A 144,179-nucleotide genomic window follows, 5' to 3' on the forward strand; every position below is an offset into this window, starting at 1 on the left:
TGTACCAGTAGAAGCTCTCATCGATACAGGGGCAGAAGGTAACTTTATGAGTGATACATTTTTAAGAAGAATTTTAATAGGTTACGATTATTTAAACATAAAAACAAAGAAATCATAGCAGCGCAAGGACAAACTTGTCAATGTATTGGCAAATTATCATTACAGATACAGACGAAAGCCTTAAAGTATTAATTTTTGTAGTAAAAAATTTGCAAAGTCGACTTATTTTAGGTATGGAGTTTTTAAAAGCCGCGAAGGCCAAACTGGATTTTCAGGAAAGTTCTATTGTGCTGGAGATGGACCGGAGGATGGTGGAACCAGTGGAACAACCGCAAGTCGTCCTTAGCCATTTGAATGACCATGAAAGTCAAGCCATCCAGCAAGTGGTGAGTACTTTTTCGAATTTGTTTTCAGAACGGCCTGGTAACTGTCAAATTGTTACCCATGATATACAGTTAACTGCCGACAAACCCTGTAGGACTAAACCTTACCGCTATGATGAACAGATAGAACAAATCATCGAAGAACACATTCAGGAAAGTTAAAGAACCAAATAATAACGCCCATAAATAGTGAGTACGCGAGTCCAGTCGTACTATGTAGGAAAAAGAATGAGTTTCCTCCTTCGGATAAAAGGACTTGGAGGTTTGCTATCGATTACAGAAAGCTTGATAGTGTTACTAAATTCCCAGTTTACCCTTTGCCGGTTATAGAGGAAATTATTAGAAAGATTAAGTCTACGAGATACATGACTACGTTAGACTTAACATCTGGCTACTATCAAATAGCTATGAGACCCGAAGACATACATAAAACCGCGTTTATAACAAAATCGGACACTTATGCATTTTTACGCATGCCCTTTGGGTTGTGTGGGGCCCCGTCAACATTCCAGAGAGCTATGGACATTGTTCTAAAGCCTGTCCTAGGAAAATCGGCTTTAATCTATCTAGATGATATAATTATAACAAGTAGTATGTTGAAACAACATATTAAAGACTTAGAAGAAGTTTTTAAATTATTAAAAGAGGCCGGTCTTACAATTAATGCATCAAAATGCAAGTTCGCAACTAAAGAACTTAAATATCTCGGTTATAAAATTTCGCAAAAGGGTATAGAAACGCAAGATTCAAAAATAAAAGCTATTAAGAATTTCCCACCGCCCAACACCGCCAAGAAACTTTCGTCTTTCCTTGGACTATGTTCTTACTATCGATCTTTCATAAAAGATTTCGCTAATATTGTTGAACCACTCTTAGTAATCAAAAGAAAAAAGAGTAAATTTACGTGGACAGCTGAAGCTAACACAGCTTTTGAAAGATTAAAAGAAGCGCTTATTAATGCCCCTGTTTTAAAATTCCTCGAGGGGGACGAAAACCTGGAAATTGCGGCAGATGCGTCAGACTATGCGGTGGGGCGGTTCTTATGCAAAATAACTATCCTTTGGCATTTTTAGTAAAACTTTGAGCCCTACGCAAAGGAATTATACAGTTACAGAGAGAGAAACATTAGCTGTATTAATGGCTGTACACAAATTTCGAGTTTATTTCGGCAAAGCGCCAGTAACAGTCTTTTCGGATCATGCGGCTGTTGGTAGAATTTACTCGGGGAAAAACCTAACGCCCAGGTTAATACGATGGACTTTAAAACTTCAAGAGTATAACCTCAGAATTAAATATAAACCGGGTAAGGAAAACAATGTAGCTGACGCACTATCTCGTATAAAATTGGACGATGAAGGAAATGAACTCAAATGCGCTGTGTTGACTTCAAAAATTTTAGATTCTAGAGAAACAATTATTGCTGAATTGAAAACTGATCCTGAATTTGGAAGTATCTATGCGTATTTGAAAGACCCCGAAAACTTTGAACACACAGATATCGATTCAATAAGAAATAGAGCAGAAAACTATGAAATAATAGATAATATATTATTTTATACGAAAACAACAAACGAAAATTTCGAACATAAACTAGTCATCCCAGCCTCGCTTCGAGTAAGCATTTTGAAGGAATTACACAACGCGAAAACAGCGGGTCATTTAGGGGTCAGAAAGACTTTAAAAAGGGTACCCGACGCGGTATATTTCCCGCAATTATACAAAATAGTAACTGCGTATGTCAGGTAGTGCAATCAATGTCAGTTAATAAATGATATTAATTACAGCCCGGCCGGGTACTTAAATAGCATTCGCGCTACATTTCCGAATGAAATTTTAGGCATAGATCTTCTTGGTTCTTTCCCCCAGTGTGTGTGTGTGTGTGTGTGTGATTATGGCTAAGCCTCGAGGCTATCTGCCTAAGGGGAGGGATGCCTTCGTGGAGGACTTTCTAGGGGAAACTGGCTCGTATACACGTTACACATGGGGAAAACCACGAAAACGCCCATGCAGCCAGCCCGTTCGCGGGATTCGAACCTCGGACCGAACTACCAGTGTTCAGCGACTTTACCGCTTGGCCGCTGGTGGGCTGCCCCCCAGTGAGTTAAATAAAAATCGTTTTCTTTTAGTAATTGTAGATCATTTTTCGAATGGACAGAAATTGTTCCACTTAAACGCGCGTCAGCCAAAACAGTCGCAAATGCATTCTTACACAGATACATTTTAAAATACGGTGCACCGATAAAAGTCATTAGCGATAACGGTAAACAATTCGTTAGCCAAATATTTGAAAACATTTGCACTGGACTTGGCATACGCCATATTAAAATGGTTCCGTATAGACCACAGGCAAACATAGCAGAAGGAGTTAGTAAAAATATTGTAAAAATAATTCGAAGTTATGTTAGCACACATCAGAAGCGCTGGGATGGCTACATAAATGAGTTAACTTATGCTTTAAGAACAGAAAATCACGATACTACGGGGAAAACTCCAGGAGAATTATTTTTAGGACGGAAGTTAATTACGCCACTGGATAAATTATTCTTTGTGCAACAAAGAGAGCAAGAGTTCAAACAAAAAGATGTGCAAAAACTCATTGACCAGGTGTTACAGTTTATGTAGCTGGCCACGAGAGGGCGCAGCGTTTTTCACTTTTAGCTTTTTATATTTTTCTTACCGCATTGCGGATTTTTGAGATAGATGTAGTGGCAACTAGAAAAACATGATGAATGTTCTAATATAAGCATGCAATTCTTGTGCATAGCTGTAAATAAAACTTCTGTGTGATAAAAATGAAAAGGAATTCCAAGCGTTCCTGTGGATATTTATTAAGAAAGGTAAGCAAACTTTCACTTATTTATGTTATTAAATGTAAATAATAAGAATAAGAAAAAAAAAAAAAAGATCATAAGTTGCAACATGGTGCCGAAATTCCGCGATAACAGTGATCTTAAGATATATTGTGATTTAAGTATTTATTATTGTTCGATTAGTGATTGAATATTGATTATTAAGATGGATAAGTTAAAAGCACTAAAAAAGAAGCGAGGAATGTTAAGAGCATCAGTAACAAGACTGATAGCTAAAATGGAAAAGGAAATAGAATCGGATAATATTAAATTTGATTTATTAGAAGATGATTTATCCATCTTAAATGAAAATGAAAACGATATACTAATATTGAACTCTGAAATCGAATCTATCCTAACAGATGAAAAAGAGTACGAAACTGAAATACAGGATAACTTGGAATATAAAAATAAAATTACCTTGTGGAAATCGAAGATCAGTAGAATATTTAGAAATAGAAAATGTGTTAAATTAAATGAGTTGCCATCTAATTCTGCTACTATAGATACGGTAGAGAACACAAATACAAATGGCGCTAAACTTCCGAAACAAACCATAAATAAATTTAAAGGCGAAATATGTGAATTTCAAAGTTTTTGGTCTCAATACGAATCTGCTATACATAATAACTCTGCTTTAAAGGATGTAGACAAATTTAATTACCTCACATCTTTACTAACGGACGCAGCTTTAATGTCAATAAAGGGATTATCGTTAGTTGCGGAAAATTATGCTAAGGCAATAAATATTCTCAAAGAAAGGTTTGGTAGAAAGGACATTTTAATAAATGCACATATGAATCGTCTGCTGAATTTAAAGCCAGTTAAAAAAATAGATGATATTAAAACATTACGTAACTTATATGATAGCTTAGAAATTGAAATTAGAAGCCTTGATTCCCTTAACGCTACTTCGAATTCTTACAGCTATTTGTTATGCCCACTGTTAATGAGGATACTTCCTAGCGAATTGGTTTTAGAGTTTAATCGATCTTTAACCCCTGGCACAGAAACCACAGTGACTAACATTTTGGAATTTCTGAAGAAAGAAGTTGAAAGAAGAGAGCGTACGTTTTTCCAAACATCGCCAAACTATTCCGAGTTTAACATTAGAACCGAACAACATAAACATCAATCGCGAGACCTTATTAAAAGTGAGAAATATCATACTGCCTTCAAAAACAAACATTTTGTTCCAGCAGTGGCGTCGTTGAATACGAATACATCAACAGTCGATTGTATATTTTGTGGGAAGATAGAAAATCAATCTTTGAAACATTCTACTTCAAATTGCGCAATTCAATTGAGGAAAAAAGAAAAAAATTAAAATTGGCTAACACATGCTATTTATGCTTTCGTAAGTCTCATACATCTGCCCGTTGCAGCTCGGATATACGCTGTGATTTATGTTCATTAAGGCATAATACTATTTTGCTTATAATAATGACTGATGCAACTGTAACCGTGTCGCTCTAAAGAGCACATGTTTCCCAGTAGTTCTTTTAAAGTGTTCTGTTTTTTCTTTTATTGGGTCAATCTTCGCTAAAAGATCAGATGATGCTCTTGTGTTATTTAACAATTCCTTCATCTTATGTTCAGTTAAGAGCTCTTCTTCGTAATGAGCGCTTTTATTATCAAGGGGTTTTATAAGCACACAATTCTTCTTTTGTAATTTTCTGATTCATTGTTTGACTTCTCTGTCTTTCATATGTGAAAATTCTTCGGCATCCTTTGCTTTTGAGATTTTAAGATTTTTTAAACTTCATTTTCAGTCAATGGAAATTGTTTAAAGTAGGAGATAAATTCTTTCCGTTGTTGATGGATAAATGTTGAACCACGTATGAATGAAATTCTAGCAGTGGACAAATTAAATGGCTTTTTGAGATATTCTTGATCTTAATTAGGATGAAAATCAGTTATTCCCATTTCTAGATCAGTAGAATTGTTATTTAACATATTTGCAATCTTTAACCATTTTTCTTAAATACTAATATTATGTAATGGCTTTGAAGTGAATAAAGTAGTTGGCCTAATTTTAAATACACTCAAAATATCTAATTTAGAAACTAACTTAAGTTCGATGAGATTTTCCAAATATTTATTTCAGTTTTCTTATATTTCACGCTTTAGTTCTCGAGATTTTCAAAGTGGCAAAACGTACATTACGTTATAGTAAAAATGTCTATTCCTTATATTTGTGTAATTCTTTCACAAAATTAATTTGATTTAAAATGAATTTATAATACCCTTTAATTCAAAGACTTTAGTTTAGTTCTCTCCTCCCCCTCAAGTTTAAGATTTAGTTATTATGTCTGTAAAATGGCTAAATCATAGAACCAGGTATGTTGAATAATTTCTTCATAAGTTTCGTTTCTGAATTTTTAAAATTCTATGAAACTTTTGTAACAGAAGCTTGGATAGAACCTAGGCAGCCAGACAGAATGTCCCTTCCTTGAGTGAAAATTTCTATCATTTCATTGAAAGTGACCTTATAATATTTCAGAATAAACCCTCATTCTGTAACACTAATAAATGTATATAGAGTTTTTTTAAAGTTTTTATAATGCATGTTTGGCTCTTACAATATTTTGAGCTATTATATTACTAATTCTGTATGTGAATTAATACAGTTTAATGTAGAATGCCTGCTTCAATGCTAAAAGTAAAGTATTTGAATTATGTTTTACCTTTCGTCTGTTTTCAGACGTAGGTTCTATTCTACAATTTACGGAATTTCTCTTTATTGGATATCTCACATAGCTGAGAAAATTTTATTCCTATGGTTAGGTTTTATAGTACAATATGTTGAGCATCCCTATATTAGTATATGGCTTTGATTCCTTCGAAAGAAAAAGAATATCTTGGTTTGCTTTAATTTTTGGTCAAAATTTTAGTATGTAGGTAATTACAATTGCTCTCCCACTAATTGAATCTAAATTTCTTGCATCATTTCAAAATGCTGTATCATTCAATGGCATCTGATGTGTTTTAGACTGATGTATTAAAGCTGGGCTCAAACCCGGGCAGCTAGACAACATGTTCTTTCCCTGAGTGAAATATTGCTATAATTTCATTAAAGTGACGTGGTAATATTTCAGGATATTTTCTTGTACATTGGACTAAGCGTTCCTCTCTCATGAATGAGAGTACCTAAGTAAAGAACTTAAAATTATAAATGGTTCTTATGTTAAAATTCTGAATGAAGTATTTCTTTTATGGTTTATGACTTTTGTTTCCAAGATATTCTTCGAAATCTGTTTTTAGAATGGTGTTTTTGAGCCCTTTCTAAAAATAAATCTATAAAAGTATATATGTATAGCGCATTTAATGTTAATATATTGTGAAGTTGTTTGTTACTCTTTTTCGATCTGTTATGTCACTAATTCTGTGTGTGAATTAAGATAGTTTAATATATAACATCTGCTTCAAAGCTAACAGTAAAGTTTATTTTGTTTATTTGTCATTTAAAATTACCTGCTTATTGTCTTTTGATGCCATCTTTCTATCAGTGCTGAAATTATTTACTCTTCTGGAAGATCATTATCCCTTTTATTCTGTGTATCCGTAATAACTGTCTAATTTTTTTTTCTTTCATTGTTCATGTTGTACCCATACATTAAAAACCCCCTTCGCTTACTGTACTTCTGTCGTATTAGGAAAATCATTTCCTTTTCTGGTTGATCTTTACATTATGGTAACTTGGCGTTTTTTTGACGAAAATTTGGCGACCAACTCTCCTACAGCAACCCTCTATTTTTTTTTACCGCCGCCATTTTGTCTTCACTAAGTAAAGAGATGTTTCTTTTCATCTCCTGAACACTTCTTCCAACAATCTACTAGCCGAATTACACTTATGCTAGAAATTTTATCTAACAAAACTGCTTAATCATGAAAAATATTCACTGCAAAATTGGGAAAAAGTGCACAAAACCATACTCCTTCCTCGTTTTTCAAAATAACACACATAAACCATGTACACGCCGACTTATTTTTACTTAAAAAAACATCCCAGAATTGCACAAAAATGGCATTGCGCACACTCTTCACTATATCCGTGTACACTGCTTTTTTCTCGTAAATTAGAAAAATTTCACGAAAATACATGGCAATTTTCTCAATCTTTAAACCCGGTAAAAAGGACATATATGAAATTACCTGATCGCGAAAAAGTATTTACCCTTTCCAAATATGAACATTTCCACATATAAAATAAATAAAATATCCAAAAACTTGTACCTATAAATCATCTATTACATTATACACCTCACCAACGAATTCATACCGCAAGCATTACAAATACTTAGTATCAAATATTTAAATTATTTCCATGCAGGTTTACTTCAACTTAAACGTGTACCAAATTCCTACAAACATAAAATTCACAAAATAACTATCATTTAATTAAAATATCACTAAACCATGTACACGTCGACTTATTTTTACTTAAAAAAACATCCCAGAATGGCACAAAAATGGCATTGCGCACACTCTTCACTATATCCATGTACACTGCTTTTTTCTCATAAATGAGAAAAATTTAACGAAAATACATCACAATTTTCTCAATCTTTAAACCCGGTAAAAAGAACATATATGAAATTACCTGATCGCGAAAAAGTATTTACCCTTTCCAAATATGAACATTTCCACCTATAAAATAAATAAAATATCCAAAAACTTTTACCTCTAAATCATCTATTACATTATACACGTCACCAACGAATTCATACCGCAACCGTTACAAATACTTAGTGTCACATATTTAAATTATTTCCATGCACGTTTACTTCAACTAAAACGTATTCCTACAAACATAAAATTCACAAAATAACTATCATTTAATTAAAATATAATTAAATTCAAAAACACTACTTAAAATATAAATGAGCACATACATTAAATTAATACATACATAAATACCCATTTCGAATTTACTTTAGTTATGGCCATGGGATCCAAAAATTCACGAACACTGTTTCACACAACACAGAATAAAGCCAAATACAAAATTTCCAGATTTTTTCCCGATTTCCCCCCCTTTTCCAATTAAAGAACCGTAATTCGTCCATTAATATCACATGACATATCCCATGATCTCTCATTTCCCTCACACAAAATAATGCGTAATCGAAACTGAGTACTGCTCACATTGTTACCAAAGTGCCAGGTAGTAACCTTTATCGCCTCCAAAATGTCGCCAAACTACCAGTTACCATATTGTAAAGATCAACCGCTTTTCTATCGACTGCAGTCATGATTTTAGTAACAATGTAGCACATTGCTAGAATTTAATGTAAAGGAGGCTACTTTTGAAGTTTTATATATTAAGAAACAATAATAGATATTTCTCTTTGTGTATAATTATTCTTTAATTTCAAAGTAGTTAAAATCTAATGATTCCTTTTTCCCCCCTTGGCCTCTTCTAGTGTAATTTGTCATCATTTTTGTGCACTCTTGGATTGCAGAACATGATATCATGAAAGAAAAAGAACAAAGATGAAAAGAACAGAGAAATAATGCAGAGCAAAAAGACATCTGTGGCTGGTAATTCTTGTTTTATATTAACTTTATTTCCGCTAGAAATGCTTGAATGTTATAATTTGTACGTCCCTTTTCACATGTTGCTTTATATTGGAGTTTTACTAGTTATTCATTTTACACGAACGCTTCACATTATGCTTTAATGTTTAGGGTAGCATTTATGCATTAATTTCTTAGGTTTTGAATTCCATATTGAAGTGTCTGAATTGGTGCTTTCTTTATATTGTATTGTAATATTCGAAGTGAGGTGGAACTGTTAATCACACAATAAATATCAGAAGTCTCAGATTTCTTAGAGTTCTATTGCTTCGTAGTGGTTTCAAATTTACTGCTGTAGTGTAATTTTTTCCCAAGCGGCCTCCTTTCGCATTACGAGAGGCTAAACATTTTCCTCTCTGTGTGGCCTAATATTTTCCATGTCCAACGGGTCTTCTCTTCATAACAGGTCAGTGTAATTGCACTGCTTGTGTATAAACGAATTTTGTTTCAGTTTTTTTCTCAATGTAGAGTCTCTCTATCAGGTGCTCTTTCTCTTAAAAGCCACTGAAAGTTAAATGTTGAACAAAAAAGAAATGTAAATAAAATTTAATGAGTACTCGTAAAGAAAGTTAGTGGAGCCAAATTGTCTTCGGTTAAGGCTGTTCAAAATGTGCTTTTTCTTAGTTGTTTTAAGCATACTTTATTATTTTTTTCCCTTAATGTGAACTATTTTGGCATAATGTGAAGTTTTATGAACCAATTTGAGAAGATCTATTTAAAATTGATTCCATAAGTAAAAAATTCATTTTGAAATCATATCAGAGATGTTTTATTATTTTCGAAGTAAAATTCTGCAGATTAACTTTCAACTTTGTTTTGAAAAGCACTCTGAAAGTTTCTTTTGGACTTCTTTCCGTGCTCTCGGGAAATGCATGACAGAATTATTTTCTGAAAAAGCTGATGTCTTTTGCTTATAATAATGACTGATGCAACTGTAACCGTGTCGCTCTAAAGAGCACATGTTTCCCAGTTGTTCTTTTATAGTGTCCTGTTTTTTCTTTTATTGGGTCAATCTCCGCTAAAAGATCAGATGATGCTCTTGTGTTATTTAACAATTCCTTCATCTTATCTTCAGTTAAGAGCTCTTCTTCGTAATGAGCGCTTTTATTATCAAGGGGTTTTATAAGCACACAATTCTTCTTTTGTAATTTTCTGATTCATTGTTTGACTTCTCTGTCTTTCATATGTGAAAATTCTTCGGTATCCTTTGCTTTTGAGATTTTAAGATTTTTTAAACTTCATTTTCAGTCAATGGAAATTGTTTAAAGTAGGAGATAAATTCTTTCCGTGGTTGATGGATAAATGTTGAACCACGTATGAATGAAATTCTAGCAGTGGTTAAATTAAATGGCTTTTTGAGATATTCTTGATCTTAATTAGGATGAAAATCAGTTATTCCCATTTCTAGATCAGTAGAATTGTTATTTAACATATTTGCAATCTTTTACCATTTTTCTTAAATACTAATATTATGCTGATTCAGAAGTCAAACAACAAAAATCAGCGTTAATTCACAAAATTTTCACAGGACTAGTACCGATGGTTTTACCGAACCATCATCTTCAGCTGCAAAACCGCAAAATTAATTGTATTGAATTAATACAGTTACTAATATTATGTAATGGGTTTGAAGTGAATAAAGTAGTTGGCCTAATTTTAAATACACTCAAAATATCTAATTTAGAAACTAACTTAAGTTCGATGAGAATTTCCAAATATTTTTTTCAGTTTTCTTATATTTCACGCTTTAGTTCTCGAGATTTTCAAAGTGGCAAAACGTACATTACGTTATAGTAAAAATGTATATTCCTTATATTTGTGTAATCTTTTCACAAAATTAATTTGATTTAAAATGAATTTATAATACCCTTTAATTCAAAGACGTTAGCTTAGTTCTCTCCTCCCCCTCAAGTTTAAGATTTAGTTATTATGTCTGTAAAATGGCTAAATCATAGAACCAGGTATGTTCAATAATTTCTTCATAAGATCCGTTTCTGAATTTTTAAAATTCTATGAAACTTTTGTAACAGAAGCTGGGATAGAACCTAGGCAGCCAGACAGAATGTCCCTTCCCTGAGTGAAAATTTCTATCATTTCATTGAAAGTGACCTTATAATATTTCAGAATAAACCCTCATTCTGTAACACTAATAAATGTATATAGAGTTTTTTTAATGTTTTTATAATGCATGTTTGGCTCTTACAATATTTTGAGCTATTATATTACTAATTCTGTATGTGAATTAATACAGTTTAATGTAGAATGCCTGCTTCAATGCTAAAAGTAAAGTATTTGAATTATGTTTTACCTTTCGTCTGTTTTCAGACGTAGGTTCTATTCTACAATTTACGGAATTTCTCTTTATTGGATATCTCACATAGCTGAGAAAATTTTATTCCTATGGTTAGGTTTTATAGTACAATATGTTGAGCATCCCTATATTAGTATATGGCTTTGATTCCTTCGAAAGAAAAAGAATATCTTGGTTTGCTTTAATTTTTGGTCAAAATTTTAGTATTTAGGTAATTACAATTGCTCTCCCACTAATTGAATCTAAATTTCTTGCATCATTTCAAAATGCTGTATCATTCAATGGCATCTGATGTGTTTTAGACTGATGTATTAAAGCTGGGCTCAAACCCGGGCAGCTAGACAACATGTTCTTTCCCTGAGTGAAATATTGCTATAATTTCATTAAAGTGACGTGGTAATATTTCAGGATATTTTCTTGTACATTGGACTAAGCGTTCCTCTCTCATGAATGAGAGTACCTAAGTAAAGAACTTAAAATTATAAATGGTTCTTACGTTAAAATGCTGAATGAAGTATTTCTTTTATGGTTTATGACTTTTGTTTCCAAGATATTCTTCGAAATCTGTTTTTAGAATGGTGTTTTTGAGCCCTTTCTAAAAATAAATCTATAAAAGTATATATGTATAGCGCATTTAATGTTAATATATTGTGAAGTTGTTTCTTACTCTTTTTCGATCTGTTATGTCACTAATTCTGTATGTGAATTAAGATAGTTTAATATATAACATCTGCTTGAAAGCTAACAGTAAAGTTTATTTTGTTTATTTGTCATTTAAAATTACCTGCTTATTGTCTTTTGATGCCATCTTTCTATCAGTGCTGAAATTATTTACTCTTCTGGAAGATCATTATCCCTTTTATTCTGTGTATCCGTAATAACTGTCTAATTTTTTTTTCTTTCATTGTTCATGTTGTACCCATACATTAAAAACCCCCTTCGCTTACTGTACTTCTGTCGTATTAGGAAAATCATTTCCTTTTCTGGTTGATCTTTACATTATGGTAACTTGGCGTTTTTTTGACGAAAATTTGGCGACCAACTCTCCTACAGCAACCCTCTATTTTTTTTTACCGCCGCCATTTTGTCTTCACTAAGTAAAGAGATGTTTCTTTTCATCTCCTGAACACTTCTTCCAACAATCTACTAGCCGAATTACACTTATGCTAGAAATTTTATCTAACAAAACTGCTTAATCATGAAAAATATTCACTGCAAAATTGGGAAAAAGTGCACAAAACCATACTCCTTCCTCGTTTTTCAAAATAACACACATAAACCATGTACACGCCGACTTATTTTTACTTAAAAAAACATCCCAGAATTGCACAAAAATGGCATTGCGCACACTCTTCACTATATCCGTGTACACTGCTTTTTTCTCGTAAATTAGAAAAATTTCACGAAAATACATGGCAATTTTCTCAATCTTTAAACCCGGTAAAAAGAACATATATGAAATTACCTGATCGCGAAAAAGTATTTACCCTTTCCAAATATGAACATTTCCACATATAAAATAAATAAAATATCCAAAAACTTGTACCTATAAATCATCTATTACATTATACACCTCACCAACGAATTCATACCGCAAGCATTACAAATACTTAGTATCAAATATTTAAATTATTTCCATGCACGTTTACTTCAACTTAAACGTGTATCAAATTCCTACAAACATAAAATTCACAAAATAACTATCATTTAATTAAAATATCACTAAACCATGTACACGTCGACTTATTTTTACTTAAAAAAACATCCCAGAATGGCACAAAAATGGCATTGCGCACACTCTTCACTATATCCATGTACACTGCTTTTTTCTCATAAATGAGAAAAATTTAACGAAAATACATGACAATTTTCTCAATCTTTAAACCCGGTAAAAGGAACATATATGAAATTACCTGATCGCGAAAAAGTATTTACCCTTTCCAAATATGAACATTTCCACGTATAAAATAAATAAAATATCCAAAAACTTTTACCTCTAAATCATCTATTACATTATACACGTCACCAACGAATTCATACCGCAACCGTTACAAATACTTAGTGTCACATATTTAAATTATTTCCATGCACGTTTACTTCAACTAAAACGTATTCCTACAAACATAAAATTCACAAAATAACTATCATTTAATTAAAATATAATTAAATTCAAAAACACTACTTAAAATATAAATGAGCACATACATTAAATTAATACATACATAAATACCCATTTCGAATTTACTTTAGTTACGGCCATGGGATCCAAAAATTCACGAACACTGTTTCACACAGCACAGAATAAAGCCAAATACAAAATTTCCAGATTTTTTCCCGATTTCCCCCCCTTTTCCAATTAAAGAACCGTAATTCGTCCATTAATATCACATGACATATCCCATGATCTCTCATTTCCCTCACACAAAATAATGCGTAATCGAAACTGAGTACTGCTCACATTGTTACCAAAGTGCCAGGTAGTAACCTTTATCGCCTCCAAAATGTCGCCAAACTACCAGTTACCATATTGTAAAGATCAACCGCTTTTCTATCGACTGCAGTCATGATTTTAGTAACAATGTAGCACATTGCTAGAATTTAATGTAAAGGAGGCTACTTTTGAAGTTTTATATATTAAGAAACAATAATAGATATTTCTCTTTGTGTATAATTATTCTTTAATTTCAAAGTAGTTAAAATCTAATGATTCCTTTTTCCCCCCTTGGCCTCTTCTAGTGTAATTTGTCATCATTTTTGTGCACTCTTGGATTGCAGAACATGATATCATGAAAGAAAAAGAACAAAGATGAAAAGAACGGAGAAATAATGCAGAGCAAAAAGACATCTGTGGCTGGTAATTCTTGTTTTATATTAACTTTATTTCCGCTAGAAATGCTTGAATGTTATAATTTGTACGTCCCTTTTCACATGTTGCTTTATATTGGAGTTTTACTAGTTATTCATTTTACACGAACGCTTCACATTATGCTTTAATGTTTAGGGTAGCATTTATGCATTAATTTCTTAGGTTTTGAATTCCATATTGAAGTGTCTGAATTGGTGCTTTCTTTATATTGTATTGTAATATTCAAAGTGAGGTGGAACTGTTAATCACACATTAAATATCAGAAGTCTCAGATTTCTTAGAGTTCTATTGCTTCGTAGTGGTTTCAAATTTACTGCTGTAGTGTAATTTTTTCCCAAGCGGCCTCCTTTCGCATTACGAGAGGCTAAACATTTTCCTCTCTGTGTGGCCTAATATTTTCCATGTCCAACGGGTCTTCTCTTCATAACAGGTCAGTGTAATTGCACTGCTTGTGTATAAACGAATTTTGTTTCAGTTTTTTTTCTCAATGTAGAGTCTCTCTATCAGGTGCTCTTTCTCTTAAAAGCCACTGAAAGTTAAATGTTGAACAAAAAAGAAATGTAAATAAAATTTAATGAGTACTCGTAAAGAAAGTTAGTGGAGCCAAATTGTCTTCTGTTAAGGCTGTTCAAAATGTGCTTTTTCTTAGTTGTTTTAAGCATACTTTATTATTTTTTTCACTTAATGTGAACTATTTTGGCATATTGTGAAGTTTTATGAACCAATTTGAGAAGATCTATTTAAAATTGATTCCATAAGTAAAAAATTCATTTTGAAATCATATCAGAGATGTTTTATTATTTTCGAAGTAAAATTCTGCAGATTAACTTTCAACTTTGTTTTGAAAAGCACTCTGAAAGTTTCTTTTGGACTTCTTTCCGTGCTCTCGGGAAATGCATGACAGAATTATTTTCTGAAAAAGCTGATGTCTTTTGCTTATAATAATGACTGATGCAACTGTAACCGTGTCGCTCTAAAGAGCACATGTTTCCCAGTTGTTCTTTTATAGTGTCCTGTTTTTTCTTTTATTGGGTCAATCTCCGCTAAAAGATCAGATGATGCTCTTGTGTTATTTAACAATTCCTTCATCTTATCTTCAGTTAAGAGCTCTTCTTCGTAATGAGCGCTTTTATTATCAAGGGGTTTTATAAGCACACAATTCTTCTTTTGTAATTTTCTGATTCATTGTTTGACTTCTCTGTCTTTCATATGTGAAAATTCTTCGGTATCCTTTGCTTTTGAGATTTTAAGATTTTTTAAACTTCATTTTCAGTCAATGGAAATTGTTTAAAGTAGGAGATAAATTTTTTCCGTGGTTGATGGATAAATGTTGAACCACGTATGAATGAAATTCTAGCAGTGGTTAAATTAAATGGCTTTTTGAGATATTCTTCATCTTAATTAGGATGAAAATCAGTTATTCCCATTTCTAGATCAGTAGAATTGTTATTTAACATATTTGCAATCTTTTACCATTTTTCTTAAATACTAATATTATGCTGATTCAGAAGTCAAACAACAAAAATCAGCGTTAATTCACAAAATTTTTACAGGACTAGTACCGATGGTTTTACCGAACCATCATCTTCAGCTGCAAAACCGCAAAATTAATTGTATTGAATTAATACAGTTACTAATATTATGTAATGGGTTTGAAGTGAATAAAGTAGTTGGCCTAATTTTAAATACACTCAAAATATCTAATTTAGAAACTAACTTAAGTTCGATGAGAATTTCCAAATATTTTTTTCAGTTTTCTTATATTTCACGCTTTAGTTCTCGAGATTTTCAAAGTGGCAAAACGTACATTACGTTATAGTAAAAATGTATATTCCTTATATTTGTGTAATCTTTTCACAAAATTAATTTGATTTAAAATGAATTTATAATACCCTTTAATTCAAAGACGTTAGCTTAGTTCTCTCCTCCCCCTCAAGTTTAAGATTTAGTTATTATGTCTGTAAAATGGCTAAATCATAGAACCAGGTATGTTCAATAATTTCTTCATAAGATCCGTTTCTGAATTTTTAAAATTCTATGAAACTTTTGTAACAGAAGCTGGGATAGAACCTAGGCAGCCAGACAGAATGTCCCTTCCCTGAGTGAAAATTTCTATCATTTCATTGAAAGTGACCTTATAATATTTCAGAATAAACCCTCATTCTGTAACACTAATAAATGTATATAGAGTTTTTTTAATGTTTTTATAATGCATGTTTGGCTCTTACAATATTTTGAGCTATTATATTACTAATTCTGTATGTGAATTAATACAGTTTAATGTAGAATGCCTGCTTCAATGCTAAAAGTAAAGTATTTGAATTATGTTTTACCTTTCGTCTGTTTTCAGACGTAGGTTCTATTCTACAATTTACGGAATTTCTCTTTATTGGATATCTCACATAGCTGAGAAAATTTTATTCCTATGGTTAGGTTTTATAGTACAATATGTTGAGCATCCCTATATTAGTATATGGCTTTGATTCCTTCGAAAGAAAAAGAATATCTTGGTTTGCTTTAATTTTTGGTCAAAATTTTAGTATGTAGGTAATTACAATTGCTCTCCCACTAATTGAATCTAAATTTCTTGCATCATTTCAAAATGCTGTATCATTCAATGGCATCTGATGTGTTTTAGACTGATGTATTAAAGCTGGGCTCAAACCCGGGCAGCTAGACAACATGTTCTTTCCCTGAGTGAAATATTGCTATAATTTCATTAAAGTGACGTGGTAATATTTCAGGATATTTTCTTGTACATTGGACTAAGCGTTCCTCTCTCATGAATGAGAGTACCTAAGTAAAGAACTTAAAATTATAAATGGTTCTTACGTTAAAATTCTGAATGAAGTATTTCTTTTATGGTTTATGACTTTTGTTTCCAAGATATTCTTCGAAATCTGTTTTTAGAATGGTGTTTTTGAGCCCTTTCTAAAAATAAATCTATAAAAGTATATATGTATAGCGCATTTAATGTTAATATATTGTGAAGTTGTTTCTTACTCTTTTTCGATCTGTTATGTCACTAATTCTGTGTGTGAATTAAGATAGTTTAATATATAACATCTGCTTGAAAGCTAACAGTAAAGTTTATTTTGTTTATTTGTCATTTAAAATTACCTGCTTATTGTCTTTTGATGCCATCTTTCTATCAGTGCTGAAATTATTTACTCTTCTGGAAGATCATTCTCCCTTTTATTCTGTGTATCCGTAATAACTGTCTAATTTTTTTTTCTTTCATTGTTCATGTTGTACCCATACATTAAAAACCCCCTTCGCTTACTGTACTTCTGTCGTATTAGGAAAATCATTTGCTTTTCTGGTTGATCTTTACATTATGGTAACTTGGTGTTTTTTTGGCGAAAATTTGGCGACCAACTCTCCTACAGCAACCCTCTATTTTTTTTTACCGCCGCCATTTTGTCTTCACTAAGTAAAGAGATGTTTCTTTTCATCTCCTGAACACTTCTTCCAACAATCTACTAGCCGAATTACACTTATGCTAGAAATTTTATCTAACAAAACTGCTTAATCATGAAAAATATTCACTGCAAAATTGGGAAAAAGTGCACAAAACCATACTCCTTCCTCGTTTTTCAAAATAACACACATAAACCATGTACACGCCGACTTATTTTTACTTAAAAAAACATCCGAGAATTGCACAAAAATGGCATTGCGCACACTCTTCACTATATCCATGTACACTGCTTTTTTCTCATAAATTAGAAAAATTTCACGAAAATGCATGACAATTTTCTCAATCTTTAAACCCGGTAAAAAGAACATATATGAAATTACCTGATCGCGAAAAAGTATTTATCCTTTCCAAATATGAACATTTCCACATATAAAATAAATAAAATATCCAAAAACGTTTACCTCTAAATCATCTATTACATTATACACCTCACCAACGAATTCATACCGCAAGCATTACAAATACTTAGTATCAAATATTTAAATTATTTCATTGCACGTTTACTTCAACTTAAACGTGTACCAAATTCCTACAAACATAAAATTCACAAAATAACTATCATTTAATTAAAATATCACTAAACCATGTACACGTCGACTTATTTTTACTTGAAAAAACATCCCAGAATTGCACAAAAATGGCATTGCGCACACTCTTCACTATATCCATGTACACTGCTTTTTTCTCATAAATTAGAAAAATTTCACGAAAATACATGACAATTTTCTCAATCTTTAAACCCGGTAAAAAGAACATATATGAAATTACCTGATCGCGAAAAAGTATTTACCCTTTCCAAATATGAACATTTCCACCTATAAAATAAATAAAATATCCAAAAACTTTTACCTCTAAATCATCTATTACATTATACACGTCACCAACGAATTCAGACCGCAACCATTACAAATACTTAGTGTCACATATTTAAATTATTTCCATGCACGTTTACTTCAACTAAAACGTATTCCTACAAACATAAAATTCACAAAATAACTATCATTTAATTAAAATATAATTAAATTCAAAAACACTACTTAAAATATAAATGAGCACATACATTAAATTAATACATACATAAATACCCATTTCGAATTCACTTTAGTTACGGCCATGGATCCAAAAATTCACGAACACTGTTTCACACAACACAGAATAAAGCCATATACAAAATTTCCAGATTTTTTCCCGATTTCCCCCCCTTTTCCGATTAAAGAACCGTAATTCGTCCATTAATATCAGATGACATATCCCATGATCTCTCATTTCCCTCACACAAAATAATGCGTAATCGAAACTGAGTACTGCTCACATTATTACCAAAGTGCCAGGTAGTAACCTTTATCGCCTCCAAAATGTCGCCAAACTACCAGTTACCATATTGTAAAGAGCAACCGCTTTTCTATCGACTACAGTCATGATTTTAGTAACAATGTAGCACATTGCTAGAATTTAATACACAGGAGGCTACTTTTGAAGTTTTATATATTAAGAAACAATATTAGATATTTCTCTTTGTGTGTAATTATTCTTTAATTTCAAAGTAGTTAAAATCTAATGATTCCTTTTTCCCCCCTTGGCCTCTTCTAGTGTAATTTGTCATCATTTTTGTGCACTCTTGGATTGCAGAACATGATATCATGAAAGAAAAAGAACAAAGATGAAAAGAACGGCAAAATAATGCAGAGCAAAAAGACATCTGTGGCTGGTAATTCTTGTTTTATATTAACTTTATTTCCACTAGAAATGCTTGAATGTTATAATTTGTACGTCCCTTTTCACATGTTGCTTTATATTGGAGTTTTACTAGTTATTCATTTTACACGAACGCTTCACATTATGCTTTAATGTTTAGGGTAGCATTTATGCATTAATTTCTTAGGTTTTGAATTCCATATTGAAGTGTCTGAATTGGTGCTTTCTTTATATTGTATTGTAATATTCGAAGTGAGGTGGAACTGTTAATCACACAATAAATATCAGAAGTCTCAGATTTCTTAGAGTTCTATTGCTTCGTAGTGGTTTCAAATTTACTGCTGTAGTGTAATTTTTTCCCAAGCGGCCTCCTTTCGCATTACGAGAGGCTAAACATTTTCCTCTCTGTGTGGCCTAATATTTTCCATGTCCAACGGGTCTTCTCTTCATAACAGGTCAGTGTAATTGCACTGCTTGTGTATAAACGAATTTTGTTTCAGTTTTTTTCTCAATGTAGAGTCTCTCTATCAGGTGCTCTTTCTCTTAAAAGCCACTGAAAGTTAAATGTTGAACAAAAAAGAAATGTAAATAAAATTTAACGAGTACTCGTAAAGAAAGTTAGTGGAGCCAAATTGTCTTCTGTTAAGGCTGTTCAAAATGTGCTTTTTCTTAGTTGTTTTAAGCATACTTTATTATTTTTTTCCCTTAATGTGAACTATTTTGGCATATTGTGAAGTTTTATGAACCAATTTGAGAAGATCTATTTAAAATTGATTCCATAAGTAAAAAATTCATTTTGAAATCATATCAGAGATGTTTTATTATTTTCGAAGTAAAATTCTGCAGATTAACTTTCAACTTTGTTTTAAAAAGCACTCTGAAAGTTTCTTTTGGACTTCTTTCCGTGCTCTCGGGAAATGCATGACAGAATTATTTTCTGAAAAAGCTGATGTCTTTTGCTTATAATAATGACTGATGCAACTGTAACCGTGTCGCTCTAAAGAGCACATGTTTCCCAGTTGTTCTTTTATAGTGTCCTGTTTTTTCTTTTATTGGGTCAATCTCCGCTAAAAGATCAGATGATGCTCTTGTGTTATTTAACAATTCCTTCATCTTATCTTCAGTTAAGCTCTTCTTCATAATGAGCGCTTTTATTATCAAGGGGTTTTATAAGCACACAATTCTTCTTTTGTAATTTTCTGATTCATTGTTTGACTTCTCTGTCTTTCATATGTGAAAATTCTTCGGTATCCTTTGCTTTTGAGATTTTAAGATTTTTTAAACTTCATTTTCAGTCAATGGAAATTGTTTAAAGTAGGAGATAAATTCTTTCCGTTGTTGATGGATAAATGTTGAACCACGTATGAATGAAATTCTAGCAGTGGACAAATTAAATGGCTTTTTGAGATATTCTTGATCTTAATTAGGATGAAAATCAGTTATTCCCATTTCTAGATCAGTAGAATTGTTATTTAACATATTTGCAATCTTTAACCATTTTTCTTAAATACTAATATTATGTAATGGCTTTGAAGTGAATAAAGTAGTTGGCCTAATTTTAAATACACTCAAAATATCTAATTTAGAAACTAACTTAAGTTCGATGAGAATTTCCAAATATTTTTTCAGTTTTCTTATATTTCACGCTTTAGTTCTCGAGATTTTCAAAGTGGCAAAACGTACATTACGTTATAGTAAAAATGTATATTCCTTGTATTTGTGTAATCTTTTCACAAAATTAATTTGATTTAAAATGAATTTATAATACCCTTTAATTCAAAGACGTTAGCTTAGTTCTCTCCTCCCCCTCAAGTTTAAGATTTAGTTATTATGTCTGTAAAATGGCTAAATCATAGAACCATGTATGTTCTATAATTTCTTCATAAGATCCGTTTCTGAATTTTTAAAATTCTATGAAACTTTTGTAACAGAAGCTGGGATAGAACCTAGGCAGCCAGACAGAATGTCCCTTCCCTGAGTGAAAATTTCTATCATTTCATTGAAAGTGACCTTATAATATTTCAGAATAAACCCTCATTCTGTAACACTAACAAATGTATATAGAGTTTTTTTATAATGCATTATAATGTTTTTATAATGCATGTTTGGTTCTTACAATATTTTGAGCTATTATATTACTAATTCTGTATGTGAATTAATACAGTTTAATGTAGAATGCCTGCTTCAATGCTAAAAGTAAAGTATTTGAATTATGTTTTACCTTTCGTCTGTTTTCAGACGTAGGTTCTATTCTACAATTTACGGAATTTCTCTTCATTGGATATCTCACATAGCTGAGAAAATTTCATTCCTATGGTTAGGTTTTATAGTACAATATGTTGAGCATCCCTATATTAGTATATGGCTTTGATTCCTTCGAAAGAAAAAGAATATCTTGGTTTGCTTTAATTTTTGGTCAAAATTTTAGTATGTAGGTAATTACAATTGCTCTCCCACGAAATTGCATCTAAATTTTTTGCATCATTTCAAAATGCTGTATCATTCAATGGCATCTGATGTGTTTTAGACTGATGTATTAAAGCTGGACTCGAACCCGGGCAGCTAGACAATATGTTCTTTCCCTGAGTGAAATATTGCTATAATTTCATTAAAGTGACGTGGTAATATTTCAGGATATTTTCTTGTACATTGGACTAAGCGTTCCTCTCTCATGAATGAGAGTACCTAAGTAAACTTAAAATTAGAAATGGTTCTTACGTTAAAATTCTGAATGAAGTATTTCTTTTATGGTTTATGACTTTTGTTTCCAAGATGTTCTTCGAAATCTGTTTTTAGAATGGTGTTTTTCAGCCCTTTGTAAAAATAAATCTATAAAAGTATATATATATGTATAGCACTTTTAATGTTAATATATTGTGAGTTTGTTTCTTACTCTTTTTCGATCTGTTATGTCACTAATTCTGTGTGTGAATTAAGATAGTTTAATATATAACATCTGCTTCAAAGCTAACAGTAAAGTTTATTTTGTTTATTTGTCATTTAAAATTACCTGCTTATTGTCTTTTGATGCCATCTTTCTATCAGTGCTGAAATTATTTACTCTTCTGGAAGATCATTATCCCTTTTATTCTGTGTATCCGTAATAACTGTCTAATTTTTTTTTCTTTCATTGTTCATGTTGTACCCATACATTAAAAATCCCCTTCGCTTACTGTACTTCTGTCGTATTAGGAAAATCATTTGCTTTTCTGGTTGATCTTTACATTATGGTAACTTGGCGTTTTTTTGGCGAAAATTTGGCGACCAACTCTCCTACAGCAACCCTCTATTTTTTTTTACCGCCGCCATTTTGTCTTCACGAAGTAAAGACATGTTTCTTTTCTTTTTATCTCCTGAACACTTCTTCCAACAATCTACTAGCCGAATTACACTTATGCTAGAAATTTTATCTAACAAAACTGCTTAATCATGAAAAATATTCACTGCAAAATTGGGAAAAAGTGCACAAAACCATACTCCTTTCTCGTTTTTCAAAATAACACATACACATAAACCATGTACACGCCGACTTATTTTTACTTAAAAAAACATCCCAGAATTGCACAAAAATGGCATTGCGCACACTCTTCACTATATCCATGTACACTGCTTTTTTCTCGTAAATTAGAAAAATTTCACGAAAATGCATGACAATTTTCTCAATCTTTAAACCCGGTAAAAAGAACATATATGAAATTACCTGATCGCGAAAAAGTATTTATCCTTTCCAAATGTGAACATTTCCACATATAAAATAAATAAAATATCCAAAAACGTTTACCTCTAAATCATCTATTACATTACACACCTCACCAACGAATTCATACCGCAAGCATTACAAATACTTAGTATCAAATATTTAAATTATTTCATTGCACGTTTACTTCAACTTAAACGTGTACCAAATTCCTACAAACATAAAATTCACAAAATAACTATCATTTAATTAAAATATCACTAAACCATGTACACGTCGACTTATTTTTACTTAAAAAAACATCCCAGAATTGCACAAAAATGGCATTGCGCAAACTTTTCACTATATCCATGTACACTGCTTTTTTCTCATAAATTAGAAAAATTTCACGAAAATACATGACAATTTTCTCAATCTTTAAACCCGGTAAAAAGAACATATATGAAATTACCTGATCGCGAAAAAGTATTTACCCTTTCCAAATATGAACATTTCCACCTATAAAATAAATAAAATATCCAAAAACTTTTACCTCTAAATCATCTATTACATTATACACGTCACCAACGAATTCAGACCGCAACCATTACAAATACTTAGTGTCACATATTTAAATTATTTCCATGCACGTTTACTTCAACTAAAACGTATTCCTACAAACATAAAATTCACAAAATAACTATCATTTAATTAAAATATAATTAAATTCAAAAACACTGCTTAAAATATAAATGAGCACATACATTAAATTAATACATACATAAATACCCATTTCGAATTTACTTTAGTTACGGCCATGGATCCAAAAATTCACGAACACTGTTTCACACAACACAGAATAAAGCCATATACAAAATTTCCAGATTTTTTCCCGATTTCCCCCCCTTTTCCGATTAAAGAACCGTAATTCGTCCATTAATATCAGATGACATATCCCATGATCTCTCATTTCCCTCACACAAAATAATGCGTAATCGAAACTGAGTACTGCTCACATTATTACCAAAGTGCCAGGTAGTAACCTTTATCGCCTCCAAAATGTCGCCAAACTACCAGTTACCATATTGTAAAGAGCAACCGCTTTTCTATCGACTACAGTCATGATTTTAGTAACAATGTAGCACATTGCTAGAATTTAATACAAAGGAGGCTACTTTTGAAGTTTTATATATTAAGAAACAATATTAGATATTTCTCTTTGTGTGTAATTATTCTTTAATTTCAAAGTAGTTAAAATCTAATGATTCCTTTTTCCCCCCTTGGCCTCTTCTAGTGTAATTTGTCATCATTTTTGTGCACTCTTGGATTGCAGAACATGATATCATGAAAGAAAAAGAACAAAGATGAAAAGAACGGCAAAATAATGCAGAGCAAAAAGACATCTGTGGCTGGTAATTCTTGTTTTATATTAACTTTATTTCCACTAGAAATGCTTGAATGTTATAATTTGTACGTCCCTTTTCACATGTTGCTTTATATTGGAGTTTTACTAGTTATTCATTTTACACGAACGCTTCACATTATGCTTTAATGTTTAGGGTAGCATTTATGCATTAATTTCTTAGGTTTTGAATTCCATATTGAAGTGTCTGAATTGGTGCTTTCTTTATATTGTATTGTAATATTCGAAGTGAGGTGGAACTGTTAATCACACAATAAATATCAGAAGTCTCAGATTTCTTAGAGTTCTATTGCTTCGTAGTGGTTTCAAATTTACTGCTGTAGTGTAATTTTTTCCCAAGCGGCCTCCTTTCGCATTACGAGAGGCTAAACATTTTCCTCTCTGTGTGGCCTAATATTTTCCATGTCCAACGGGTCTTCTCTTCATAACAGGTCAGTGTAATTGCACTGCTTGTGTATAAACGAATTTTGTTTCAGTTTTTTTCTCAATGTAGAGTCTCTCTATCAGGTGCTCTTTCTCTTAAAAGCCACTGAAAGTTAAATGTTGAACAAAAAAGAAATGTAAATAAAATTTAATGAGTACTCGTAAAGAAAGTTAGTGGAGCCAAATTGTCTTCTGTTAAGGCTGTTCAAAATGTGCTTTTTCTTAGTTGTTTTAAGCATACTTTATTATTTTTTTCCCTTAATGTGAACTATTTTGGCATATTGTGAAGTTTTATGAACCAATTTGAGAAGATCTATTTAAAATTGATTCCATAAGTAAAAAATTCATTTTGAAATCATATCAGAGATGTTTTATTATTTTCGAAGTAAAATTCTGCAGATTAACTTTCAACTTTGTTTTAAAAAGCACTCTGAAAGTTTCTTTTGGACTTCTTTCCGTGCTCTCGGGAAATGCATGACAGAATTATTTTCTGAAAAAGCTGATGTCTTTTGCTTATAATAATGACTGATGCAACTGTAACCGTGTCGCTCTAAAGAGCACATGTTTCCCAGTTGTTCTTTTATAGTGTCCTGTTTTTTCTTTTATTGGGTCAATCTCCGCTAAAAGATCAGATGATGCTCTTGTGTTATTTAACAATTCCTTCATCTTATCTTCAGTTAAGAGCTCTTCTTCATAATGAGCGCTTTTATTATCAAGGGGTTTTATAAGCACACAATTCTTCTTTTGTAATTTTCTGATTCATTGTTTGACTTCTCTGTCTTTCATATGTGAAAATTCTTCGGTATCCTTTGCTTTTGAGATTTTAAGATTTTTTAAACTTCATTTTCAGTCAATGGAAATTGTTTAAAGTAGGAGATAAATTCTTTCCGTTGTTGATGGATAAATGTTGAACCACGTATGAATGAAATTCTAGCAGTGGACAAATTAAATGGCTTTTTGAGATATTCTTGATCTTAATTAGGATGAAAATCAGTTATTCCCATTTCTAGATCAGTAGAATTGTTATTTAACATATTTGCAATCTTTAACCATTTTTCTTAAATACTAATATTATGTAATGGCTTTGAAGTGAATAAAGTAGTTGGCCTAATTTTAAATACACTCAAAATATCTAATTTAGAAACTAACTTAAGTTCGATGAGAATTTCCAAATATTTTTTCAGTTTTCTTATATTTCACGCTTTAGTTCTCGAGATTTTCAAAGTGGCAAAACGTACATTACGTTATAGTAAAAATGTATATTCCTTGTATTTGTGTAATCTTTTCACAAAATTAATTTGATTTAAAATGAATTTATAATACCCTTTAATTCAAAGACGTTAGCTTAGTTCTCTCCTCCCCCTCAAGTTTAAGATTTAGTTATTATGTCTGTAAAATGGCTAAATCATAGAACCAGGTATGTTCTATAATTTCTTCATAAGATCCGTTTCTGAATTTTTAAAATTCTATGAAACTTTTGTAACAGAAGCTGGGATAGAACCTAGGCAGCCAGACAGAATGTCCCTTCCCTGAGTGAAAATTTCTATCATTTCATTGAAAGTGACCTTATAATATTTCAGAATAAACCCTCATTCTGTAACACTAACAAATGTATATAGAGTTTTTTTATAATGCATTATAATGTTTTTATAATGCATGTTTGGTTCTTACAGTATTTTGAGCTATTATATTACTAATTCTGTATGTGAATTAATACAGTTTAATGTAGAATGCCTGCTTCAATGCTAAAAGTAAAGTATTTGAATTATGTTTTACCTTTCGTCTGTTTTCAGACGTAGGTTCTATTCTACAATTTACGGAATTTCTCTTCATTGGATATCTCACCATTCCTATGGTTAGGTTTTATAGTACAATATGTTGAGCATCCCTATATTAGTATATGGCTTTGATTCCTTCGAAAGAAAAAGAATATCTTGGTTTGCTTTAATTTTTGGTCAAAATTTTAGTATGTAGGTAATTACAATTGCTCTCCCACGAAATTGCATCTAAATTTTTTGCATCATTTCAAAATGCTGTATCATTCAATGGCATCTGATGTGTTTTAGACTGATGTATTAAAGCTGGACTCGAACCCGGGCAGCTAGACAATATGTTCTTTCCCTGAGTGAAATATTGCTATAATTTCATTAAAGTGACGTGGTAATATTTCAGGATATTTTCTTGTACATTGGACTAAGCGTTCCTCTCTCATGAATGAGAGTACCTAAGTAAACTTAAAATTAGAAATGGTTCTTACGTTAAAATTCTGAATGAAGTATTTCTTTTATGGTTTATGACTTTTGTTTCCAAGATGTTCTTCGAAATCTGTTTTTAGAATGGTGTTTTTCAGCCCTTTGTAAAAATAAATCTATAAAAGTATATATATATGTATAGCACTTTTATTGTTATTATATTGTGAGTTTGTTTCTTACTCTTTTTCGATCTGTTATGTCACTAATTCTGTGTGTGAATTAAGATAGTTTAATATATAACATCTGCTTCAAAGCTAACAGTAAAGTTTATTTTGTTTATTTGTCATTTAAAATTACCTGCTTATTGTCTTTTGATGCCATCTTTCTATCAGTGCTGAAATTATTTACTCTTCTGGAAGATCATTATCCCTTTTATTCTGTGTATCCGTAATAACTGTCTAATTTTTTTTTCTTTCATTGTTCATGTTGTACCCATACATTAAAAATCCCCTTCGCTTACTGTACTTCTGTCGTATTAGGAAAATCATTTGCTTTTCTGGTTGATCTTTACATTATGGTAACTTGGCGTTTTTTTGGCGAAAATTTGGCGACCAACTCTCCTACAGCAACCCTCTATTTTTTTTTACCGCCGCCATTTTGTCTTCACGAAGTAAAGACATGTTTCTTTTCTTTTTATCTCCTGAACACTTCTTCCAACAATCTACTAGCCGAATTACACTTATGCTAGAAATTTTATCTAACAAAACTGCTTAATCATGAAAAATATTCACTGCAAAATTGGGAAAAAGTGCACAAAACCATACTCCTTCCTCGTTTTTCAAAATAACACATACACATAAACCATGTACACGCCGACTTATTTTTACTTAAAAAAACATCCCAGAATTGCACAAAAATGGCATTGCGCACACTCTTCACTATATCCATGTACACTGCTTTTTTCTCATAAATTAGAAAAATTTCACGAAAATGCATGACAATTTTCTCAATCTTTAAACCCGGTAAAAAGAACATATATGAAATTACCTGATCGCGAAAAAGTATTTATCCTTTCCAAATGTGAACATTTCCACATATAAAATAAATAAAATATCCAAAAACGTTTACCTCTAAATCATCTATTACATTATACACCTCACCAACGAATTCATACCGCAAGCATTACAAATACTTAGTATCAAATATTTAAATTATTTCATTGCACGTTTACTTCAACTTAAACGTGTACCAAATTCCTACAAACATAAAATTCACAAAATAACTATCATTTAATTAAAATATCACTAAACCATGTACACGTCAACTTATTTTTACTTAAAAAAACATCCCAGAATTGCACAAAAATGGCATTGCGCACACTCTTCACTATATCCATGTACACTGCTTTTTTCTCATAAATTAGAAAAATTTCACAAAAATACATGACAATTTTCTCAATCTTTAAACCCGGTAAAAAGAACATATATGAAATTACCTGATCGCGAAAAAGTATTTACCCTTTCCAAATATGAACATTTCCACCTATAAAATAAATAAAATATCCAAAAACTTTTACCTCTAAATCATCTATTACATTATACACGTCACCAACGAATTCAGACCGCAACCATTACAAATACTTAGTGTCACATATTTAAATTATTTCCATGCACGTTTACTTCAACTAAAACGTATTCCTACAAACATAAAATTCACAAAATAACTATCATTTAATTAAAATATAATTAAATTCAAAAACACTACTTAAAATATAAATGAGCACATACATTAAATTAATACATACATAAATACCCATTTCGAATTTACATTAGTTAGGGCCATGGGATCCAAAAATTCACGAACACCTCACCAACGAATTCATACCGCAAGCATTACAAATACTTAGTATCAAATATTTAAATTATTTCCATGCACGTTTACTTCAACTTAAACGTGTACCAAATTCCTTCAAACATAAAATTCACAAAATAACTTTTCCGCTTTGTTTTCAACATTTGGTTGAAATGCAAATTAAATAAATATTTACAAAAGCAGAATGTTGGATAGTTATTGATGATTTCGAGATTCAGTTTCTGAAATCCATTTCATGTGTCATTTCCTTAAAAAGGTGATACTGAAACCAACTTTCGAGGAGTAAAATGATTACTAGAAAAGAGTTTCCGATTTCTTTCATTCTTTTATTCCCATTATAAAATTGTCCCGTAGTTCTTAGAACATTCTTCTATCCGTAAGTGATGGTTTGCTTTCCGAGAAAATTTTCTGAAAGGAATAAATTACTTAGTCTTCAAACCATGGGAAAATCTTGCCATCGCCGGTACTTAATTCCCTTCATTTACTGAGATAACCTGCTTTGTTATAAGTATGGTACTTGTTTTCTGATTTTTACTGAATTTGCATGCTCAAAGCTATCTAAATAAAGAAACGCTATTGTGAATATCAGGTTATGAGTACATATACGAAAGCGTTATATATTAACCTGCTTTGTTATAAGTATGGTACTTGTTTTCTGATTTTTACTGAATTTGCATGCTCAAAGCTATCTAAATAAAGAAACGCTATTGTGAATATCAGGTTATGAGTACATATACGAAAGCGTTATATATTTTTGAAAATTCCCCTATGAGCTGTTTATTCTTAGGGCAGAAAGAGGAAAAAGCTTGCATACATCGCCATTCCCGGAAACTAGACAGTACGGAAAACATTACTAGACAGTCCGGTTTACCAGACAATAGAGTTTATCTGATTCCTAGTTGTAAAAGCTGACAGTTATAAATTGTTATGTTCATGACGACCTTCAGAAGGCATGAAATTACTTCAAAAGTTCCGCTGCTATAAATTTTCAGACTGCAATTTTGTTCCTTCAAAGTTTCGAAAATACCTATTTTTTAAGTATTTTTCGGTACTTATATTAATATTGATACAAATAATATAGAAAGCACCAAACGTAGCTGTGATGTATTTCAATTTGTCCTTAGTATTTTCTCACATATAGTATTAACACTTTGTCTACACGTTTCTAATGTTTCAATATAGTAAGCCTTCTCTTTCCGAATGTATTCAGTTCCTTTTCGCTTTTGTTTTCTGCTTCTTCTTTTTTTTTAAATTTTATTTATTTATTTATTTAATGTTACCATATCCTGAGTTTTACTCTAGCTATTAACTAGAGTAGCTACTAGGTAGCATTCATTATAGTACATTCATTATATTCATATAGCTACTAGCTAGCATTCATTATAGTACAAAAACTAATATAGCTTGTCAATATCAAAACATTTTTATCTTCAATAAAATCCACTAATTCGATTGATGCTATAAAAATTACAATTTAATACTTTAGCCAATTATTCTGATTATAGTGATTTAAATTCGATTTTAGGCAACATATGCATTCTTTCAGAAAACGCGATATATTGAGCACCGCTTTTACAAGTAAATACTGTACATTCAACCGTTTCATAATATGTAAATTTAGCATAACTTCTTTTCGAGTGCTTGCACTGAGTCTCCTTCAAGTAAACTTTAATGGAACTTTATTTCATGAAAATTTAGAAGTATTATAAAAGCCTCAGAATTATTTCCATTGCAAACATTTATGAATTATGCAGAAAAATATATAAGAAAAACATCAATGAGAAACCATTATCGAATATACATTTCATGACAGTAGTAAAACATTTTTTCAGTACCGACGGTATTAAAAAGCTCAATATTGTGATAAGCTAAATAAAATAAAACGGAATTAAAAGTTTAATATTGTGATAAGTAAAAGTATACTAATCTATAACACTCATTTGATATTTTTGCCATTAGAACTACTATAATGTAATTCTAACCGTTAAAGTATCATTGTATTTGTATTAACTAAAATTATAATTGTAATTTCAATTAAATTTATCAGTACTTGTTGTTTCCTGCACCTTGAGGGAGACGCATTATTATTATTTTTTTTCTATTATATAAAATACTGTCCTCAGAAAAAAATGTCTCTAGACATGATTCTACTCCAAAATTAATGGATGAGGTGAACAGAAATAATCTTGGAACAGCCTTTGGGCAAGTGCTGCGAGTATGCGAAATGTAAGACTGTAATTAAACTTCGACCATCCTGGAGACTACACTTTCTTAGAATATTGCCATTCGACAAATTATAAGACCTTCCATTTATCTTTAAAGTTTAAGCTATCTGTTATTGACTGAGAAAAGCTGGTAATTCACTGTAGTTAAAACTACAACTAATGCAGTTATAATTGTAATTGTGCCGCCCAGATGGTATAGTGGTTAGGGAAGCCTGACTGCAATAACGAAGGGCCTGGGTTCGAATCCCGGATAAGGCATGGCTTTAACTGTTTGTCCTTTCATAGGAGGCGATGGTGGCCCACATATTAGATTCCTCCATAATAAAGTGACTGCAACTTCTGGCCTTGTATAGACTAATGGACTATGGACTGTGTTGCACTGTTCACAATCTGCCATTGGGGAAAAAATAATAATAATAATTGTAATACAATGATTGTTCGAATTACAATATAACTTCAAAAGCAATTAGATTTTTCGATGAGCAGGGTAATAAGTCGTCTTTTGAATACTACTAGTTCAAATCGGATGCCCATTTTGGCAAACAATCTAAATGTTTAGATAGCTCCGTGGATTTCCTTATGTGTAACATGAATACAAATAATTTTATTTTCGAAAGTTCTCTATGAGTACATCAATCTTCTTAAACTTTTCGTTGCATTCAATTAAGTAAAGATCTTTTTCTGCTTTTATTAACGGGTGATGTGAACATGAGCCAGTTTCCCTTAGAAAGTCCTCCACAGAAGCATCTTTGCAGTCTTTACCGTAATCCAAATAATATGACAATCACAGGTGCATAAGAAAATTGTATTTTTATTTGTTCTTACGTGAAACAATGATGGAAAATAGTTCATGCAAGTACTTTCACTTGTAACTGAATAATGCATTTTAACTATTTATGGAAAATGTGTGTTATGTTGAATAAAAGACCAATTCGTAAATTTTTTTTTCCAATGGCAGGTAGTAGCCGTTTATAGACATTGATCACTACTAAAGCCGGTCATGTTATTAAGGAGGGAACTAATACGTGGACCACCGTTGCCACCTATGAAGAGGACGAAGAAATTACATTCATGCCCTATCCGGGATTTGAACCCAGGCTCTTCGGTACGGCAACCAGAGTCACGAACCGCTTTACTGTCTGGGCGGTAATTCATAATAAATGGATTTAGTAAAATGTCTAATACACACAGCAGTTAAGCATACTGATTGCTGATCAGAATCCTTTTTTACCAGCTAAAGCAATAGGTTGGATAAAATTATGAGGCTTAGTTTAGTCCTTGATGATCTCCTTTCTGAAAAGAGGCCCACCAGCGGCCGAGCGGTAAAGTCGCTGAACACTGGTAGTTCGGTCCGAGGTTCGAATCTCGCGAACGGGCTGGCTGCATGGGTGTTTTCGTAGTTTTCCCCATGTGTAATGTGTATACGAGCCAGTTTCCCTTAGAAAGTCCTCCACGAAGGCATCCCTCCTCATAGGCAGATAGCCCTAGTGTGATTTGCCATAATTAAATAAACCAAACCAAACCTTTCTGAAAAGAAAAGAATAAATGTAATTTTTAGGGTTTATTTCTTGTGTAATGTAAACAAGACAAGCGTCCCGTAACAAATCCTTTGCGAAAACATCCCTTTGCACTGGCATAAACTCTTTGCTTGCTTTCCCTTAATCTTGTAATTTAAGTTCACATGTATATCGAAGATCATAAACATACATATTTGCTTACTAACGTTATGTGCATTTCGGTCTGTATAAAATATTCCCTTTAAATAAACTCCTATTTATGCTGGTACCACAAACTACAATATATGTAAGAAGACATGACAGAAAATATTAATATTTTTCTTATAGGTGATTATCCCGTTGTATTATTTAAAAACTCATTATCCAAAATGCAGAAACATTTCGAATATAATATTATTGACTGTAATTTTCAAAAATTATCACGATTTCCTTAGCCTATGTCACTGAAATTATAAGGGGCAGTTGTTTTTCTGATTAAATAGTTACAATCATCTGCTGCGCAATTTTAATTAAGAGGTCATTACAATTGCATTGTAATTTTTATTAGATTATATAATTACAGTTATACTGTTTATTCAATTAGATTTCACAATTAAAATGCAATTATAATTAAAATGCATATGAGTAAATTGTATATGTAATTAAAAATTGTTACATTGTAATTACAAGATAATTGCATAATATTATTCCAATTACTATGTGTTTTCAATTGCATTCTGCAATTACATTTGCAATTAAGATCATGATTTTCCTGGGCTACGTAACTGCTTTTATCAGAAACAATTGCTATCCTAATTACATTATTATAATTACTTACTAGAGTTACAATGACAGTGTAATTGTAATTAGATTATATGATTGCAGTTGCATTGAATATGAAATTGGATTTCACAAATATAGAGTAATTGTAATTTAAATGAAATTACATAAATTGTAATTAAAAAAACAGCTACTATTTAACTATAACTACTTAGTAATTGCATAATTTTATTACAATTGCATACGACACTTAGAATTACAATTATGATCATAATTTCACTATGTTAAGTAATTCTAATTATCAGAGACAATTACTTTCCTAATTACGCAGTTATATTTACCTACTGCAATTGCTGTTAAAATTATGTTGTAATTACCTAATATTACCGTAGTTGTGATTAGATGCAATAAAATTTGTAATTGTAATTAGATTATATAATTATAATGTTTGTGATTATCATTGCATTGTAATTGTAAGACTTAAAAATTAAAATGCAATTGCATACATTATTGTTGCATTTAAAAAGTATTTACTTTCTAATTGTAATTGTGAAGCTAATTACAATTGCAATATAATTGAAATCACATATTTCAAAATATTGTTGCAGTTTCTTGCAATTTTAATTTTAATTCCAATTACATTTTGCCAAACTGCATCTAAAATTTGAAGAATAATTAGGCTGGAAAATGAAAATTCTCTTTACATTTATATATGAACATTTAAGTTTACTATAGCTGGTATAAGCACAGAACAGCTGGAAGTTTTGAACGAGCTATTTATTTCGAACTGTTATTCAAAACCTAACGATAAAACCCATTTGCCCCTAGCGAATAGATAGTTTCCTCTCCTCAAGAGCAGTGAGGGGAGGGCATTCTGAGACAGGCCGTATATCTGCTGCTTTGCCGTTTCATGCCAAAATTTAGGTTTACGTATATACGTATATGCTGCCTTGCCGCCATGAGGACCAAAATATTTGGACGCATATATGCTGCCTTGCCGCTATGAGAGCCATTATTTTTGAACGCATATATACGGCCTTGCCGCCTGGAGGGTTAAAAGCCACTGAAAGTTAAATGTTGAACAAAAAAGAAATGTAAATAAAATTTAATGAATACTCGTAAAGAAAGTTAGTGGAGCCAAATTGTCTTCTGTTAAGGCTGTTCAAAATGTGCTTTTTCTTAGTTGTTTTAAGCATACTTTATTATTTTTTCCCTTAATATGAACTATTTTGGCATATTGTGAAGTTTTATGAACCAATTTGAGAAGATCTATTTAAAATTGATTCCATAAGTAAAAAATTCATTTTGAAATCATATCAGAGATGTTTTATTATTTTCGAAGTAAAATTCTGCAGATTAACTTTCAACTTTGCTTTGAAAAGCTCTCTGAAAGTTTCTTTTGGACTTCTTTCCGTGCTCTTGGCAAATGCATGACAGAATTATTTTCTGAAAAAGCTGATGTCTTTTGCTTATAATAATGACTGATGCAACTGTAACCGTGTCGCTCTAAAGAGCACATGTTTCCCAGTAGTTCTTTTAAAGTGTCCTGTTTTTTCTTTTATTGGGTCAATCTCCGCTAAAAGATCAGATGTTGCTCTTGTGTTATTTAACAATTCCTTCATCTTATCTTCAGTTAAGAGCTCTTCTTCGTAATGAGCGCTTTTATTGTCAAGGGGTTTTATAAGCACACAATTCTTCTTTTGTAATTTTCTGATTCATTGTTTGACTTCTCTGTCTTTCATATGTGAAAATTCTTCGGCATCCTTTACTTTTGAGATTTTAAGATTTTTTAAACTTCATTTTCAGTCGATGGAAATTGTTTAAAGTAGGAGATAAATTCTTTCCGGTGTTGATGGATAAATGTTGAACCACGTATGAATGAAATTCTAGCAGTGGACAAGTTAAATAGCTTTTTGAGATATTCTTGATCTTAATTAGGATGAAAATCAGTTATTCCCATTTCTAGATCAGTAGAATTGTTATTTAACATATTTGCAATCTTTTACCATTTTCTTAAATACTAGTATTATGTAATGGATTTGAAGTGAATAAAGTAGTTGGCCTAATTTTAAATACACTCAAAATATCTAATTTAGAAACTAACTTAAGTTCGATGAGATTTTCCAAATGTTTGTTTCAGTTTTCTTATATTTTACGCTTTAGTTCTCGAGATTTTCAAAGTGGCAAAACGTACATTACGTTATAGTAAAAATGTATATTCCTTATATTTGTGTAATTCTTTCACAAAATTAATTTGATTTAAAATGAATTTATAATACCCTTTAATTCAAAGACTTTAGTTTAGTTCTCTCCTCCCCCTCAAGTTTAAGATTTAGTTATTATGTCTGTAAAATGGCTAAATCATAGAACCAGGTATGTTGAATAATTTCTTCATAAGTTTCGTTTCTGAATTTTTAAAATTCTATGAAACTTTTGTAACAGAAGCTTGGATAGAACCTAGGCAGCCAGACAGAATGTCCCTTCCTTGAGTGAAAATTTCTATCATTTCATTGAAAGTGACCTTATAATATTTCAGAATAAACCCTCATTCTGTAACACTAATAAATGGATATAGAGTTTTTTAATGTTTTTATAATGCATGTTTGGTTCTTACAATATTTTGAGCTATCATATTACTAAATCTGTATGTGATTTAATACAGTTTAATGTAGAATGCCTGCTTCAATTCTAAAAGTAAAGTATTTGAATTATGTTTTACCTTTCGTCTGTTTTCAGACTTAGGTTCTATTCTACAATTTACGGAATTTCTCTTCATTGGATATCTCACATAGCTGAGAAAATTTCATTCCTATGTTTAGGTTTTATAGTAAAATATGTTGAGCATCCCTATATTAGTATATGGCTTTGGTTCCTTCGAAAAAAAAAAAGAATATCTTAGTTTTCTTTAATTTTTGGTCAAAATTTTAGTATGTAGATAATTACAATTGCTCTCCCACGAAATTGCATCTAAATTTTTTGCATCATTTCAAAATGCTGTATCATTCAATGGCATCTGATGTGTTTTAGATTGATGTGTTCAAGCTGGGCTCGAACCCGGGCAGCTAGACAATATGTTCTTTCCCTGAGTGAAATATTGCTATAATTTCATTAAAGTGACGTGGTAATATTTCAGGATATTTTCTTGTACATTTGACTAAGCGTTCGTCTCTCATGAATGAGAGTACCTAAGTAAAGAACTTAAAATTAGAAATGGTTCTTACGTTAAAATTCTGAATGAAGTATTTCTTTTATGGTTTATGACTTTTGTTTCCAAGATGTTCTTCGAAATCTGTTTTTAGAATGGTGATTTGAGCCCTTTCTAAAAATAAATCTATAAAAGTATATATGTATAGGCGCTTTTAATGTTAATATATTGCGAGTTTGTTTCTTACTCTTTTTCGATCTGTTATGTCACTAATTCTGTGTGTGAATTAAGATAGTTTAATATATAACACCTGCTTCAAAGCTAACAGTAAAGTTTATTTTGTTTACTTGTGATTTAAAATTACCTGCCTATTGTCTTTTGGGCCATCTTTCTACCAGCGCTGAAATTATTTACTCTTCTCGAAGATCATTATCCTTTTTATTCTGTGTATCCGTAATAACTGTCTAATTTTTTTTTCTTTCATTGTTCATGTTGTACCCATACATTAAAAATCCCCTTCGCTTACTGTACTTCTGTCATATTAGGAAAATCATTTGCTTTTCTATTGACTGCAGTCATGATTTTAGTAACAATGTAGCACATTGCTAGAATTTAATACAAAGAAGGCTACTTTTGAAGTTTTATGTATTAAGAAACAATATTAGATATTTCTCTTTGTGTATAATTATTCTTTAATTTCAAAGTAGTTAAAATCTAATGATTCCTTTTTCCCCCCTTGGCCTCTTCTAGTGTAATTTGTCATCATTTTTGTGCACTCTTGGATTGCAGAACATGATATCATGAAAGAAAAAGAATGAAGATGAAAAGAACGGAGAAGTAATGCAGAGCAAAAAGACATCTGTGGCTGGTAATTCTTGTTTTATATTAACTTTATTTCCACTAGAAATGCTTGAATGTAATAATTTGTACGTCCCGTTTCACAATTTTCTTTATATTGGAGTTTTACTAGTGACAAATTTTACATGAACGCTTCACATTACGTTTTAATGTTTAGGGTAGCATTTATGCATTAATTTTGTAGGTTTTGAATTCCATATTCAAGTGTCTGAATTGGTGCTTTCTTTATACAGTCAAAAGTCGTTAATCCGGACTCGTCGGGACTTCGGCGATTCTGGATTATCGATTTTTCCGGATTATAGATCATCAGTTTAAATCTGGTAAGATGGCATGCAGAAATTACAAAATTAAAAATATGAAACCGTAATTTATGAAATAAAGAACAATTATGATGTAAAGGGTATCAAAATTCACAAAAAGAAAAAGCTTAATATTTATTTGTTTACTTTATTAAACATTTCCTTCAATGTAAGTTGCTTCGTTTCATGTGATAATACTTTCTCTTTAATTCTATTAAACAGACATAATTTCTTTTTTAGTTACAAAGTTCCGCTGTTCAAGTCCTATAATTGCTGTGTTGAGAATACCGACTAATTTGTCAATCGGAATGTTTTCGTTTTCAATAACCTCTGGGTCACTTTCTTCACTATCGGAAGCGAATTATAATGACGAGGAACTTGATTTAAATCATATCAAAGACGAGTATATCGAGATGAAATACTACACTTAGTACGGAATTATAAACCAAATAAAATAAAAACATCTGCTCTGAAGATAAGGATAGTGCTGATAGATCAACTTCCAATCCGCAGCGTAAAATTGATAAACAGATTTTGGATTTCAAAACATACTTTCGCTTTGTAGATACAAATTACATATTAGTAAATATATATCGGAAATTCTATTTGACATAATCTTTCTAATCTATCATAATCTAATAATGACGTTTCTGCCCCCCCCCTCTGCCGCAGAGCAGCGTGAAATTGATAAACAGATTTCGGATTTCAAAACATACTTTCGCTTTATAGTAAATATATATCGGAAATTCTATTTGACATAATCGAAAGTTCAAGCTTACTTTTATAAAATTGCTCTAACAGTCTGCAAAAAATAATAAGCCGGATCAAATTCGAAGATTAAGGAACAACGCAATCTGCAACATTAACCGAATTAGATAACTTTAGCTTAGCGTATAACTCCGTTACACATTAAACGCGCATGCGCACAAACATATTCACAGCTGTAAGGGTCTTATGCGCTCTCGTAAACGCCTGTGCGCATGCGTGAACTCGGCGCATACGCAGAAAGTTTGTAGCTTTGAGGTCCGGATTATAGATCATTCCGGATTATGGGTGTCCGAATTAACGACTTTTGACTGTATTGTATTGTAATATTGGAAGTGAGGTGGTACTGATAATCACACTTTAAATATCAGAAGTCTGAGATTTCTTAGAGTTCTGTTGCTTAGCAGTGGTTTCAAAATGACTGCTGTTGTGTAATTTTTTTTCCCATGTGGCCTCCGCCCACCAGCGGCCGAGCGGTAAAGTCGCTGAACACTGGTAGTTCGGTCCGAGGTTCGAATCCCGCGAATGGGCTGGCTGCATGGGTGTTTTCGTGGTTTTCCCCTGGTGTAACGTGTATACGAGCCAGTTTCCCTTAAAAAGTCCTCCACGAAGGCATCCCTCCCCTTAGGCAGATAGCCCTAGTGTGCTTTGCCATAATTAAAATACACACCCATGTGGCCTCCTTTCGCATTACGAGGAGGAGGCTAAACATTTTTCTCTCTGTGTGGCCTAATAGTTTAACTGTCCAACGGGTCTTCTCTTCATAACAGGTCAGTGTAATTGCACTGCTTGAGTATAAACGAATTTTGTTTCAGTTTTTTCCGAATGTAGAGTCTCTCTATCAAGTGCTCTTTCTCTTAAAAGCCACTGAAAGTTAAATGTTGAACAAAAAAGAAATGTAAATAAAATTTAATGAGTACTCGTAAAGAAAGTTAGTGGAGCCAAATTGTGTTTCTGTTAAGGCTGTTCAAAATGTGCTTTTTCTTAGTTGTTTTAAGCATACTTTATTATTTTTTTCCCTTAATATGAACTATTTTGGCATATTGTGAAGTTTTATGAACCAATTTGAGAAGATCTATTTAAAATTGATTCCATAAGTAAAAAACTCATTTTGAAATCATATCAGAGATTTTTTATTATTTTCGAAGTAAAATTCTGCAGATTAACTTTCAACTTTGCTTTGAAAAGCACTCTGAAAGTTTCTTTTGGACTTCTTTCCGTGCTCTTGGCAAATGCATGACAGAATTATTTTCTGAAAAAGCTGATGTCTTATGCTTATAATAATGACTGATGCAACTGTAACCGTGTCGCTCTAAAGAGCACATGTTTCCCAGTAGTTCTTTTAAAGTGTCCTGTTTTTTCTTTTATTGGGTCAATCTCCGCTAAAAGATCAGATGTTGCTCTTGTGTTATTTAACAATTCCTTCATCTTATCTTCAGTTAAGAGCTCTTCTTCGTAATGAGCGCTTTTATTGTCAAGGGGTTTTATAAGCACACAATTCTTCTTTTGTAATTTTCTGATTCATTGTTTGACTTCTCTGTCTTTCATATGTGAAAATTCTTCGGCATCCTTTACTTTTGAGATTTTAAGATTTTTTAAACTTCATTTTCAGTCGATGGAAATTGTTTAAAGTAGGAGATAAATTCTTTCCGGTGTTGATGGATAAATGTTGAACCACGTATGAATGAAATTCTAGCAGTGGACAAGTTAAATAGCTTTTTGAGATATTCTTGATCTTAATTAGGATGAAAATCAGTTATTCCCATTTCTAGATCAGTAGAATTTTTATTTAACATATTTGCAATCTTTTACCATTTTCTTAAATACTAGTATTATGTAATGGATTTGAAGTGAATAAAGTAGTTGGCCTAATTTTAAATACACTCCAAATATCTAATTTAGAAACTAACTTAAGTTCGATGAGGTTTTCCAAATGTTTGTTTCAGTTTTCTTATATTTTACGCTTTAGTTCTCGAGATTTTCAAAGTGGCAAAACGTACATTACGTTATAGTAAAAATGTATATTCCTTATATTTGTGTAATCCTTTCACAAAATTAATTTGATTTAAAATGAATGTATAATACCCTTTAATTCAAAGACTTTAGTTTAGTTCTCTCCTCCCCCTCAAGTTTAAGATTTAGTTATTATGTCTGTAAAATGGCTAAATCATAGAACCAGGTATGTTCAATAATTTCTTCATAAGTTTCGTTTCTGAATTTTTAAAATTCTATGAAACTTTTGTAACAGAAGCTGGGATAGAACCTAGACAGAATGTCCCTTCCCTGAGTGAAAATTTCTATCATTTCATTGAAAGTGACCTTATAATATTTCAGAATAAACCCTCATTCTGTAACACTAATAAATGTATATAGAGTTTTTTTAATGTTTTTATAATGCATGTTTGGTTCTTACAATATTTTGAGCTATCATATTACTAAATCTGTATGTGATTTAATACAGTTTAATGTAGAATGCCTGCTTCAATTCTAAAAGTAAAGTATTTGAATTATGTTTTATCTTTCGTCTGTTTTCAGACGTAGGTTCTATTCTACAATTTACGGAATTTCTCTTTATTGGATATCTCACATAGCTGAGAAAATTTCATTCCTATGTTTAGGTTTTATAGTACAATATGTTGAGCATCCCTATATTAGTATATGGCTTTGGTTCCTTCGAAAAAAAAAAAAGAATATCTTAGTTTTCTTTAATTTTTGGTCAAAATTTTAGTATGTAGGTAATTACAATTGCTCTTCCACGAAATTGCATCTAAATTTTTTGCATCATTTCAAAATGCTGTATCATTCAATGGCATCTGATGTATTTTAGATTGATGTGTTCAAGCTGGGCTCGAACCCGGGCAGCTAGACAATATGTTCTTTCCCTGAGTGAAATATTGCTATAATTTCATTAAAGTGACGTGGTAATATTTCAGGATATTTTCTTGTACATTTGACTAAGCGTTCGTCTCTCATGAATGAGAGTACCTATGTAAAGAACTTAAAATTAGAAATGGTTCTTACGTTAAAATTCTGAATGAAGTATTTCTTTTATGGTTTATGACTTTTGTTTCCAAGATGTTCTTCGAAATCTGTTTTTAGAATGGTGATTTGAGCCCTTTCTAAAAATAAATCTATAAAAGTATATATGTATAGCGCTTTTAATGTTAATATATTGCGAGTTTGTTTCTTACTCTTTTTCGATCTGTTATGTCACTAATTCTGTGTGTGAATTAAGATAGTTTAATATATAACACCTGCTTCAAAGCTAACAGTAAAGTTTATTTTGTTTATTTGTGATTTAAAATTACCTGCCTATTGTCTTTTGGGCCATCTTTCTACCAGCGCTGAAATTATTTACTCTTCTCGAAGATCATTATCCTTTTTATTCTGTGTATCCGTAATAACTGTCTAATTTTTTTTTTCTTTCATTGTTCATGTTGTACCCATACATTAAAAATCCCCTTCGCTTACTGTACTTCTGTCATATTAGGAAAATCATTTGCTTTTCTATCGACTGCAGTCATGATTTTAGTAACAATGTAGCACATTGCTAGAATTTAATACAAAGAAGGCTACTTTTGAAGTTTTATGTATTAAGAAACAATATTAGATATTTCTCTTTGTGTATAATTATTCTTTAATTTCAAAGTAGTTAAAATCTAATGATTCGTTTTCCCCCCTTGGCCTCTTCTAGTGTAATTTGTCATCATTTTTGTGCACTCTTGGATTGCAGAACATGATATCATGAAAGAAAAAGAATGAAGATGAAAAGAACGGAGAAGTAATGCAGAGCAAAAAGATATCTGTGGCTGGTAATTCTTGTTTTATATTAACTTTATTTCCACTAGAAATGCTTGAATGTAATAATTTGTACGTCCCGTTTCACAATTTTCTTTATATTGGAGTTTTACTAGTTACAAATTTTACATGAACGCTTCACATTACGTTTTAATGTTTAGGGTAGCATTTATGCGTTAATTTTGTAGGTTTTGAATTCCATATTCAAGTGTCTGAATTGGTGCTTTCTTTATACAGTCAAAAGTCGTTAATCCGGACTCATCGGGACTTCGGCGATTCCGGATTATAGATCATCAGTTTAAATCTGGTAAGATGGCATGCAGAAATTACAAAATTAAAAATATGAAACTGTAATTTATGAAATAAAGAACAATTATGATCTAAAGGGTATCAAAATTCACAAAAAGAAAAAGCTTAATATTTATTTGTTTACTTTATTAAACATTTCCTTCAATGTAAGTTGCTTCGTTTCATGTGATAATACTTTCTCTTTAATTCTATTAAACAGACATAATTTCTTTTTTAGTTACTAAGTTCCGCTGTTCAAGTCCTATAATTGCTGTGTTGAGAATACCGACTAATTTGTCAATCGGAATGTTTTCGTTTTCGATAACCTCTGGGTCACTTTCTTCACTATCGGAAGCGAATTATAATGACGAGGAACTTGATTTAAATCATATCAAAGACGAGTATATCGAGATGAAATACTACACTTAGTACGGAATTATAAACCAAATAAAATAAAAACATCTGCTCTGAAGATAAGGATAGTGCTGATAGATCAACTTCCAATCCGCAGCGTAAAATTGATAAACAGATTTTGGATTTCAAAACATACTTTCGCTTTGTAGATACAAATTACATATTAGTAAATATATATCGGAAATTCTATTTGACATAATCTTTCTAATCTATCATAATCTAATAATGACGTTTCTGCCCCCCCCCTCTGCCGCAGAGCAGCGTGAAATTGATAAACAGATTTCGGATTTCAAAACATACTTTCGCTTTGTAGTAAATATATATCGGAAATTCTATTTGACATAATCGAAAGTTCAAGCTTACTTTTATAAAATTGGTCTAACAGTCTGCAAAAAATAATAAGCCGGATCAAATTCGAAGATTAAGGAACAACGCAATCTGCAACATTAACTGAATTAGATAACTTTAGCTTAGCGTATAACTCCGTTACACATTAAACGCGCATGCGCACAAACATATTCGCAGCTGTAAGGGTCTTATGCGCTCTCGTAAACGCCTGTGCGCATGCGTGAACGCGACGCATGCGCAGAAAGTTTGTAGCTTTGAGGTCCGGATTATAGATCATTCCGGATTATGGGTGTCCGAATTAACGACTTTTGACTGTATTGTATTGTAATATTGGAAGTGAGGTGGTACTGATAATCACACTTTAAATATCAGAAGTCTGAGATTTCTTAGAGTTCTGTTGCTTAGCAGTGGTTTCAAAATGACTGCTGTTGTGTAATTTTTTTTCCCATGTGGCCTCCGCCCACCAGCGGCCGAGCGGTAAAGTCGCTGAACACTGGTAGTTCGGTCCGAGGTTCGAATCCCGCGAACGGGCTGGCTGCATGGGTGTTTTCGTGGTTTTCCCCTGGTGTAACGTGTATACGAGCCAGTTTCCCTTAAAAAGTCCTCCACGAAGGCATCCCTCCCCTTAGGCAGATAGCCCTAGTGTGCTTTGCCATAATTAAAATACACACCCATGTGGCCTCCTTTCGCATTACGAGGAGGAGGCTAAACATTTTTCTCTCTGTGTGGCCTAATAGTTTAACTGTCCAACGGGTCTTCTCTTCATAACAGGTCAGTGTAATTGCACTGCTTGAGTATAAACGAATTTTGTTTCAGTTTTTTCCGAATGTAGAGTCTCTCTATCAAGTGCTCTTTCTCTTAAAAGCCACTGAAAGTTAAATGTTGAACAAAAAAGAAATGTAAATAAAATTTAATGAGTACTCGTAAAGAAAGTTAGTGGAGCCAAATTGTGTTTCTGTTAAGGCTGTTCAAAATGTGCTTTTTCTTAGTTGTTTTAAGCATACTTTATTATTTTTTTCCCTTAATATGAACTATTTTGGCATATTGTGAAGTTTTATGAACCAATTTGAGAAGATCTATTTAAAATTGATTCCATAAGTAAAAAACTCATTTTGAAATCATATCAGAGATTTTTTATTATTTTCGAAGTAAAATTCTGCAGATTAACTTTCAACTTTGCTTTGAAAAGCACTCTGAAAGTTTCTTTTGGACTTCTTTCCGTGCTCTTGGCAAATGCATGACAGAATTATTTTCTGAAAAAGCTGATGTCTTATGCTTATAATAATGACTGATGCAACTGTAACCGTGTCGCTCTAAAGAGCACATGTTTCCCAGTAGTTCTTTTAAAGTGTCCTGTTTTTTCTTTTATTGGGTCAATCTCCGCTAAAAGATCAGATGTTGCTCTTGTGTTATTTAACAATTCCTTCATCTTATCTTCAGTTAAGAGCTCTTCTTCGTAATGAGCGCTTTTATTGTCAAGGGGTTTTATAAGCACACAATTCTTCTTTTGTAATTTTCTGATTCATTGTTTGACTTCTCTGTCTTTCATATGTGAAAATTCTTCGGCATCCTTTACTTTTGAGATTTTAAGATTTTTTAAACTTCATTTTCAGTCGATGGAAATTGTTTAAAGTAGGAGATAAATTCTTTCCGGTGTTGATGGATAAATGTTGAACCACGTATGAATGAAATTCTAGCAGTGGACAAGTTAAATAGCTTTTTGAGATATTCTTGATCTTAATTAGGATGAAAATCAGTTATTCCCATTTCTAGATCAGTAGAATTTTTATTTAACATATTTGCAATCTTTTACCATTTTCTTAAATACTAGTATTATGTAATGGATTTGAAGTGAATAAAGTAGTTGGCCTAATTTTAAATACACTCCAAATATCTAATTTAGAAACTAACTTAAGTTCGATGAGGTTTTCCAAATGTTTGTTTCAGTTTTCTTATATTTTACGCTTTAGTTCTCGAGATTTTCAAAGTGGCAAAACGTACATTACGTTATAGTAAAAATGTATATTCCTTATATTTGTGTAATCCTTTCACAAAATTAATTTGATTTAAAATGAATGTATAATACCCTTTAATTCAAAGACTTTAGTTTAGTTCTCTCCTCCCCCTCAAGTTTAAGATTTAGTTATTATGTCTGTAAAATGGCTAAATCATAGAACCAGGTATGTTCAATAATTTCTTCATAAGTTTCGTTTCTGAATTTTTAAAATTCTATGAAACTTTTGTAACAGAAGCTGGGATAGAACCTAGACAGAATGTCCCTTCCCTGAGTGAAAATTTCTATCATTTCATTGAAAGTGACCTTATAATATTTCAGAATAAACCCTCATTCTGTAACACTAATAAATGTATATAGAGTTTTTTTAATGTTTTTATAATGCATGTTTGGTTCTTACAATATTTTCAGCTATCATATTACTAAATCTGTATGTGATTTAATACAGTTTAATGTAGAATGCCTGCTTCAATTCTAAAAGTAAAGTATTTGAATTATGTTTTATCTTTCGTCTGTTTTCAGACGTAGGTTCTATTCTACAATTTACGGAATTTCTCTTTATTGGATATCTCACATAGCTGAGAAAATTTCATTCCTATGTTTAGGTTTTATAGTACAATATGTTGAGCATCCCTATATTAGTATATGGCTTTGGTTCCTTCGAAAAAAAAAAAAGAATATCTTAGTTTTCTTTAATTTTTGGTCAAAATTTTAGTATGTAGGTAATTACAATTGCTCTTCCACGAAATTGCATCTAAATTTTTTGCATCATTTCAAAATGCTGTATCATTCAATGGCATCTGATGTATTTTAGATTGATGTGTTCAAGCTGGGCTCGAACCCGGGCAGCTAGACAATATGTTCTTTCCCTGAGTGAAATATTGCTATAATTTCATTAAAGTGACGTGGTAATATTTCAGGATATTTTCTTGTACATTTGACTAAGCGTTCGTCTCTCATGAATGAGAGTACCTATGTAAAGAACTTAAAATTAGAAATGGTTCTTACGTTAAAATTCTGAATGAAGTATTTCTTTTATGGTTTATGACTTTTGTTTCCAAGATGTTCTTCGAAATCTGTTTTTAGAATGGTGATTTGAGCCCTTTCTAAAAATAAATCTATAAAAGTATATATGTATAGCGCTTTTAATGTTAATATATTGCGAGTTTGTTTCTTACTCTTTTTCGATCTGTTATGTCACTAATTCTGTGTGTGAATTAAGATAGTTTAATATATAACACCTGCTTCAAAGCTAACAGTAAAGTTTATTTTGTTTATTTGTGATTTAAAATTACCTGCCTATTGTCTTTTGGGCCATCTTTCTACCAGCGCTGAAATTATTTACTCTTCTCGAAGATCATTATCCTTTTTATTCTGTGTATCCGTAATAACTGTCTAATTTTTTTTTTCTTTCATTGTTCATGTTGTACCCATACATTAAAAATCCCCTTCGCTTACTGTACTTCTGTCATATTAGGAAAATCATTTGCTTTTCTATCGACTGCAGTCATGATTTTAGTAACAATGTAGCACATTGCTAGAATTTAATACAAAGAAGGCTACTTTTGAAGTTTTATGTATTAAGAAACAATATTAGATATTTCTCTTTGTGTATAATTATTCTTTAATTTCAAAGTAGTTAAAATCTAATGATTCGTTTTCCCCCCTTGGCCTCTTCTAGTGTAATTTGTCATCATTTTTGTGCACTCTTGGATTGCAGAACATGATATCATGAAAGAAAAAGAATGAAGATGAAAAGAACGGAGAAGTAATGCAGAGCAAAAAGATATCTGTGGCTGGTAATTCTTGTTTTATATTAACTTTATTTCCACTAGAAATGCTTGAATGTAATAATTTGTACGTCCCGTTTCACAATTTTCTTTATATTGGAGTTTTACTAGTTACAAATTTTACATGAACGCTTCACATTACGTTTTAATGTTTAGGGTAGCATTTATGCGTTAATTTTGTAGGTTTTGAATTCCATATTCAAGTGTCTGAATTGGTGCTTTCTTTATACAGTCAAAAGTCGTTAATCCGGACTCATCGGGACTTCGGCGATTCCGGATTATAGATCATCAGTTTAAATCTGGTAAGATGGCATGCAGAAATTACAAAATTAAAAATATGAAACTGTAATTTATGAAATAAAGAACAATTATGATCTAAAGGGTATCAAAATTCACAAAAAGAAAAAGCTTAATATTTATTTGTTTACTTTATTAAACATTTCCTTCAATGTAAGTTGCTTCGTTTCATGTGATAATACTTTCTCTTTAATTCTATTAAACAGACATAATTTCTTTTTTAGTTACTAAGTTCCGCTGTTCAAGTCCTATAATTGCTGTGTTGAGAATACCGACTAATTTGTCAATCGGAATGTTTTCGTTTTCGATAACCTCTGGGTCACTTTCTTCACTATCGGAAGCGAATTATAATGACGAGGAACTTGATTTAAATCATATCAAAGACGAGTATATCGAGATGAAATACTACACTTAGTACGGAATTATAAACCAAATAAAATAAAAACATCTGCTCTGAAGATAAGGATAGTGCTGATAGATCAACTTCCAATCCGCAGCGTAAAATTGATAAACAGATTTTGGATTTCAAAACATACTTTCGCTTTGTAGATACAAATTACATATTAGTAAATATATATCGGAAATTCTATTTGACATAATCTTTCTAATCTATCATAATCTAATAATGACGTTTCTGCCCCCCCCTCTGCCGCAGAGCAGCGTGAAATTGATAAACAGATTTCGGATTTCAAAACATACTTTCGCTTTGTAGTAAATATATATCGGAAATTCTATTTGACATAATCGAAAGTTCAAGCTTACTTTTATAAAATTGGTCTAACAGTCTGCAAAAAATAATAAGCCGGATCAAATTCGAAGATTAAGGAACAACGCAATCTGCAACATTAACTGAATTAGATAACTTTAGCTTAGCGTATAACTCCGTTACACATTAAACGCGCATGCGCACAAACATATTCGCAGCTGTAAGGGTCTTATGCGCTCTCGTAAACGCCTGTGCGCATGCGTGAACGCGACGCATGCGCAGAAAGTTTGTAGCTTTGAGGTCCGGATTATAGATCATTCCGGATTATGGGTGTCCGAATTAACGACTTTTGACTGTATTGTATTGTAATATTGGAAGTGAGGTGGAACTGTTAATCACACAATAAATATCAGAAGTCTCAGATTTCTTAGAGTTCTATTGCTTCGTAGTGGTTTCAAATTTACTGCTGTAGTGTAATTTTTTCCCAAGCGGCCTCCTTTCGCATTACGAGAGGCTAAACATTTTCCTCTCTGTGTGGCCTAATATTTTCCATGTCCAACGAGTCTTCTCTTCATAACAGGTCAGTGTAATTGCACTGCTTGTGTATAAACGAATTTTGTTTCAGTTTTTCCGAATGTAGAGTCTCTCTATCAAGTGCTCTTTCTCTTAAAAGCCACTGAAAGTTAAATGTTGAACAAAAAAGAAATGTAAATAAAATTTAATGAGTACTCGTAAAGAAAGTTAGTGGAGCCAAATTGTGTTCTGTTAAGGCTGTTCAAAATGTGCTTTTTCTTAGTTGTTTTAAGCATACTTTATTATTTTTTTCCCTTAATATGAACTATTTTGGCATATTGTGAAGTTTTATGAACCATATTGAGAAGATCTATTTCAAATTGATTCCATAAGTAAAAAATTCATTTTGAAATCATATCAGAGATGTTTTATTATTTTCGAAGTAAAATTCTGCAGATTAACTTTCAACTTTGCTTTGAAAAGCACTCTGAAAGTTTCTTTTGGACTTCTTTCCGTGCTCTTGGCAAATGCATGACAGAATTATATTCTGAAAAAGCTGATGTCTTTTGCTTATAATAATGACTGATGCAACTGTAACCGTGTCGCTCTAAAGAGCACATGTTTCCCAGTAGTTCTTTTAAAGTGTCCTGTTTTTTCTTTTATTGGGTCAATCTCCGCTAAAAGATCAGATGTTGCTCTTGTGTTATTTAACAATTCCTTCATCTTATCTTCAGTTAAGAGCTCTTCTTCGTAATGAGTGCTTTTATTGTCAAGGGGTTTTATAAGCACACAATTCTTCTTTTGTAATTTTCTGATTCATTGTTTGACTTCTCTGTCTTTCATATGTGAAAATTCTTCGGCATCCTTTACTTTTGAGATTTTAAGATTTTTTAAACTTCATTTTCAGTCGATGGAAATTGTTTAAAGAAGGAGATAAATTCTTTCCGGTGTTGATGGATAAATGTAGAACCACGTATGAATGAAATTCTAGCAGTGGACAAGTTAAATAGCTTTTTGAGATATTCTTGATCTTAATTAGGATGAAAATCAGTTATTCCCATTTCTAGATCAGTAGAATTGTTATTTAACATATTTGCAATCTTTTACCATTTTCTTAAATACTAGTATTATGTAATGGATTTGAAGTGAATAAAGTAGTTGGCCTAATTTTAAATACACTCAAAATATCTAATTTAGAAACTAACTTAAGTTCGATGAGATTTTCCAAATGTTTGTTTCAGTTTTCTTATATTTTACGCTTTAGTTCTCGAGATTTTCAAAGTGGCAAAACGTACATTACGTTATAGTAAAGATGTATATTCCTTATATTTGTGTAATCCTTTCACAAAATTAATTTGATTTAAAATGAATGTATAATACCCTTTAATTCAAAGACGTTAGCTTAGTTCTCTCCTCCCCCTCAAGTTTAAGATTTAGTTATTATGTCTGTAAAATGGCTAAATCATAGAACCAGGTATGTTCAATAATTTCTTCATAAGTTTCGTTTCTGAATTTTTAAAATTCTATGAAACTTTTGTAACAGAAGCTGGGATAGAACCTAGACAGAATGTCCCTTCCCTGAGTGAAAATTTCTATCATTTCATTGAAAGTGACCTTATAATATTTCAGAATAAACCCTCATTCTGTAACACTAATAAATGTATATAGAGTTTTTTTAATGTTTTTATAATGCATGTTTGGTTCTTACAATATTTTGAGCTATCATATTACTAAATCTGTATGTGATTTAATACAGTTTAATGTAGAATGCCTGCTTCAATTCTAAAAGTAAAGTATTTGAATTATGTTTTATCTTTCGTCTGTTTTCAGACGTAGGTTCTATTCTACAATTTACAGAATTTCTCTTTATTGGATATCTCACATAGCTGAGAAAATTTCATTCCTATGTTTAGGTTTTATAGTACAATATGTTGAGCATCCCTATATTAGTATATGGCTTTGGTTCCTTCGAAAAAAAAAAAAAAGAATATCTTAGTTTTCTTTAATTTTTGGTCAAAATTTTAGTATGTAGGTAATTACAATTGCTCTCCCACGAAATTGCATCTAAATTTTTTGCATCATTTCAAAATGCTGTATCATTCCATGGCATCTGATGTGTTTTAGATCGATGTGTTCAAAGTGGGCTCGAACCCGGGCAGCTAGACAATATGTTCTTTCCCTGAGTGAAATATTGCTATAATTTCATTAAAGTGACGTGGTAATATTTCAGGATATTTTCTTGTACATTTGACTAAGCGTTCGTCTCTCATGAATGAGAGTACCTAAGTAAAGAACTTAAAATTATAAATGGTTCTTACGTTAAAATTCTGAATGAAGTATTTCTTTTATGGTTTATGACTTTTGTTTCCAAGATGTTCTTCGAAATCTGTTTTTAGAATGGTGATTTGAGCCCTTTCTAAAAATAAATCTATAAAAGTATATATGTATAGCGCTTTTAATGTTAATATATTGCGAGTTTGTTTCTTACTCTTTTTCGATCTGTTATGTCACTAATTCTGTGTGTGAATTAAGATAGTTTAATATATAACACCTGCTTCAAAGCTAACAGTAAAGTTTATTTTGTTTATTTGTGATTTAAAATTACCTGCCTATTGTCTTTTGGGCCATCTTTCTACCAGCGCTGAAATTATTTACTCTTCTCGAAGATCATTATCCTTTTTATTCTGTGTATCCGTAATAACTGTCTAATTTTTTTTTCTTTCATTGTTCATGTTGTACCCATACATTAAAAATCCCGTTCGCTTACTGTACTTCTGTCATATTAGGAAAATCATTTGCTTTTCTATCGACTGCAGTCATGATTTTAGTAACAATGTAGCACATTGCTAGAATTTAATACCAAGAAGGCTACTTTTGAAGTTTTATGTATTAAGAAACAATATTAGATGTTTCTCTTTGTGTATAATTATTCTTTAATTTCAAAGTAGTTAAAATCTAATGATTCCTTTTTCCCCCCTTGGCCTCTTCTAGTGTAATTTGTCATCATTTTTGTGCACTCTTGGATTGCAGAACATGATATCATGAAAGAAAAAGAATGAAGATGAAAAGAACGGAGAAATAATGCAGAGCAAAAAGATATCTGTGGCTGGTAATTCTTGTTTTATATTAACTTTATTTCCACTAGAAATGCTTGAATGTAATAATTTGTACGTCCCGTTTCACAATTTTCTTTATATTGGAGTTTTACTAGTTACAAATTTTACATGAACGCTTCACATTACGTTTTAATGTTTAGGGTAGCATTTATGCGTTAATTTTGTAGGTTTTGAATTCCATATTCAAGTGTCTGAATTGGTGCTTTCTTTATACAGTCAAAAGTCGTTAATCCGGACTCGTCGGGACTTCGGCGATTCCGGATTATCGATTTTTCCGGATTATAGATCATCAGTTTAAATCTGGTAAGATGGCATGCAGAAATTACAAAATTAAAAATATGAAACCGTAATTTATGAAATAAAGAACAATTATGATCTAAAGGGTATCAAAATTCACAAAAAGAAAAAGCTTAATATTTATTTGTTTACTTTATTAAACATTTCCTTCAATGTAAGTTGCTTCGTTTCATGTGATAATACTTTCTCTTTAATTCTATTAAACAGACATAATTTCTTTTTTAGTTACAAAGTTCCGCTGTTCAAGTCCTATAATTGCTGTGTTGAGAATACCGACTAATTTGTCAATCGGAATGTTTTCGTTTTCAATAACCTCTGGGTCACTTTCTTCACTATCGGAAGCGAATTATAATGACGAGGAACTTGATTTAAATCATATCAAAGACGAGTATATCGAGATGAAATACTACACTTAGTACCGAATTATAAACCAAATAAAATAAAAACATCTGCTCTGAAGATAAGGATAGTGCTGATAGATCAACTTCCAATCCCCAGCGTAAAATTGATAAACAGATTTTGGATTTCAAAACATACTTTCGCTTTGTAGATACAAATTACATATTAGTAAATATATATCGGAAATTCTATTTGACATAATCTTTCTAATCTATCATAATCTAATAATGACGTTTCTGCCCCCCCCCCTCTGCCGCAGAGCAGCGTGAAATTGATAAACAGATTTCGGATTTCAAAACATACTTTCGCTTTGTAGTAAATATATATCGGAAATTCTATTTGACATAATCGAAAGTTCAAGCTTACTTTTATAAAATTGGTCTAACAGTCTGCAAAAAATAATAAGCCGGATCAAATTCGAAGATTAAGGAACAACGCAATCTGCAACATTAACTGAATTAGATAACTTTAGCTTAGCGTATAACTCCGTTACACATTAAACGCGCATGCGCACAAACATATTCACAGCTGTAAGGGTCTTATGCGCTCTCGTAAACGCCTGTGCGCATGCGTGAATGCGACGCATGCGCAGAAAGTTTGTAGCTTTGAGGTCCGGATTATAGATCATTCCGGATTATGGGTGTCCGAATTAACGACTTTTGACTGTATTGTATTGTAATATTGGAAGTGAGGTGGTACTGATAATCACACTTTAAGTATCAGAAGTCTGAGATTTCTTAGAGTTCTGTTGCTTAGTAGTGGTTTCAAAATGACTGCTGTTGTGTAATTTTTTCCCATGTGGCCTCCTTTCGCATTACGAGGAGGAGGCTAAACATTTTTCTCTCTGTGTGGCCTAATAGTTTAACTGTCCAACGGGTCTTCTCTTCCTAACAGGTCAGTGTAATTGCACTGCTTGAGTATAAACGAATTTTGTTTCAGTTTTTTCCGAATGTAGAGTCTCTCTATCAAGTGCTCTTTCTCTTAAAAGCCACTGAAAGTTAAATGTTGAACAAAAAAGAAATGTAAATAAAATTTAATGAGTACTCGTAAAGAAAGTTAGTGGAGCCAAATTGTGTTCTGTTAAGGCTGTTCAAAATGTGCTTTTTCTTAGTTGTTTTAAGCATACTTTATTATTTTTTTCCCTTAATATGAACTATTTTGGCATATTGTGAAGTTTTATGAACCATATTGAGAAGATCTATTTCAAATTGATTCCATAAGTAAAAAATTCATTTTGAAATCATATCAGAGATGTTTTATTATTTTCGAAGTAAAATTCTGCAGATTAACTTTCAACTTTGCTTTGAAAAGCACTCTGAAAGTTTCTTTTGGACTTCTTTCCGTGCTCTTGGCAAATGCATGACAGAATTATTTTCTGAAAAAGCTGATGTCTTTTGCTTATAATAATGACTGATGCAACTGTAACCGTGTCGCTCTAAAGAGCACATGTTTCCCAGTAGTTCTTTTAAAGTGTCCTGTTTTTTCTTTTATTGGGTCAATCTCCGCTAAAAGATCAGATGTTGCTCTTGTGTTATTTAACAATTCCTTCATCTTATCTTCAGTTAAGAGCTCTTTATCGTAATGAGCGCTTTTATTGTCAAGGGGTTTTATAAGCACACAATTCTTCTTTTGTAATTTTCTGATTCATTGTTTGACTTCTCTGTCTTTCATATGTGAAAATTCTTCGGCATCCTTTACTTTTGAGATTTTAAGATTTTTTAAACTTCATTTTCAGTCGATGGAAATTGTTTAAAGTAGGAGATAAATTCTTTCCGGTGTTGATGGATAAATGTTGAACCACGTATGAATGAAATTCTAGCAGTGGACAAGTTAAATAGCTTTTTGAGATATTCTTGATCTTAATTAGGATGAAAATCAGTTATTCCCATTTCTAGATCAGTAGAATTGTTATTTAACATATTTGCAATCTTTTACCATTTTCTTAAATACTAGTATTATGTAATGGATTTGAAGTGAATAAAGTAGTTGGCCTAATTTTAAATACACTCCAAATATCTAATTTAGAAACTAACTTAAGTTCGATGAGGTTTTCCAAATGTTTGTTTCAGTTTTCTTATATTTTACGCTTTAGTTCTCGAGATTTTCAAAGTGGCAAAACGTACATTACGTTATAGTAAAAATGTATATTCCTTATATTTGTGTAATCCTTTCACAAAATTAATTTGATTTAAAATGAATTTATAATACCCTTTAATTCAAAGACTTTAGTTTAGTTCTCTCCTTCCCCTCAAGTTTAAGATTTAGTTATTATGTATGTAAAATGGCTAAATCATAGAACCAGGTATGTTCAATAATTTCTTCATAAGTTTCGTTTCTGAATTTTTAAAATTCTATGAAACTTTTGTAACAGAAGCTTGGATAGAACCTAGGCAGCCAGACAGAATGTCCCTTCCCTGAGTGAAAATTTCTATCATTTCATTGAAAGTGACCTTATAATATTTCAGAATAAACCCTCATTCTGTAACGCTAATAAAAGTATATAGAGTTTTTTTAATGTTTTTATAATGCATGTTTGGTTCTTACAATATTTTGAGCTATCATATTACTAATTCTGTATGTGATTTAATACAGTTTAATGTAGAATGCCTGCTTCAATTCTAAAAGTAAAGTATTTGAATTATGTTTTACCTTTCGTCTGTTTTCAGACTTACGTTCTATTCTACAATTTACGGAATTTCTCTTCATTGGATATCTCACATAGCTGAGAAAATTTCATTCCTATGGTTAGGTTTTATAGTACAATATGTTGAGCATCCCTATATTAGTATATGGCTTTGATTCCTTCGAAAGAAAAAGAATATCTTGGTTTGCTTTAATTTTTGGTCAAAATTTTAGTATGTAGGTAATTACAATTGCTCTCCCACGAAATTGCATCTAAATTTTTTGCATCATTTCAAAATGCTGTATCATTCAATGGCATCTGATGTGTTTTAGATTGATGTGTTCAAGCTGGGCTCGAACCCGGGCAGCTAGACAATATGTTCTTTCCCTGAGTGAAATATTGCTATAATTTCATTAAAGTGACGTGGTAACATTTCAGGATATTTTCTTGTACATTTGACTAAGCGTTCGTCTCTTATGACAGAGAGTACCTAAGTAAAGAACTTAAAATTATAAATGGTTCTTACGTTAAAATTCTGAATGAAGTATTTCTTTTATGGTTTATGACTTTTGTTTCCAAGATGTTCTTCGAAATCTGTTTTTAGAATGGTGATTTGAGCCCTTTCTAAAAATAAATCTATAAAAGTATATATGTATAGCGCTTTTAATGTTAATATATTGCGAGTTTGTTTCTTACTCTTTTTCGATCTGTTATGTCACTAATTCTGTGTGTGAATTAAGATAGTTTAATATATAACACCTGCTTCAAAGCTAACAGTAAAGTTTATTTTGTTTATTTGTGATTTAAAATTACCTGCCTATTGTCTTTTGGGCCATCTTTCTACCAGCGCTGAAATTATTTACTCTTCTCGAAGATCATTATCCTTTTTATTCTGTGTATCCGTAATAACTGTCTAATTTTTTTTTCTTTCATTGTTCATGTTGTACCCATACATTAAAAATCCCCTTCGCTTACTGTACTTCTGTCATATTAGGAAAATCATTTGCTTTTCTATCGACTGCAGTCATGATTTTAGTAACAATGTAGCACATTGCTAGAATTTAATACAAAGAAGGCTACTTTTGAAGTTTTATGTATTAAGAAACAATATTAGATATTTCTCTTTGTGTATAATTATTCTTTAATTTCAAAGTAGTTAAAATCTAATGATTCCTTTTTCCCCCCTTGGCCTCTTCTAGTGTAATTTGTCATCATTTTTGTGCACTCTTGGATTGCAGAACATGATATCATGAAAGAAAAAGAATGAAGATGAAAAGAACGGAGAAATAATGCAGAGCAAAAAGATATCTGTGGCTGGTAATTCTTGTTTTATATTAACTTTATTTCCACTAGAAATGCTTGAATGTAATAATTTGTACGTCCCGTTTCACAATTTTCTTTATATTGGAGTTTTACTAGTTACAAATTTTACATGAACGCTTCACATTACGTTTTAATGTTTAGGGTAGCATTTATGCGTTAATTTTGTAGGTTTTGAATTCCATATTCAAGTGTCTGAATTGGTGCTTTCTTTATACAGTCAAAAGTCGTTAATCCGGACTCGTCGGGACTTCGGCGATTCCGGATTATCGATTTTTCCGGATTATAGATCATCAGTTTAAATCTGGTAAGATGGCATGCAGAAATTACAAAATTAAAGATATGAAACCGTAATTTATGAAATAAAGAACAATTATGATCTAAAGGGTATCAAAATTCACAAAAAGAAAAAGCTTAATATTTATTTGTTTACTTTATTAAACATTTCCTTCAATGTAAGTTGCTTCGTTTCATGTGATAATACTTTCTCTTTAATTCTATTAAACAGACATAATTTCTTTTTTAGTTACAAAGTTCCGCTGTTCAAGTCCTATAATTGCTGTGTTGAGAATACCGACTAATTTGTCAATCGGAATGTTTTCGTTTTCAATAACCTCTGGGTCACTTTCTTCACTATCGGAAGCGAATTATAATGACGAGGAACTTGATTTAAATCATATCAAAGACGAGTATATCGAGATGAAATACTACACTTAGTACCGAATTATAAACCAAATAAAATAAAAACATCTGCTCTGAAGATAAGGATAGTGCTGATAGATCAACTTCCAATCCGCAGCGTAAAATTGATAAACAGATTTTGGATTTCAAAACATACTTTCGCTTTGTAGATACAAATTACATATTAGTAAATATATATCGGAAATTCTATTTGACATAATCGTTCTAATCTATCATAATCTAATAATGACGTTTCTGCCCCCCCCTCTGCCGCAGAGCAGCGTGAAATTGATAAACAGATTTCGGATTTCAAAACATACTTTCGCTTTGTAGTAAATATATATCGGAAATTCTATTTGACATAATCGAAAGTTCAAGCTTACTTTTATAAAATTGGTCTAACAGTCTGCAAAAAATAATAAGCCGGATCAAATTCGAAGATTAAGGAACAACGCAATCTGCAACATTAACTGAATTAGATAACGTTAGCTTAGCGTATAACTCCGTTACACATTAAACGCGTGCGCACAAACATATTCGCAGCTGTAAGGGTCTTATGCGCTCTCGTAAACGCCTGTGCGCATGCGTGAACGCGACGCATGCGCAGAAAGTTTGTAGCTTTGAGGTCCGGATTATAGATCATTCCGGATTATGGGTGTCCGAATTAACGACTTTTGACTGTATTGTATTGTAATATTGGAAGTGAGGTGGTACTGATAATCACACTTTAAATATCAGAAGTCTGAGATTTCTTAGAGTTGTTCTGTTGCTTAGTAGTGGTTTCAAAATGACTGCTGTTGTGTAATTTTTTCCCATGTGGCCTCCTTTCGCATTACGAGGAGGAGGCTAAACATTTTTCTCTCTGTGTGGCCTAATAGTTTAACTGTCCAACGGGTCTTCTCTTCCTAACAGGTCAGTGTAATTGCACTGCTTGAGTATAAACGAATTTTGTTTCAGTTTTTTCCGAATGTAGAGTCTCTCTATCAAGTGCTCTTTCTCTTAAAAGCCACTGAAAGTTAAATGTTGAACAAAAAAGAAATGTAAATAAAATTTAATGAGTACTCGTAAAGAAAGTTAGTGGAGCCAAATTGTGTTCTGTTAAGGCTGTTCAAAATGTGCTTTTTCTTAGTTGTTTTAAGCATACTTTATTATTTTTTTCCCTTAATATGAACTATTTTGGCATATTGTGAAGTTTTATGAACCATATTGAGAAGATCTATTTCAAATTGATTCCATAAGTAAAAAATTCATTTTGAAATCATATCAGAGATGTTTTATTATTTTCGAAGTAAAATTCTGCAGATTAACTTTCAACTTTGCTTTGAAAAGCACTCTGAAAGTTTCTTTTGGACTTCTTTCCGTGCTCTTGGCAAATGCATGACAGAATTATTTTCTGAAAAAGCTGATGTCTTTTGCTTATAATAATGACTGATGCAACTGTAACCGTGTCGCTCTAAAGAGCACATGTTTCGCAGTAGTTCTTTTAAAGTGTCCTGTTTTTTCTTTTATTGGGTCAATCTCCGCTAAAAGATCAGATGTTGCTCTTGTGTTATTTAACAATTCCTTCATCTTATCTTCAGTTAAGAGCTCTTCTTCGTAATGAGTGCTTTTATTGTCAAGGGGTTTTATAAGCACACAATTCTTCTTTTGTAATTTTCTGATTCATTGTTTGACTTCTCTGTCTTTCATATGTGAAAATTCTTCGGCATCCTTTACTTTTGAGATTTTAAGATTTTTTAAACTTCATTTTCAGTCGATGGAAATTGTTTAAAGAAGGAGATAAATTCTTTCCGGTGTTGATGGATAAATGTAGAACCACGTATGAATGAAATTCTAGCAGTGGACAAGTTAAATAGCTTTTTGAGATATTCTTGATCTTAATTAGGATGAAAATCAGTTATTCCCATTTCTAGATCAGTAGAATTGTTATTTAACATATTTGCAATCTTTTACCATTTTCTTAAATACTAGTATTATGTAATGGATTTGAAGTGAATAAAGTAGTTGGCCTAATTTTAAATACACTCAAAATATCTAATTTAGAAACTAACTTAAGTTCGATGAGATTTTCCAAATGTTTGTTTCAGTTTTCTTATATTTTACGCTTTAGTTCTCGAGATTTTCAAAGTGGCAAAACGTACATTACGTTATAGTAAAGATGTATATTCCTTATATTTGTGTAATCCTTTCACAAAATTAATTTGATTTAAAATGAATGTATAATACCCTTTAATTCAAAGACGTTAGCTTAGTTCTCTCCTCCCCCTCAAGTTTAAGATTTAGTTATTATGTCTGTAAAATGGCTAAATCATAGAACCAGGTATGTTCAATAATTTCTTCATAAGTTTCGTTTCTGAATTTTTAAAATTCTATGAAACTTTTGTAACAGAAGCTGGGATAGAACCTAGACAGAATGTCCCTTCCCTGAGTGAAAATTTCTATCATTTCATTGAAAGTGACCTTATAATATTTCAGAATAAACCCTCATTCTGTAACACTAATAAATGTATATAGAGTTTTTTTAATGTTTTTATAATGCATGTTTGGTTCTTACAATATTTTGAGCTATCATATTACTAAATCTGTATGTGATTTAATACAGTTTAATGTAGAATGCCTGCTTCAATTCTAAAAGTAAAGTATTTGAATTATGTTTTATCTTTCGTCTGTTTTCAGACGTAGGTTCTATTCTACAATTTACAGAATTTCTCTTTATTGGATATCTCACATAGCTGAGAAAATTTCATTCCTATGTTTAGGTTTTATAGTACAATATGTTGAGCATCCCTATATTAGTATATGGCTTTGGTTCCTTCGAAAAAAAAAAAAAAAGAATATCTTAGTTTTCTTTAATTTTTGGTCAAAATTTTAGTATGTAGGTAATTACAATTGCTCTCCCACGAAATTGCATCTAAATTTTTTGCATCATTTCAAAATGCTGTATCATTCCATGGCATCTGATGTGTTTTAGATCGATGTGTTCAAAGTGGGCTCGAACCCGGGCAGCTAGACAATATGTTCTTTCCCTGAGTGAAATATTGCTATAATTTCATTAAAGTGACGTGGTAATATTTCAGGATATTTTCTTGTACATTTGACTAAGCGTTCGTCTCTCATGAATGAGAGTACCTAAGTAAAGAACTTAAAATTATAAATGGTTCTTACGTTAAAATTCTGAATGAAGTATTTCTTTTATGGTTTATGACTTTTGTTTCCAAGATGTTCTTCGAAATCTGTTTTTAGAATGGTGATTTGAGCCCTTTCTAAAAATAAATCTATAAAAGTATATATGTATAGCGCTTTTAATGTTAATATATTGCGAGTTTGTTTCTTACTCTTTTTCGATCTGTTATGTCACTAATTCTGTGTGTGAATTAAGATAGTTTAATATATAACACCTGCTTCAAAGCTAACAGTAAAGTTTATTTTGTTTATTTGTGATTTAAAATTACCTGCCTATTGTCTTTTGGGCCATCTTTCTACCAGCGCTGAAATTATTTACTCTTCTCGAAGATCATTATCCTTTTTATTCTGTGTATCCGTAATAACTGTCTAATTTTTTTTTCTTTCATTGTTCATGTTGTACCCATACATTAAAAATCCCGTTCGCTTACTGTACTTCTGTCATATTAGGAAAATCATTTGCTTTTCTATCGACTGCAGTCATGATTTTAGTAACAATGTAGCACATTGCTAGAATTTAATACCAAGAAGGCTACTTTTGAAGTTTTATGTATTAAGAAACAATATTAGATGTTTCTCTTTGTGTATAATTATTCTTTAATTTCAAAGTAGTTAAAATCTAATGATTCCTTTTTCCCCCCTTGGCCTCTTCTAGTGTAATTTGTCATCATTTTTGTGCACTCTTGGATTGCAGAACATGATATCATGAAAGAAAAAGAATGAAGATGAAAAGAACGGAGAAATAATGCAGAGCAAAAAGATATCTGTGGCTGGTAATTCTTGTTTTATATTAACTTTATTTCCACTAGAAATGCTTGAATGTAATAATTTGTACGTCCCGTTTCACAATTTTCTTTATATTGGAGTTTTACTAGTTACAAATTTTACATGAACGCTTCACATTACGTTTTAATGTTTAGGGTAGCATTTATGCGTTAATTTTGTAGGTTTTGAATTCCATATTCAAGTGTCTGAATTGGTGCTTTCTTTATACAGTCAAAAGTCGTTAATCCGGACTCGTCGGGACTTCGGCGATTCCGGATTATCGATTTTTCCGGATTATAGATCATCAGTTTAAATCTGGTAAGATGGCATGCAGAAATTACAAAATTAAAAATATGAAACCGTAATTTATGAAATAAAGAACAATTATGATCTAAAGGGTATCAAAATTCACAAAAAGAAAAAGCTTAATATTTATTTGTTTACTTTATTAAACATTTCCTTCAATGTAAGTTGCTTCGTTTCATGTGATAATACTTTCTCTTTAATTCTATTAAACAGACATAATTTCTTTTTTAGTTACAAAGTTCCGCTGTTCAAGTCCTATAATTGCTGTGTTGAGAATACCGACTAATTTGTCAATCGGAATGTTTTCGTTTTCAATAACCTCTGGGTCACTTTCTTCACTATCGGAAGCGAATTATAATGACGAGGAACTTGATTTAAATCATATCAAAGACGAGTATATCGAGATGAAATACTACACTTAGTACCGAATTATAAACCAAATAAAATAAAAACATCTGCTCTGAAGATAAGGATAGTGCTGATAGATCAACTTCCAATCCCCAGCGTAAAATTGATAAACAGATTTTGGATTTCAAAACATACTTTCGCTTTGTAGATACAAATTACATATTAGTAAATATATATCGGAAATTCTATTTGACATAATCGTTCTAATCTATCATAATCTAATAATGACGTTTCTGCCCCCCCCCCTCTGCCGCAGAGCAGCGTGAAATTGATAAACAGATTTCGGATTTCAAAACATACTTTCGCTTTGTAGTAAATATATATCGGAAATTCTATTTGACATAATCGAAAGTTCAAGCTTACTTTTATAAAATTGGTCTAACAGTCTGCAAAAAATAATAAGCCGGATCAAATTCGAAGATTAAGGAACAACGCAATCTGCAACATTAACTGAATTAGATAACTTTAGCTTAGCGTATAACTCCGTTACACATTAAACGCGCATGCGCACAAACATATTCACAGCTGTAAGGGTCTTATGCGCTCTCGTAAACGCCTGTGCGCATGCGTGAATGCGACGCATGCGCAGAAAGTTTGTAGCTTTGAGGTCCGGATTATAGATCATTCCGGATTATGGGTGTCCGAATTAACGACTTTTGACTGTATTGTATTGTAATATTGGAAGTGAGGTGGTACTGATAATCACACTTTAAGTATCAGAAGTCTGAGATTTCTTAGAGTTCTGTTGCTTAGTAGTGGTTTCAAAATGACTGCTGTTGTGTAATTTTTTCCCATGTGGCCTCCTTTCGCATTACGAGGAGGAGGCTAAACATTTTTCTCTCTGTGTGGCCTAATAGTTTAACTGTCCAACGGGTCTTCTCTTCCTAACAGGTCAGTGTAATTGCACTGCTTGAGTATAAACGAATTTTGTTTCAGTTTTTTCCGAATGTAGAGTCTCTCTATCAAGTGCTCTTTCTCTTAAAAGCCACTGAAAGTTAAATGTTGAACAAAAAAGAAATGTAAATAAAATTTAATGAGTACTCGTAAAGAAAGTTAGTGGAGCCAAATTGTGTTCTGTTAAGGCTGTTCAAAATGTGCTTTTTCTTAGTTGTTTTAAGCATACTTTATTATTTTTTTCCCTTAATATGAACTATTTTGGCATATTGTGAAGTTTTATGAACCATATTGAGAAGATCTATTTCAAATTGATTCCATAAGTAAAAAATTCATTTTGAAATCATATCAGAGATGTTTTATTATTTTCGAAGTAAAATTCTGCAGATTAACTTTCAACTTTGCTTTGAAAAGCACTCTGAAAGTTTCTTTTGGACTTCTTTCCGTGCTCTTGGCAAATGCATGACAGAATTATTTTCTGAAAAAGCTGATGTCTTTTGCTTATAATAATGACTGATGCAACTGTAACCGTGTCGCTCTAAAGAGCACATGTTTCCCAGTAGTTCTTTTAAAGTGTCCTGTTTTTTCTTTTATTGGGTCAATCTCCGCTAAAAGATCAGATGTTGCTCTTGTGTTATTTAACAATTCCTTCATCTTATCTTCAGTTAAGAGCTCTTTATCGTAATGAGCGCTTTTATTGTCAAGGGGTTTTATAAGCACACAATTCTTCTTTTGTAATTTTCTGATTCATTGTTTGACTTCTCTGTCTTTCATATGTGAAAATTCTTCGGCATCCTTTACTTTTGAGATTTTAAGATTTTTTAAACTTCATTTTCAGTCGATGGAAATTGTTTAAAGTAGGAGATAAATTCTTTCCGGTGTTGATGGATAAATGTTGAACCACGTATGAATGAAATTCTAGCAGTGGACAAGTTAAATAGCTTTTTGAGATATTCTTGATCTTAATTAGGATGAAAATCAGTTATTCCCATTTCTAGATCAGTAGAATTGTTATTTAACATATTTGCAATCTTTTACCATTTTCTTAAATACTAGTATTATGTAATGGATTTGAAGTGAATAAAGTAGTTGGCCTAATTTTAAATACACTCCAAATATCTAATTTAGAAACTAACTTAAGTTCGATGAGGTTTTCCAAATGTTTGTTTCAGTTTTCTTATATTTTACGCTTTAGTTCTCGAGATTTTCAAAGTGGCAAAACGTACATTACGTTATAGTAAAAATGTATATTCCTTATATTTGTGTAATCCTTTCACAAAATTAATTTGATTTAAAATGAATTTATAATACCCTTTAATTCAAAGACTTTAGTTTAGTTCTCTCCTTCCCCTCAAGTTTAAGATTTAGTTATTATGTATGTAAAATGGCTAAATCATAGAACCAGGTATGTTCAATAATTTCTTCATAAGTTTCGTTTCTGAATTTTTAAAATTCTATGAAACTTTTGTAACAGAAGCTTGGATAGAACCTAGGCAGCCAGACAGAATGTCCCTTCCCTGAGTGAAAATTTCTATCATTTCATTGAAAGTGACCTTATAATATTTCAGAATAAACCCTCATTCTGTAACGCTAATAAAAGTATATAGAGTTTTTTTAATGTTTTTATAATGCATGTTTGGTTCTTACAATATTTTGAGCTATCATATTACTAATTCTGTATGTGATTTAATACAGTTTAATGTAGAATGCCTGCTTCAATTCTAAAAGTAAAGTATTTGAATTATGTTTTACCTTTCGTCTGTTTTCAGACTTACGTTCTATTCTACAATTTACGGAATTTCTCTTCATTGGATATCTCACATAGCTGAGAAAATTTCATTCCTATGGTTAGGTTTTATAGTACAATATGTTGAGCATCCCTATATTAGTATATGGCTTTGATTCCTTCGAAAGAAAAAGAATATCTTGGTTTGCTTTAATTTTTGGTCAAAATTTTAGTATGTAGGTAATTACAATTGCTCTCCCACGAAATTGCATCTAAATTTTTTGCATCATTTCAAAATGCTGTATCATTCAATGGCATCTGATGTGTTTTAGATTGATGTGTTCAAGCTGGGCTCGAACCCGGGCAGCTAGACAATATGTTCTTTCCCTGAGTGAAATATTGCTATAATTTCATTAAAGTGACGTGGTAACATTTCAGGATATTTTCTTGTACATTTGACTAAGCGTTCGTCTCTTATGACAGAGAGTACCTAAGTAAAGAACTTAAAATTATAAATGGTTCTTACGTTAAAATTCTGAATGAAGTATTTCTTTTATGGTTTATGACTTTTGTTTCCAAGATGTTCTTCGAAATCTGTTTTTAGAATGGTGATTTGAGCCCTTTCTAAAAATAAATCTATAAAAGTATATATGTATAGCGCTTTTAATGTTAATATATTGCGAGTTTGTTTCTTACTCTTTTTCGATCTGTTATGTCACTAATTCTGTGTGTGAATTAAGATAGTTTAATATATAACACCTGCTTCAAAGCTAACAGTAAAGTTTATTTTGTTTATTTGTGATTTAAAATTACCTGCCTATTGTCTTTTGGGCCATCTTTCTACCAGCGCTGAAATTATTTACTCTTCTCGAAGATCATTATCCTTTTTATTCTGTGTATCCGTAATAACTGTCTAATTTTTTTTTCTTTCATTGTTCATGTTGTACCCATACATTAAAAATCCCCTTCGCTTACTGTACTTCTGTCATATTAGGAAAATCATTTGCTTTTCTATCGACTGCAGTCATGATTTTAGTAACAATGTAGCACATTGCTAGAATTTAATACAAAGAAGGCTACTTTTGAAGTTTTATGTATTAAGAAACAATATTAGATATTTCTCTTTGTGTATAATTATTCTTTAATTTCAAAGTAGTTAAAATCTAATGATTCCTTTTTCCCCCCTTGGCCTCTTCTAGTGTAATTTGTCATCATTTTTGTGCACTCTTGGATTGCAGAACATGATATCATGAAAGAAAAAGAATGAAGATGAAAAGAACGGAGAAATAATGCAGAGCAAAAAGATATCTGTGGCTGGTAATTCTTGTTTTATATTAACTTTATTTCCACTAGAAATGCTTGAATGTAATAATTTGTACGTCCCGTTTCACAATTTTCTTTATATTGGAGTTTTACTAGTTACAAATTTTACATGAACGCTTCACATTACGTTTTAATGTTTAGGGTAGCATTTATGCGTTAATTTTGTAGGTTTTGAATTCCATATTCAAGTGTCTGAATTGGTGCTTTCTTTATACAGTCAAAAGTCGTTAATCCGGACTCGTCGGGACTTCGGCGATTCCGGATTATCGATTTTTCCGGATTATAGATCATCAGTTTAAATCTGGTAAGATGGCATGCAGAAATTACAAAATTAAAGATATGAAACCGTAATTTATGAAATAAAGAACAATTATGATCTAAAGGGTATCAAAATTCACAAAAAGAAAAAGCTTAATATTTATTTGTTTACTTTATTAAACATTTCCTTCAATGTAAGTTGCTTCGTTTCATGTGATAATACTTTCTCTTTAATTCTATTAAACAGACATAATTTCTTTTTTAGTTACAAAGTTCCGCTGTTCAAGTCCTATAATTGCTGTGTTGAGAATACCGACTAATTTGTCAATCGGAATGTTTTCGTTTTCAATAACCTCTGGGTCACTTTCTTCACTATCGGAAGCGAATTATAATGACGAGGAACTTGATTTAAATCATATCAAAGACGAGTATATCGAGATGAAATACTACACTTAGTACCGAATTATAAACCAAATAAAATAAAAACATCTGCTCTGAAGATAAGGATAGTGCTGATAGATCAACTTCCAATCCGCAGCGTAAAATTGATAAACAGATTTTGGATTTCAAAACATACTTTCGCTTTGTAGATACAAATTACATATTAGTAAATATATATCGGAAATTCTATTTGACATAATCGTTCTAATCTATCATAATCTAATAATGACGTTTCTGCCCCCCCCCTCTGCCGCAGAGCAGCGTGAAATTGATAAACAGATTTCGGATTTCAAAACATACTTTCGCTTTGTAGTAAATATATATCGGAAATTCTATTTGACATAATCGAAAGTTCAAGCTTACTTTTATAAAATTGGTCTAACAGTCTGCAAAAAATAATAAGCCGGATCAAATTCGAAGATTAAGGAACAACGCAATCTGCAACATTAACTGAATTAGATAACGTTAGCTTAGCGTATAACTCCGTTACACATTAAACGCGTGCGCACAAACATATTCGCAGCTGTAAGGGTCTTATGCGCTCTCGTAAACGCCTGTGCGCATGCGTGAACGCGACGCATGCGCAGAAAGTTTGTAGCTTTGAGGTCCGGATTATAGATCATTCCGGATTATGGGTGTCCGAATTAACGACTTTTGACTGTATTGTATTGTAATATTGGAAGTGAGGTGGTACTGATAATCACACTTTAAATATCAGAAGTCTGAGATTTCTTAGAGTTGTTCTGTTGCTTAGTAGTGGTTTCAAAATGACTGCTGTTGTGTAATTTTTTCCCATGTGGCCTCCTTTCGCATTACGAGGAGGAGGCTAAACATTTTTCTCTCTGTGTGGCCTAATAGTTTAACTGTCCAACGGGTCTTCTCTTCATAACAGGTCAGTGTAATTGCACTGCTTGTGTATAAACGAATTTTGTTTCAGTTTTTCCGAATGTAGAGTCTCTCTATCAAGTGCTCTTTCTCTTAAAAGCCACTGAAAGTTAAATGTTGAACAAAAAAGAAATGTAAATAAAATTTAATGAGTACTCGTAAAGAAAGTTAGTGGAGCCAAATTGTGTTCTGTTAAGGCTGTTCAAAATGTGCTTTTTCTTAGTTGTTTTAAGCATACTTTATTATTTTTTTCCCTTAATATGAACTATTTTGGCATATTGTGAAGTTTTATGAACCATATTGAGAGATCTATTTCAAATTGATACCATAAGTAAAAAATTCATTTTGAAATCATATCAGAGATGTTTTATTATTTTCGAAGTAAAATTCTGCAGATTAACTTTCAACTTTGCTTTGAAAAGCACTCTGAAAGTTTCTTTTGGACTTCTTTCCGTGCTCTTGGCAAATGCATGACAGAATTATTTTCTGAAAAAGCTGATGTCTTTTGCTTATAATAATGACTGATGCAACTGTAACCGTTCGCTCTAAAGAGCACGTTTCCCAGTACTTCTTTTAAAGTGTCCTGTTTTTTCTTTTATTGGGTCAATCTCCGCTAAAAGATCAGATGTTGCTCTTGTGTTATTTAACAATTCCTTCATCTTATCTTCAGTTAAGAGCTCTTCTTCGTAATGAGTGCTTTTATTGTCAAGGGGTTTTATAAGCACACAATTCTTCTTTTGTAATTTTCTGATTCATTGTTTGACTTCTCTGTCTTTCATATGTGAAAATTCTTCGGCATCCTTTACTTTTGAGATTTTAAGATTTTCTAAACTTCATTTTCAGTCGATGGAAATTGTTTAAAGTAGGAGATAAATTCTTTCCGGTGTTGATGGATAAATGTAGAACCACGTATGAATGAAATTCTAGCAGTGGACAAGTTAAATAGCTTTTTGAGATATTCTTGATCTTAATTAGGATGAAAATCAGTTATTCCCATTTCTAGATCAGTAGAATTGTTATTTAACATATTTGCAATCTTTTACCATTTTCTTAAATACTAGTATTATGTAATGGATTTGAAGTGAATAAAGTAGTTGGCCTAATTTTAAATACACTCAAAATATCTAATTTAGAAACTAACTTAAGTTCGATGAGATTTTCCAAATGTTTGTTTCAGTTTTCTTATATTTTACGCTTTAGTTCTCGAGATTTTCAAAGTGGCAAAACGTACATTACGTTATAGTAAAGATGTATATTCCTTATATTTGTGTAATCCTTTCACAAAATTAATTTGATTTAAAATGAATGTATAATACCCTTTAATTCAAAGACTTTACTTTAGTTCTCTCCTCCCCCTCAAGTTTAAGATTTAGTTGTTATGTCTGTAAAATGGCTAAATCATAGAACCAGGTATGTTCAATAATTTCTTCATAAGTTTCGTTTCTGAATTTTTAAAATTCTATGAAACTTTTGTAACAGAAGCTGGGATATAACCTAGGCAGCCAGACAGAATGTCCCTTCCCTGAGTGAAAATTTCTATCATTTCATTGAAAGTGACCTTATAATATTTCAGAATAAACCCTCATTCTGTAACACTAATAAATGTATATAGAGTTTTTTTAATGTTTTTATAATGCATGTTTGGTTCTTACAATATTTTGAGCTATCATATTACTAAATCTGTATGTGATTTAATACAGTTTAATGTAGAATGCCTGCTTCAATTCTAAAAGTAAAGTATTTGAATTATGTTTTATCTTTCGTCTGTTTTCAGACGTAGGTTCTATTCTACAATTTACAGAATTTCTCTTTATTGGATATCTCACATAGCTGAGAAAATTTCATTCCTATGTTTAGGTTTTATAGTACAATATGTTGAGCATCCCTATATTAGTATATGGCTTTGGTTCCTTCGAAAAAAAAAAAAAAGAATATCTTAGTTTTCTTTAATTTTTGGTCAAAATTTTAGTATGTAGGTAATTACAATTGCTCTCCCACGAAATTGCATCTAAATTTTTTGCATCATTTCAAAATGCTGTATCATTCCATGGCATCTTATATGTTTTAAATTGATGTGTTCAAGGTGGGCTCGAACCCGGGCAGCTAGACAATATGTTCTTTCCCTGAGTGAAATATTGCTATAATTTCATTAAAGTGACGTGGTAATATTTCAGGATATTTTCTTGTACATTTGACTAAGCGTTCGTCTCTCATGAATGAGAGTACCTAAGTAAAGAACTTAAAATTATAAATGGTTCTTACGTTAAAATTCTGAATGAAGTATTTCTTTTATGGTTTATGACTTTTGTTTCCAAGATGTTCTTCGAAATCTGTTTTTAGAATGGTGATTTGAGCCCTTTCTAAAAATAAATCTATAAAAGTATATATGTATAGCGCTTTTAATGTTAATATATTGCGAGTTTGTTTCTTACTCTTTTTCGATCTGTTATGTCACTAATTCTGTGTGTGAATTAAGATAGTTTAATATATAACACCTGCTTCAAAGCTAACAGTAAAGTTTATTTTGTTTATTTGTGATTTAAAATTACCTGCCTATTGTCTTTTGGGCCATCTTTCTACCAGCGCTGAAATTATTTACTCTTCTCGAAGATCATTATCCTTTTTATTCTGTGTATCCGTAATAACTGTCTAATTTCTTTTTCTTTCATTGTTCATGTTGTACCCATACATTAAAAATCCCCTTCGCTTACTGTACTTCTGTCATATTAGGAAAATCATTTGCTTTTCTATCGACTGCAGTCATGATTTTAGTAACAATGTAGCACATTGCTAGAATTTAATACAAAGAAGGCTACTTTTGAAGTTTTATGTATTAAGAAACAATATTAGATGTTTCTCTTTGTGTATAATTATTCTTTAATTTCAAAGTAGTTAAAATCTAATGATTCCTTTTCCCCCCCTTGGCCTCTTCTAGTGTAATTTGTCATCATTTTTGTGCACTCTTGGATTGCAGAACATGATATCATGAAAGAAAAAGAATGAAGATGAAAAGAACGGAGAAATAATGCAGAGCAAAAAGATATCTGTGGCTGGTAATTCTTGTTTTATATTAACTTTATTTCCACTAGAAATGCTTGAATGTAATAATTTGTACGTCCCGTTTCACAATTTTCTTTATATTGGAGTTTTACTAGTTACAAATTTTACATGAACGCTTCACATTACGTTTTAATGTTTAGGGTAGCATTTATGCGTTAATTTTGTAGGTTTTGAATTCCATATTCAAGTGTCTGAATTGGTGCTTTCTTTATACAGTCAAAAGTCGTTAATCCGGACTCGTCGGGACTTCGGCGATTCCGGATTATAGATCATCAGTTTAAATCTGGTAAGATGGCATGCAGAAATTACAAAATTAAAAATATGAAACCGTAATTTATGAAATAAAGAACAATTATGATCTAAAGGGTATCAAAATTCACAAAAAGAAAAAGCTTAATATTTATTTGTTTACTTTATTAAACATTTCCTTCAATGTAAGTTGCCTCGTTTCATGTGATAATACTTTCTCTTTAATTCTATTAAACAGACATAATTTCTTTTTTAGTTACAAAGTTCCGCTGTTCAAGTCCTATAATTGCTGTGTTGAGAATACCGACTAATTTGTCAATCGGAATGTTTTCGTTTTCAATAACCTCTGGGTCACTTTCTTCACTATCGGAAGCGAATTATAATGACGAGGAACTTGATTTAAATCATATCAAAGACGAGTATATCGAGATGAAATACTACACTTAGTACCGAATTATAAACCAAATAAAATAAAAACATCTGCTCTGAAGATAAGGATAGTGCTGATAGATCAACTTCCAATCCGCAGCGTAAAATTGATAAACAGATTTTGGATTTCAAAACATACTTTCGCTTTGTAGATACAAATTACATATTAGTAAATATATATCGGAAATTCTATTTGACATAATCGTTCTAATCTATCATAATCTAATAATGACGTTTCTGCCCCCCCCCTCTGCCGCAGAGCAGCGTGAAATTGATAAACAGATTTCGGATTTCAAAACATACTTTCGCTTTGTAGTAAATATATATCGGAAATTCTATTTGACATAATCGAAAGTTCAAGCTTACTTTTATAAAATTGGTCTAACAGTCTGCAAAAAATAATAAGCCGGATCAAATTCGAAGATTAAGGAACAACGCAATCTGCAACATTAACTGAATTAGATAACTTTAGCTTAGCGTATAACTCCGTTACACATTGAACGCGCATGCGCACAAACATATTCGCAGCTGTAAGGGTCTTATGCGCTCTCGTAAACGCCTGTGCGCATGCGTGAACACGACGCATGCGCAGAAAGTTTGTAGCTTTGAGGTCCGGATTATAGATCATTCCGGATTATGGGTGTCCGAATTAACGACTTTTGACTGTATTGTATTGTAATATTGGAAGTGAGGTGGTACTGATAATCACACTTTAAATATCAGAAGTCTGAGATTTCTTAGAGTTCTGTTGCTTAGTAGTGGTTTCAAAATGACTGCTGTTGTGTAATTTTTTCCCATGTGGCCTCCTTTCGCATTACGAGGAGGAGGCTAAACATTTTTCTCTCTGTGTGGCCTAATAGTTTAACTGTCCAACGGGTCTTCTCTTCATAACAGGTCAGTGTAATTGCACTGCTTGTGTATAAACGAATTTTGTTTCAGTTTTTCCGAATGTAGAGTCTCTCTATCAAGTGCTCTTTCTCTTAAAAGCCACTGAAAGTTAAATGTTGAACAAAAAAGAAATGTAAATAAAATTTAATGAGTACTCGTAAAGAAAGTTAGTGGAGCCAAATTGTGTTCTGTTAAGGCTGTTCAAAATGTGCTTTTTCTTAGTTGTTTTAAGCATACTTTATTATTTTTTTCCCTTAATATGAACTATTTTGGCATATTGTGAAGTTTTATGAACCATATTGAGAAGATCTATTTCAAATTGATTCCATAAGTAAAAAATTCATTTTGAAATCATATCAGAGATGTTTTATTATTTTCGAAGTAAAATTCTGCAGATTAACTTTCAACTTTGCTTTGAAAAGCACTCTGAAAGTTTCTTTTGGACTTCTTTCCGTGCTCTTGGCAAATGCATGACAGAATTATTTTCTGAAAAAGCTGATGTCTTTTGCTTATAATAATGACTGATGCAACTGTAACCGTGTCGCTCTAAAGAGCACATGTTTCCCAGTAGTTCTTTTAAAGTGTCCTGTTTTTTCTTTTATTGGGTCAATCTCCGCTAAAAGATCAGATGTTGCTCTTGTGTTATTTAACAATTCCTTCATCTTATCTTCAGTTAAGAGCTCTTCTTCGTAATGAGCGCTTTTATTGTCAAGGGGTTTTATAAGCACACAATTCTTCTTTTGTAATTTTCTGATTCATTGTTTGACTTCTCTGTCTTTCATATGTGAAAATTCTTCGGCATCCTTTACTTTTGAGATTTTAAGATTTTTTAAACTTCATTTTCAGTCGATGGAAATTGTTTAAAGTAGGAGATAAATTCTTTCCGGTGTTGATGGATAAATGTTGAACCACGTATGAATGAAATTCTAGCAGTGGACAAGTTAAATAGCTTTTTGAGATATTCTTGATCTTAATTAGGATGAAAATCAGTTATTCCCATTTCTAGATCAGTAGAATTGTTATTTAACATATTTGCAATCTTTTACCATTTTCTTAAATACTAGTATTATGTAATGGATTTGAAGTGAATAAAGTAGTTGGCCTAATTTTAAATACACTCCAAATATCTAATTTAGAAACTAACTTAAGTTCGATGAGGTTTTCCAAATGTTTGTTTCAGTTTTCTTATATTTTACGCTTTAGTTCTCGAGATTTTCAAAGTGGCAAAACGTACATTACGTTATAGTAAAAATGTATATTCCTTATATTTGTGTAATCCTTTCACAAAATTAATTTGATTTAAAATGAATTTATAATACCCTTTAATTCAAAGACTTTAGTTTAGTTCTCTCCTTCCCCTCAAGTTTAAGATTTAGTTATTATGTCTGTAAAATGGCTAAATCATAGAACCAGGTATGTTCAATAATTTCTTCATAAGTTTCGTTTCTGAATTTTTAAAATTCTATGAAACTTTTGTAACAGAAGCTTGGATAGAACCTAGGCAGCCAGACAGAATGTCCCTTCCCTGAGTGAAAATTTCTATCATTTCATTGAAAGTGACCTTATAATATTTCAGAATAAACCCTCATTCTGTAACGCTAATAAAAGTATATAGAGTTTTTTTAATGTTTTTATAATGCATGTTTGGTTCTTACAATATTTTGAGCTATCATATTACTAATTCTGTATGTGATTTAATACAGTTTAATGTAGAATGCCTGCTTCAATTCTAAAAGTAAAGTATTTGAATTATGTTTTACCTTTCGTCTGTTTTCAGACTTACGTTCTATTCTACAATTTACGGAATTTCTCTTCATTGGATATCTCACATAGCTGAGAAAATTTCATTCCTATGGTTAGGTTTTATAGTACAATATGTTGAGCATCCCTATATTAGTATATGGCTTTGATTCCTTCGAAAGAAAAAGAATATCTTGGTTTGCTTTAATTTTTGGTCAAAATTTTAGTATGTAGGTAATTACAATTGCTCTCCCACGAAATTGCATCTAAATTTTTTGCATCATTTCAAAATGCTGTATCATTCAATGGCATCTGATGTGTTTTAGATTGATGTGTTCAAGCTGGGCTCGAACCCGGGCAGCTAGACAATATGTTCTTTCCCTGAGTGAAATATTGCTATAATTTCATTAAAGTGACGTGGTAACATTTCAGGATATTTTCTTGTACATTTGACTAAGCGTTCGTCTCTTATGACAGAGAGTACCTAAGTAAAGAACTTAAAATTATAAATGGTTCTTACGTTAAAATTCTGAATGAAGTATTTCTTTTATGGTTTATGACTTTTGTTTCCAAGATGTTCTTCGAAATCTGTTTTTAGAATGGTGATTTGAGCCCTTTCTAAAAATAAATCTATAAAAGTATATATGTATAGCGCTTTTAATGTTAATATATTGCGAGTTTGTTTCTTACTCTTTTTCGATCTGTTATGTCACTAATTCTGTGTGTGAATTAAGATAGTTTAATATATAACACCTGCTTCAAAGCTAACAGTAAAGTTTATTTTGTTTATTTGTGATTTAAAATTACCTGCCTATTGTCTTTTGGGCCATCTTTCTACCAGCGCTGAAATTATTTACTCTTCTCGAAGATCATTATCCTTTTTATTCTGTGTATCCGTAATAACTGTCTAATTTTTTTTTCTTTCATTGTTCATGTTGTACCCATACATTAAAAATCCCCTTCGCTTACTGTACTTCTGTCATATTAGGAAAATCATTTGCTTTTCTATCGACTGCAGTCATGATTTTAGTAACAATGTAGCACATTGCTAGAATTTAATACAAAGAAGGCTACTTTTGAAGTTTTATGTATTAAGAAACAATATTAGATATTTCTCTTTGTGTATAATTATTCTTTAATTTCAAAGTAGTTAAAATCTAATGATTCCTTTTTCCCCCCTTGGCCTCTTCTAGTGTAATTTGTCATCATTTTTGTGCACTCTTGGATTGCAGAACATGATATCATGAAAGAAAAAGAATGAAGATGAAAAGAACGGAGAAATAATGCAGAGCAAAAAGATATCTGTGGCTGGTAATTCTTGTTTTATATTAACTTTATTTCCACTAGAAATGCTTGAATGTAATAATTTGTACGTCCCGTTTCACAATTTTCTTTATATTGGAGTTTTACTAGTTACAAATTTTACATGAACGCTTCACATTACGTTTTAATGTTTAGGGTAGCATTTATGCGTTAATTTTGTAGGTTTTGAATTCCATATTCAAGTGTCTGAATTGGTGCTTTCTTTATACAGTCAAAAGTCGTTAATCCGGACTCGTCGGGACTTCGGCGATTCCGGATTATCGATTTTTCCGGATTATAGATCATCAGTTTAAATCTGGTAAGATGGCATGCAGAAATTACAAAATTAAAGATATGAAACCGTAATTTATGAAATAAAGAACACTTATGATCTAAAGGGTATCAAAATTCACAAAAAGAAAAAGCTTAATATTTATTTGTTTACTTTATTAAACATTTCCTTCAATGTAAGTTGCTTCGTTTCATGTGATAATACTTTCTCTTTAATTCTATTAAACAGACATGATTTCTTTTTTAGTTACAAAGTTCCGCTGTTCAAGTCCTATAATTGCTGTGTTGAGAATACCGACTAATTTGTCAATCGGAATGTTTTCGTTTTCAATAACCTCTGGGTCACTTTCTTCACTGTCGGAAGCGAATTATAATGACGAGGAACTTGATTTAAATCATATCAAAGACGAGTATATCGAGATGAAATACTACACTTAGTACCGAATTATAAACCAAATAAAATAAAAACATCTGCTCTGAAGATAAGGATAGTGCTGATAGATCAACTTCCAATCCGCAGCGTAAAATTGATAAACAGATTTTGGATTTCAAAACATACTTTCGCTTTGTAGATACAAATTACATATTAGTAAATATATATCGGAAATTCTATTTGACATAATCGTTCTAATCTATCATAATCTAATAATGACGTTTCTGCCCCCCCCTCTGCCGCAGAGCAGCGTGAAATTGATAAACAGATTTCGGATTTCAAAACATACTTTCGCTTTGTAGTAAATATATATCGGAAATTCTATTTGACATAATCGAAAGTTCAAGCTTACTTTTATAAAATTGGTCTAACAGTCTGCAAAAAATAATAAGCCGGATCAAATTCGAAGATTAAGGAACAACGCAATCTGCAACATTAACTGAATTAGATAACTTTAGCTTAGCGTATAACTCCGTTACACATTAAACGCGTGCGCACAAACATATTCGCAGCTGTAAGGGTCTTATGCGCTCTCGTAAACGCCTGTGCGCATGCGTGAACGCGACGCATGCGCAGAAAGTTTGTAGCTTTGAGGTCCGGATTATAGATCATTCCGGATTATGGGTGTCCGAATTAACGACTTTTGACTGTATTGTATTGTAATATTGGAAGTGAGGTGGTACTGATAATCACACTTTAAATATCAGAAGTCTGAGATTTCTTAGAGTTGTTCTGTTGCTTAGTAGTGGTTTCAAAATGACTGCTGTTGTGTAATTTTTTCCCATGTGGCCTCCTTTCGCATTACGAGGAGGAGGCTAAACATTTTTCTCTCTGTGTGGCCTAATAGTTTAACTGTCCAACGGGTCTTCTCTTCATAACAGGTCAGTGTAATTGCACTGCTTGTGTATAAACGAATTTTGTTTCAGTTTTTCCGAATGTAGAGTCTCTCTATCAAGTGCTCTTTCTCTTAAAAGCCACTGAAAGTTAAATGTTGAACAAAAAAGAAATGTAAATAAAATTTAATGAGTACTCGTAAAGAAAGTTAGTGGAGCCAAATTGTGTTCTGTTAAGGCTGTTCAAAATGTGCTTTTTCTTAGTTGTTTTAAGCATACTTTATTATTTTTTTCCCTTAATATGAACTATTTTGGCATATTGTGAAGTTTTATGAACCATATTGAGAGATCTATTTCAAATTGATACCATAAGTAAAAAATTCATTTTGAAATCATATCAGAGATGTTTTATTATTTTCGAAGTAAAATTCTGCAGATTAACTTTCAACTTTGCTTTGAAAAGCACTCTGAAAGTTTCTTTTGGACTTCTTTCCGTGCTCTTGGCAAATGCATGACAGAATTATTTTCTGAAAAAGCTGATGTCTTTTGCTTATAATAATGACTGATGCAACTGTAACCGTTCGCTCTAAAGAGCACGTTTCCCAGTAGTTCTTTTAAAGTGTCCTGTTTTTTCTTTTATTGGGTCAATCTCCGCTAAAAGATCAGATGTTGCTCTTGTGTTATTTAACAATTCCTTCATCTTATCTTCAGTTAAGAGCTCTTCTTCGTAATGAGTGCTTTTATTGTCAAGGGGTTTTATAAGCACACAATTCTTCTTTTGTAATTTTCTGATTCATTGTTTGACTTCTCTGTCTTTCATATGTGAAAATTCTTCGGCATCCTTTACTTTTGAGATTTTAAGATTTTCTAAACTTCATTTTCAGTCGATGGAAATTGTTTAAAGTAGGAGATAAATTCTTTCCGGTGTTGATGGATAAATGTAGAACCACGTATGAATGAAATTCTAGCAGTGGACAAGTTAAATAGCTTTTTGAGATATTCTTGATCTTAATTAGGATGAAAATCAGTTATTCCCATTTCTAGATCAGTAGAATTGTTATTTAACATATTTGCAATCTTTTACCATTTTCTTAAATACTAGTATTATGTAATGGATTTGAAGTGAATAAAGTAGTTGGCCTAATTTTAAATACACTCAAAATATCTAATTTAGAAACTAACTTAAGTTCGATGAGATTTTCCAAATGTTTGTTTCAGTTTTCTTATATTTTACGCTTTAGTTCTCGAGATTTTCAAAGTGGCAAAACGTACATTACGTTATAGTAAAGATGTATATTCCTTATATTTGTGTAATCCTTTCACAAAATTAATTTGATTTAAAATGAATGTATAATACCCTTTAATTCAAAAACTTTAGTTTAGTTCTCTCCTCCCCCTCAAGTTTAAGATTTAGTTGTTAGGTCTGTAAAATGGCTAAATCATAGAACCAGGTATGTTCAATAATTTCTTCATAAGTTTCGTTTCTGAATTTTTAAAATTCTATGAAACTTTTGTAACAGAAGCTGGGATAGAACCTAGGCAGCCAGACAGAATGTCCCTTCCCTGAGTGAAAATTTCTATCATTTCATTGAAAGTGACCTTATAATATTTCAGAATAAACCCTCATTCTGTAACACTAATAAATGTATATAGAGTTTTTTTAATGTTTTTATAATGCATGTTTGGTTCTTACAATATTTTGAGCTATCATATTACTAAATCTGTATGTGATTTAATACAGTTTAATGTAGAATGCCTGCTTCAATTCTAAAAGTAAAGTATTTGAATTATGTTTTATCTTTCGTCTGTTTTCAGACGTAGGTTCTATTCTACAATTTACAGAATTTCTCTTTATTGGATATCTCACATAGCTGAGAAAATTTCATTCCTATGTTTAGGTTTTATAGTACAATATGTTGAGCATCCCTATATTAGTATATGGCTTTGGTTCCTTCGAAAAAAAAAAAAAAAAAAGAATATCTTAGTTTTCCTTAATTTTTGGTCAAAATTTTAGTATGTAGGTAATTACAATTGCTCTCCCACGAAATTGCATCTAAATTTTTTGCATCATTTCAAAATGCTGTATCATTCCATGGCATCTGATGTGTTTTAGATCGATGTGTTCAAGGTGGGCTCGAACCCGGGCAGCTAGACAATATGTTCTTTCCCTGAGTGAAATATTGCTATAATTTCATTAAAGTGACGTGGTAATATTTCAGGATATTTTCTTGTACATTTGACTAAGCGTTCGTCTCTCATGAATGAGAGTACCTAAGTAAAGAACTTAAAATTATAAATGGTTCTTACGTTAAAATTCTGAATGAAGTATTTCTTTTATGGTTTATGACTTTTGTTTCCAAGATGTTCTTCGAAATCTGTTTTTAGAATGGTGATTTGAGCCCTTTCTAAAAATAAATCTATAAAAGTATATATGTATAGCGCTTTTAATGTTAATATATTGCGAGTTTGTTTCTTACTCTTTTTCGATCTGTTATGTCACTAATTCTGTGTGTGAATTAAGATAGTTTAATATATAACACCTGCTTCAAAGCTAACAGTAAATTTTATTTTGTTTATTTGTGATTTAAAATTACCTGCCTATTGTCTTTTGGGCCATCTTTCTACCAGCGCTGAAATTATTTACTCTTCTCGAAGATCATTATCCTTTTTATTCTGTGTATCCGTTATAACTGTCTAATTTTTTTTTCTTTCATTGTTCATGTTGTACCCATACATTAAAAATCCCCTTCGCTTACTGTACTTCTGTCATATTAGGAAAATCATTTGCTTTTCTATCGACTGCAGTCATGATTTTAGTAACAATGTAGCACATTGCTAGAATTTAATACAAAGAAGGCTACTTTTGAAGTTTTATGTATTAAGAAACAATATTAGATGTTTCTCTTTGTGTATAATTATTCTTTAATTTCAAAGTAGTTAAAATCTAATGATTCCTTTTTCCCCCCTTGGCCTCTTCTAGTGTAATTTGTCATCATTTTTGTGCACTCTTGGATTGGAGAACATGATATCATGAAAGAAAAAGAATGAAGGTGAAAAGAACGGAGAAATAATGCAGAGCAAAAAGATATCTGTGGCTGGTAATTCTTGTTTTATATTAACTTTATTTCCACTAGAAATGCTTGAATGTAATAATTTGTACGTCCCGTTTCACAATTTTCTTTATATTGGAGTTTTACTAGTTACAAATTTTACATGAACGCTTCACATTACGTTTTAATGTTTAGGGTAGCATTTATGCGTTAATTTTGTAGGTTTTGAATTCCATATTCAAGTGTCTGAATTGGTGCTTTCTTTATACAGTCAAAAGTCGTTAATCCGGACTCGTCGGGACTTCGGCGATTCCGGATTATCGATTTTTCCGGATTATAGATCATCAGTTTAAATCTGGTAAGATGGCATGCAGAAATTACAAAATTAAAAATATGAAACCGTAATTTATGAAATAAAGAACAATTATGATCTAAAAGGTATCAAAATTCACAAAAAGAAAAAGCTTAATATTTATTTGTTTACTTTATTAAACATTTCCTTCAATGTAAGTTGCTTCGTTTCATGTGATAATACTTTCTCTTTAATTCTATTAAACAGACATAATTTCTTTTTTAGTTACAAAGTTCCGCTGTTCAAGTCCTATAATTGCTGTGTTGAGAATACCGACTAATTTGTCAATCGGAATGTTTTCGTTTTCAATAACCTCTGGGTCACTTTCTTCACTATCGGAAGCGAATTATAATGACGAGGAACTTGATTTAAATCATATCAAAGACGAGTATATCGAGATGAAATACTACACTTAGTACCGAATTATAAACCAAATAAAATAAAAACATCTGCTCTGAAGATAAGGATAGTGCTGATAGATCAACTTCCAATCCGCAGCGTAAAATTGATAAACAGATTTTGGATTTTCAAAACATACTTTCGCTTTGTAGATACAAATTACATATTAGTAAATATATATCGGAAATTCTATTTGACATAATCTTTCTAATCTATCATAATCTAATAATGACGTTTCTGCCCCCGCCCCTCTGCCGCAGAGCAGCGTGAAATTGATAAACAGATTTCGGATTTCAAAACATACTTTCGCTTTGTAGTAAATATATATCGGAAATTCTATTTGACATAATCGAAAGTTCAAGCTTACTTTTATAAAATTGGTCTAACAGTCTGCAAAAAATAATAAGCCGGATCAAATTCGAAGATTAAGGAACAACGCAATCTGCAACATTAACTGAATTAGATAACTTTAGCTTAGCGTATAACTCCGTTACACATTGAACGCGCATGCGCACAAACATATTCGCAGCTGTAAGGGTCTTATGCGCTCTCGTAAACGCCTGTGCGCATGCGTGAACGCGACGCATGCGCAGAAAGTTTGTAGCTTTGAGGTCCGGATTATAGATCATTCCGGATTATGGGTGTCCGAATTAACGACTTTTGACTGTATTGTATTGTAATATTGGAAGTGAGGTGGTACTGATAATCACACTTTAAATATCAGAAGTCTGAGATTTCTTAGAGTTCTGTTGCTTAGTAGTGGTTTCAAAATGACTGCTGTTGTGTAATTTTTTCCCATGTGGCCTCCTTTCGCATTACGAGGAGGAGGCTAAACATTTTTCTCTCTGTGTGGCCTAATAGTTTAACTGTCCAACGGGTCTTCTCTTCATAACAGGTCAGTGTAATTGCACTGCTTGTGTATAAACGAATTTTGTTTCAGTTTTTCCGAATGTAGAGTCTCTCTATCAAGTGCTCTTTCTCTTAAAAGCCACTGAAAGTTAAATGTTGAACAAAAAAGAAATGTAAATAAAATTTAATGAGTACTCGTAAAGAAAGTTAGTGGAGCCAAATTGTGTTCTGTTAAGGCTGTTCAAAATGTGCTTTTTCTTAGTTGTTTTAAGCATACTTTATTATTTTTTTCCCTTAATATGAACTATTTTGGCATATTGTGAAGTTTTATGAACCATATTGAGAGATCTATTTCAAATTGATTCCATAAGTAAAAAATTCATTTTGAAATCATATCAGAGATGTTTTATTATTTTCGAAGTAAAATTCTGCAGATTAACTTTCAACTTTGCTTTGAAAAGCACTCTGAAAGTTTCTTTTGGACTTCTTTCCGTGCTCTTGGCAAATGCATGACAGAATTATTTTCTGAAAAAGCTGATGTCTTTTGCTTATAATAATGACTGATGCAACTGTAACCGTGTCGCTCTAAAGAGCACATGTTTCCCAGTAGTTCTTTTAAAGTGTCCTGTTTTTTCTTTTATTGGGTCAATCTCCGCTAAAAGATCAGATGTTGCTCTTGTGTTATTTAACAATTCCTTCATCTTATCTTCAGTTAAGAGCTCTTCTTCGTAATGAGTGCTTTTATTGTCAAGGGGTTTTATAAGCACACAATTCTTCTTTTGTAATTTTCTGATTCATTGTTTGACTTCTCTGTCTTTCATATGTGAAAATTCTTCGGCATCCTTTACTTTTGAGATTTTAAGATTTTCTAAACTTCATTTTCAGTCGATGGAAATTGTTTAAAGTAGGAGATAAATTCTTTCCGGTGTTGATGGATAAATGTAGAACCACGTATGAATGAAATTCTAGCAGTGGACAAGTTAAATAGCTTTTTGAGATATTCTTGATCTTAATTAGGATGAAAATCAGTTATTCCCATTTCTAGATCAGTAGAATTGTTATTTAACATATTTGCAATCTTTTACCATTTTCTTAAATACTAGTATTATGTAATGGATTTGAAGTGAATAAAGTAGTTGGCCTAATTTTAAATACACTCAAAATATCTAATTTAGAAACTAACTTAAGTTCGATGAGATTTTCCAAATGTTTGTTTCAGTTTTCTTATATTTTACGCTTTAGTTCTCGAGATTTTCAAAGTGGCAAAACGTACATTACGTTATAGTAAAGATGTATATTCCTTATATTTGTGTATCCTTTCACAAAATTAATTTGATTTAAAATGAATGTATAATACCCTTTAATTCAAAAACTTTAGTTTAGTTCTCTCCTCCCCCTCAAGTTTAAGATTTAGTTGTTAGGTCTGTAAAATGGCTAAATCATAGAACCAGGTATGTTCAATAATTTCTTCATAAGTTTCGTTTCTGAATTTTTAAAATTCTATGAAACTTTTGTAACAGAAGCTGGGATAGAACCTAGGCAGCCAGACAGAATGTCCCTTCCCTGAGTGAAAATTTCTATCATTTCATTGAAAGTGACCTTATAATATTTCAGAATAAACCCTCATTCTGTAACACTAATAAATGTATATAGAGTTTTTTTAATGTTTTTATAATGCATGTTTGGTTCTTACAATATTTTGAGCTATCATATTACTAAATCTGTATGTGATTTAATACAGTTTAATGTAGAATGCCTGCTTCAATTCTAAAAGTAAAGTATTTGAATTATGTTTTATCTTTCGTCTGTTTTCAGACGTAGGTTCTATTCTACAATTTACAGAATTTCTCTTTATTGGATATCTCACATAGCTGAGAAAATTTCATTCCTATGTTTAGGTTTTATAGTACAATATGTTGAGCATCCCTATATTAGTATATGGCTTTGGTTCCTTCGAAAAAAAAAAAAAAAGAATATCTTAGTTTTCTTTAATTTTTGGTCAAAATTTTAGTATGTAGGTAATTACAATTGCTCTCCCACGAAATTGCATCTAAATTTTTTGCATCATTTCAAAATGTTGTATCATTCCATGGCATCTGATGTGTTTTAGATTGATGTGTTCAAGGTGGGCTCGAACCCGGGCAGCTAGACAATATGTTCTTTCCCTGAGTGAAATATTGCTATAATTTCATTAAAGTGACGTGGTAATATTTCAGGATATTTTCTTGTACATTTGACTAAGCGTTCGTCTCTCATGAATGAGAGTACCTAAGTAAAGAACTTAAAATTATAAATGGTTCTTACGTTAAAATTCTGAATGAAGTATTTCTTTTATGGTTTATGACTTTTGTTTCCAAGATGTTCTTCGAAATCTGTTTTTAGAATGGTGATTTGAGCCCTTTCTAAAAATAAATCTATAAAAGTATATATGTATAGCGCTTTTAATGTTAATATATTGCGAGTTTGTTTCTTACTCTTTTTCGATCTGTTATGTCACTAATTCTGTGTGTGAATTAAGATAGTTTAATATATAACACCTGCTTCAAAGCTAACAGTAAAGTTTATTTTGTTTATTTGTGATTTAAAATTACCTGCCTATTGTCTTTTGGGCCATCTTTCTACCAGCGCTGAAATTATTTACTCTTCTCGAAGATCATTATCCTTTTTATTCTGTGTATCCGTAATAACTGTCTAATTTTTTTTTCTTTCATTGTTCATGTTGTACCCATACATTAAAAATCCCCTTCGCTTACTGTACTTCTGTCATATTAGGAAAATCATTTGCTTTTCTATCGACTGCAGTCATGATTTTAGTAACAATGTAGCACATTGCTAGTATTTAATACAAAGAAGGCTACTTTTGAAGTTTTATGTATTAAGAAACAATATTAGATATTTCTCTTTGTGTATAATTATTCTTTAATTTCAAAGTAGTTAAAATCTAATGATTCCTTTTTCCCCCCTTGGCCTCTTCTAGTGTAATTTGTCATCATTTTTGTGCACTCTTGGATTGCAGAACATGATATCATGAAAGAAACAGAATGAAGATGAAAAGAACGGAGAAATAATGCAGAGCAAAAAGATATCTGTGGCTGGTAATTCTTGTTTTATATTAACTTTATTTCCACTAGAAATGCTTGAATGTAATAATTTGTACGTCCCGTTTCACAATTTTCTTTATATTGGAGTTTTACTAGTTACAAATTTTACATGAACGCTTCACATTACGTTTTAATGTTTAGGGTAGCATTTATGCGTTAATTTTGTAGGTTTTGAATTCCATATTCAAGTGTCTGAATTGGTGCTTTCTTTATACAGTCAAAAGTCGTTAATCCGGACTCGTCGGGACTTCGGCGATTCCGGATTATAGATCATCAGTTTAAATCTGGTAAGATGGCATGCAGAAATTACAAAATTAAAAATATGAAACCGTAATTTATGAAATAAAGAACAATTATGATCTAAAGGGTATCAAAATTCACAAAAAGAAAAAGCTTAATATTTATTTGTTTACTTTATTAAACATTTCCTTCAATGTAAGTTGCTTCGTTTCATGTGATAATACTTTCTCTTTAATTCTATTAAACAGACATAATTTCTTTTTTAGTTACAAAGTTCCGCTGTTCAAGTCCTATAATTGCTGTGTTGAGAATACCGACTAATTTGTCAATCGGAATGTTTTCGTTTTCAATAACCTCTGGGTCACTTTCTTCACTATCGGAAGCGAATTATAATGACGAGGAACTTGATTTAAATCATATCAAAGACGAGTATATCGAGATGAAATACTACACTTAGTACCGAATTATAAACCAAATAAAATAAAAACATCTGCTCTGAAGATAAGGATAGTGCTGATAGATCAACTTCCAATCCGCAGCGTAAAATTGATAAACAGATTTTGGATTTTCAAAACATACTTTCGCTTTGTAGATACAAATTACATATTAGTAAATATATATCGGAAATTCTATTTGACATAATCTTTCTAATCTATCATAATCTAATAATGACGTTTCTGCCCCCGCCCCTCTGCCGCAGAGCAGCGTGAAATTGATAAACAGATTTCGGATTTCAAAACATACTTTCGCTTTGTAGTAAATATATATCGGAAATTCTATTTGACATAATCGAAAGTTCAAGCTTACTTTTATAAAATTGGTCTAACAGTCTGCAAAAAATAATAAGCCGGATCAAATTCGAAGATTAAGGAACAACGCAATCTGCAACATTAACTGAATTAGATAACTTTAGCTTAGCGTATAACTCCGTTACACATTGAACGCGCATGCGCACAAACATATTCGCAGCTGTAAGGGTCTTATGCGCTCTCGTAAACGCCTGTGCGCATGCGTGAACGCGACGCATGCGCAGAAAGTTTGTAGCTTTGAGGTCCGGATTATAGATCATTCCGGATTATGGGTGTCCGAATTAACGACTTTTGACTGTATTGTATTGTAATATTGGAAGTGAGGTGGTACTGATAATCACACTTTAAATATCAGAAGTCTGAGATTTCTTAGAGTTCTGTTGCTTAGTAGTGGTTTCAAAATGACTGCTGTTGTGTAATTTTTTCCCATGTGGCCTCCTTTCGCATTACGAGGAGGAGGCTAAACATTTTTCTCTCTGTGTGGCCTAATAGTTTAACTGTCCAACGGGTCTTCTCTTCATAACAGGTCAGTGTAATTGCACTGCTTGTGTATAAACGAATTTTGTTTCAGTTTTTCCGAATGTAGAGTCTCTCTATCAAGTGCTCTTTCTCTTAAAAGCCACTGAAAGTTAAATGTTGAACAAAAAAGAAATGTAAATAAAATTTAATGAGTACTCGTAAAGAAAGTTAGTGGAGCCAAATTGTGTTCTGTTAAGGCTGTTCAAAATGTGCTTTTTCTTAGTTGTTTTAAGCATACTTTATTATTTTTTTCCCTTAATATGAACTATTTTGGCATATTGTGAAGTTTTATGAACCATATTGAGAGATCTATTTCAAATTGATTCCATAAGTAAAAAATTCATTTTGAAATCATATCAGAGATGTTTTATTATTTTCGAAGTAAAATTCTGCAGATTAACTTTCAACTTTGCTTTGAAAAGCACTCTGAAAGTTTCTTTTGGACTTCTTTCCGTGCTCTTGGCAAATGCATGACAGAATTATTTTCTGAAAAAGCTGATGTCTTTTGCTTATAATAATGACTGATGCAACTGTAACCGTGTCGCTCTAAAGAGCACATGTTTCCCAGTAGTTCTTTTAAAGTGTCCTGTTTTTTCTTTTATTGGGTCAATCTCCGCTAAAAGATCAGATGATGCTCTTGTGTTATTTAACAATTCCTTCATCTTATCTTCAGTTAAGAGCTCTTCTTCATAATGAGCGCTTTTATTATCAAGGGGTTTTATAAGCACACAATTCTTCTTTTGTAATTTTCTGATTCATTGTTTGACTTCTCTGTCTTTCATATGTGAAAATTCTTCGGTATCCTTTGCTTTTGAGATTTTAAGATTTTTTAAACTTCATTTTCAGTCAATGGAAATTGTTTAAAGTAGGAGATAAATTCTTTCCGTTGTTGATGGATAAATGTTGAACCACGTATGAATGAAATTCTAGCAGTGGACAAGTTAAATAGCTTTTTGAGATATTCTTGATCTTAATTAGGATGAAAATCAGTTATTCCCATTTCTAGATCAGTAGAATTGTTATTTAACATATTTGCAATCTTTTACCATTTTCTTAAATACTAGTATTATGTAATGGATTTGAAGTGAATAAAGTAGTTGGCCTAATTTTAAATACACTCAAAATATCTAATTTAGAAACTAACTTAAGTTCGATGAGATTTTCCAAATGTTTGTTTCAGTTTTCTTATATTTTACGCTTTAGTTCTCGAGATTTTCAAAGTGGCAAAACGTACATTACGTTATAGTAAAGATGTATATTCCTTATATTTGTGTATCCTTTCACAAAATTAATTTGATTTAAAATGAATGTATAATACCCTTTAATTCAAAAACTTTAGTTTAGTTCTCTCCTCCCCCTCAAGTTTAAGATTTAGTTGTTAGGTCTGTAAAATGGCTAAATCATAGAACCAGGTATGTTCAATAATTTCTTCATAAGTTTCGTTTCTGAATTTTTAAAATTCTATGAAACTTTTGTAACAGAAGCTGGGATAGAACCTAGGCAGCCAGACAGAATGTCCCTTCCCTGAGTGAAAATTTCTATCATTTCATTGAAAGTGACCTTATAATATTTCAGAATAAACCCTCATTCTGTAACACTAATAAATGTATATAGAGTTTTTTTAATGTTTTTATAATGCATGTTTGGTTCTTACAATATTTTGAGCTATCATATTACTAAATCTGTATGTGATTTAATACAGTTTAATGTAGAATGCCTGCTTCAATTCTAAAAGTAAAGTATTTGAATTATGTTTTATCTTTCGTCTGTTTTCAGACGTAGGTTCTATTCTACAATTTACAGAATTTCTCTTTATTGGATATCTCACATAGCTGAGAAAATTTCATTCCTATGTTTAGGTTTTATAGTACAATATGTTGAGCATCCCTATATTAGTATATGGCTTTGGTTCCTTCGAAAAAAAAAAAAAAAGAATATCTTAGTTTTCTTTAATTTTTGGTCAAAATTTTAGTATGTAGGTAATTACAATTGCTCTCCCACGAAATTGCATCTAAATTTTTTGCATCATTTCAAAATGTTGTATCATTCCATGGCATCTGATGTGTTTTAGATTGATGTGTTCAAGGTGGGCTCGAACCCGGGCAGCTAGACAATATGTTCTTTCCCTGAGTGAAATATTGCTATAATTTCATTAAAGTGACGTGGTAATATTTCAGGATATTTTCTTGTACATTTGACTAAGCGTTCGTCTCTCATGAATGAGAGTACCTAAGTAAAGAACTTAAAATTATAAATGGTTCTTACGTTAAAATTCTGAATGAAGTATTTCTTTTATGGTTTATGACTTTTGTTTCCAAGATGTTCTTCGAAATCTGTTTTTAGAATGGTGATTTGAGCCCTTTCTAAAAATAAATCTATAAAAGTATATATGTATAGCGCTTTTAATGTTAATATATTGCGAGTTTGTTTCTTACTCTTTTTCGATCTGTTATGTCACTAATTCTGTGTGTGAATTAAGATAGTTTAATATATAACACCTGCTTCAAAGCTAACAGTAAAGTTTATTTTGTTTATTTGTGATTTAAAATTACCTGCCTATTGTCTTTTGGGCCATCTTTCTACCAGCGCTGAAATTATTTACTCTTCTCGAAGATCATTATCCTTTTTATTCTGTGTATCCGTAATAACTGTCTAATTTTTTTTTCTTTCATTGTTCATGTTGTACCCATACATTAAAAATCCCCTTCGCTTACTGTACTTCTGTCATATTAGGAAAATCATTTGCTTTTCTATCGACTGCAGTCATGATTTTAGTAACAATGTAGCACATTGCTAGTATTTAATACAAAGAAGGCTACTTTTGAAGTTTTATGTATTAAGAAACAATATTAGATATTTCTCTTTGTGTATAATTATTCTTTAATTTCAAAGTAGTTAAAATCTAATGATTCCTTTTTCCCCCCTTGGCCTCTTCTAGTGTAATTTGTCATCATTTTTGTGCACTCTTGGATTGCAGAACATGATATCATGAAAGAAACAGAATGAAGATGAAAAGAACGGAGAAATAATGCAGAGCAAAAAGATATCTGTGGCTGGTAATTCTTGTTTTATATTAACTTTATTTCCACTAGAAATGCTTGAATGTAATAATTTGTACGTCCCGTTTCACAATTTTCTTTATATTGGAGTTTTACTAGTTACAAATTTTACATGAACGCTTCACATTACGTTTTAATGTTTAGGGTAGCATTTATGCGTTAATTTTGTAGGTTTTGAATTCCATATTCAAGTGTCTGAATTGGTGCTTTCTTTATACAGTCAAAAGTCGTTAATCCGGACTCGTCGGGACTTCGGCGATTCCGGATTATAGATCATCAGTTTAAATCTGGTAAGATGGCATGCAGAAATTACAAAATTAAAAATATGAAACCGTAATTTGTGAAATAAAGAACAATTATGATCTAAAGGGTATCAAAATTCACAAAAAGAAAAAGCTTAATATTTATTTGTTTACTTTATTAAACATTTCCTTCAATGTAAGTTGCTTCGTTTCATGTGATAATACTTTCTCTTTAATTCTATTAAACAGACATAATTTCTTTTTTAGTTACAAAGTTCCGCTGTTCAAGTCCTATAATTGCTGTGTTGAGAATACCGACTAATTTGTCAATCGGAATGTTTTCGTTTTCAATAACCTCTGGGTCACTTTCTTCACTATCGGAAGCGAATTATAATGACGAGGAACTTGATTTAAATCATATCAAAGACGAGTATATCGAGATGAAATACTACACTTAGTACCGAATTATAAACCAAATAAAATAAAAACATCTGCTCTGAAGATAAGGATAGTGCTGATAGATCAACTTCCAATCCGCAGCGTAAAATTGATAAACAGATTTTGGATTTTCAAAACATACTTTCGCTTTGTAGATACAAATTACATATTAGTAAATATATATCGGAAATTCTATTTGACATAATCTTTCTAATCTATCATAATCTAATAATGACGTTTCTGCCCCCGCCCCTCTGCCGCAGAGCAGCGTGAAATTGATAAACAGATTTCGGATTTCAAAACATACTTTCGCTTTGTAGTAAATATATATCGGAAATTCTATTTGACATAATCGAAAGTTCAAGCTTACTTTTATAAAATTGGTCTAACAGTCTGCAAAAAATAATAAGCCGGATCAAATTCGAAGATTAAGGAACAACGCAATCTGCAACATTAACTGAATTAGATAACTTTAGCTTAGCGTATAACTCCGTTACACATTGAACGCGCATGCGCACAAACATATTCGCAGCTGTAAGGGTCTTATGCGCTCTCGTAAACGCCTGTGCGCATGCGTGAACGCGACGCATGCGCAGAAAGTTTGTAGCTTTGAGGTCCGGATTATAGATCATTCCGGATTATGGGTGTCCGAATTAACGACTTTTGACTGTATTGTATTGTAATATTGGAAGTGAGGTGGTACTGATAATCACACTTTAAATATCAGAAGTCTGAGATTTCTTAGAGTTCTGTTGCTTAGTAGTGGTTTCAAAATGACTGCTGTTGTGTAATTTTTTCCCATGTGGCCTCCTTTCGCATTACGAGGAGGAGGCTAAACATTTTTCTCTCTGTGTGGCCTAATAGTTTAACTGTCCAACGGGTCTTCTCTTCATAACAGGTCAGTGTAATTGCACTGCTTGTGTATAAACGAATTTTGTTTCAGTTTTTCCGAATGTAGAGTCTCTCTATCAAGTGCTCTTTCTCTTAAAAGCCACTGAAAGTTAAATGTTGAACAAAAAAGAAATGTAAATAAAATTTAATGAGTACTCGTAAAGAAAGTTAGTGGAGCCAAATTGTGTTCTGTTAAGGCTGTTCAAAATGTGCTTTTTCTTAGTTGTTTTAAGCATACTTTATTATTTTTTTCCCTTAATATGAACTATTTTGGCATATTGTGAAGTTTTATGAACCATATTGAGAGATCTATTTCAAATTGATTCCATAAGTAAAAAATTCATTTTGAAATCATATCAGAGATGTTTTATTATTTTCGAAGTAAAATTCTGCAGATTAACTTTCAACTTTGCTTTGAAAAGCACTCTGAAAGTTTCTTTTGGACTTCTTTCCGTGCTCTTGGCAAATGCATGACAGAATTATTTTCTGAAAAAGCTGATGTCTTTTGCTTATAATAATGACTGATGCAACTGTAACCGTGTCGCTCTAAAGAGCACATGTTTCCCAGTAGTTCTTTTAAAGTGTCCTGTTTTTTCTTTTATTGGGTCAATCTCCGCTAAAAGATCAGATGTTGCTCTTGTGTTATTTAACAATTCCTTCATCTTATCTTCAGTTAAGAGCTCTTCTTCGTAATGAGTGCTTTTATTGTCAAGGGGTTTTATAAGCACACAATTCTTCTTTTGTAATTTTCTGATTCATTGTTTGACTTCTCTGTCTTTCATATGTGAAAATTCTTCGGCATCCTTTACTTTTGAGATTTTAAGATTTTCTAAACTTCATTTTCAGTCGATGGAAATTGTTTAAAGTAGGAGATAAATTCTTTCCGGTGTTGATGGATAAATGTAGAACCACGTATGAATGAAATTCTAGCAGTGGACAAGTTAAATAGCTTTTTGAGATATTCTTGATCTTAATTAGGATGAAAATCAGTTATTCCCATTTCTAGATCAGTAGAATTGTTATTTAACATATTTGCAATCTTTTACCATTTTCTTAAATACTAGTATTATGTAATGGATTTGAAGTGAATAAAGTAGTTGGCCTAATTTTAAATACACTCAAAATATCTAATTTAGAAACTAACTTAAGTTCGATGAGATTTTCCAAATGTTTGTTTCAGTTTTCTTATATTTTACGCTTTAGTTCTCGAGATTTTCAAAGTGGCAAAACGTACATTACGTTATAGTAAAGATGTATATTCCTTATATTTGTGTATCCTTTCACAAAATTAATTTGATTTAAAATGAATGTATAATACCCTTTAATTCAAAAACTTTAGTTTAGTTCTCTCCTCCCCCTCAAGTTTAAGATTTAGTTGTTAGGTCTGTAAAATGGCTAAATCATAGAACCAGGTATGTTCAATAATTTCTTCATAAGTTTCGTTTCTGAATTTTTAAAATTCTATGAAACTTTTGTAACAGAAGCTGGGATAGAACCTAGGCAGCCAGACAGAATGTCCCTTCCCTGAGTGAAAATTTCTATCATTTCATTGAAAGTGACCTTATAATATTTCAGAATAAACCCTGTAACACTAATAAATGTATATAGAGTTTTTTTAATGTTTTTATAATGCATGTTTGGTTCTTACAATATTTTGAGCTATCATATTACTAAATCTGTATGTGATTTAATACAGTTTAATGTAGAATGCCTGCTTCAATTCTAAAAGTAAAGTATTTGAATTATGTTTTATCTTTCGTCTGTTTTCAGACGTAGGTTCTATTCTACAATTTACAGAATTTCTCTTTATTGGATATCTCACATAGCTGAGAAAATTTCATTCCTATGTTTAGGTTTTATAGTACAATATGTTGAGCATCCCTATATTAGTATATGGCTTTGGTTCCTTCGAAAAAAAAAAAAAAAAGAATATCTTAGTTTTCTTTAATTTTTGGTCAAAATTTTAGTATGTAGGTAATTACAATTGCTCTCCCACGAAATTGCATCTAAATTTTTTGCATCATTTCAAAATGTTGTATCATTCCATGGCATCTGATGTGTTTTAGATTGATGTGTTCAAGGTGGGCTCGAACCCGGGCAGCTAGACAATATGTTCTTTCCCTGAGTGAAATATTGCTATAATTTCATTAAAGTGACGTGGTAATATTTCAGGATATTTTCTTGTACATTTGACTAAGCGTTCGTCTCTCATGAATGAGAGTACCTAAGTAAAGAACTTAAAATTATAAATGGTTCTTACGTTAAAATTCTGAATGAAGTATTTCTTTTATGGTTTATGACTTTTGTTTCCAAGATGTTCTTCGAAATCTGTTTTTAGAATGGTGATTTGAGCCCTTTCTAAAAATAAATCTATAAAAGTATATATGTATAGCGCTTTTAATGTTAATATATTGCGAGTTTGTTTCTTACTCTTTTTCGATCTGTTATGTCACTAATTCTGTGTGTGAATTAAGATAGTTTAATATATAACACCTGCTTCAAAGCTAACAGTAAAGTTTATTTTGTTTATTTGTGATTTAAAATTACCTGCCTATTGTCTTTTGGGCCATCTTTCTACCAGCGCTGAAATTATTTACTCTTCTCGAAGATCATTATCCTTTTTATTCTGTGTATCCGTAATAACTGTCTAATTTTTTTTTCTTTCATTGTTCATGTTGTACCCATACATTAAAAATCCCCTTCGCTTACTGTACTTCTGTCATATTAGGAAAATCATTTGCTTTTCTATCGACTGCAGTCATGATTTTAGTAACAATGTAGCACATTGCTAGTATTTAATACAAAGAAGGCTACTTTTGAAGTTTTATGTATTAAGAAACAATATTAGATATTTCTCTTTGTGTATAATTATTCTTTAATTTCAAAGTAGTTAAAATCTAATGATTCCTTTTTCCCCCCTTGGCCTCTTCTAGTGTAATTTGTCATCATTTTTGTGCACTCTTGGATTGCAGAACATGATATCATGAAAGAAACAGAATGAAGATGAAAAGAACGGAGAAATAATGCAGAGCAAAAAGATATCTGTGGCTGGTAATTCTTGTTTTATATTAACTTTATTTCCACTAGAAATGCTTGAATGTAATAATTTGTACGTCCCGTTTCACAATTTTCTTTATATTGGAGTTTTACTAGTTACAAATTTTACATGAACGCTTCACATTACGTTTTAATGTTTAGGGTAGCATTTATGCGTTAATTTTGTAGGTTTTGAATTCCATATTCAAGTGTCTGAATTGGTGCTTTCTTTATACAGTCAAAAGTCGTTAATCCGGACTCGTCGGGACTTCGGCGATTCCGGATTATAGATCATCAGTTTAAATCTGGTAAGATGGCATGCAGAAATTACAAAATTAAAAATATGAAACCGTAATTTATGAAATAAAGAACAATTATGATCTAAAGGGTATCAAAATTCACAAAAAGAAAAAGCTTAATATTTATTTGTTTACTTTATTAAACATTTCCTTCAATGTAAGTTGCTTCGTTTCATGTGATAATACTTTCTCTTTAATTCTATTAAACAGACATAATTTCTTTTTTAGTTACAAAGTTCCGCTGTTCAAGTCCTATAATTGCTGTGTTGAGAATACCGACTAATTTGTCAATCGGAATGTTTTCGTTTTCAATAACCTCTGGGTCACTTTCTTCACTATCGGAAGCGAATTATAATGACGAGGAACTTGATTTAAATCATATCAAAGACGAGTATATCGAGATGAAATACTACACTTAGTACCGAATTATAAACCAAATAAAATAAAAACATCTGCTCTGAAGATAAGGATAGTGCTGATAGATCAACTTCCAATCCGCAGCGTAAAATTGATAAACAGATTTTGGATTTTCAAAACATACTTTCGCTTTGTAGATACAAATTACATATTAGTAAATATATATCGGAAATTCTATTTGACATAATCTTTCTAATCTATCATAATCTAATAATGACGTTTCTGCCCCCGCCCCTCTGCCGCAGAGCAGCGTGAAATTGATAAACAGATTTCGGATTTCAAAACATACTTTCGCTTTGTAGTAAATATATATCGGAAATTCTATTTGACATAATCGAAAGTTCAAGCTTACTTTTATAAAATTGGTCTAACAGTCTGCAAAAAATAATAAGCCGGATCAAATTCGAAGATTAAGGAACAACGCAATCTGCAACATTAACTGAATTAGATAACTTTAGCTTAGCGTATAACTCCGTTACACATTGAACGCGCATGCGCACAAACATATTCGCAGCTGTAAGGGTCTTATGCGCTCTCGTAAACGCCTGTGCGCATGCGTGAACGCGACGCATGCGCAGAAAGTTTGTAGCTTTGAGGTCCGGATTATAGATCATTCCGGATTATGGGTGTCCGAATTAACGACTTTTGACTGTATTGTATTGTAATATTGGAAGTGAGGTGGTACTGATAATCACACTTTAAATATCAGAAGTCTGAGATTTCTTAGAGTTCTGTTGCTTAGTAGTGGTTTCAAAATGACTGCTGTTGTGTAATTTTTTCCCATGTGGCCTCCTTTCGCATTACGAGGAGGAGGCTAAACATTTTTCTCTCTGTGTGGCCTAATAGTTTAACTGTCCAACGGGTCTTCTCTTCATAACAGGTCAGTGTAATTGCACTGCTTGTGTATAAACGAATTTTGTTTCAGTTTTTCCGAATGTAGAGTCTCTCTATCAAGTGCTCTTTCTCTTAAAAGCCACTGAAAGTTAAATGTTGAACAAAAAAGAAATGTAAATAAAATTTAATGAGTACTCGTAAAGAAAGTTAGTGGAGCCAAATTGTGTTCTGTTAAGGCTGTTCAAAATGTGCTTTTTCTTAGTTGTTTTAAGCATACTTTATTATTTTTTTCCCTTAATATGAACTATTTTGGCATATTGTGAAGTTTTATGAACCATATTGAGAGATCTATTTCAAATTGATTCCATAAGTAAAAAATTCATTTTGAAATCATATCAGAGATGTTTTATTATTTTCGAAGTAAAATTCTGCAGATTAACTTTCAACTTTGCTTTGAAAAGCACTCTGAAAGTTTCTTTTGGACTTCTTTCCGTGCTCTTGGCAAATGCATGACAGAATTATTTTCTGAAAAAGCTGATGTCTTTTGCTTATAATAATGACTGATGCAACTGTAACCGTGTCGCTCTAAAGAGCACATGTTTCCCAGTAGTTCTTTTAAAGTGTCCTGTTTTTTCTTTTATTGGGTCAATCTCCGCTAAAAGATCAGATGTTGCTCTTGTGTTATTTAACAATTCCTTCATCTTATCTTCAGTTAAGAGCTCTTCTTCGTAATGAGTGCTTTTATTGTCAAGGGGTTTTATAAGCACACAATTCTTCTTTTGTAATTTTCTGATTCATTGTTTGACTTCTCTGTCTTTCATATGTGAAAATTCTTCGGCATCCTTTACTTTTGAGATTTTAAGATTTTCTAAACTTCATTTTCAGTCGATGGAAATTGTTTAAAGTAGGAGATAAATTCTTTCCGGTGTTGATGGATAAATGTAGAACCACGTATGAATGAAATTCTAGCAGTGGACAAGTTAAATAGCTTTTTGAGATATTCTTGATCTTAATTAGGATGAAAATCAGTTATTCCCATTTCTAGATCAGTAGAATTGTTATTTAACATATTTGCAATCTTTTACCATTTTCTTAAATACTAGTATTATGTAATGGATTTGAAGTGAATAAAGTAGTTGGCCTAATTTTAAATACACTCAAAATATCTAATTTAGAAACTAACTTAAGTTCGATGAGATTTTCCAAATGTTTGTTTCAGTTTTCTTATATTTTACGCTTTAGTTCTCGAGATTTTCAAAGTGGCAAAACGTACATTACGTTATAGTAAAGATGTATATTCCTTATATTTGTGTATCCTTTCACAAAATTAATTTGATTTAAAATGAATGTATAATACCCTTTAATTCAAAAACTTTAGTTTAGTTCTCTCCTCCCCCTCAAGTTTAAGATTTAGTTGTTAGGTCTGTAAAATGGCTAAATCATAGAACCAGGTATGTTCAATAATTTCTTCATAAGTTTCGTTTCTGAATTTTTAAAATTCTATGAAACTTTTGTAACAGAAGCTGGGATAGAACCTAGGCAGCCAGACAGAATGTCCCTTCCCTGAGTGAAAATTTCTATCATTTCATTGAAAGTGACCTTATAATATTTCAGAATAAACCCTCATTCTGTAACACTAATAAATGTATATAGAGTTTTTTTAATGTTTTTATAATGCATGTTTGGTTCTTACAATATTTTGAGCTATCATATTACTAAATCTGTATGTGATTTAATACAGTTTAATGTAGAATGCCTGCTTCAATTCTAAAAGTAAAGTATTTGAATTATGTTTTATCTTTCGTCTGTTTTCAGACGTAGGTTCTATTCTACAATTTACAGAATTTCTCTTTATTGGATATCTCACATAGCTGAGAAAATTTCATTCCTATGTTTAGGTTTTATAGTACAATATGTTGAGCATCCCTATATTAGTATATGGCTTTGGTTCCTTCGAAAAAAAAAAAAAAAAGAATATCTTAGTTTTCTTTAATTTTTGGTCAAAATTTTAGTATGTAGGTAATTACAATTGCTCTCCCACGAAATTGCATCTAAATTTTTTGCATCATTTCAAAATGTTGTATCATTCCATGGCATCTGATGTGTTTTAGATTGATGTGTTCAAGTTGGGCTCGAACCCGGGCAGCTAGACAATATGTTCTTTCCCTGAGTGAAATATTGCTATAATTTCATTAAAGTGACGTGGTAATATTTCAGGATATTTTCTTGTACATTTGACTAAGCGTTCGTCTCTCATGAATGAGAGTACCTAAGTAAAGAACTTAAAATTATAAATGGTTCTTACGTTAAAATTCTGAATGAAGTATTTCTTTTATGGTTTATGACTTTTGTTTCCAAGATGTTCTTCGAAATCTGTTTTTAGAATGGTGATTTGAGCCCTTTCTAAAAATAAATCTATAAAAGTATATATGTATAGCGCTTTTAATGTTAATATATTGCGAGTTTGTTTCTTACTCTTTTTCGATCTGTTATGTCACTAATTCTGTGTGTGAATTAAGATAGTTTAATATATAACACCTGCTTCAAAGCTAACAGTAAAGTTTATTTTGTTTATTTGTGATTTAAAATTACCTGCCTATTGTCTTTTGGGCCATCTTTCTACCAGCGCTGAAATTATTTACTCTTCTCGAAGATCATTATCCTTTTTATTCTGTGTATCCGTAATAACTGTCTAATTTTTTTTTCTTTCATTGTTCATGTTGTACCCATACATTAAAAATCCCCTTCGCTTACTGTACTTCTGTCATATTAGGAAAATCATTTGCTTTTCTATCGACTGCAGTCATGATTTTAGTAACAATGTAGCACATTGCTAGTATTTAATACAAAGAAGGCTACTTTTGAAGTTTTATGTATTAAGAAACAATATTAGATATTTCTCTTTGTGTATAATTATTCTTTAATTTCAAAGTAGTTAAAATCTAATGATTCCTTTTTCCCCCCTTGGCCTCTTCTAGTGTAATTTGTCATCATTTTTGTGCACTCTTGGATTGCAGAACATGATATCATGAAAGAAAAAGAATGAAGATGAAAAGAACGGAGAAATAATGCAGAGCAAAAAGACATCTGTGGCTGGTAATTCTTGTTTTATATTAACTTTATTTCCACTAGAAATGCTTGAATGTTATAATTTGTACGTCCCGTTTCACAATTTTCTTTATATTGGAGTTTTACTATTTATAAATTTTACATGAACGCTTCACATTACGTTTTAATGTTTAGGGTAGCATTTATGCATTTATTTTGTAGGTTTTGAATTCCATATTCAAGTGTCTGAATTGGTGCTTTCTTTATATTGTATTGTAATATTGGAAGTGAGGTGGTACTGATAATAACACTTTAAATATCAGAAGTCTGAGATTTCTTAGATTTCTGTTGCTTAGTAGTGGTTTCAAAATGAATGCTGTTGTGTAATTTTTTCCCATGTGGCCTCCTTTCGCATTACGAGGACATTCTCTCTGTGTGGCCTAATAGTTTAACTGTCCAACGGGTCTTCTCTTCATAACAGGTCAGTGTAATTGCACTGCTTGTGTATAAACGAATTTTGTTTCAGTTTTTTTCTCAATGTAGAGTCTCTCTATCAGGTGCTCTTTCTCTTAAAAGCCACTGAAAGTTAAATGTTGAACAAAAAAGAAATGTAAATAAAATTTAATGAGTACTCGTAAAGAAAGTTAGTGGAGCCAAATTGTCTTCTGTTAAGGCTGTTCAAAATGTGCTTTTTCTTAGTTGTTTTAAGCATACTTTATTATTTTTTTCCCTTAATGTGAACTATTTTGGCATATTGTGAAGTTTTATGAACCAATTTGAGAAGATCTATTTAAAATTGATTCCATAAGTAAAAAATTCATTTTGAAATCATATCAGAGATGTTTTATTATTTTCGAAGTAAAATTCTGCAGATTAACTTTCAACTTTGTTTTGAAAAGCACTCTGAAAGTTTCTTTTGGACTTCTTTCCGTGCTCTTGGCAAATGCATGACAGAATTATTTTCTGAAAAAGCTGATGTCTTTTGCTTATAATAATGACTGATGCAACTGTAACCGTGTCTCTCTAAAGAGCACATGTTTCCCAGTAGTTCTTTTAAAATGTCCTGTTTTTTCTTTTATTGGGTCAATCTCCGCTAAAAGATCAGATGATGCTCTTGTGTTATTTAACAATTCCTTCATCTTATCTTCAGTTAAGAGCTCTTCTTGCTTTTGAGATTTTAAGATTTTTTAAACTTCATTTTCAGTCAATGGAAATTGTTTAAAGTAGGAGATAAATTCTTTCCGGTTTTGATGGATAAATGTTGAACCACGTATGAATGAAATTCTAGCAGTGTACAAATTAAATGGCTTTTTGAGATATTCTTGATCTTAATTAGGATGAAAATCAATTATTTCCATTTCTAGATCAGTAGAATTGTTATTTAACATATTTGCAATCTTTTACCATTTTTCTTAAATACTAGTATTATGTAATGGATTTGAAGTGAATAAAGTAGTTGGCCTAATTTTAAATACACTCAAAATATCTAATTTAGAAACTAACTTAAGTTCGATGAGATTTTCCAAATATTTATTTCAGTTTTCTTATATTTCACGCTTTAGTTCTCGAGATTTTCAAAGTGGCAAAACGTACATTACGTTATAGTAAAAATGTCTATTCCTTATATTTGTGTAATTCTTTCACAAAATTAATTTGATTTAAAATGAATTTATAATACCCTTTAATTCAAAGACTTTAGTTTAGTTCTCTCCTCCCCCTCAAGTTTAAGATTTAGTTATTATGTCTGTAAAATGGCTAAATCATAGAACCAGGTATGTTGAATAATTTCTTCATAAGTTTCGTTTCTGAATTTTTAAAATTCTATGAAACTTTTGTAACAGAAGCTTGGATAGAACCTAGGCAGCCAGACAGAATGTCCCTTCCTTGAGTGAAAATTTCTATCATTTCATTGAAAGTGACCTTATAATATTTCAGAATAAACCCTCATTCTGTAACACTAATAAATGTATATAAAGTTTTTTTAATGTTTTTATAATGCATGTTTGGTTCTTACAATATTTTGAGCTATCATATTACTAATTCTGTATGTGATTTAATACAGTTTAATGTAGAATGTCTGCTTCAATGCTAAAAGTAAAGTATTTGAATTATGCTTTACCTTTCGTCTGTTTTCGTCTGTTAGTACCAGTGCCCATCTCATAAGTCGTGGATTTAGACTCACATTATTTTTGAGCCAAACTAAGGGATTATGATCGGTCATGATGAGGAATTTAGTATGCCCGTCTAAATAACATTGAAATTTCTTTACAGCAAATATTATGGCGGCAAATTCCTTTTCTGTGGTATAGTACGTTTTTTCAGTTTCTGTAAACTTCTTACTGAGGTATAATATTGGATGTTCATTGTCTCGTTCACCTTTATGAGCTACAATGACACCCATACCAGAGTCTGAAACATCAGTTTGCAAAATAAACTCCTTATTGAAATCAGGTGAGTGTGACAGAGACTTTTGTGGCAGTTTTTTTTTCTTCAACAACTTGCTCTTGTCTGTTTAGTTTCTTTAAAAACTTCTCCTCGACTTGCATCTCAAGTCGAAAACTTGGCAATTCATCTGGAACTTTTAACTGAGAATCTTTTAATTTTGTCCGTTCTTTCTTTTCAGATAGATTTTGCTTGTTGCGAGATGAACCTTTGTTCTTATCTGTTACTTGCATTCTCATTGAATGTGGCAACTTTGCGTATCCTCTATCATGTTTATGCCTCTTTGCTAAGTTTTCTGACTCGAGCTTATATTCTGAATGTATTTTTAATTTCTCAGCTTTAGAAGCACCTTCATGAGTTCTTTTATAAGAATTTCTTTGATCTGCTGCTAACGAACTGCCAAACACATCTTTACTTTTTGGAGAAGGAGGAACTGGGGAACTTGTAGAGGAATAATCACACACGATCCATAGAAGATGAATCACCAGGTATATAAGGTGAGTCAACTTCCATATAAATAACTTCAGTTTCCTCATCAAGAGATGAACGCTTAGATTGTTTGTCAGATTTCTGTGAAGCATTGACAGGAGCTTGACTTTTAGGAGGGTGAGTATTTACCAAATTACCCTGAGTTTTAGCACTATTATTTGTTTGGTTCTGCACCAAAGTTGTGTAGTTCTGCATTTTATCCCTATATTTTTCAGGAATAACAATTACTTCATTTTCATTTCCATTTTTATCTAATTTCTTTTTCATCAACAGCTCGCTCTCCTTTACTTTGAAATCATTTCCGAAATTTTCACTTTTAGCTTCGCTAAACAATGAGGATAGATCTCTGCTTTGATGCTGAGATTCAATTAATTCCTTTGAATTAGCATTAATTATTTTCTTAATTTCCTTGTCTTTCTCATCAGCTTGCGGTAAAATATCTTTGTCAGACTCAATAACAAACAGTTCTTTTTCCCCATTTCGGTGTCTCTACTTCGATTTCCTTCTCCAGATCGTTTTACTTGAGATCGGGTCGAAACCGCATTTATACTTTCTAAATTTAAGAATTGTTTCTTTTTGAACAACTGAGCAGTTTTGTTACCCAATACATATCTGCCAGGATCATTTGTAACAACAGCTGCCTTTGTCTTTATATGACCAAGTTCGCAATTAATTTCAACTTCCGCTAACGGTAGACACACTAAATGGTCATTTAAAAGATATTGTACCCAGACATGTTCTCCAGTCATTTTTGCGTTATCTATGTATTTCCGAGAAATAACATCAACAGTGGCTCCTGTGTCTCGAAGAATTGGCATTTCATGCCCATTAACTAAACCGTTAATTGTATATGTCTCTAACAAATCATCATTCGAAGATACGCAATTTACCTTTTCATTTGGTTTTAAGCGAGGACACTGAGGCTTAAAATGTTCGTATGATCCACACTCGAAACAACGTGGTCGATACCTTTTATCATAAATTTTCTTGGTTCTTGTTTTGAAATTGACTTCTTTGTCGGTGATCTTTCTGGTATTTTGAATCGTCCCATTTATCAGAATGCTTAAAATGAGGCTGATGCTCTATTTTTTTCACAAAATTATCATAACGCGGTTTAAATGATCCTTTGTTAATTTTTTCAGTCTGATTGACAGAAAATTTCGGTTTTATTGTTTTCCACACATCTTCAAAATCTTCAATTTTCTTAACTATTTCAGTAGGTGAAATGATGGTTGTCCATTGATCCATAAAATGTTCTTTGAAATCAGGAGAGGTACGCTTTTTTATTTGATCAACCAGCATGAGATCTTTTAGCTGTTCAAAAGTTTTAATGTTTAATCCGTTAAGCCATCCTTCTAAATAATTCTTTAATTCATAGTAGAAATCATACCAAGTACTTTCAGTAGATTTTTGGTGTTTATTAAATAGTTGTCGAAATTTTTCCGCACTTAATTTAAATCGTTGTAACAGTAAAGTTTTTACATATTCATACTTTTTCGCGACTTCTTCTGGTTCTCTAGCAATAAGCTGAACAATGTCGGGAGGCTGCAATGAAATAAGTTGAGTCACTTGATTTTCAGCAGGTATATTCATTATTTTAGCTTGACGCTCAAATAACACCAGAAATAAACTTATTTCATCTTCTTTAGGGTTGAAACGTGGCATGACATCGTGAATTCTGATTTTTAAAGGCTGCTCAGGTAACTGCGTAGTTTCTACCGTCTGTGCTGTGGCAGCCATTGCTTCCAGTTGAAGCTTCTGTAGCTCAAAGGCTCTAATTCGCTCTTCTTTTCTTTCTTCTCTTTCGCGTTCTTCTCTTCTTTCTCTTTCTTCTCTTTCGCATTCTTCTCTTCTTTCTCTTTCTTCTCTTCTTTCTCTTTCGCATTCTTTTTCTCTTTCTTCTCTTTCGCTTTCCTTTTGTCTTTCACTTTCTTCTCTTTCGCATTCTTCTTTTCGTTCCCTTTCTTCTCTAATTGCAGCCAGTAGTTCTCGAGTAAACTCCTCATCATAATCGGGACTTTCAGTAATCAGTTTATGCAATTGAGCAATCTTAAATTCAGGTTCTTTTCCATTAACATTTTTAGTATCCATTAACTTTTGTTCTAATCCTCTACAATGCTTTAAAATTTCTTTGTCACTCCAGTTTTTTAAATTAGGTATATACTGAATTGAAGTAAATGTAATGTTCTTTTAATTGACTGAATATTTCAATAATTGAAGAAATAGCAGTGTCTAATATTATATTGTAATATTCAACCTTAAATTTTTGTTTCGGATTTTTTATTGATTTTTTCATCTTGAAGTAGTTTCTTTTTAAACCAGTTTCGACTTAAAACCTGTTTCGAAAAAATAACCTGCTTTGTTTCGTCTTAAAAGCCGTTTTTTTTAAACCTGTTTCGAAAGTCAGTATCCACCTCCAAACCATCAGCAACGATACTTGCATTGGCAATTGCGTATTCATATGCTTCATCAGGTCTACGACTATTGAGTTCTGATCTAAGATTTTGTAAATTGTCAGTCACGATTTGTAAATCACATTTAGAGTTTTGCATTATATCATTTACCACATTTACTAAATTTAAAACATCGCACCAGATCTTAATGGAACAAATGAATTTAAACGTCAAACCATCTAAATCAACTCTTTTGCTTGAGTTCTTAATTCTATGTCTCTTGTTTGATCTTCTTGAATATTTATGAACGCTCTCAAATTTCTCTTCAAATCGTTTTCTTCGATCTTCCGTAGCGTCTTAAGCTCAAGCCCAAAGCCTGAATTCTACTTTTTCATCTGGTGTTGGACAGTGGTATTAAAGTAATATATGTTTCCTCCTGCTCCTTCTCCTCCCGCGGCTCCTCCTCCTGCTCCTCCTCCTCCAACGGTTCCTACTCATGCTGCTCCTCCTCCTCCCGCGGCTCCTCTTCATGCTGCTCCTCATTCTGCTCCTCCTCCTCCTCCTCAAACTGCTCCTCCTCCCGAATGAGGAGGAGCAGCATGAGGTGGAGCCGCGGGAGGAGGAGGAGCAGCCGGAAGAGGAGCAGCATGAGGAGGAGGAGGAGCCACGGGCGGAGGAGGAGCAGAATGAGGAGCCGCGGGAGGAGGATGTGCAGCAGGAGAAGAAGTAGCAGGAGGAGGAGCAGCAGGAGGAAACATATTAAAACCACTGTCCAACACCAGATGAAAAAGTAGAATTCAGGCTTTGAGCTTCAGTTTAAGACGCAACGGGAGATCGAAGAAAACGATGTGAAGGGAAATTTGTGTGTGTGTGATTATGGCAAAGCCTCGAGGGAGCGATGGCTTCGTGGAAGACTTTCTAAGGGAAAATGGCTCATATGCACGTTACACATGGAGAAAACCACGAAAACTCCCATGCAGCAAGCCCGTTTGCGGGATTGCAACCTCGGATCGAACTACCGGTGTTCAGCGACTTTTACCGCTCGGCCGCTGGTGGGCGAAGTGAAATTTGAGAGCATTAATAAATATTCAAGAAGATCAAACAAGAGACGTAGAATTAAGAACTCAAGCAAAAGAGTTGATTCAGATGGTTTGACATTTAAATTCATTTGTTGCATTAACATCTGGCGCGATGTTTTAAATTTAGTAAACGTGGTAAATGAAATAAAGTGATTTACAAATCGTGACTGACAATTTACAAAATCTTAGATCAGAACTGAATAATCGTAGACCTGATGAAGCGTGTGAACACGCAATTGCCAATGCAAGTATCGTTGCTGATGATTTGGGGTGGATACTGAGTTTCGAAATAGGTTTAAAAAACGGCTTTTAAGTCGAAACAAAACAAGCTTTTTTTCGAAACAGGTTTTAAGTCGAAACTGGTTTAAAAAGAAACTACTTCAAGATGAACAAACCAATCAAAAATCTGAAACAAAAATTTAAGGTTGAATATTACAATATAATATTAGACACTACTATTTCTTAAAGTATTGAAATATTCTGTCGATTACATTTACTTCAATTCAGTATATACCTAATTTAAAAAACTGGAGTGACAAAGAAATTTTAAAGCATTGTAGAGGATTAGAACAAAAGTTAATGGATACTAAAAATGTTAATGGAAAGGATACTGACGGATTAAATTTGTTTGAAGAAATAAAATCTTTGCGCGTTTTGCCAAAGAGGCTTTGTCACATATTGATGTTTATTACAATATAATATTAGACACTACTATTTCTTAAAGTATTGAAATATTCAGTCGATTACATTTACTTCAATTCAGTATATACCTAATTTAAAAAACTGGAGTGACAAAGAAATTTTAAAGCATTGTAGAGGATTAGAACAAAAGTTAATGGATACTAAAAATGTTAATGGAAAGGATACTGACGGATTAAATTTGTTTGAAGAAATAAAATCTTTGCGCGTTTTGCCAAAGAGGCTTTGTCACATATTGATGTTTTAAATTATATTTATTAAAACAATCTTACCGATACATTTCCAAATATTGCAATATATTTTACAGATTTTTTTAACCCTGAGAGTTTCGGTGGCTACTGCAGAACGAAAGTTTTCAAAACTTAAAAGTATAAAAAACTAAATGTGATCTACTATGGCGCCGGAGAAATTATCAGACTGGCCGTGTGTCCAAAGAGAGCCAAATTTTGGATAAATTAAGTATAAAGGAATTGATAAGCGCGTTTGTAGCTGCTAAAGCTAGGGGAATCAATATTTGAATATATTTTTCTAATTTTTATATTTTACTTTAAAAATGTTTTATCACTATTTAGTTTTTAAAATTTAAGAAATAATAAAAAACACTAGGACAAACACGTATTTTAATATTATAATTCTAAAGCTTTTCAGTTCGAATATCAAATTTTGAATATTATAAAAGAGTATTTCACACATAATTTGCAGCACTTTGTATGAGTGCAACAGAACCCCATAAAGGGTGCCAACTTTCAATTTGAACAAGGCGGCTCTGGGAGTGGCTAGTAAACTGGATGACTGGCTTTTGCGAAATAGAACTGCATTTGATTGATTGTGACTTATCTCACTTTTCTGACAGTAACATCAGAACAATCCCATGAAATACCTTGTGGCAAGGAGCGTAAGTGACACCAGCACCTTGAGCACCTTTATAGGTGACACTGATATTTAGCTCAGGTCGTGACATTATACTTTAAGTGTCGTACTAATGAAAGTACATTACTTGACCTGATATCATCCATAAGGCTTTAACCCTCCAGGCGGCAAGGCCGTATATATGCGTTCGAAAATAATGGCTCTCATAGTGGCAAGGCAGCATATATGTGTCCAAATATTTTGGTCCTCATGGCGGCAAGGCAGCATATATGTGTCCAAATATTTTGGTCCTCATGGCGGCAAGGCAGCATATATACGTAAACTTAAACTTTGGCACGAAACGGCAAAGCAGCATATATACGGCCTGTCTCAGAGTGCCCTCCCCTCTCTGCTCTTAATGTAAACTGACAGGTGATAATTTTTCTCTGCGGGAGGTAATTGAGGAGAGGAAACTATCTATTCGCTAGGGGCAAATGGGTTTTATCGTTAGGTTTTGAATAATAGCTCGTTCAAAACTTCCAGCTGTTCCAGCTGTTCTGTGCTTATACCAGCTATAGTAAACTTAAATGTTTATGTTCGTTAAGAGAATTTTCATTTTCCAGCCTAATAATTCTCCAAATTTTAGATGCAGTTTGGCAAAATGTAATTGGAATTAAAATTAAAATTGCAAGAAACTGCAACAATATTTTGAAATATGTGATTTCAATTATATTGCAACTGTAATTAGCTTAGCAATTACAATTAGAAAGTAAATACTTTTTAAATGCAACAATAATGTATGTAATTGCATTTTAATTCTTAAGTCTTACAATTACAATGCAATGATAATCCCAAACATTATAATTATATAATCTAATTACAATTACAAATTTTATTGCATCTAATCACAACTATGGTAATATTAGGTAATTACAACATAATTTTAACTGCAATTGCAGTAGGTAAATATAACTGCGTAATTAGGAAAGTAATTGTCTCTGATAATTAGAATTACTTAACATAGTGAAATTATGATCATAATTGTAATTCTAAGTGTAGTATGCAATTGTAATAAAATTATGGAATTACTAAGTAGTTATAGTTAAATAGTAGCTGTTTTTTTAATTACAATTTACGTAATTTCATTTAAATTACAATTACTCTATATTTGTGAAATCCAATTTCATATTCAATGCAACTGCAATCATATAATCTAATTACAATTACACTGTCATTGTAACTCTAGTAAGTAATTATAATAATGTAATTAGGATAGCAATTGTTTCTGATAAAAGCAGTTACGTAGCCCAGGAAAATCATGATCTTAATTGCAAATGTAATTGCCGAATGCAATTGAAAACACATAGTAATTGGAATAATATTATGCAATTATCTTGTAATTACAATGTAACAATTTTTAATTACATATACAATTTACTCATATGCATTTTAATTATAATTGCATTTTAATTGTGAAATCTAATTGAATAAACAGTATAACTGTAATTATATAATCTAATAAAAATTACAATGCAATTGTAATGACCTCTTAATTAAAATTGCGCAGCAGATGATTGTAACTATTTAATCAGAAAAACAACTGCCCCTTATAATTTCAGTGATATAGGCTAAGTAAATCGTGATAATATTTGAAAATTACAGTCAATAATATTATATTTGAAATGTTTCTGCATTTTGGATAATGAGTTTTTAAATAATACAACGGGATAATCACCTATAAAAAAAATATTAATATTTTCTGTCATGTCTTCTGAATCATCTTACATATATTGTAGTTTGTGGTACCAGCATAAATAGGAGTTTATTTAAAGGAAATATTTTAATAGACAGAAATGCACATAACGTTAGTAAGCAAATATGTATGTTTATGATCTTCGATATACATGCGAACTTAAATTACAAGATTAAGGGAAAGCAAGCAAAGAGTTTATGCCAGTGCAAAGGGATGTTTTCGCAAAGGATTTGTTACGGGACGCTTGTCTTGTTTACATTACACAAGAAATAAATCATAAAAATTACATTTATCCTTTTCTTTTCAGAAAGGAGATCATCAAGGACTAAACTAAGTCTCATAATTTTATCCAACCTATTGCTTTAGCTGGTAAAAAAGGATTCTGATCAGCAATCAGTATGCTTAACTGCTGTGTGTATTAGACATTTTACTAAATCCATTTATTATGAATTACCGCCCAGACAGTAAAGCGGTTCGTGACTCTGGTTGCCGTACCGAAGAGCCTGGGTTCAAATCCCGGATAGGGCATGAATGTAATTTCTTCGTCCTCTTCATAGGTGGCAACGGTGGTCCACGTATTAGTTCCCTCCTTAATAACATGACCGGCTTTAGTAGTGATCAATGTCTATAAACGGCTACTACCTGCCATTGGAAAAAAAAATTTACGAATTGGTCTTTTATTCAACATAACACACATTTTCCATAAATAGTTAAAATGCATTATTCAGTTACAAGTACTTGTATGAACAATTTTCCATCATTGTTTCACGTAAGAACAAATAAAAGTACAATTTTCTTATGCACCTGTGATTGTCATATTATTTGGATTACGGTAAGACTGCAAAGATGCTTCTGTGGAGGACTTTCTAAGGGAAACTGGCTCATGTTCACATCACCCGTTAATAAAAGCAGGAAAAGATCTTTATTTAATTGAATGCAACGAAACGTTTAAGAAGAATGATGTACTCATAGAGAACTTTCTAAAATAAAATGATTTGTATTCATGTTACACATAAGGAAATCCACGGAGCTATCTAAACAGTTAGATTGTTTGCCAAAATGTACATCCGACTTGAACTAGTAGTATTCAAAAGACGACTTATTACTCTGCTGAGCGAAAAATCTAATTGCTTTCGAAGTTATATTGTAATTCAAACAATCATTGTATTACAATTATTATTATTATTTTTACTTTTATTTTTCCCAATGGCAGATTGGGAACAATTACAGTGCAACACAGTCCATTAGTCTATACAAGGCCAGAAGTTGCAGTCACTTTATTATGGAGGCATCTAATATGTGGGCCACTATCGCCTCCTATGAAAGGACGAACAGTTAAAGCCATGTCTTCTCCGGGATTCGAACCCAGGCCCTTCGGTATCGCAGTCAGGCTTCCCTAACCACTATACCATCTGGGCGGCACAATTACAATTATAACTGCATTAGTTGTAGTTTTAATTACAAAGTAACTACAATGAATTACCAGCTTTTCTGAGTCAATAACAGATAGCTTAAACTTTAAAGGTAAATGGAAGGTCTTATAATTTGTCGAATGGCAATATTCTAAGAAAGTGTAGTCTCCAGGATGGTCGAAGTTTAATTACAGTCTTACATTTCGCATACTCGCAGCACTTGCCCAAAGGCTGTTCCAAGATTATTTCTGTTCACCTCATCCATTAATTTTGGAGACAGAATCATGTCTAGAGACATTTTTTTCTGAGGACAGTATTTTATATAATAGAAAAAAAATAATGCGTCTCCCTCAAGGTGCAGGAAACAACGAGTACTGATAAATTTAATTGAAATTACAATTGTAATTCTAGTTAATACAAATACAATGTTACTTTAACGGTGAGAATTACACTATAGTTCTAATGGCAAAAATATCAAATGAGTGTTATAGATTAGTATACTTTTACTTATCACAATATTAAACTTTTAATACCATTTTATTTTATTTAGCTTATCACAGTATTGAGCTTTTTAATACAGTCGGTACTGAAAAAATGTTTTACTACTGTCATGAAAAGTATATTCGATAATATTTTCTCATTGATGTTTTTCTTGTATATTTTTCTGCATAATTCATAAATGTTTGCAATGGAAATAATTCTGAGGCTTTCATAATACTTCTAAATTTTCAGGAAATAAAGTTCCATTAAGGTTTACTTGAAGGAGACTCTCAGTGCAAGCACTCGAAAAGAAGTTATGCTACATTTACATATTATGAAATGGTTGAATGTACAGTATTTACTTGTAACAGCGTTGCTCAATATATCGCGTTTTCTGAAAGAATGCATATGTTGCCTAAAATTGAATTTAAACCACTATTAATCAGAATAATTGGCTAAAGTATTAAATTGTAATTTTTACAGCATCAATCGAATTAGTGGATTTTATTGAAGATAAAAATGTGTTGATATTGACAAGCTATATTAGTTTTTGTACTATAATGAATGCTAGCTAGTAACTATATGAATATAATGAATGCTACCTAGTAGCTACTCTAGCTAATAGCTAGAGTAAAACTCAGGATATGGTAACATTAAATAAATAAATAAAAAATATTTAAAAAAAAAAAGAAGAAGCAGAAGCAGAAAACGAAAGCGAAAAGGAACTGAATACATTCGGAAAGAGAAGGCTTACTATGGTGAAACATTAGAAACGTGTAGACAAAGTGTTAATACTACATGTGAGAAAATACTAAGGACAAATTGAAATACATCATAGCTACGTTTGGTGCTTTCTATATTATTTGTATCAATATTAATATAAGTACCGAAAAATACTTAAAAAATAGGTATTTTCGAAAATTTAAAGGAACAAAATTGCAGTCTGAAAATTTATAGCAGCGGAACTTTTGAAGTAATTTGATGCCTTCTGAAGGTCGCCATTAACATAACAATTTATAACTGTCAGCTTTTACAACTAGGAATCAGATAAACTCTATTGTTTGGTAAACCGGACTGTCTAGTAATGTTTTCGGTACTGTCTAGTTTCCGGGAATGGCGATGTATGCAAGCTTTTTCCTCTTTCTGCCCTAAGAATAAACAGCTCATAGGGGAATTCTGAAAAATATATAACCCTTTCATATATGTACTCAAACCCTGATATTCACAATAGCGTTTCTTTATTTAGATAGCTTTGAGCATGCAAATTCAGTAAAAATCAGAAAACTAGTACCATACTTATAATAAAGCAGGTTATCTCAGTAAATGAAGGGAATTAAATACCGGCGATGGCAAGATTTTCCCATGGTTTGAAGACTAAGTAATTTATTCCTTTCAGAAAATTTTCTCGAAAAGCAAATCATCACTTACAGATAGAAGATTGTTCTAAGAACTAAGTGATAAATTTATAATGGGAAGAAAAGAATGAAAGAAATCGGAAACTCTTTTCTAGTAATCATTTTACTCCTCGAAAGTTGGTTTCAGTATCACCTTTTTAAGGAAATGACACATGAAATGGATTTCAGAAACTTAATCTCGAAATCATCAATAACTATCCAATATTCTGCTTTTGTAAATATTTATTTAATTTGCATTTCAACCAACTGTTGAAAACAAAGCGGAAAAGGATCTCCTTACAAAAGGGAAAAAAAAAAAGATTCCCATTCTTTTACAGTGATATTCCATTAAATTATATCAGAAAATCATATCACTGTTGGATGCAATAAATACTAATTTCAGACATGTTGCCTGTTTATGTTGTTAACTCTCTTTTGCAACTGAACACTGGTAGTTTTGCCTAAGTTTGAATTCCGACGAATGCGTTCGTTGATTGGTATTTTGGTGAATTTTAGGTTGAATATACCAAACCAGTTTCCCTGAAAAAGTCATCTACAAACGCATCCTTTTCCTCAAGCAGGTGCCCATCGTATGCTGCCTGACGAATGTGCAAGAATTTTTCTTCTTTTACACAGCTTTCATAATCACATATTACCCACCAGCGGCCGAGGGGTAAAGACACTGAACACTGGTAGTTCGGTCCGAGGTTTGAATCCCGCGTACGGGCTGGCTGCATGGTCGTTTTCGTGGTTTTCCCCATGTGTAACGTGTATACTAGCCAGTTTCCCTTAGAAAGTCCTCCACGAAGGCATCCCCCCATTTAGGCAGATAACCCTCGTGTGCTTTGGCTCGAATAGTACTACCATACCAATAATACCATAATCACATATTATATTATTGAGCATTTTTAATTTGCAAAACCATAAGTTATGGAAAACTCAATGACATATTTATTTAGATTAATAAAAAGATATAAATTAAATGCGTCATCGGCATAATTTTTTAGTAATATCATTATATAATCTATTGTACTTTTTTTTTTTTTTTTTTTTTAGTGTACTGGGGAATTAAAGAAAATTTCTCAAAAGTATCATCATGATTTCGTAAACTGATAGTGTTAAATTATTATATTAAATTTCAGTTTATTATAGCAGAAATCGTAAATAGCTGCATTATGTATAACTCTTGCTTCACTGAGCTTTCGGAAGTTAATCTGTGTCCATCCGCATAATCGAGAAGCAGGTCGATTTGTTTCTCAGTGCAATCGCTGTGGGATCTTAATTCTACTGATACGCAGTCGCAGTTCTACTGACCGATGTTCTATAAACTTAAAATATTTTGCCCTACCTAAATTCTGTAGCTCTCTACATTCTAAAACTTTTGCCGTTGTCAAGTGCCAAATTCTTAGAATTTCGCCATCCCTAAATTTTCTTGTTCGATGCCTCTTTAAATTATAAGAATTTTTCAGCCATTAATCTGCCTCCTGGCCAGACGTGTTTTTCGATGCCACATATGTCACTGAAAAAGGTTGAAAAATCGGAATTTTAAAAGCAAACTTCCTACTTTTCATCAAATAAATTTTATCGATTAGCAGTGCTATGGAAGCATTAAAACATTTATGTAATAAATACACAAATACTTCAGAAAAATTTTTTTCTCTCTACTGAAGAAAGGCCTGTCTCTGACTACCTGCGAATTTGATTAAGTTTTATCCAAAATCTACGTCAAAGCGTTTATTTTTGGCCTAATATTAAATTTTACATTGGCATGTTCCTGTCCCTGCTTGATGTTGACAAGATTTATTCAAAACTTACTGTTCTTATTTTTTATTTTAAAACAAACAATTTAAATGGAAATCCTCAGCTTACTTTTATTATTTAAATAATAACATTTGATAATGTGAATTGAGATCTCTAAGTAATTTGCGTATTTGAACCCAAAAAAATGTTAAACACCAATTTTGAAGCTTTTGTTTTAGTTTGCTTTATATTTCCTTCAAAGCACGCGAGAGCTATCTGCCTAAAGGGAGGAATGCCTCTGTGGAGGAAATTCTAAGAAAAACTTACTCGCGCCCAGTTCTGCAGTTAAATTCAAAAGTTTAAAATTGCATTAACATGATCAGATTCAGAGTCGTAGCTAGGGTTTTCAGCGCTCAGGGACAACTGAAGATTTCGCGCCCCTTACTGCTTGCCAAGGATGGAAAACATTTAATTCTAAAATGTTCTAACATCAGTTTGGCGCCCCTTGGATTCTGCACCCGGGGACAGATGCCCCCCCTTGCCCCCCTCTAGCTACGCCCCTGATCAGATTTTATTTTCTGCACGTAGCTAACAATTACTTATGTGTTGTCAGATAAATGTTACCAGATGCAGTTAATTATTTTTTACTTGCCAATCTCATGAGACAAGTTTTTTTTGCTCCTGTAAGACTTTACTTTGTGTTGCAAAATAAATTCATTCTCACTCTTTTTGGACTTGCCTACACATTAAATTTAAAATAGTTTTATGAATAGGTAAGATGTGATTATCATAATTTTGTTTCTCTCTTTATCTTGGCAACTTTATATGTTGATTCAGTATCCAGGTTACCTACCAGTGGCTGATTGATAAAACTGCTCATATGTTCAGCTGTTGGTTTGAGTTTATTTTCTGACATAAAAAATTTCGGTTGATCTTTACATTATGGTAACTTGGCGATTTTTTGGCGAAAATTTGGCGACCAACTCTCCTACAGCAACCCTAAAGACATGTTTCTCTTCTTTTTATCTACTGAACACTTCTTCCAACAATCTACTAGCCAAATTACACTTATGCTAGAAATTTTATCTAACAAAACTGCTTAATCATGACAAATATTCATTGCAAAATTGGGAAAAAGTGCACAATACCATACTCCTTACACATTTTTCAAAATAACACATACATATAAACCATGTACACGTCGACTTATTTTTACTTAAAAAAACATCCCAGAATTACACAAAAATGGCATTGTGCACACTTTTCACTATATCCATGTACACTGCTTTTTTCTCATAAATTAGAAAAATTTCACGAAAATACATGACAATTTTCTGAATCTTTAAACCCGGTAAAAAGAACATATATGAAATTACCTGATCGCGAAAAAGTATATACCCTTTACAAATATGAACATTTCCACATATAAAATAAATAAAATATCCAAAAACTTTTACCTCTAAATCATCTATTATATTATAAATGTCACCAACGAATTCATACCGCAAGCATTACAAATACTTAGTGTCAAATATTTAAATTATTTCCATGCACGTTTACTTCAACTAAAACGTATACCAAATTCCTACAAACATAAAATTCACAAAATAACTATAATTTAATAAAAATATCACTAAACCATGTACACGTCGACTTATTTTTACTTTAAAAAAAAATCCCAGAATTGCACAAAAATGGCATTGCGCACACTCTTCACCATATCCATGTACGCTGCTTTTTTCTCATAAATTAGAAAAATTTCACGAAAATGCATGACAATTTTCTGAATCTTTAAACCCGTTAAAAAGAACATATATGAAATTACCTAATAACGAAAAAGTATATACCCTTTCCAAATATGAACATTTCCACGTATTAGCTCACAATCCTAATTACTTTAAACTAAATCATTGCTAATAACAATTTTCCAATAATACCATAAAAATAATATCCTCAAATAATTAAAAATACTAACTTACCTAATCTTCTTCAGGATCTTGATTACGTGGCCGATAAACTTTTATTTCTTCCGCTAAATAAAAAGCAAGCGTATGTGCGCTTGTTTCAGGATCTTTAAAATCATACTTATAGTTGTTCACAGCAAGGTACCAGGTAAAATAAATAACTTAATAAAACATCTTTACTTCTATATTGCACAACCTTAAAAAAACACTTATTACTACCCCTTTCAATCCCACTAAATATCCATTTCGAATTCACTTTAGTTAGGGCCATGGGATCCAAAAATTAACCAACACTGTTTCACACAACACAGAATAAAGCTAAATACAAAATTTCCAGATTTCCCCCCTTTTCCGATTAAAGAACCGTAATTCGTCCATTAATATCACATGACATATCCCATGATCTCTCATTTCCCTCACACAAAATAATGCGTAATCGGAACTGAGTACTGCTCACATTATTACCAAAGTCCCAGGTAGTAACCTTTATCGCCTCCAAAATGTCGCCAAACTACCAGTTACCATATTCTAAAGATCAGCCAAACTTTTAAAAGGCATTCCCCATGTTTATTTTACTATAATCGAAAAATCAAATAATTGCTACTCTGTTTATAGGTACTAAATGTTAAAATATTTTAAATGCTTCCTTTAATTTGCATTCTAATAGTCTTGTTTAAATTTAATTATGAATTATATTCACATATAGTAATTGTGAGTGTTTTTTTATTTTAGGTGCTGTGAAAGGCAATGACAGAGATCCAATTTATCAAGAGTTCTTATATACATAAGAATACATGGATATGAGATTGTTTTTCATGAATTCAAATAAAATGTGATAAATTGGATTAATAAAAACTATTTTGAATTTTGAAAAGTGTTTTTCCTCTGTTAATCATAATATAGTGCCATAAATTTCTGAATGTGTTTATTTTTCATCCAAATAAATAGCTTTACAAAAATTTGTCATATTAATAGATATTGCATAATTTAGCATTATTATAAATATTTATTATAGCAGATTTAGCTCAACTAGTTTTTTAGTCTCTTTGCAGATGAAGTCACAAAGGTAAGTGGTTAGATATTTTTCTGTATTGCCCATTAAGTAATTTTATCTGGTAACTTACTGTTACTATATACTAAAGGTGAAAGAATAAGCTTTCCTTGAAGATACAAAAATTTGCAGATATTTCAAAAAATTGGTATACGTAAAAATGTTCTTAAATTGCCACATATGCGAAACTGGAAATGTTATATATGAAATAGTTCAGAAATATAAATATTTTCACTATTTTTTAACTATAATTCACTGCATTTGTTATATATAATCACAGTTTAAGGTAGCAGTGCTTTTCTCACTGTGATTTCTCATGTATTTTGATTCATAAATACACGTACATAAATCCACGTATTTTGATTTCTCTTTTGAGACCGAATAAAAAATGAACTAAACATTCTCGTTGACATTGAGAGTTGAATAAAAGCTCACCTCAAAATAAAATGAATTAATAAATTTATGGAAAATTTTACATTGCATATATTGAGCAGAAAGAGTAAACTGAATATACTTAATGGAATTAATAATTGGTAGAGTTGATAGCAGAATAAAATGTCTTAATTGCATGGTAAACAGTAGATCTTTTGAAGTTTTTCTATGTCACGTAAAATGCAGATTTAAATTTTTGATATTGATTGTCATATAAATGGCAATTACTGTTTTATTTTACTCTGAAAGAATGGTTAGTAATAAAATTCTGGATGAGACAACCTTTAACATGCGCTAGAATTTACAAACTTTAATTTGGTGCTGATTTCAACGGGTAAATTTCATTTTACTGAATTTTGCGTAAAATAATACCAATGAACCATTGCAAATTATTTTCAGAACTTTTTTTTTTAATCTAAAAGGGCTATTAGTTTTGAAATGTGACTTCATATCGTCAGTCGTAAGCTTGTTTCGCTTTTCATTCAAGTCTTGCCATTTGGCAAAATTTAACATATTTACCTTTAAAATCTAATATATTATTGACTAACAAGCCAAGCTATTTAAAAGCATTACACACAGTTCTTAACAATGCTTTTTTTAATTTTTAATCTGATTGATTTAAAATGCGTTTAATTCATGATATATCTAATTGAAAACATATTTCTACATAATTACATGATATATTTCTTCATTTTTGAAATATATAGAAGATATATCACTTTCTGGTGTCAGTATCTTATAAAATGTTTTGCTATTTCCACTGCCCCATCTGTATTGATAATCTATGCATTCATAAACTTTTAGCCTCTTTGAGTGACTGCTAAAATCTGAGGCCTTTCAGATTTTTTAATTGTGTGAGCAGAAAGATAGAATTTTAGAAGAGCTTCTTGACTTACCTTTTGAATGATATAAAGAATTGTTAACATAATGTCAAATTTTTACAACTAAATATTAAATATATAAAAAAGCCTGCAGCATTCTCATGTTACGAAAACATATTTATTTATTCTGAGGCTAGGAATTGATTTAGTTTTAAAAATACAATTTATTCCTTTTAACAATTTCCCAACAGTGTCATCAAAACACTATAAATTCCTTACATGTTTTAAAGAAAGATGATTCATTTATGTAAAGATTATTAAATGGGTAATTTTATTATTCAATTTTTAATACAAATTAAATGAAATTAGAAACTGATTTTGTAAAATAATTTAATTATGAATAATTCAATTTGGGGGCTATTGGATGTTTAAAAATGATCAAAAGATTTTTAATATCTTAAAAATAAAAGCAAAACTTTCAGTTTTAATATTTTGTATTAATAATTCATTTTAATTTCCTTACTCAGTTTTAATATATTCACAAATTCAGATTTAAAAACAAAATAAGTTGTATAAATATTTTCAACATTTCTGATTTTTCCATAGTAACCATAGGAGAACGATTTGAGACTGTGTAAAAAATAGGTTTTAGATCATCATACTTTCACTAGAATTTTCCTCTGTATGTATACTGGGATGTGACACTAAGCAGTTGAGAGTATGTATTTAAGAGGTTAAAGGGATATTGTAACTAGTGTTTCAAATCCTGATAACATCCCATACTCCGTAGGTGGGACGTAGATAGGATGTCCTAAGGATATACTGGGATGTGACATTAAGCGCTCAGGAGGATGAGTTTAGGAGGAAATTGGGATATTACGGGATGTCCTGGGGATGTAGTAAGTAGGACTTTAAATCCTAATAACATCCCATATGCTGTCGATAGGACATAGATAGGATGTTTTTAGTATATAATGGGATGTGCTTAGGAGGTTTGTGGGATATCCCGGGATGTCCTAAGGATGTAGTAAGTAGGAGTTCATATCCTGATAACATCCCGCACGCTGTCGATGGGACTTGGTTAGGATGTCCTGAGGATATCCCGGGATGTGACATTAAGCACTCGGGAGGAGGTGTTTAGGAGGTTCGCGGGATGTCCTGAGGATGTGCGCATATCCCGCGAGCCCAAGGATGTTTTGGTGCTATGTGGGTAAAGCATTCTGCAAAGCATAAGATAATATTTATTTTTCAAATGTAATCATTTAGCTCGGGGGTATAAAAGAAGTCTGTTGCAAATCGCAATATATTTGTCACCCAACTTTTGCAAACAAGTTATTTAAAAGAAATGCATTGCCACTAGCCAAATTAAATATTTACGCTGACCACGCAGCAGATTTTTCTCATTCAACAAAGCGCAGGAATTTTAATTTTCCTTTCAAATTAATTCTTATATTTTTCACAAACTAAGCGATTTAGAAAAAAGCCGAAATTCATATAAATTATCTGAACTTATGAAATAACAGTAACCGAATTTATTAGAATCATCTGTACATATAAAAATCTGTGCCCGTTTTTCTTTGTTGTGTAATTTGTAGAAATGTACACTTTTATTCCGATCTGCATGAAATTGTGCGCTCTTGACCATCAAAATAAGAAGAAAGCCACCGTCTACACATAAGATTTGGAAAACTCACCATACTATTGCTTTCACATCACCTGTCTCAAGTTCGCGTTGCCATAGTTGCGCTCCCGCTATGAGTGAACGCCATACCTATTAAGTAAGTTCTAGTTGCTTTTTTACAAAAATAGGTATTCACATTTCTACACAGCCTTAGTTATTAAGTGACGCCACTAATATTAACACCAGTGTTTGATTCCCGCTGCTACTTCCTATTAAAAATTTATCAGAACTACTATTTCGCGTAATTGATTTGGCACACATGTGAGTGTTCCGAGTAGAACAATGAGTTTACTTTAAACTATGTTCTTTGAAATTGTAGAAGATATAACACAGATAGAAAGGATACAATTACAATTTATTTCCCCAGTTTACTGCTATTCCGGTATTTAGGGATACAAACTAATTGACTGCAATGCCTGTTCCAGGAGACCAAGCGAGTTTAGTTATTATAATATTTTTACGTGTTCAAAGGATGTATGCCTAAAAATTGCCCCGAGTGCAAAAAAGTTGCTCCAACTGGGGTGGAAAAAATTGCCCCAACTGGGGTGGGAAAAAATTGCCCCAAATGGGGTGGGGAAAATTGCCCCAACTGGGGTGGGGGAAAATTGCCTAACTGGGGTGGGAAAAAATTGCCTCAGCTCGGTAGGGAAAAAATTGCCCAAACTGGGGGGGGGAATTGCCCATTCGCGATTATGGTGAAGAATCGCTAATCGTAAAAATAGTTTAATCCTAATGAAGCATCAAAGTAAGCAAACGGATATAAAATGTACAATAATTTTAAAAACTCTTTAAATTTATGTTATTTCAGTTTTTTCACGTCATCCAATATTTCGACGAGAATAGAAATAGGAACTTTTAAAAAATTAAGCATCTTCGATAACAATTATATGGTTGCTCTATACAAGCATTAGTTTCTTTTGAAGCAGAATTGAAAATGCTTTTAGTCTTCTAAGCAATTTTGAGACTGGGCACAAAAATACATGCAGAATCAAATGATTTCCTTTCGAATCTTTGCATTACGGGATTCTGGATTTGGAGTAATTGATGAAGAATTAAAACACAATTTATTGGCCAGTACGCGCTATTACACAGGATAGTTCCAAAGACACGTTTACAAAACTACTACGAACACACGGAAACAATCAGCAACGCACCCTTGAGGTTATAACAGCGAAGAAAGCTTCACGGCAAAGACCTAAAATAAAACTTTCGACTCTGTCGTTGCTCTCTTAGCCAATCTCTGACCTTCAAGACACTACTATCTTCTTGCATAGGCAGGGTATATAGAGTTTTAACCTACCTTTCGAAATATTCCCTAAAAAAACCGCTAAAATTTAGTTCCAGAATGTTCTCGTTCCGTCTATGGCATATCGCTAAATGGGCGATTTAGCGCCAAATCTGGGTACCTTGACTTTCCTTGCACATTCTGGCAAACCTAACACCCCTTTGCGACGGGCATATCTGCAGCCGTGTTGGTTGAATGGTTTGGTGTTTCGAGAATCTTTATAATTTTGTGCATTTTGCTTTTGTGCTTCTGAAAGTGTGTTATTATAATTTATTTTGTGCTTCGGTTTCGAAAAATGTGCTTTCTGTATCAAGATTGTGGTTGTTTTTGAAGATACGAATGATTGAAAATTTCTACGACACGGAACGCCCCATTTGCATGCACGGGTAAGTTTTATGTTGATTTTTTGATAAATATACCGTGCAAATTTATTTCTTTTGAAGAGATGTATTTGGAATTGTGATTTCTACTTGTATTTTTAAAAGCACGATCCCAACTTGCATGGTTTATATGTTATGAATACTTAAACTTTTAGAGTGAGCTAAGACTAACGAGGCTGACATTTGTTTATATTTGAAGATATAAAAGTTTAATTGCAGCAAGGCCAACTTATACTCAAGGCCTGCCAGTGTGAAAATTTTATTTTGTGTTTTCGGTTGCCTGCGTGATAATCCTACTGACCGCAAGATGGCGCTACAATTCTGCTACACTGCGATGTTTACAAAAAAAGTACCAAAAACGAATTCTGTCTTGTTATATGCAAAGTTTAAAAACGATTAATCCATAGTAGTCAGAAATTGTTGATTTCTTATTAGTAAAAATATTTTAATTAGAAGGAAAGCATGGAATTTTAAGCTATCTCACCTTTTTTTTTTTTTTTTTTTTTTCACAGCTATTTGATCTCGATTTTAATTCCTGCTTTCATATAGACATACGCTATTCTGGAATGTACGCATTACAACTATTTATTCTAATTTAAAGGTAATTCAGAGTATACACCTTATTTTCTAATTATTTATATAGTAAGAAGTTAACAGATAGCTTCAGATCATGTACTATTTCAGTGAAAAATTTTCAAAATATTTCTATCGGCTGTACTGGGCCAAAAAATAATTTAGTATCCCCTATCAAAGATGTAATTAACATAGTAATACACCGTGATATAAAATTTGTATATCTCTTTCCACGGCATTGGAGTAAAAATATTACCTAGAGATTAAATTTTACATACTGAAGAATTTTTTAAATTATTAAATAACTGTTTTTAGGAAATCTTAAACAATAAAAGTTTAAATAATGCAGATTTTGATCTCTGTGCAGTATTTGCATTACAGATATTGAAAGACATTCTAAAATTATTAGGCCAAAAAAGAAAAAAAAGTCTTACTGTGGCATAGATTTTGAATGAAACTCAAACCCAAAGTTACTTTTTTGACTAATTTTAATATTACACAGGTGTGTTTCTCTTCACTTTCATTTGAATTCTAATTTTCATTGGTGTTAACATTAAGAAACTAGTAATTGAATGAAGTGCATTGCAGCAATTTACATTTTCACTGTTAGAGAAACTTCAATTTTTCAAGTGAAAATAATGAAATTTTTGATAAAGCTATTGATCAAATCAATCTGTTTATTATAAATAAAAGAGACACAGACATCCTAAAATATATTTTAACAGCACACAAAAAATAATAACTCTCATAATGACAATATATACTTAAGAAAACGTTCAGTTCTGTATATCAAGGATAAAATTTGAAAACTTGCAATGGCTGAATATAAATAATATATCCATCATACGTGCCCACAATGCTAAGTAGAATGAGGAATATACGCAATTTTTGATATATATGCATTTAAAGTTAGGCAAAAAAAACAAGCTTATTAAATGCATCACTTAAATATACAGCAGGTAGACATTTTTACACACATACAACATTTATCAGAATGACATGTGTACAAAATTTTATGGCTGGCAACGTGAGATACTGCTATAGTTCTTTATCAAGAATAATGTATACATGAAATATAATTACTAAATTTCATGTGATAACTCAGCACAAAGTTTACATGAAATGTAGGATACAATTTTACAAACAGCATAAACTATGCGATAATAAAAGAAACATCCCAAACAGTATTGGCGATAATTTTACTGCACAAACACATGCACATTCCGCAATTCATTTTGCATTTATACAATCAGTTGATCGTCAATAAGTGACCGTGAAATAAAAATACACATTCTGAAGAAATACGAAGAGTAATTTTTCTAACATTCTATGAAAAAATACGAAGCTGAACTTACCTCACTCTCCTGGGCTCGGAATTCATTAATCGTGACAATAATTAATTATCCATTGTCTATATTGTATGTAAATCGAACGCATTGCTTCGATGACATACGCTTCAGCTAAAACTGACGCAAAACCTTCCGCCATGTTTATTGCCGGAAATATAATCATCTGTTTATTTAACACGAAGGGTCAGACCTTTCCTTACTTTAACAGCCGTCTCATCAATTTAACGGTCAAATTTAACGCTACCTTTGATGAGAATACCAATACTTGCGATTTAACTTCTTGTGATGTCAGAGTACCACGTGATTCCGTAAAAATCACTTAACGCTGTGGTTAAAAATGTCATGAATCGGGCCCTAAAGCTGTGTTTCCCAAACATTTATGTTTACAGCCCGCTTTTAGAAACGCATTTTTACAGAAAATATATAAGCATATAAAACAGCAATAATGGGGTTGGATTACTTGTATGTTAATGAAATTAGCAGTAATTGCACTGTCATTTTAGCTAAATGAATAATAAAACATAAATAAGGACGTGTGTTTCCGGTCATCCGTAAAGCATTCTCCAAAGCATAAGATAATATTTATTTTTCAAATGTAATCATTTAGCTCAAGGGGTATAAAAGAAGTCTGTTGCAAATCGCAATATATTTGTCACCCAACTTTTGCAAACAAGTTATTTAAAAGAAATGCATTGCCACTAGCCAAATTAAATATTTACGCTGACCACGCAGCAGATTTTTCTCATTCAACAAAGCGCAGGAATTTTAATTTTCCTTTCAAATTAATTCTTATATTTTTCACAAACTAAGCGATTTAGAAAAAAGCCGAAATTCATATAAATTATCTGAACTTATGAAATAACAGTAACCGAATTTATTAGAATCATCTGTACATATAAAAATCTGTGCCCGTTTTTCTTTGTTGTGTAATTTGTAGAAATGTACACTTTTATTCCGATCTGGATGAAATTGTGCACTCTTGACCATCAAAATAAGAAGAAAGCCACCGTCTGCACATAAGATTTGGAAAACTCACCATACCGCGTCACCATACTATTGCTCTCACATCACCTGTCTCAAGTTCGCGTAGCCATAGTTGCACTCCTATTGAACGCCATACCTATTAAGTAAGTTCTAGTTGCTTTTTTACAAAAATAGGTATTCACATTTCTACACAGCCTTAATTTTTAAGCGACGCCACTAATATTAACACCAGTGTTGGATTCCCGCTGCCAGTTCCTATTAAAACATTTATCAGAACTACTATTTCGCCTAATTGATTTGGCACACATGTGAGTGTTCCGAGTAGAACAATGAGTTTACTTTAAACTATGTTCTTTGAAATTGCAGAAGATATGCTACAATAAAATTGCTCCAACTAGGGTGGAAAAAAAATTGCCCCAACCGGGGTGGGAAAAAAATTGCCCCAACCGGGGTGGAAAAGAATTGCCCCAACTGGGGTGGCAAAAAATTGCCCCAACTGGGGCGGGGAAATTGACCATTCGCGATTATGGTGAAGAGTCGCTAATCGTAAAAATAGTTTAATCCTAATGAAGCATCAAAGTAAGCACAGGGATATAAAATGTACAATAATTTTAAAAACTCTTTAAATTTATGTTATTTCAGTTTTTTCATGTCATCCAATATTCCGACGAGAATTGAAATAGGAACTTTTAAAAAATTAAGGATCTTCGATAACAATTATATGGTGGCTCTGTACAAACATTAGTTTCTTTTGAAGCAGAATTGAAAATGCTTTTAGTCTTCTAAGCAATTTTGAGACTGGGCTCAAAAATACATGCAGAATCAAATGATTTCCTTTCGAATCTTTGCATTACGGGTTTCTGGATTTGGAGTAATTGATGAAGAATTGAAACACAATTTATTGGCCAGTACGCGCTATTACACAGGATAGTTCCAAAGACACGTTTACAAAACTACTACGAACACACGGAAACAATCAGCAACGCACCCTTGAGGTTATAACAGCGAAGAAAGCTTCACGGCAAAGACCTAAAATAAAACTTTCGACTCTGTCGTTGCTCTCTTAGCCAATCTCTGACCTTCAAGACACTACTATCTTCTTGCATAGGCAGGGTATATAGAGTTTTAACCTACCTTTCGAAATATTCCCTAAAAAAACCGCTAAAATTTAGTTCCAGAATGTTCTCGTTCCGTCTATGGCATATCGCTAAATGGGCGATTTAGCGCCAAATCTGGGTACCTTGACTTTCCTTACACATTCTGGCAAACCTAACACCCCTTTGCGACGGGCATGTCTGCAGCCGTGTTGGTTGAATAGTTTGGTGTTTCGAGAATCTTTATAATTTTGTGCATTTTGCTTTTGTGCTTCTGAAAGTGTGTTATTATAATTTATTTTGTGCTTCGGTTTCGAAAAATGTGCTTTCTGTATCAAGATTGTGGTTGTTTTTGAAGATACGAATGATTGAAAATTTCTACGACACGGAACGCCCCATTTGCATGCACGGGTAAGTTTTATGTTGATTTTTTGATAAATATACCGTGCAGTTTTATTTCTTTTGAAGAGATGTATTTGGAATTGTGATTTCTACTTGTATTTTTAAAAGCACGATCCCAACTTGCATGGTTTATATGTTATGAATACTTAAACTTTTAGAGTGAGCTAAGACTAACGAGGCTGACATTTGTTTATATTTGAAGATATAAAAGTTTAATTGCAGCAAGGCCAACTTATACTCAAGGCCTGCCAGTGTGAAAATTTTATTTTGTGTTTTCGGTTGCCTGCGTGATAATCCTACTGACCGCAAGATGGCGCTACAATTCTGCTACACTGCGATGTTTACAAAAAAAGTACCAAAAACGAATTCTGTCTTGTTATATGCAAAGTTTAAAAACGATTAATCCATAGTAGTCAGAAATTGTTGATTTCTTATTAGTAAAAATATTTTAATTAGAAGGAAAGCATGGAATTTTAAGCTATCTCACCTTTTTTTTTTTTTTTTTTTTTTTTCACAGCTATTTGATCTCGATTTTAATTCCTGCTTTCATATAGACATACGCTATTCTGGAATGTACGCATTACAACTATTTATTCTAATTTAAAGGTAATTCAGAGTATACACCTTATTTTCTAATTATTTATATAGTAAGAAGTTAACAGATAGCTTCAGATCATGTACTATTTCAGTGAAAAATTTTCAAAATATTTCTATCGGCTGTACTGGGCCAAAAAATAATTTAGTATCCCCTATCAAAGATGTAATTAACATAGTAATACACCGTGATATAAAATTTGTATATCTCTTTCCACGGCATTGGAGTAAAAATATTACCTAGAGATTAAATTTTACATACTGAAGAATTTTTTAAATTATTAAATAACTGTTTTTAGGAAATCTTAAACAATAAAAGTTTAAATAATGCAGATTTTGATCTCTGTGCAGTATTTGCATTACAGATATTGAAAGACATTCTAAAATTATTAGGCCAAAAAAGAAAAAAAAGTCTTACTGTGGCATAGATTTTGAATGAAACTCAAACCCAAAGTTACTTTTTTGACTAATTTTAATATTACACAGGTGTGTTTCTCTTCACTTTCATTTGAATTCTAATTTTCATTGGTGTTAACATTAAGAAACTAGTAATTGAATGAAGTGCATTGCAGCAATTTACATTTTCACTGTTAGAGAAACTTCAATTTTTCAAGTGAAAATAATGAAATTTTTGATAAAGCTATTGATCAAATCAATCTGTTTATTATAAATAAAAGAGACACAGACATCCTAAAATATATTTTAACAGCACACAAAAAATAATAACTCTCATAATGACAATATATACTTAAGAAAACGTTCAGTTCTGTATATCAAGGATAAAATTTGAAAACTTGCAATGGCTGAATATAAATAATATATCCATCATACGTGCCCACAATGCTAAGTAGAATGAGGAATATACGCAATTTTTGATATATATGCATTTAAAGTTAGGCAAAAAAAACAAGCTTATTAAATGCATCACTTAAATATACAGCAGGTAGACATTTTTACACACATACAACATTTATCAGAATGACATGTGTACAAAATTTTATGGCTGGCAACGTGAGATACTGCTATAGTTCTTTATCAAGAATAATGTATACATGAAATATAATTACTAAATTTCATGTGATAACTCAGCACAAAGTTTACATGAAATGTAGGATACAATTTTACAAACAGCATAAACTATGCGATAATAAAAGAAACATCCCAAACAGTATTGGCGATAATTTTACTGCACAAACACATGCACATTCCGCAATTCATTTTGCATTTATACAATCAGTTGATCGTCAATAAGTGACCGTGAAATAAAAATACACATTCTGAAGAAATACGAAGAGTAATTTTTCTAACATTCTATGAAAAAATACGAAGCTGAACTTACCTCACTCTCCTGGGCTCGGAATTCATTAATCGTGACAATAATTAATTATCCATTGTCTATATTGTATGTAAATCGAACGCATTGCTTCGATGACATACGCTTCAGCTAAAACTGACGCAAAACCTTCCGCCATGTTTATTGCCGGAAATATAATCATCTGTTTATTTAACACGAAGGGTCAGACCTTTCCTTACTTTAACAGCCGTCTCATCAATTTAACGGTCAAATTTAACGCTACCTTTGATGAGAATACCAATACTTGCGATTTAACTTCTTGTGATGTCAGAGTACCACGTGATTCCGTAAAAATCACTTAACGCTGTGGTTAAAAATGTCATGAATCGGGCCCTAAAGCTGTGTTTCCCAAACATTTATGTTTACAGCCCGCTTTTAGAAACGCATTTTTACAGAAAATATATAAGCATATAAAACAGCAATAATGGGGTTGGATTACTTGTATGTTAATGAAATTAGCAGTAATTGCACTGTGATTTTAGCTAAATGAATAATAAAACATAAATAAGGACGTGTGTTTCCGGTCATCCGTAAAGCATTCTCCAAAGCATAAGATAATATTTATTTCTCAAATGTAATCATTTAGCTCAAGGGGTATAAAAGAAGTCTGTTGCAAATCGCAATATATTTGTCACCCAACTTTTGCAAACAAGTTATTTAAAAGAAATGCATTGCCACTAGCCAAATTAAATATTTACGCTGACCACGCAGCAGATTTTTCTCATTCAACAAAGCGCAGGAATTTTAATTTTCCTTTCAAATTAATTCTTATATTTTTCACAAACTAAGCGATTTAGAAAAAAGCCGAAATTCATATAAATTATCTGAACTTATGAAATAACAGTAACCGAATTTATTAGAATCATCTGTACATATAAAAATCTGTGCCCGTTTTTCTTTGTTGTGTAATTTGTAGAAATGTACACTTTTATTCCGATCTGGATGAAATTGTGCACTCTTGACCATCAAAATAAGAAGAAAGCCACCGTCTGCACATAAGATTTGGAAAACTCACCATAACGCGTCACCATACTATTGCTCTCACATCACCTGTCTCAAGTTCGCGTAGCCATAGTTGCACTCCTATTGAACGCCATACCTATTAAGTAAGTTCTAGTTGCTTTTTTACAAAAATAGGTATTCACATTTCTACACAGCCTTAATTTTTAAGCGACGCCACTAATATTAACACCAGTGTTGGATTCCCGCTGCCAGTTCCTATTAAAACATTTATCAGAACTACTATTTCGCCTAATTGATTTGGCACACATGTGAGTGTTCCGAGTAGAACAATGAGTTTACTTTAAACTATGTTCTTTGAAATTGCAGAAGATATGCTACAATTGTAGAAGATATGCTACAATTGTAGAAGATATGCTACAATAAAATTGCCCCAAATGGGGTGGGAAAAATTGCCCCAACTGGGGTGGGAAAAAATTGCCTAACTGGGGTGGGAAAAATTTTCCTAACTGGGGTGGGAAAAAATTGCCCCAACTGGGGTGGAAAAAAATTGTCCCAACTGGGGTGACAAAAAATTGCCCCAACTGGGTAGGGAAAAAAATTGCCCAAACTGGGGGGGGGGAATTGCCCATTCGCGATTATGGTGAAGAATCGCTAATCGTAAAAATAGTTTAATCCTAATGAAGCATCAAAGTAAGCACACGGATATAAAATGTACAATAATTTTAAAAACTCTTTAAATTTATGTTATTTCAGTTTTTTCACGTCATCCAATATTTCGACGAGAATAGAAATAGGAACTTTTAAAAAATTAAGGATCTTCGATAACAATTATATGGTTGCTCTATACAAGCATTAGTTTCTTTTGAAGCAGAATTGAAAATGCTTTTAGTCTTCTATGCAATTTTGAGACTGGGCTCAAAAATACATGCAGAATCAAATGATTTCCTTTCGAATCTTTGCATTACGGGTTTCTGGATTTGGAGTAATTGATGAAGAATTGAAACACAATTTATTGGCCAGTACGCGCTATTACACAGGATAGTTCCAAAGACACGTTTACAAAACTACTACGAACACACGGAAACAATCAGCAACGCACCCTTGAGGTTATAACAGCGAAGAAAGCTTCACGGCAAAGACCTAAAATACAACTTTCGACTCTGTCGTTGCTCTCTAGCCAATCTCTGACCTTCAAGACACTACTATCTTGTTGCATAGGCAGGGTATATAGAGTTTTAACCTACCTTTCGAAATATTCCCTAAAAAACCGCTAAAATTTAGTTCCAGAATGTTCTCGTTCCGTTTTTTTTTTTTTTTTTTTTTTTTTTTTTTTTTTTTTTAGTGTACTGGGGAATTAAAGAAAATTTCTCAAAAGTATCATCATGATTTCGTAAACTGATAGTGTTAAATTATTATATTAAATTTCAGTTTATTATAGCAGAAATCGTAAATAGCTGCATTATGTATAACTCTTGCTTCACTGAGCTTTCGGAAGTTAATCTGTGTCCATCCGCATAATCGAGAAGCAGGTCGATTTGTTTCTCAGTGCAATCGCTGTGGGATCTTAATTCTACTGATACGCAGTCGCAGTTCTACTGACCGATGTTCTATAAACTTAAAATATTTTGCCCTACCTAAATTCTGTAGCTCTCTACATTCTAAAACTTTTGCCGTTGTCAAGTGCCAAATTCTTAGAATTTCGCCATCCCTAAATTTTCTTGTTCGATGCCTCTTTAAATTATAAGAATTTTTCAGCCATTAATCTGCCTCCTGGCCAGACGTGTTTTTCGATGCCACATATGTCACTGAAAAAGGTTGAAAAATCGGAATTTTAAAAGCAAACTTCCTACTTTTCATCAAATAAATTTTATCGATTAGCAGTGCTATGGAAGCATTAAAACATTTATGTAATAAATACACAAATACTTCAGAAAAATTTTTTTCTCTCTACTGAAGAAAGGCCTGTCTCTGACTACCTGCGAATTTGATTAAGTTTTATCCAAAATCTACGTCAAAGCGTTTATTTTTGGCCTAATATTAAATTTTACATTGGCATGTTCCTGTCCCTGCTTGATGTTGACAAGATTTATTCAAAACTTACTGTTCTTATTTTTTATTTTAAAACAAACAATTTAAATGGAAATCCTCAGCTTGCTTTTATTATTTAAATAATAACATTTGATAATGTGAATTGAGATCTCTAAGTAATTTGCGTATTTGAACCCAAAAAAATGTTAAACACCAATTTTGAAGCTTTTGTTTTAGTTTGCTTTATATTTCCTTCAAAGCACGCGAGAGCTATCTGCCTAAAGGGAGGAATGCCTCTGTGGAGGAAATTCTAAGAAAAACTTACTCGCGCCCAGTTCTGCAGTTAAATTCAAAAGTTTAAAATTGCATTAACATGATCAGATTCAGAGTCGTAGCTAGGGTTTTCAGCGCTCAGGGACAACTGAAGATTTCGCGCCCCTTACTGCTTGCCAAGGATGGAAAACATTTAATTCTAAAATGTTCTAACATCAGTTTGGCGCCCCTTGGATTCTGCACCCGGGGACAGATGCCCCCCTTGCCCCCCTCTAGCTACGCCCCTGATCAGATTTTATTTTCTGCACGTAGCTAACAATTACTTATGTGTTGTCAGATAAATGTTACCAGATGCAGTTAATTATTTTTTACTTGCCAATCTCATGAGACAAGTTTTTTTTGCTCCTGTAAGACTTTACTTTGTGTTGCAAAATAAATTCATTCTCACTCTTTTTGGACTTGCCTACACATTAAATTTAAAATAGTTTTATGAATAGGTAAGATGTGATTATCATAATTTTGTTTCTCTCTTTATCTTGGCAACTTTATATGTTGATTCAGTATCCAGGTTACCTACCAGTGGCTGATTGATAAAACTGCTCATATGTTCAGCTGTTGGTTTGAGTTTATTTTCTGACATAAAAAATTTCGGTTGATCTTTACATTATGGTAACTTGGCGATTTTTTGGCGAAAATTTGGCGACCAACTCTCCTACAGCAACCCTAAAGACATGTTTCTCTTCTTTTTATCTACTGAACACTTCTTCCAACAATCTACTAGCCAAATTACACTTATGCTAGAAATTTTATCTAACAAAACTGCTTAATCATGACAAATATTCATTGCAAAATTGGGAAAAAGTGCACAATACCATACTCCTTACACATTTTTCAAAATAACACATACATATAAACCATGTACACGTCGACTTATTTTTACTTAAAAAAACATCCCAGAATTACACAAAAATGGCATTGTGCACACTTTTCACTATATCCATGTACACTGCTTTTTTCTCATAAATTAGAAAAATTTCACGAAAATACATGACAATTTTCTGAATCTTTAAACCCGGTAAAAAGAACATATATGAAATTACCTGATCGCGAAAAAGTATATACCCTTTACAAATATGAACATTTCCACATATAAAATAAATAAAATATCCAAAAACTTTTACCTCTAAATCATCTATTATATTATAAACGTCACCAACGAATTCATACCGCAAGCATTACAAATACTTAGTGTCAAATATTTAAATTATTTCCATGCACGTTTACTTCAACTAAAACGTATACCAAATTCCTACAAACATAAAATTCACAAAATAACTATAATTTAATAAAAATATCACTAAACCATGTACACGTCGACTTATTTTTACTTTAAAAAAAAATCCCAGAATTGCACAAAAATGGCATTGCGCACACTCTTCACCATATCCATGTACGCTGCTTTTTTCTCATAAATTAGAAAAATTTCACGAAAATGCATGACAATTTTCTGAATCTTTAAACCCGTTAAAAAGAACATATATGAAATTACCTAATAACGAAAAAGTATATACCCTTTCCAAATATGAACATTTCCACGTATTAGCTCACAATCCTAATTACTTTAAACTAAATCATTGCTAATAACAATTTTCCAATAATACCATAAAAATAATATCCTCAAATAATTAAAAATACTAACTTACCTAATCTTCTTCAGGATCTTGATTACGTGGCCGATAAACTTTTATTTCTTCCGCTAAATAAAAAGCAAGCGTATGTGCGCTTGTTTCAGGATCTTTAAAATCATACTTATAGTTGTTCACAGCAAGGTACCAGGTAAAATAAATAACTTAATAAAACATCTTTACTTCTATATTGCACAACCTTAAAAAAACACTTATTACTACCCCTTTCAATCCCACTAAATATCCATTTCGAATTCACTTTAGTTAGGGCCATGGGATCCAAAAATTAACCAACACTGTTTCACACAACACAGAATAAAGCTAAATACAAAATTTCCAGATTTCCCCCCTTTTCCGATTAAAGAACCGTAATTCGTCCATTAATATCACATGACATATCCCATGATCTCTCATTTCCCTCACACAAAATAATGCGTAATCGGAACTGAGTACTGCTCACATTATTACCAAAGTCCCAGGTAGTAACCTTTATCGCCTCCAAAATGTCGCCAAACTACCAGTTACCATATTCTAAAGATCAGCCAAACTTTTAAAAGGCATTCCCCATGTTTATTTTACTATAATCGAAAAATCAAATAATTGCTACTCTGTTTATAGGTACTAAATGTTAAAATATTTTAAATGCTTCCTTTAATTTGCATTCTAATAGTCTTGTTTAAATTTAATTATGAATTATATTCACATATAGTAATTGTGAGTGTTTTTTTATTTTAGGTGCTGTGAAAGGCAATGACAGAGATCCAATTTATCAAGAGTTCTTATATACATAAGAATACATGGATATGAGATTGTTTTTCATGAATTCAAATAAAATGTGATAAATTGGATTAATAAAAACTATTTTGAATTTTGAAAAGTGTTTTTCCTCTGTTAATCATAATATAGTGCCATAAATTTCTGAATGTGTTTATTTTTCATCCAAATAAATAGCTTTACAAAAATTTGTCATATTAATAGATATTGCATAATTTAGCATTATTATAAATATTTATTATAGCAGATTTAGCTCAACTAGTTTTTTAGTCTCTTTGCAGATGAAGTCACAAAGGTAAGTGGTTAGATATTTTTCTGTATTGCCCATTAAGTAATTTTATCTGGTAACTTACTGTTACTATATACTAAAGGTGAAAGAATAAGCTTTCCTTGAAGATACAAAAATTTGCAGATATTTCAAAAAATTGGTATACGTAAAAATGTTCTTAAATTGCCACATATGCGAAACTGGAAATGTTATATATGAAATAGTTCAGAAATATAAATATTTTCACTATTTTTTAACTATAATTCACTGCATTTGTTATATATAATCACAGTTTAAGGTAGCAGTGCTTTTCTCACTGTGATTTCTCATGTATTTTGATTCATAAATACACGTACATAAATCCACGTATTTTGATTTCTCTTTTGAGACCGAATAAAAAATGAACTAAACATTCTCGTTGACATTGAGAGTTGAATAAAAGCTCACCTCAAAATAAAATGAATTAATAAATTTATGGAAAATTTTACATTGCATATATTGAGCAGAAAGAGTAAACTGAATATACTTAATGGAATTAATAATTGGTAGAGTTGATAGCAGAATAAAATGTCTTAATTGCATGGTAAACAGTAGATCTTTTGAAGTTTTTCTATGTCACGTAAAATGCAGATTTAAATTTTTGATATTGATTGTCATATAAATGGCAATTACTGTTTTATTTTACTCTGAAAGAATGGTTAGTAATAAAATTCTGGATGAGACAACCTTTAACATGCGCTAGAATTTACAAACTTTAATTTGGTGCTGATTTCAACGGGTAAATTTCATTTTACTGAATTTTGCGTAAAATAATACCAATGAACCATTGCAAATTATTTTCAGAACTTTTTTTTTTAATCTAAAAGGGCTATTAGTTTTGAAATGTGACTTCATATCGTCAGTCGTAAGCTTGTTTCGCTTTTCATTCAAGTCTTGCCATTTGGCAAAATTTAACATATTTACCTTTAAAATCTAATATATTATTGACTAACAAGCCAAGCTATTTAAAAGCATTACACACAGTTCTTAACAATGCTTTTTTTAATTTTTAATCTGATTGATTTAAAATGCGTTTAATTCATGATATATCTAATTGAAAACATATTTCTACATAATTACATGATATATTTCTTCATTTTTGAAATATATAGAAGATATATCACTTTCTGGTGTCAGTATCTTATAAAATGTTTTGCTATTTCCACTGCCCCATCTGTATTGATAATCTATGCATTCATAAACTTTTAGCCTCTTTGAGTGACTGCTAAAATCTGAGGCCTTTCAGATTTTTTAATTGTGTGAGCAGAAAGATAGAATTTTAGAAGAGCTTCTTGACTTACCTTTTGAATGATATAAAGAATTGTTAACATAATGTCAAATTTTTACAACTAAATATTAAATATATAAAAAAGCCTGCAGCATTCTCATGTTACGAAAACATATTTATTTATTCTGAGGCTAGGAATTGATTTAGTTTTAAAAATACAATTTATTCCTTTTAACAATTTCCCAACAGTGTCATCAAAACACTATAAATTCCTTACATGTTTTAAAGAAAGATGATTCATTTATGTAAAGATTATTAAATGGGTAATTTTATTATTCAATTTTTAATACAAATTAACTGAAATTAGAAACTGATTTTGTAAAATAATTTAATTATGAATAATTCAATTTGGGGGCTATTGGATGTTTAAAAATGATCAAAAGATTTTTAATATCTTAAAAATAAAAGCAAAATTTTCAGTTTTAATATTTTGTATTAATAATTCATTTTGATTTCCTTACCCAGTTTTAATATATTCACAAATTCAGATTTAAAAACAAAATAAGTTGTATAAATGTTTTCAACATTTCTGATTTTTCCATAGTAACCATAGGAGAACGATTTGAGACTATCTGTGTAAAAAATAGGTTTTAGATCATCATACTTTCACTGGAATTTTCCTCTGTATGTATACTGGGATGTGACACTAAGCAGTTGAGAGTATGTATTTAAGAGGTTAAAGGGATATTGTAACTAGTGTTTCAAATCCTGATAACATCCCATACTCCGTAGGTGGGACGTAGATAGGATGTCCTAAGGATATACTGGGATGTGACATTAAGCGCTCAGGAGGATGAGTTTAGGAGGAAATTGGGATATTACGGGATGTCCTAGGGATGTAGTAAGTAGGACTTTAAATCCTAATAACATCCCATATGCTGTTGATAGGACATAGATAGGACGTTTTTAGTATATAATGGGATGTGCTTAGGAGGTTTGTGGGATATCCCGGGATGTCCTAAGGATGTAGTAAGTAGGAGTTCATATCCTAATAACATCCCGCACGCTGTCGATGGGACTTGGTTAGGATGTCCTGAGGATATCCCGGGATGTGACATTAAGCACTCGGGAGGAGGTGTTTAGGAGGTTCGCGGGATATTCCGGGATGTCCTGAGGATGTGCGCATATCCCGCGAGCCCAAGGATGTTTTGGTGCTATGTGGGTAAAGCATTCTGCAAAACATAAGATAATATTTATTTTTCAAATGTAATCATTTAGCTCGGGGGTATAAAAGAAGTCTGTTGCAAATCGCAATATATTTGTCACCCAAATTTTGCAAACAAGTTATTTAAAAGAAATGCATTGCCACTAGCCAAATTAAATATTTACGCTGACCACGCAGCAGATTTTTCTCATTCAACAAAGCGCAGGAATTTTAATTTTCCTTTCAAATTAATTCTTATATTTTTCACAAACTAAGCGATTTAGAAAAAAGGCCGAAATTCATATAAATTATCTGAACTTATGAAATAACACTAACCGAATTTATTAGAATCATCTGTACATATAAAAATCTGTGCCCGTTTTTCTTTGTTGTGTAATTTGTAGAAATGTACACTTTTATTCCGATCTGCATGAAATTGTGCGCTCTTGACCATCAAAATAAGAAGAAAGCCACCGTCTACACATAAGATTTGGAAAACTCACCATACTATTGCTCTCACATCACCTGTCTCAAGTTCGCGTTGCCATAGTTGCGCTCCCGCTATGAGTGAACGCCATACCTATTAAGTAAGTTCTAGTTGCTTTTTTACAAAAATAGGTATTCACATTTCTACACAGCCTTAGTTATTAAGTGACGCCACTAATATTAACACCAGTGTTTGATTCCCGCTGCCAGTTCCTATTAAACATTTATCAGAACTACTATTTCGCGTAATTGATTTGGCACACATGTGAGTGTTCCGAGTAGAACAATGAGTTTACCTTAAACTATGTTCTTTGAAATTGTAGAAGATATAACACAGATAGAAAGGATACAATTACAATTTATTTTCCCCAGTTTACTGCTATTCCGGTATTTCGGGATACAAACTAATTGACTGCAATGCCTGTTCCAGGAGACCAAGCGAGTTTAGTTATTATAATATTTTTACGTGTTCAAAGGATGTATGCCTAAAAATTGCCCCAACTGAGTGCAAAAAAGTTGCTCCAACTGGGGTGGAAAAATTGCCCCAACTGGGGTGGGAAAAAATTGCCCCAAATGGGGTGGGAAAAATTGCCCCAACTGGGGTGGGAAAAAATTGCCTAACTGGGGTGGGAAAAATTTTCCTAACTGGGGTGGGAAAAAATTGCCCCAACTGGGGTAGAAAAAAATTGTCCCAACTGGGGTGGGAAAAAATTGCCTCAACTGGGTAGGGAAAAAAATTGCCCAAACTGGGGGGGGAATTGCCCATTCGCGATTATGGTGAAGAATCGCTAATCGTAAAAATAGTTTAATCCTAATGAAGCATCAAAGTAAGCACACGGATATAAAATGTACAATAATTTTAAAAACTCTTTAAATTTATGTTATTTCAGTTTTTTCACGTCATCCAATATTTCGACGAGAATAGAAATAGGAACTTTTAAAAAATTAAGGATCTTCGATAACAATTATATGGTTGCTCTATACAAGGATTAGTTTCTTTTGAAGCAGAATTGAAAATGCTTTTAGTCTTCTAAGCAATTTTGAGACTGGGCTCAAAAATACATGCAGAATCAAATGATTTCCTTTCGAATCTTTGCATTACGGGTTTCTGGATTTGGAGTAATTGATGAAGAATTGAAACACAATTTATTGGCCAGTACGCGCTATTACACAGGATAGTTCCAAAGACACGTTTACAAAACTACTACGAACACACGGAAACAATCAGCAACGCACCCTTGAGGTTATAACAGCGAAGAAAGCTTCACGGCAAAGACCTAAAATACAACTTTCGACTCTGTCGTTGCTCTCTAGCCAATCTCTGACCTTCAAGACACTACTATCTTCTTGCATAGGCAGGGTATATAGAGTTTTAACCTACCTTTCGAAATATTCCCTAAAAAAACCGCTAAAATTTAGTTCCAGAATGTTCTCGTTCCGTCTATGGCATATCGCTAATTGGGCGATTTCGCGCCAAATCTGGGTACCTTGACTTTCCTTACACATTCTGACAAACCTAACACCCCTTTGCGACGGGCATGTCAGCAGCCGTGTTGGTTGAATGGTTTGGTGTTTCGAGAATCTTTATAATTTTGTGCATTTTGCTTTTGTGCTTCTGAAAGTGTGTTATTATAATTTATTTTGTGCTTCGGTTTCGAAAAATGAGCTTTCTGTATCAAGATTGTGGTTGTTTTTGAAGATACGAATGATTGAAAATTTCTACGACACGGAACGCCCCATTTGCATGCACGGGTAAGTTTTATGTTGATTTTTTGATAAATATACCGTGCAAATTTATTTCTTTTGAAGAGATGTATTTGGAATTGTGATTTCTACTTGTATTTTTAAAAGCACGATCCCAACTTGCATGGTTTATATGTTATGAATACTTAAACATTTAGAGTGACCTAAGACTAACGAGGCTGACATTTGTTTATATTTGAAGATATAAAAGTTTAATTGCAGCAAGGCCAACTTATACTCAAGGCCTGCCAGTGTGAAAATTTTATTTTGTGTTTTCGGTTGCCTGCGTGATAATCCTACTGACCGCAAGATGGCGCTACAATTCTGCTACACTGCGATGTTTACAAAAAAAGTTCCAAAAACGAATTCTGTATTGTTATATGCAAAGTTTAAAAACGATTAATCCATAGTAGTCAAAAATTGTTGATTTCTTATTAGTAAAAATATTTTAATTAGAAGGAAAGCATGGAATTTTAAGCTATCTCACCTTTTTTTTTTTTTTTTTTTCACAGCTATTTGATCTCGATTTTAATTCCTGCTTTCATATAGACATACGCTATTCTGGAATGTACGCATTACAACTATTTATTCTAATTTAAAGGTAATTCAGAGTATACACCTTATTTTCTAATTATTTATATAGTAAGAAGTTAACAGATAGCTTCAGATCATGTACTATTTCAGTGAAAAATTTTCAAAATATTTCTATCGGCTGTATTGGGCCAAAAAATAATTTAGTATCCCCTATCAAAGATGTAATTAACATAGTAATACACCGTGATATAAAATTTGTATATCTCTTTCCACGGCATTGGAGTAAAAATATTACCTAGAGATTAAATTTTACATACTGAAGAATTTTTTAAATTATTAAATAACTGTTTTTAGGAAATCTTAAACAATAAAAGTTTAAATAATGCAGATTTTGATCTCTGTGCAGTATTTGCATTACAGATATTGAAAGACATTCTAAAATTATTAGGCCCAAAAAGAAAAAAAAGTCTTACTGTGGCATAGATTTTGAATGAAACTCAAACCCAAAGTTACTTTTTTGACTAATTTTAATATTACACAGGTGTGTTTCTCTTCACTTTCATCTGAATTCTAATTTTCATTGGTGTTAACATTAAGAAACTAGTAATTGAATTAAGTGCATTGCAGCAATTTACATTTTCACTGTTAGAGAAACTTCAATTTTTCAAATGAAAATAATGAAATTTTTGATAAAGCTATTTATCAAATCAATCTGTTTATTATAAATAAAAGAGACACAGACATCCTAAAATATATTTTAACAGCACACAAAAAATAATAACTCTCATAATGACAATATATACTTAAGAAAACGTTCAGTTCTGTATATCAAGGATAAAATTTGAAAACTTGCAATGGCTGAATATAAATAATATATCCATCATACGTGCCCACAATGCTAAGTAGAATGAGGAATATACGCAATTTTTGATATATATGCATTTAAAGTTAGGCAAAAAAAACAAGCTTATTAAATGCATCACTTAAATATACAGCAGGTAGACATTTTTACACACATACAACATTTATCAGAATGACATGTGTACAAAATTTTATGGCTGGCAACGTGAGATACTGCTATAGTTCTTTATCAAGAATAATGTATACATGAAATATAATTACTAAATTTCATGTGATAACTCAGCACAAAGTTTACATGAAATGTAGGATACAATTTTACAAACAGCATAAACTATGCGATAATAAAAGAAACATCCCAAACAGTATTGGCGATAATTTTACTGCGCAAACACATGCACATTCCGAAATTCATTTTGCATTTATACAATCAGTTGATCGTCAACAAGTGACCGTGAAATAAAAATACACATTCTGAAGAAATACGAAGAGTAATTTTTCTAACATTCTATGAAAAAATACGAAGCTTAACTTACCTCACTCTCCTGGGCCCGGAATTCGTTAATCGTGACAATAATTAATTATCCATTGTCTATATTGTATGTAAATCGAACGCATTGCTTCGATGACATACGCTTCAGCTAAAACTGACGCAAAACCTTCCGCCATGTTTATTGCCGGAAATATAATCATCTGTTTATTTAACACGAAGGGTCAGACCTTTCCTTACTTTAACGGCCGTCTCATCAATTTAACGGTCAAATTTAATGCTACCTTTGATGAGAATACCAATACTTGCGATTTAACTTCTTGTGATGTCAGAGTACCACGTGATTCCGTAAAAATCACTTAACGCTGTGGTTAAAAATGTCATGAATCGGGCCCTAAAGCTGTGTTTCCCAAACATTTATGTTTACAGCCCGCTTTTAGAAACGCATTTTTACAGAAAATATATAAGCATATAAAACAGCAATAATGGGGTTGGATTACTTGTATGTTAATGAAATTAGCAGTAATTGCACTGTGATTTTAGCTAAATGAATAATAAAACATAAATAAGGACGTTTGTGTTTCCGGTCATCCGTAAAGCATTCTCCAAAGCATAAGATAATATTTATTTTTCAAATGTAATCATTTAGCTCAGGGGTATAAAAGAAGTCTGTTGCAAATCGCAATATATTTGTCACCCAACTTTTGCAAACAAGTTATTTAAAAAAAATGCATTGCCACTAGCCAAATTAAATATTTACGCTGACCACGCAGCAGATTTTTCTCATTCAACAATGCGCAGGAATTTTAATTTTCCTTTCAAATTAATTCTTATATTTTTCACAAACTAAGCGATTTAGAAAAAAGCCGAAATTCATATAAATTATCTGAACTTATGAAATAACAGTAACCGAATTTATTAGAATCATCTGTACATATAAAAATCTGTGCCCGTTTTTCTTTGTTGTGTAATTTGTAGAAATGTACACTTTTATTCCGATCTGGATGAAATTGTGCGCTCTTGACCATCAAAATAAGAAGAAAGCCACCGTCTGCACATAAGATTTGGAAAACTCACCATACCGCGTCACCATACTATTGCTCTCACATCACCTGTCTCAAGTTCGCGTAGCCATAGTTGCACTCCTATTGAACGCCATACCTATTAAGTAAGTTCTAGTTGCTTTTTTACAAAAATAGGTATTCACATTTCTACACAGCCTTAATTTTTAAGCGACGCCACTAATATTAACACCAGTGTTGGATTCCCGCTGCCAGTTCCTATTAAAACATTTATCAGAACTACTATTTCGCCTAATTGATTTGGCACACATGTGAGTGTTCCGAGTAGAACAATGAGTTTACTTTAAACTATGTTCTTTGAAATTGCAGAAGATATGCTACAATTGTAGAAGATATGCTACAATAAAATTGCTCCAACTAGGGTGGAAAAAAATTGCCCCAACCGGGGTGGAAAAGAATTGCCCCAACTGGGGTGGAAAAGAATTGCCCCAACTGGGGTGGAAAAACAATTGCCCCAACTGGGGTGGCAAAAAATTGCCCCAACTGGGGTGGGAAAAAATTGCCCCAACTGCGGCGGGGAAATTGACCATTCGCGATTATGGTGAAGAGTCGCTAATCGTAAAAATAGTTTAATCCTAATGAAGCATCAAAGTAAGCACAGGGATATAAAATGTACAATAATTTTAAAAACTCTTTAAATTTATGTTATTTCAGTTTTTTCATGTCATCCAATATTCCGACGAGAATTGAAATAGGAATTTTTAAAAAATTAAGGATCTTCGATAACAATTATATGGTGGCTCTGTACAAGCATTAGTTTCTTTTGAAGCAGAATTGAAAATGCTTTTAGTCTTCTAAGCAATTTTGAGACTGGGCACAAAAATACATGCAGAATTAAATGATTTCCTTTCGAATCTTTGCATTACGGGTTTGTGGATTTGGAGTAATTGATGAAGAATTGAAACACAATTTATTGGCCAGTACGCGCTATTACACAGGATAGTTCCAAAGACACGTTTACAAAACTACTACGAACACACGGAAACAATCAGCAACGCACCCTTGAGGTTATAACAGCGAAGAAAGCTTCACGGCAAAGACCTGAAATAAAACTTTCGACTCTGTCGTTGCTCTCTTAGCCAATCTCTGACCTTCAAGACACTACTATCTTCTTGCATAGGCAGGGTATATAGAGTTTTAACCTACCTTTCGAAATATTCCCTAAAAAAACCGCTAAAATTTAGTTCCAGAATGTTCTCGTTCCGTCTATGGCATATCGCTAAATGGGCGATTTCGCGCCAAATCTGGGTACCTTGACTTTCCTTACACATTCTGGCAAACCTAACACCCCTTTGCGACGGGCATGTCTGCAATCGTGCTGGTTGAATGGTTTGGTGTTTCGAGAATCTTTATAATTTTGTGCATTTTGCTTTTGTGCTTCTGAAAGTGTGTTATTATAATTTATTTTGTGCTTCGGTTTCGAAAAATGTGCTTTCTGTATCAAGATTGTGGTTGTTTTTGAAGATACGAATGATTGAAAATTTCTACGACACGGAACGCCCCATTTGCATGCACGGGTAAGTTTTATGTTGATTTTTTGATAAATATACCGTGCAAATTTATTTCTTTTGAAGAGATGTATTTGGAATTGTGATTTCTACTTGTATTTTTAAAAGCACGATCCCAACTTGCATGGTTTATATGTTATGAATACTTAAACTTTTAGAGTGAGCTAAGACTAACGAGGCTGACATTTGTTTATATTTGAAGATATAAAAGTTTAATTGCAGCAAGGCCAACTTATACTCAAGGCCTGCCAGTGTGAAAATTTTATTTTTTGTTTTCGGTTGCCTGCGTGATAATCCTACTGACCGCAAGATGGCGCTACAATTCTGCTACACTTTGCGATGTTTACAAAAAAAGTATCAAAAACGAATTCTGTCTTGTTATATGCAAAGTTTAAAAACGATTAATCCATAGTAGTCAGAAATTGTTGATTTCTTATTAGTAAAAATATTTTAATTAGAAGGAAAGCATGGAATTTTAAGCTATCTCACCTTTTCTTTTTTTTTTTTTTTCACAGCTATTTGATCTCGATTTTAATTCCTGCTTTCATATAGACATACGGTATTCTGGAATGTACGCTTTACAACTATTTATTCTAATTTAAAGGTAATTCAGAGTATACACCTTATTTTCTAATTATTTATATAGTAAGAAGTTAACAGATAGCTTCAGATCATGTACTATTTCAGTGAAAAATTTTCAAAATATTTCTATCGGCTGTACTGGGCCAAAAAATAATTTAGTATCCCCTATCAAAGATGTAATTAACATAGTAATACACCGTGATATAAAATTTGTATATCTCTTTCCACGGCATTGGAGTAAAAATATTACCTAGAGATTAAATTTTACATACTGAAGAATTTTTTAAATTATTAAATAACTGTTTTTAGGAAATCTTAAACAATAAAAGTTTAAATAATGCAGATTTTGATCTCTGTGCAGTATTTGCATTACAGATATTGAAAGACATTCTAAAATTATTAGGCCCAAAAAGAAAAAAAAGTCTTACTGTGGCATAGATTTTGAATGAAACTCAAACCCAAAGTTACTTTTTTGACTAATTTTAATATTACACAGGTGTGTTTCTCTTCACTTTCATCTGAATTCTAATTTTCATTGGTGTTAACATTAAGAAACTAGTAATTGAATTAAGTGCATTGCAGCAATTTACATTTTCACTGTTAGAGAAACTTCAATTTTTCAAATGAAAATAATGAAATTTTTGATAAAGCTATTTATCAAATCAATCTGTTTATTATAAATAAAAGAGACACAGACATCCTAAAATATATTTTAACAGCACACAAAAAATAATAACTCTCATAATGACAATATATACTTAAGAAAACGTTCAGTTCTGTATATCAAGGATAAAATTTGAAAACTTGCAATGGCTGAATATAAATAATATATCCATCATACGTGCCCACAATGCTAAGTAGAATGAGGAATATACGCAATTTTTGATATATATGCATTTAAAGTTAGGCGGAAAAAACAAGCTTATTAAATGCATCACTTAAATATACAGCAGGTAGACATTTTTACATACATACAACATTTATCAGAATGACATGTGTACAAAATTTTACGGCTGGCAACGTGAGATACTGCTATAGTTCTTTATCAAGAATAATGTATACATGAAATATAATTACTAAATTTCATGTGATAACTCAGCACAAAGTTTACATGAAATGTAGGATACAATTTTACAAACAGCATAAACTATGCGATAATAAAAGAAACATCCCAAACAGTATTGGCGATAATTTTACTGCGCAAACACATGCACATTCCGAAATTCATTTTGCATTTATACAATCAGTTGATCGTCAACAAGTGACCGTGAAATAAAAATACACATTCTGAAGAAATACGAAGAGTAATTTTTCTAACATTCTATGAAAAAATACGAAGCTTAACTTACCTCACTCTCCTGGGCCCGGAATTCGTTAATCGTGACAATAATTAATTATCCATTGTCTATATTGTATGTAAATCGAACGCATTGCTTCGATGACATACGCTTCAGCTAAAACTGACGCAAAACCTTCCGCCATGTTTATTGCCGGAAATATAATCATCTGTTTATTTAACACGAAGGGTCAGACCTTTCCTTACTTTAACGGCCGTCTCATCAATTTAACGGTCAAATTTAACGCTACCTTTGATGAGAATACCAATACTTGCGATTTAACTTCTTGTGATGTCAGAGTACCACGTGATTCCGTAAAAATCACTTAACGCTGTGGTTAAAAATGTCATGAATCGGGCCCTAAAGCTGTGTTTCCCAAACATTTATGTTTACAGCCCGCTTTTAGAAACGCATTTTTACAGAAAATATATAAGCATATAAAACAGCAATAATGGGGTTGGATTACTTGTATGTTAATGAAAT

At 31.8% G+C, this 144,179-nt stretch overlaps 1 long non-coding RNA gene across 3 annotated transcripts; it reads left to right on the top strand.

The window, feature by feature from the left end:
• Positions 1-8,651: 8,651 nt before the first annotated feature.
• On the top strand, positions 8,652-97,963 carry LOC146993810 (uncharacterized). 3 transcript variants are annotated; one of them, XR_015043899.1, is made up of 18 exons: positions 8,652-8,776; positions 13,860-13,977; positions 19,061-19,178; positions 24,136-24,253; positions 37,148-37,265; positions 42,014-42,131; positions 46,863-46,980; positions 51,479-51,596; positions 56,122-56,239; positions 60,762-60,879; positions 65,405-65,522; positions 70,048-70,165; positions 74,672-74,789; positions 79,318-79,435; positions 83,965-84,082; positions 88,595-88,712; positions 93,220-93,337; positions 97,851-97,963. It is a non-coding gene; the product is annotated as an uncharacterized LOC146993810 (long non-coding RNA). The 3 variants fall into 3 exon arrangements; XR_015043900.1 differs by lacking the exon at positions 79,318-79,435; XR_015043901.1 differs by lacking the exons at positions 42,014-42,131; positions 46,863-46,980; positions 51,479-51,596; ... (3 more) ...; positions 70,048-70,165; positions 74,672-74,789.
• Positions 97,964-144,179: the final 46,216 nt, after the last annotated feature.

Source organism: Stegodyphus dumicola, chromosome 11 (assembly GCF_044657685.1).
Source record: "Stegodyphus dumicola isolate Sdum_Otavi_A_Nest chromosome 11, ASM4465768v1".
Taxonomy (NCBI): domain Eukaryota; kingdom Metazoa; phylum Arthropoda; class Arachnida; order Araneae; family Eresidae; genus Stegodyphus; species Stegodyphus dumicola.